The sequence below is a fragment of the Trachurus trachurus genome, assembly GCF_905171665.1.
Source record: "Trachurus trachurus genome assembly, chromosome: 7".
Lineage (NCBI taxonomy): Eukaryota > Metazoa > Chordata > Actinopteri > Carangiformes > Carangidae > Trachurus > Trachurus trachurus.
The window spans coordinates 22036846-22160001 of record NC_139901.1 but is presented as its reverse complement, the minus strand read 5'-3'; the positions used below and the strand labels follow the sequence as shown (position 1 = coordinate 22160001).

The 123156-nt window shown below is 41.5% G+C and overlaps 8 protein-coding genes across 14 annotated transcripts; 2 read left to right on the top strand and 6 right to left on the bottom strand.

Annotated features, from left to right (window-relative positions):
- Positions 1–1807: 1807 nt before the first annotated feature.
- Positions 1808–14792, bottom strand: top1b (DNA topoisomerase Ib; the record flags this gene model as incomplete). The annotated part of the gene is made up of 21 exons (XM_083974996.1): positions 1808–2248; positions 4238–4387; positions 4596–4690; positions 4839–4966; positions 6242–6356; positions 6980–7048; positions 7590–7775; positions 8597–8740; positions 8856–9000; positions 9901–10088; positions 10177–10299; positions 10404–10525; positions 10617–10732; positions 10863–10942; positions 11064–11154; positions 11263–11364; positions 11537–11592; positions 11954–12092; positions 12708–12804; positions 14418–14442; positions 14760–14792. 21 exons carry the CDS (start codon positions 14790–14792, stop codon positions 2146–2148), a joined length of 2307 nt encoding a protein of 768 aa, XP_083831122.1. The 3' UTR covers positions 1808–2145.
- On the top strand, positions 12558–91421 carry LOC310988112 (protein NLRC3-like; the record flags this gene model as incomplete). The annotated part of the gene is made up of 12 exons (XM_083974626.1): positions 12558–12568; positions 83610–83711; positions 84213–84365; positions 84747–84896; positions 85628–85731; positions 86201–88001; positions 88104–88280; positions 89404–89580; positions 89732–89905; positions 90473–90646; positions 90904–91077; positions 91235–91421. Exons 3-12 carry the CDS (start codon positions 84235–84237, stop codon positions 91419–91421), a joined length of 3249 nt encoding a protein of 1082 aa, XP_083830752.1. The 5' UTR covers positions 12558–12568; positions 83610–83711; positions 84213–84234.
- Positions 16197–29342, bottom strand: ncoa6 (nuclear receptor coactivator 6). Of its 3 annotated transcripts, none has more exons than XM_083976353.1 (17): positions 29243–29342; positions 27588–27928; positions 26882–27037; positions 26599–26721; positions 26274–26396; positions 25346–26161; positions 25074–25205; positions 23242–24628; positions 22623–22741; positions 22005–22492; positions 21669–21899; positions 18548–21578; positions 18091–18147; positions 17922–17952; positions 17429–17470; positions 17052–17185; positions 16198–16938 (listed from the first exon to the last, which is right to left on the bottom strand). In XM_083976353.1, exons 2-17 carry the CDS (start codon positions 27886–27888, stop codon positions 16892–16894), a joined length of 7218 nt encoding a protein of 2405 aa, XP_083832479.1. In that variant the 5' UTR covers positions 27889–27928; positions 29243–29342; the 3' UTR covers positions 16198–16891. The 3 variants fall into 3 exon arrangements, with proteins under 3 accessions (XP_083832481.1, XP_083832479.1, XP_083832480.1); XM_083976354.1 differs by having other exon boundaries at positions 26614–26721; XM_083976355.1 differs by lacking the exons at positions 26599–26721; positions 26882–27037; positions 27588–27928; positions 29243–29342 and adding an exon at positions 26513–26520 and having other exon boundaries at positions 16197–16938.
- ggt7 (gamma-glutamyltransferase 7) lies at positions 31502–39964 on the bottom strand (the record flags this gene model as incomplete). The annotated part of the gene is made up of 15 exons (XM_083975971.1): positions 31502–31674; positions 32473–32572; positions 34873–35010; positions 35118–35232; positions 35344–35496; positions 35603–35691; positions 35790–35917; positions 36664–36751; positions 37416–37609; positions 37769–37842; positions 38371–38438; positions 38558–38675; positions 38773–38924; positions 39114–39340; positions 39745–39964. 15 exons carry the CDS (start codon positions 39962–39964, stop codon positions 31502–31504), a joined length of 2037 nt encoding a protein of 678 aa, XP_083832097.1.
- Positions 42784–52575, bottom strand: tp53inp2b (tumor protein p53 inducible nuclear protein 2b). Of its 5 annotated transcripts, XM_083975734.1 has the most exons (5): positions 52296–52575; positions 47955–48354; positions 46913–47230; positions 46657–46813; positions 42784–46544 (listed from the first exon to the last, which is right to left on the bottom strand). In XM_083975734.1, the coding sequence occupies exons 2-5, from the start codon at positions 48076–48078 to the stop codon at positions 46277–46279; spliced, it is 867 nt and encodes a 288-aa protein (XP_083831860.1). In that variant the 5' UTR covers positions 48079–48354; positions 52296–52575; the 3' UTR covers positions 42784–46276. The 5 variants fall into 5 exon arrangements, with proteins under 5 accessions (XP_083831860.1, XP_083831857.1, XP_083831859.1 ...); XM_083975731.1 differs by having other exon boundaries at positions 46657–47230; XM_083975733.1 differs by having other exon boundaries at positions 46657–47227.
- snai1b (snail family zinc finger 1b) lies at positions 65942–67571 on the top strand. The gene is made up of 3 exons (XM_083974883.1): positions 65942–66029; positions 66333–66887; positions 67225–67571. Exons 1-3 carry the CDS (start codon positions 65948–65950, stop codon positions 67404–67406), a joined length of 819 nt encoding a protein of 272 aa, XP_083831009.1. The 5' UTR covers positions 65942–65947; the 3' UTR covers positions 67407–67571.
- A 1001-nt stretch (positions 91422–92422) lies between the features above and the next one.
- On the bottom strand, positions 92423–102457 carry LOC310988794 (deoxynucleoside triphosphate triphosphohydrolase SAMHD1-like). The gene is made up of 16 exons (XM_083975544.1): positions 102164–102457; positions 101916–101982; positions 101679–101751; positions 100581–100741; positions 99523–99638; positions 99190–99260; positions 98204–98362; positions 97538–97638; positions 97335–97443; positions 97159–97250; positions 96960–97075; positions 96434–96573; positions 95588–95683; positions 95315–95419; positions 95025–95162; positions 92423–93533 (listed from the first exon to the last, which is right to left on the bottom strand). The coding sequence occupies exons 1-16, from the start codon at positions 102342–102344 to the stop codon at positions 93378–93380; spliced, it is 1881 nt and encodes a 626-aa protein (XP_083831670.1). The 5' UTR covers positions 102345–102457; the 3' UTR covers positions 92423–93377.
- Positions 102458–108789: 6332 nt separating this feature from the next.
- On the bottom strand, positions 108790–118427 carry LOC310988111 (deoxynucleoside triphosphate triphosphohydrolase SAMHD1-like; the record flags this gene model as incomplete). Its single annotated transcript, XM_083974625.1, has 13 exons — positions 108790–108858; positions 109174–109323; positions 109451–109555; positions 109694–109765; positions 109954–110090; positions 110220–110338; positions 110490–110581; positions 110709–110820; positions 110998–111287; positions 111776–111846; positions 112135–112250; positions 112421–112581; positions 118287–118427. 13 exons carry the CDS (start codon positions 118425–118427, stop codon positions 108790–108792), a joined length of 1635 nt encoding a protein of 544 aa, XP_083830751.1.
- Between the last annotated feature and the right edge of the window lie 4729 nt (positions 118428–123156).

Here is a 123156-nt window from a genome sequence, read left to right as displayed (position 1 = left end):
GGCATTTTAAATTTCGTTGTACATGTGACAGTGACAATAAATAATATATAGCCTATTATATTATATTATATTGTATTAGGCTATATTGTATTATATTATATTATATTATATTATATATCAATAATTTGTGTTATTATGTTATTATTTCAGATGGGGTTAGGCAACATCACGAGGGATCAAAGACAGAGGAAGAGAGTCCAAATATGCTTGATATTTAGGCTATTTGAAGATGTGAACAGTGAGTTTGAGAGATGATTTGTCATTTTAGATCTAGTTTTTTTAAGTTTCTCACTTGGTTTAGGTTTTTGTGATACCCTAAGTTGGATTTAAGTCACCAGAGTGGGTGGCCTGCCATAAACACTTTCATAAAACATACAACACAGCAGTGTTGATTTATTTCTGTGTGGATCTCTGAGACTGTCGATTGGGAATACTCGACAGTAACCAAGAATGGCTGCACATCACTGCAAGGCATGTTTTGTCAGTTTTTAGCATATGTTTCTCAGCTCAAATCTATGAACCTGTGTGTATTTCTTACAATGATAATTTTCATATAAAAAATCTTCTAAGTCTTGTTTTTGCATTTAATTTGTTTTGAAATCAAATTGAGGAGCTGCATGTTACATCAGCAATATGGAGAACTCCGTGCATTTATTTTGGTGACCATTTCCCTACTTTCGGTACCATCTCGTATATCTCCCGGTAGCTTGACGTAGCTCATCCCTCCAGTAGGAGCGCCTGTATCGGCCTCTTAAAGAAGCAGCTTCCCTACTGTCCTGCCCCCTCAATATTACATTTATGATAACTTGTAAATTAAGTTTGCATTTATTTCCCTGCAGCAACCGACAGAGTAACATCCCAGCAGAAAGTCAGAAAATAGAAACTAATGAATGAATCATTTTGATGCAAATTGGGAACTGGATGTGACTGATTGCTTCTGATCACATTTGACAGGATTATGTGTCTCTTTGTATACTCACTGCTTCAATCCACTTTCAAACACAAAAGCAGAGAGGACAAGTGGAGAGTCGGTTGATGTTTTATTCTGAAGACTACAAAGCTCAAAACAATAAGTATTCAACCAACTGGGAGTTGTGTGAGAAATGATCAAATTGCAGGAATTATTAATGACAAAAGTTAGAATATCCGTTCACATTTGGAGATCAATTCAAAGAAGACACGTTCTGCTTAATCATGGCAATACAAAGAAGAAGAAAAAAGCACACTACAATGATAGACATATGTGATCTTTTCTTTTTTGGCAAAATCCACATCCCTCTTAAAAAACACATCTCGTTTAGCTCTGACACACAAATCATTAGGCTGTACTTCAGCTGTTTCAAGTAACCAAGAGGAATGTTACATGTTATTCACTGAGGTGACACATACACACACACATACGCACACACACAAGTTGCATATGAGCAATGAAGAGCTTTTTGTTGACAATGCATACAGCAAACATAAAAAAGAAACGTGACTCATAGTCACTGAGAAATGACAACAAATATATACATCCCTGAAATAAACAGCAAAATCAAACTAAATGGAAATAAACCATGACATTCTCTGTGCTAAGAATTATATGGGCATAGTGCTAAGGTTTCTATTCTTCACACCGTCATCAGTCTGTCTGGCTCATTTTACTGTACCAATCGTTCACACTCAAATTCCACAAATTTAAATTCATCATATCATTATCTCTCTCATGTTGTTTCTCACAGTCTCCCATACAAACATTTATTAATTCATTATTCTATGAGAATATAGAATTTCTCAATAAATCTGATGGCTTACAAATTTCAGTACAGTCGTGTCTGGCAAAAGATAATACTAAGGTGTTCATAGGTGTTTGATCATGGGCAGATACCTGCAGCTACATACATACTACTGTGATTTCTTTTAAAAGAGCAATGTCCTTCGGGAGCTTGGTTCAATAGTCGAGAGGTTTTTTTTCCTATATTCACAACCAATTCATATGTACAGCACAAATATTAATCTGCGGTCACAGCTCCGACAGTGTTTTTAGCTTTTTCCTTCACAGCCCCGCCGCAGTAACCACACAGTGGAATCGTTTGACATCAATTACAAACCATCTTTACAATCAAAGGCTTGGGTAAGACAAGGTAAAACATCACGTTGTGTTTAAAACTCGTAGTCCTTTTCGGCCATGTCGATCGCCCAGGCAAACTTCTCTCTCTGGGTTTTGTTGTAGATCTTCTCGATGCCAACGTCCCATTTCTTGCACCTTGATGGGAGGGGAAAGAGAGTAGTTAGGGGCTAAAAATGACTGAGCTCACCCACTGGTCACATCTGGGAAATTCCATGCAGGCTAGACGGTGAGTCAGATGTCAGTAGAAAATCTAAAAACTATTCAGCCGTACTGTTGTAATGTTGTAGGGATTTGATTAGTGATCATTGTTTGTTAACTGCTTTTTATATTGAACTGGGGGAAGAGTACATCATGTATTGTAACTGTGATTCAGTCTCATGACAAGGTCTTGGTATTACAGTAACCTCTATCACAATTTACATTTAGACCTGTCACTGCGGGAAAGGCACAGGTCAAGTTTATTTCATTAACAATGGTTCACCTCTGTCAGAGTGTCCCAGTAGTAATACGGCATGATGCTGAGCCTGTTTGCATAATACCAGAGCCTCAAATTAGCTCACCTAAATGGAATGCACTCCCTATAAAGATTATTGATTACAACTGTGCTCTTCCTGTTATGACACGCCAAAATGTCTGCAGTGAGGAAGGTCTATTGTGTTTCTCAGTTCTGGATAGAACAGAGCATTGTTAATATTATTAGTAAAAATCTGTGCTTTTTCTTTTGTAAGTCAAAATGTCTGCAGTGGAAGAGCCTTGTAGTGGGAAGTCTGAACCTGGCTGAGCAGAGTGCATAAACTACAGCTTTATTCTAGTATTTTGCATAAAAAAACAAAAACAAAACATGAGTCCCATGTGATAAGGTACATTTTCGTTCTGGTTTTGGTTTGAATACTAGATTACAGTCAGGGTAACACATAATAAGTACATATTATTAAGCATTAGTTAAGCATTAATAAATACTGAATTCTTCATTTATAACGCATGACTACTCATGTAGTCATGCGTTATAAATGATGACTATGTAGTTTATAAATACAGTTAGTGCTTATCAATGATGAGTAAAACATTTTTAACTGTGTTTACAAACTACATACTAATGAGTATATTCATGTGTTATAAATGATTAATTCAGTATTTAATGCTTAACTAATGCTAATAGTATGTACTATAAAGTGTTATCTACAGTCAGGAATGAAGTAGAAAATTGATTAAAGAAGTTTACAACAAGACGCCAATTCCTGTTCAGATTGGATTGATAAAAAATAGTTTATATTTTAAAATATAAATAAATATAATCTCATTAGTAGACACTACATGGCAGAAATGAGATACACTAATCATAAGCCACCATAGCAGCTAGTTATAAGCTAACAAACTAAATGGAAAAATAGACAACAGGCAAAAGTTGTAGCTGTTTTGATTTTCATCAATTTGATGGTTTTTTGCCGCATGACAGAAACATACATCAGTGCCGCAATCAAGCCGACTCAACTCAGTGTATTCATCTCTGCTACACATATTCACAAACATCCAACATACAGTGTAGACCAGGTTCCCATGCACCACCCTATTAGGGGGGACCCCGTCCCTTACGCCTTACAACCAGGCAAAAACATGGAGCATTCCTGTATCCATTGTGCTTGAGGAGGAGGCTCTCCATAAATAGCTGTGGGGCATGGGTTAGGGAGGGCGGACCACCGTTCTCCGTCTCTGAGGCCTGGCCCTCCATTCAGCCACAGACAGCTCCTCATTGACTTCCCACATGGAGGAAGGAGTGCTGTTTGGGGACGCTCCCTGGCTTTTAGAAACAAACCCCATTGTTCCTCGCACTCACACGCTTTTCTTCCTCTTATTTTCCTTCTGCAGCCGTTAGCTTTTTTGCTTCTGCTGCTCCTTTTCCTACAATGCAAGAGCATTTCCTGCCTTTCTGTCACCAAGGTAGATATGTACCCCCCACACGCCCACCCACTCAGAGAAAGCTGGCCTATTAAACAGTAGGTGGTTTGCTCGTTTAATGTCACCGTTTTTTTTTTTTTAACTGTAATGACATCTGTAATCAAATTAAAGCTGGTGGTTAATAAACAAAAGTTTAAAAAAAAAACATCTGCTGGATCATAAACGTACCATGCAACAGAGATTCGTGGATCCAAGTAGTTGAGCTTGGAGGTGCCCAGAGCAATCTGCTTGTTCTCCTCCCTGTCTGTGGCCTGCATCTGGAGCTTCATCAGCTGCTCCTCTATCCTCTGGACTGCTTTACGCTTCACCTCCACAGTCCTAAGAGAAGGCAAAGGCAGACAGAGAAAGGATGGATACAGATAAGAATAGACTGAATAACTGTTGACACGAATATCATAAACTTGATGTTTTAAAAGAGACATACATGAAACCTGTGGTCTTACATCCCCACTGGGGTGTAGAAGTAAGAAACAGATAAATCCCTGACAGTCTCTGCCAGTGGTTAGCAGTGTTAAGGCGTTCTTACTTTTTGCTCTTGTCATCATGGGAAGCCTTGTGATCAGCCTTGGCAGCCTTCAGCTGCTTCCTGGCTACAGACAGTTGATTCTGTTTCTCGTCAATCTGCAAACACAACAAACACACGCAGAGTGAAGAGGAGAATCTTTGCCCTGTAGACAGGGCATATCTTTGTCAGCAAAACTTCCTTAAAGGCGTCAATGCTTGTGGTAGGACAGCAAGACTGAACAAAGGGGGTGCAAGGTGTGTTTACCTTAGTCTGTAGGTTTTGCATGGACTTCTCAAATGTTTTGGGTGGAGCTCTCTGGTGGTTACAGAGGATGGCTACTGCCCGGTTGGCTCGATTGTATGACAGGATCTTTGCTGGGAAGCTGTCATCAGCTGGACACCAAACAATAACACAAGTTAGGAGGAGTTTAAAATGATTGAGATTTGAAATTGCTGACCAATTCTTGTATTATGTGGTGTTCGTGTATTTAAAGGCACAATAGGTTTTCATGTATATTTGCACATTGAGAGTCTATTCAGAAGAGGTTGATTGATGCACCCACTATTGGAGCCTAGCTTCTGCATTTTTATAAATTGTCCTATAATCAGAGTCCTCCAACCTGTAGACTCCACTATTCTTTAATAAATAAATGGACCTATTGTTTTATCAATTGAAATAAAATCGTATAAATAATGATTGTACATTTAGAGCGATGTCTTTTTTTCCGAGCACTATCAGTCGATTAAGCAGCTATCATCTTTTTTCTGTGCTAAATCATTGTTATTCTACCAGCCTTTACAAATCCACTACTGGTGGACCACTGCTACACAGTGACCTGTTCTTCATATACAGTATTGATACAAAATCTTCCAAATTGTAGTTGACTGTGAAGGCCCTCTGTAGTTCCCAGTATTGATTCACTTTGGCCCCTGCACCTCTTCCCTATGATACTCTGAACTAAGCTAACATTCCTAGTTTGCACTTAATTTATTTCATTTGTGCTGGAGCTGGAGCACACCAAGTCTTATTTAGATGCTGTTCTGCTTTATTATTTGTCCCTGTCAGGTATGTTTTGTTGTACACGAGTTTATGTTCCATGTTGAATATTTTATTAGGAGGCCCTTTGTACTGCTCTCCTGTGGGAGAGGAGCTGGAGCAGGCAGGTTTATTTGCATGAAGGTTCTGCTTTATTATCTGTCCTCATCAGAATAAGCAGACTTTAAACTCCAAAGAGATTCTGGTGTCACGGCGTCTTCATTGCTAACAAATGCAAAACAGAAGCCACTGGTTACATGTTACACATATTAAATGTTCATTTCCTGAACATTTAATGACCAAATATTCTCCCCCAGTCTTCTACTGACATTGAAGGGTGGTACTTCAAAAGACAATGTACAACATCATGCACCACACAATCAATTTTTGCTCATGGGAAGAACTTTTTCCAGAGTGAAAGGGGCAAATTGAGTCAAATCTTATCACCATTTTTAGTCATAAAAAAACAAACCTCACTATTTCTTTTATCACCTTTTATATTTCAGTTTTTGTTGTGCTCCACATTTGTAGTAAATTAATGATTACTGCAAATACCTGTGATTAGAAACTACACGGTTGTTATTAAAGTGAGCTGCTTTTAATTGCAAGTGTCCGAGGCTGCTGTCACTTACGGCAGGTAAGTTCCTTGAGCTGCTGCTGCAGGGTGATGGAGGCATTGTAGGTACGAAAGACCTTGGCCGTCAGTCCATCCATGAGCTCTTGTAGGTGTTTATTCAGAATGGAAGTCTGCAGGACACACAGAGAGATGGTGTGAAACACAGAGGAAAGACAACAGAGTTTGGAAAAGCTGAAGACCAAAGAGCAACAGAAATGATGACGATTATTTTCCAAAGTGTTTTTCCATTATGGTGATACTGCATAATCTCAAACTGCATTTATTTAGAACATAAGAAAGAATGAAAAGGTCAGTAAAACAAACAAACACCCAGACGGTCCTCCGCTGTTAACAGTTGACCACCTATACAAATTAGGGTGTATCAACAATAATGATACAAACTATAAGTGTTTAAAAGCAGAGAAGAAAAATGCATTATCAATAGGGGGGCCTCCATAGCTGTTAGGATATCCTTTCTAACGGAGGGCTTGATAACATCTGTCTATCCGTTGAGTGCTACTTGGTCTTGGAATTTTTTCTCCATAACAGTAAAATGCATTTTTAGCATTAGGCAAACTGAGGTTTATGAAAGCATGTTCAGTTTAACTATACTGCATTTATGCCTTCCTGGATATATGGAGATAACGAACCAGTGAGAGTAAAATTCATTTGCAATAATGTGTTCAATTCTAATCATTAGGATTATTGATTGACATGATTCACTTAGAGGCGGATGTTTATGTGTGCTTCTTACATTCAGTCTGTCAAAGAGGTCATCCTCTGGCTGCTTGTTCTCCAGAAACAACTGAAGATTTTTGAACACCTGTTAAAAAATCAAAAATACATTTACTGAGCGTAAAACCCATAGGTAAAACCACTAACATTCAACACTTCAGTTCCCTGCGTTTGCGTCGTATCACATTTCCACCACATGGGGGTGCTATATTATTTCTATTCATCATGACAATTGCAGGTTGTGGATTTTTTGTATACACTATGCATAGAGGAAGTGTGGCAAACACAGTGGATAGTGCAAATCTGTGTTAAGGACTTTCTCAAGCGCACATATCTGGTGTGTGCATGTGTGTGTGTCTGTGTGTATATGTGTGTGCCTGTGTGCGAGTACCCTCCTGAAATGGCAGGAAACAGACCAGGCGGAAAGGTTTTAGTGCCTGATCACCTGTCTGTGCAAACATCCTATTCAGCTCAGCAGCTTCTTATCTCATTAACACTAAATCCACATAAATGTCAAATGCACACCCAGCACCACCCTCATAAAAGCAGGAATCACACTTTAGTGTATCTGCTGCAAGTCTAACCTCCCCTCCTCTCTCCCACCACTCTGCCGATTTCTACCGTCTTACCCTCTTCTCCACAGGGATCTTGTTGTAGTAGCGGATGGAGTCCTTTCCCAAGAAGTCAAACTCCACCACATACTCCTGGTCGTCCATTTTGGGGTACAGTTTGATATGCTCCACCCGGAGCGAGCAACAGCCGACTGTGTCCGCTGTCTCGCCTTCCTCTTTTTCATTACCCGCCCTCAGTGCCAGCTACAAGAGAAACACCATACATTAGAGTAATTATCAAGCTATAAGGTTTCTACGTTCTGTAACAGGGGTCACCAACTATATTTGTCGAAGGGCCAGAATTTTTCCTGACAGACCCCTCGGAGGCTGGACATTCAAATAAAATGAAATTAAATTCACATTTTGGCCTAATAATTTAGTTTTTGATATTTATTGGTTAGATATTTTAATTTTCTTATAAAACTGAAGGCATTTTTAGCCTTTGTCAGTCAGGCTCCCATCACTTACACCACAGTCAGCCACCAGGAGTGATATAGATAGTTTGACTTTTTATTTGTGGGTGTCATGCTTATCACTGGCTTCAGCGGGAGGTTATGGACAAAACAATGAAAATAATCAGCTTCATCAGAGGAAATTCAAGTAGCAGCACCGACTGTTCCACACATTTATTGTGAAATCTCAAGCTACTGATGATGACCTGTTTTCGATAAAGTTATTTCAATCTCTGTTGTTTTTTTCAGTTGCTTAATTAATCAGCGGAGACCACAAAGTATTTTCTTTTTGATCCTCACAATTTCGAAATTCAGTCCTGGGCCGGATTCGGTCCCCGGGCCCCCAGTTGATGATCACTGCTCTATAAGCATAGTCAACTACCAGTGGGATGACGGAAGCTCTTTACTGTTCACTGAGATAAAAAAAAAACTACCTGGTCTGTAAAATTTAAACATGTCACATCACCTTAATCTAATGGTAGATTTCTCCACCCACTGCTTTTTTCAGACACAGCAAATAGTCAAAATATTGGTGGTTGTAAATTAATTGCAGCTTCACTGTACTCTTCTCACCTTGTCAATGAAATACAGTGCCACAGCTCTCTGCCTGATCCTCATCTCTTTGGATTTCCAGTCGTCTCTATACTGGTTTCGGAGGCGATCAACACACTTCTTCAACCGTCGGGCAGTCTCATATTTCTGCCAGTCCTTCTCCCCCTGTATAAACATATACAAATAACAGCTTGTTCTTTTGTTTTTTTTTGCTATCAATCTATGTGTTAGGTTAAAAGCAAAACTGAGATTGGAGATTCTGTCTTGACTCCACAGCTACCTTGATCCTGGAGCTGGGATTCAACATGATGTACTTGATGGAGCCCTGGATGTTCTCAGTCCAAGAAGCCAACCAGGTCACCTTGTTATCGTGGCGAACCTCCTTCCATTTTGTCCCCTGGGGAGGTTTGGGGTGCTTGGAGTCCCTTACATTAAAGGAGGCAGATTTTAATAGATGAGAAATGTGTCAACAGCATTTCCCCCCTTTGTTTAGCACAGCATTTTCCGCAACTTAGAGCATTTCTGTGTGTGTGTGTGTTGTTGATGCTGCGTTTCTACCTCTGTGTTGATAATGCTGCATTCCTCATTGGAACCATAAGCTACAGTTATCGCAGACCATTAACCCAGCTGTGATTAATTTTATATTTCAAACACTACAGCTATGTGACAATGGAGTACGGAGAAATGCTACTGTAAAACAAACCCCACTGTGACCAGTATGTGGGGGTTAACATGTCCTCTCTGACTAGTGTTATTGTTTGCACACACACCACAGGGACAGGAAAACCACCTTTGACACAGTGCCGGCGTGCGTGCCAGTGATACATCTGATCTGCCATAGTGTATATGCCACACGCAGCACGTACGGTCTTTTGCCATCCCCAACAAATTAGCCTTTCCATAAATGCTCTTGTGCACACATACTGCCCTGAAGACACGAGATAAAAAACAAAAACTATTCCCTCTATAAATACATCCAGCAATTACAACACAACAGTTAGAAGACGCAAGAAAAGATAAGTGGACAGAAAAGAAAAAGACGCTTAACAGGGAGATAATGGTGAAAACAGAGCTTCCACAAGCATCCACTTCATATACACCATTCACAAGCACACATATTCACACCTTGCCCTTGACATTCACAGACCTGCCCCACAGTGTTGTTTTATTTTACGGTACCTTACCTATGATGGTTTTACAGATTCTAACCTTTAAGTAATATCAGCATCTGCTTCTTCAAAGATTTTGTGTATGGACATTCCAATCAAATAATCATCAGTCATAGCAGTGAAGCTGGCGATAATGGTGGTCACGAGATTACCCACTTGCTACAGTTGATAATGATATCTTGAGGTCTGATGCGGCGTTTCAGCATGCCCATCTTCGGATGGTCGCCCCGTCCTCGGAAGAGTCCCGGTGGCTCAATGCGGAAGTTTCCGATCCTCTCCTTGTGGTTGTCCATGATGCAGAAACCGTACTCCTGGAGGAGCCTCTCATTTTCCTCTTTGATTTTCTGACAAAGTGTATAAAAATATGAAAGAACAGTGAGAGACCTGATGGTGCTTTCAGGGCTGGGAGAGTGTGCATGAATGCAGGTGTACCTGCTTCTCCTCTTTTGACATCTGTTTCCTGGCTTCCGATTGGGCCTTGAAGTACTCACTCATCTCACTGAATTTGCACTTGTTCAAGTCAGTGATCTTTGACTTCTCCTCTGATGTCATTTCCTAAAATACAAGAGAAGATATGTGAAGTATGCCTAATTTGAATGCTTGGCTTTGACAGCATCTGTGCACCATGGCTCGTGTGCTTAAACTGACACACTCCTCACCTTCCTCCAGTCCTTGAAGAAGTTCTTCCTAAAGATGTCCTTAGTGGTGTACTCATGATCCAACATCTTAGCAAAAAATGTTGCTACTTCCTCAGCAGGAGGACTAAGTTTCATAGACTTACCTACAAATACAGATACACAACATTATACTGCAGTTTACCAAATACAATTTAAAAAAAATACATTACAACTTGTTCACACAGACAGACTTACCATCGTAAAAAAATCTGACTTTGTCAGGCAAGGGTTCATACGGAGGAGCAAACACCGGACCCTTGTGTTCAAGGAAGCGCCACTTGGAGCCATCAGTGGATCTTTCCTCCTCCCACCTAAACAACAGAATATAAACCAGTGAGAGGACAGAAAAATATGGCATCCACTTCTCAGTAGCTGTTTATAACTATTCTTGGTGTGTAATTTCCTGAGGAAAAGAACAATTTGACCTCGCACTGATCTTACCATTTCCACTTCTCCTCTTCTTCCTTTTTGCCTTTCTTTCCTTCTGTTACCTTTTTGTCTTTTGTCTTCTTTTTGGGCTTGATGTCCTAAAAAACAAGTGGAGAGAACAGAATAAATCTGGAGAACATAAAAGAGCTAATGACCCAGCCTGAAGAATATGACAACATATTCATCAAAGTAATGTACAAAAACAAAATGAACCTCATCCTCCTCATCTTCTTCGTACTCGTGTTTCCTCTTCTTTGCCTTTTTGTCATGTTCTGTCTTTACTTTTTTGGGCTTGTATTCATATCTGTAAAAAGCAATTTAATAATCAGAATGTATCTCATGACACAGAACTATAGACAACTAATTATTAAATGTAACTATGGTCATTCGGATTATTTTGGATGATACCCACTCTTCATCATCGTACTCTCGTTTGGTGGACTTGTGGTGTGGAGAGGGGTAGAAGCCGTTGTCTTCTTCAGGCTCGCTCTTTATGGCTGCTGGGTTGGTGTCTCTAAGTCACACATTGAGGATATTGAATTGCATATTAGTGAAGCAATATCCCGTTCATCATAACTAAGCAACAGCTCGGCCTGCAGTTAATTTTTCACAAAATGATTTATGACTCGCGCTGCTTTATAATTACTTTCATTTCACATCAGACACAACACAGTGATGCTGTTTACCTTACATATCCATTTTCCTTCTCCTTTTTAGGCTTGTCTGCCTGGGATGATTTGATCTGTGAGAGACAAGGAAAAATATATTACATTTTCCCATCTGTGGATAATTAAAAATACAATTCAACAATGCTTTAACTATAACTTATGGTTAGAGTTAATGGAAGGATGGAATAACCATCTGTACACTTATTAGTTTTATGTTGTGTTTTCCCATGAGTGCAATTTCTGGAAGACATTGGGATACATCAATAAACTCAAGAGTTACATCAAAACCACAAAATAATTATTATCATGAGGGAAACCAAGCTTTTATGTTAATGTAAAAAAAATATTTATACTACAATGATGACAAAACATAGCTGATATTTTTACTTCAGGCCTCTACAGTCTTTCATGAAAGACGGAAGAGTATGAACAGACCTTCTCTTCTCTCCTCCTCTCTTTGTCCTTGTCTTTCTCTTTGTGTTTTTCCCTGTGCTTGTCTGAGCTGCCGTCACTGTGCTTCAGCTTCTCTTTGTCTTTGTCTCTGTGTTTCTTCTCAGAGTGCTCCTTATGTTCACTGGAAACACAGAAGCCCAGAGGTCAGAGATCAAGTGCAAAAGGTCAGACGAGCTCTAGATACATGGACACAAAAGATGTCATCGACAAAGCGGCAACCACCAGCAATTTCAATTTAACTGTTTTGGACAAACAATGACAGCGCCATAGACAGCTGCCAACATGGATGGCCAAAGTCGTGACTCTGCTAATATACTGCAGGCCACAAGTATTTTAACCAGACAACAAGAAACCATAGCAAATGCTGGTTCAAATTACAAATGTGCTGCAGATGGCATTCATAAAAGCACATTTAAGCTGATTTAACATGACAGAAATCTAATAGTTTCAATTAAATAAGCAGTACCCTGGCTCTATGATTCTTTCATGTCTGCTGAAAAACATTGACTTAAAACTTGACTTTTTTGTCTGTATCAAAATGCACAAACTTTGTCAAAACCTCAAGAATACATACTGGGTAAAAATGAGGGACTGTCTGTGAGAAGTGCATGTTCACAGGTAAAACTGAAAAAAGATAATTTCAGGGCCTGTATTCAGGTCATAGTAGAGTAGTGTAGTAACATGTGTAAAAAAAAAAGAAAAAAAAAGAGGAAAAAATGTATACGGTATATCCTACCTGTTGCTGTGCTTCAGTTTCTCTCGCTCCTTGTCTTTCTTGTGATCTTTGTGTCTGTGTTCCTTGTCTTTGTGCTTGTCTTTATGTTTGTGAGAGTCTGTGACACAAAGGAGAAATCAACTTGTTGAGCAGCATAAAACTCAAGAAAGAATATTTTTGCCAATTGTGTACAGTAATCAGGCCTAAAGATTTAGACATGCTTTGCATTTATTTGAATAGTAAATGTTTTCACATAAACTAGCTGAGAAAAGAGTTAACTCCAGTCCATGCTGTTAGTTACACAGCCCTGTCTCTTGTTTTTTAGAAGCAGTGATGCATTTATCTGTCAGTTGCACATGTGTTATTTTTGTTAGTGTGCCTTATTTTTGTTTGAGGATTACATTTTAATGTAGGTGTCATTTTGTGATGGCTTACAGAACTACAGTAGCTCATTGAAAAAGTATTTGGTAAAACAACTCAATTCAAATGTAACAGAGGATGATCTCCTTTGCTTTAGTTGACTAAGTTTTTAGTATAATTTAGTTTTAGTAATTCCTTAGAAATCAGGCTGCCAAGTATTTTATTACCGTAGGTCATATTTAGGACGTTAAGGAATTACATTACCTACAGTAGATAAAAGGTTTCGTTTCTGTGGGGGGAAATGATTATAAATTATGATGAACTAGGCTATATAATTCTGTTTAAAGGGCTAGATTTGCACACAGGTTGCTATTTGACTAGGATATAATGTTATATTCTCTATTATTATAATGTTCTAATGTGCTCTAATAGTTACATTGACAACATTTGAGAAGCAAAACAATTTCTCAAATAAATATTTTTGCAGTAACAAATCCACACTGTTCAGACTAAGAATATATGAAGACCCCTCCTGAGGTAGACCTGGCTTGGCTTGATCATCACCTCGTGGCCCCCTGTTGTCATGGCAGTTTAATAACGGCGTTATGGCTATTATGACATGTTAGAATAACACACATCCCACCTATAAAACCTGCGGGGTGCTTTTCTTTCCATTAAATGTGGGGGCACATTAAACCTTCAAGGAAAAAAAGCGCTCTTAACTTTGTATTAGTAATGAGTACTCCTGTGTGGAGGCTATAATTTGTGCAAGAAAAAAAGGATGATCTGCTTCAGGCATATGCTTTTAATCATGTAGTAAGTGCAACTTTCTTTTCTGTGACTTAAAGTTTCAAACTCATATGTGAGGATTCCCTATTGGCGGTGCAGATAAATGTCTCTCGCACAGAAATGGAGGCAAGAGTGCAGCTGGTGGAGAGATAGGGCCGGGGAGAGGCGATAAGCTCCCAGCTCTCGCCTCCATATCACGGCAGACAGTTGGCTCACTGATCGGCGCCCTGACCGCTACATACTGAAAAAGAAAATGGCGCAGAGACTAAGTCCTCAGCCCCAATTCTGCCACTTTCGGCTCCAAAATTCACAGTAAATGCACGCACACATCACCGAAGTAAAGCATGCAAAATAAACACGATGCCAGGCCCTGTCGGAATAGCTAATCAGATTTAAAAAGTGAGGCTCGCAAGTGCACATTTCAGACCCTCTTTTTGAACAATAGCCGCAAGAGAGTGGAGGAGAAGGGACTTAGTCTCTGGGACGCCATTTCTGTCATTTTAACAACTAACACTAGACACATCATGATTTCGACTGGAAAACAGAGTCGGTGTGAATAGAAATGCTCATGAGAGGACCTACCGCTTCCTTTAGATCCCGAATTGACCTGGAAATTGTGAAAAAGGATTATTTTAATATTTCAATTTTGAAAATGCCGGTAGCTCGGGTTATTCAAGTTTCAAGTGGCATACAGAGGTAAACCCTGGAAATAGCGTTTAATTTACCGCAACAACATGCAAATACTCCACACACTTGCAAAGTTTTCAGGTAAATGACAAAGAGAGGAGCGTTAACTTGTAACGTGTCTTAACCATTATTTCATATCAAGACGATTAATACTTGTCAATTATGTCAGTTGTTGCCGAAGGAATTCAAACTAACTGGACAGGAGAGAAAAAAGGTGAATTATTGAGGTAAAGCTACCTGGGAGCCTCCGTGTCCGTGGTCTCCGCTCATGGTCGAGTTGTATTTGTTTGTAAAGCAGGTGAAGTTATCACAGTGGACAGCTGTTGAGGATGCGAGGCTCGGGGAAACCTCACTGACACACTGGAATGGAGTCCCAATGTTGACTCACTGCGCATGCGCACACCAACCTGAGCACAGGAGATACTCACTGTCTGCATGCTTGGTATACAAATATTATTAGCTACTACACAGCACCAGTATGGAGATGTTCATATCTCACTTGCTATTTGCATTTCATTATTACACCCGTAGCTTACACGTGTTTCTGCTGTGGGTGTAACATGGATGTGTAACACAAAGACTGGGCCCTGTGCCCCCCCCCCCCCCCCAGTCCCATCAATTCCCATGCTATGCAACTGTAGTGGTAGTAATTGGCTTATAGTGCCAGATTTAAAACGTACACATTACTCTAATTACATTTTATTTCACATGTGGTTCATGGAAGTCTTTATGAGAAATAGGTACACACCATAAATCACCTCACAACCCCTCAGTCTGTATTCTTCTTATGACTATGTACTGTAGCTACATATAACATTAACATGCTGCTTATACACTGTTTCAGTATGGCCCATCTGTCATATACATGACAGGTGAGACAGAGTAGAATCCTGTATATCAGCCAGAAGCATCAAACCTAGATTTGTACTTGTTATTGAGTATTTTTCATTGCTATATGGGTGTTTAATTTATGAATGAAGGTATCACTACATCCCCCAGCCTGAGTGAGATGTCCTAGAGCTCTCTGACTCTAAAAGAAATGTGAATATTCCATCCACACAGGTTCTCTTGTCTCCTTGTTATTTCCAAATAATTTCTTGATATAAAGAAAAAAACACACACACAAAAAAAAACATGTAGTATAGTACTAATTCCTGTATAAATAAAATGCTTAGACCGTTTATATGTGTTGACTTCCAAATGAATTTCCATGACAGATTCTGCTCCATTAACACTTAAATGAATATTTATTAATCATCTGTTATTGGAAATTTAATTATTCATTTATGCAAAACATGTAGACATGTCACATCTTCCATCTGTAAACCCACATGCTAAAAAGTTCTGCTAAATTAGCATAATATATTTATTGAAATTTGCAGACCTGAAAAAAAAGCACTTCTGAAATCATAAAATACATTTGCACTTCACTGTGTTTCATAATGATTTGTTTTTAGTGCAGACTATCTGTATTCACCCAATTATAGATGCACATCTCATTTTAGTGTAAACTTAATAAATGGTAGCCTAATAAATCCCAGTGATCAGTTTAAGAACACCTCAATACTATGTTTGCAAGCTAGGCTCAATCTCTATATCAATACTAACTGTGAAACAGTAGCAGCAAGTTGTGTTCACTTAAAACAAGGATTTGTCAACTGTTACCCCCCTTTAGCTGCCAAAATTAATTTTTTTTGTATGACATTTCTGCAGGAATGTTTTCTGTGAGTATGAGCCATAACTATTTCTGTGTTTTCAAATGCGAAACCACCTGTATTGTGGGATCTAACTAAATCAAACAGAATTTCAGGCGTCTTACTAGCGCTCCTTATGGCTGGGTCCTTAAAAGTTAGTTTCACTGTTCCCCTCATAACCTCATACCTGCATTTCTGAGCATCAAGTGCTGTCGGTACTTCAATTCCTCTTTATCTAAAGGGAGAGGAGACCTGATTATTTACATTACCCTCCACTAAGTAATCTAGGCGTTTAATACAGTGCCGAAAATACATCAATAATATTACCCAGTTTCACGGAACAAAAGCAGTAGAAAATTTAATTCAGTTTTACAACATAATTATACAATCATGACAAGCTCCATTATCAGTCTTCATATGATTAATCCAGCATTTAATATAAAAAGCACATTCACACAAACACATACTGTATGCACACATTCTAACTACAATCTCACATTATAGCATGGACAAAACAAGATCATATTTCTTTTTGAAACAATCTGTACATGGTTTCCTCCTCCAATGAAAATTCATAATTGGGACAGAGAAACCGATATCAAATGATTCACAGCGAAAAAACAAAAACATTTACAGTACAGTACAGTTCACAGGTTTGAACAACTGCTGTTCTGCCTATTTAGACTTCCTTCGTTTGGCTTGGGTGGGGCTCGCTCCAGTTTCTGTTTAAAAGCACATAAAAGTGCATTAGGGAAAAGGGTATTAATATCCTGTATATAGCTTTGGTGCAGTGAGGGATGTTGTGTATTTCAAGGCTGCTTATGTGTGTGTTTACCTTTGACAGCAGCACTGGTTCCTGGCCTGGCTGATCTCTTCCTAACGCCACTGTCTGCTACTGGCTCCTCCTCCACCTCCTTCTCTGCCCGGGAGCTGCGTCTGCTCGGTCCCTTGGGCTTCTCCACAGCAGCTCTGGGAGGACCAGACAGAAAAACAACAGACGACAAGGAGGAGAGGACAACACAAGGGTGTGTTATTTAACATGCAGGGGTGTGAGTTAACTCTGCTCTACTCAGAGAAAGATATAATACCACTCAGGACTGCTGTTTTTCCTCGTCTACCACAGATACTGTCCGTCTTCATCCCGACAGCATCCACTACGTCGACATGATCACTGCTTGTGTCTTTGCAGCGCAAACATGTTAAAATACATACCTTGGGACTAAGTTGATGGGCGTCTTTCTTTTCTTTGCCCATCTGTGATAGAAGTGGAAAAACAGCGGTAAACTATAAACTGTGCTGAACAAACATGGCTTCACTTCCCCAACCATATGTATGACAATCCCCAGGAAAAGATGTGGCTATGATGGTCAGAGAAGTAGTACAGCTGTCTTTGTGATGGGCTGTTCTTTATTTTAACTTCTGACATGCATTTGTATAGTTATATTATTGCATGCTAATCATACATACCAAGTGCTGAGGCCACGTGGCTCATTGTTTTCACCCGCTTGGCCAACCAAATGAACTCCCTGAGTTTCAGTAGAGTTAGAAATGTCTAAGCATTTCTCCTTCAAGAACACGGGCTTTGAAGGCTAGGCCAACTTTTCAGAGAGCAATAGCACGGGACACCTTAACAAACCCCAGTACATTGAACATTACACAGCTAATCAACACCAAAGCAATTTGAAGAATACAAGAGGACTCTCACCCCTGCTCAGAACCTGTCGAGACCTCTTCACCTGCAAAGGACAAAGACCACATTTATTTTTATGCCACTTATATGAATCATGTAAAATCAAATGGAATTGTTCTTTTCTTTCTAAACGACAAGCATTTCTGATAACTTCTTAAAAAAACAAAACAAAATGGGGGCTTACCCGTCTTCTCGCTGGCAACAGGTTCCTGAGACTGTGGGACTTCTTGTTGAACAGGTGCTGAGGATGAATATCAAATATTTACACTGGCACATTTGAATAAGTAAAGCAAATTATTACGGAGAAATACTGAGAAAGATAATTCCAAGTTCAAAATAAAAGAACATTATTTTCTAAGCCTATCACCTACCAATAGTTTTCCTTTTAAAAACAAGAAGCAGACAAGATTACCTCTGCAAACTGTTCAAACCCAAGAAAGCTTGATACGTCAGGTTACACGGCACTTGATGCTGCATAATGTGTTTCTATGACATGTAATAATAACTAACCCTTACTGCAGCAGTGACAGGTTATGTGTGGTCATCAGTTTGACCTGACAAAGAGTATTCATCAGAATATGAGTCTCATCCTGTTAACTTGATGCATGCACATATTTGCACACTCATTGCTACGTGTTTACCTGGCGTGCTCTGAGTGGTTTCATGCGGTGCTGCAGCTGGCGGCATGGGTGGCTCCATCGCTGGGGTGTCAGACTGAACTGGTGGAACTACGCTGGGGTTTGCAACTGGAGAGGATGTGGTGGGGGGGACCTCCTGCGCTGGTCCAGGTGCAGCAACAATTGGAACAATGGACGGTACAGGACTTTGTGTAGGAGCGACCGTCGAGAGCACGGTAGCTGAGGTGACGTCTGTAGTAGCACCAACTACAGTGACGATAGCAGCTTGAGTAGAGACAGCCTGGGCTGGGCTTGACACTGCAGCTGGGGCAGAAACTGGAGCCTGGGTAACAATCTGAGTAGAAACAGCAACTTGAGCAGGAACTGGGACTGGAGAAGACACAGCAGGTGGAGTAATGTTGCTTGGAGCAACAGCAGTTGGATGAGGAGCTGGTGCTTCAATCTGTACGGCAGGACTAGCGGGAGGATGGAAGGCCTGTGGTGGCGCCGCCGCAGTTGGGCTCTCTTTGGGCCTTTTCACAGGACTCAACTGTGGGTCAGGTGAAACGGAAACAGCCACAGCAACCGGTGTAGGTTTACTTTTCACTTGGCCAGTGGGAGATGGAGACATGGTCGTCTTACGTACGGTGTTGGCGACCCCAGGGCTAGAGCAGTGTGGTGGAGACGCTAGAGGTGGTTGAAAGGGAGATGATGCTGATGGGCTGGGATGGGGAGATGGCTGCTGGACAGGAGGACTGGCTTTTTGAGCAGGCATCGTGTCACCCAGGTTTTCTGTTTTCTGAACGACCGAGCTAATCTGCTGAGGAGCTGTGAGTGCACCAAGCGGGGCTGATGAGGACACAGAAGAAGCAATCTGGACCTGTCCAACTGCACTTCTGGGGGCCAGAGCACTGGTCATGATAGCCCCTGAGGCCTGGGTGGAGACTGGGGCAGGAGAGAGTTGGATGTTTGTAGTGGACACTTGGATAGTCATTGGCTGTGATACCACTGTGGTATTGGGAGCCACAGGTGCACCTGGGACCTGGAAAATTGGGTTGATAAATACAGGGGTAGTGGCAATGTACTGAGAAGGGCGGGGGACAGGGGTCTGCTGCCGGATGTCCTGAGGTCTAATGTTCTTGTTAGGGACAGCCACCATGGTGGAGACCATGGATGTGGGTGCCTGGGCAGTGGGGGCAGAGGTGATGGGGTTAGAGGTGACAAACACAGTGATCTGATTGGGGGAAATTGTGCTAGAGGAGGCAGGGATCTGTATGACTGAGTGAACACTTGTCACAGGTTTAGCACTAGGGTTGGGCTTAAGAGCTGAAGTGGCTTGGTTTATAGCAGAGCTGGAGATAGAACTGGTGCTAACAGCTGAGGCAGAACTGCTCTGACCAGAAGTCACTGGGTTAGGGGCGACACTCAGGGTGGTGTTGGTGTTAGTACTGAGGGTGTTGGGAGTAGTTATTGTGTTTATATTTGGAGTGGGAATGCCAGCATGACTAGGGATGGGGTTTTGAGTTAGGCTGGGGGTGGTATTGGCATTCCCAACAGTGCTAGGGTGTGAGCTGGCAACTGAAGCAGGCAGCAAGTTGGGACTGCTCGTAGGGACTGGGACAGCAGGTCTGGGTTTAGCTTCTGATTCATGTACAGTGGCAGTAGTTGAAACAGGTGCGGAAACATCTGTATTGTGGGAATTACTGTTGAGTGGTCTATCCTGATCCGAAGCTGACTTGGGACTGTCTTTTCCCATGATATCCTTAGGAGGTAAGGGTCGGGGCATGTTTGGGAGCCCTGTGTTATCCAGTAACTGGTTGAGGGAGGTTGGAGCTGCCCTGAGAGCAAGTGATACCTCAGAGTCCTGCATAGGTGCCACATGCATTGTTTGCCTATCAATTGTACCACTCTGCTGTTCCAAGTCCGGCTTAGGCTGCTGATGCTGCAGAGGGAAACGAGGACTTGCCATTCTCGGGGCCGACAACTCCCTCAAAGGCTGTGGTTGGGGCTGAGGCTGAGACATCTGACGCTGCTCTGGTGTCATCATTCCCTGGCTTTCCCTAAGTCCCTCTGCAGGGTTACCTTGTATGCCATGGAAAGGGCTCTGAGTCTGTTGTGCCTCCATGCCCACACTCACTTGTGAAGGCATAGATACTGGACTTGGTGGTACTGAGGTAGGGCTTAGCATCATGGTTTGCCCCTGAGGGTTAACCAGCTGCTGCTGGTGTGGAGGGCACGTGATGGCCATTTTTGCCCCCTTCTGTCTTCCTGGACTTGGGGTGGCTGACTTGCGGCTAGAGGCTGGACTTGACCTCCGACTATTGCTGGGGCTTGCCCTCTTCCCCTGCCCTCCAGGCTGCTTGTCCTGCTTAGAACCTGCACCTCCTGCTCCAGTGCCTGTGGAGAAAGGCTGTTGATTGTTGTTAGTGTTATTTACACCTGCACTGCCATTGTTATTGTTGCCTGATAGAGTTAAGCCCGGAGGGGCCTGTCCGATGGCTTTCAGAGTTGTTGGGTTAAGACCTTGCTGATCAAATCCCCTGTTCAGGTTTGGTTGCCTGGGAGGCAGAGGAATGTTGATTTTGGGAGGAAACAGTCCTGCAATTGAAGCATTTAGCCTCTCAGGTGAGAGGTTGATTTCTGAAGGCTCAGTACTAGGTGGGCGATTAGTAGGAGTGAGGGGATGGTGGTACGGCCTTGGGCTAGCTCTGTTGGGGGTTTTCGGCCTGGAGCTCTGTGACGTTGTGGGGACGTTCGGGAAATGAAGGCCGGCCATAGGCCCTCCTTGCTGAGGCTGAGTGGGTAACTGTTGCTGGGGACTGGCTCCAGTGTGCGGGGGCATTGGTGATGGACCAGGGCCTGGCTTCATCATGTGAGTGTTGGAGCCCTGACTGGGCATCATCTGCTGGGCCCCATTTCCTGGCTGCACCCCCATTTCTGGGCCACCAGGTCTCTCCTGCTTGGGATGGGCTCCTGCAATGGTCTCTTCAGATCCAGTGCCTTGGGGACCCTGTCCTACTTCAGGATGGGACATTCTCCGTGGGGTGCCTGCAATCTAGAAAAAGAGAACAAATACACATTGTGTTTAATCAACCAAAATTCAGATAATGAGATGTCTTACACTGCCACAGCACTTGGCCCTGACCTGTGGATTCACCATCAGGGGCATCCCTCTAGCTTTGTCGGGCGACGGTGGTATGTGTCCTTGAAGACTGATCATTACAGGCATATTGCCTTGTTGTGAGACAGGGAGCCTCTGCACCTCGGGTGGATTGCCCATGCCCCGAGGAGGGAGCTGGCCTCCTGGTGGTAAGGACATGCGATTTTTTGCCTGCTCCTGCTGCATCTTCAGCATCATCATCATCTGCTGTTGTTGCTAAATTTAAAACAAAGATTAAAGGTGAATAAACAACCAATCAAACATTCTGTTGATATTAGCAACTGTCAATACTATAAATAAACACAATAACTATGATTATACCTGTTGCAGGTGTGGCTGTTGAGTCTGTTGTTGCTGCTGCTGCTGCTGCTGCTGCTGCTGCTGTTGTTGCTGCAGCTGATGAGGGTGCATCTGGGGTTGGCCCTGACCCGGGGTCTGTGGCCCTGTCATTCCCTGCTGCCCTTGAGCATTCTGGAGACCCTGCATCTGCATCTGTTGCATCTGCTGCTGTTGCTGCATCTGTTGTTGTTGCTGCAACTGTTGCTGCTGCTGTTGCTGTATTTGCTGTTGTTGCATTTGTTGTTGCATTTGTTGCTGCTGCTGCTGCTGCTGCATTTGCTGTTGTTGTATCTGCTGCTGCTGCATGTGTTGGATTTGTTGCTGTTGTTGTTGTTGCTGTTGTTGTTGTTGTTGTTGCTGCTGCTGTTGTTGTTGTTGTTGTTGTTGCTGCTGCTGCTGTTGTTGCTGCTGCATAAACTGCATGGGCACCTGCTGTAATACTCTCTGGTCTCCAGGTTGACCAGGAAAGCCTAGAGGTGTAGACCAACACAGGTTCAGATATTGAAAAGTAAGGAATAATAGGAGGTTTAAACAAATGAGGAATTAGTGTCTGACAAATCAGAAACAATTACAGAAATGTATTAAATCCATGTCACTTACCTGCTGGCCTGTTAGCAAAATCCGGGAGTTTTGGGCCAGAGTTGTCTAAGCCTAAATTCTGTTCACCACCCAGATTTGGCAGTTCACCATCCTCCATGCCAGCAGCTACATCAAGACCACTAAAAATAAAGAACAAATGGATGAAGCAAAAAATTAATTCAATACAAAAAAACTTACAATTATGTGTCATTGCAAAAGCTTAAAGGGACAACGAGGAGTTTCTATTCAGTTATAAAAAAGTCTCACGTTAATGTGGATGAATCTCCGCTACCCACACTTGTTAATGGCTCCATTTTCGATAAATATATCGTTCTGTCTCTATCGTTATTTTGTTATTATTAGTGGTGGCGGAAATGCTGGTCGAGCCGACCAGCGTTTCCTTCGTGGCGAGTCATGAGAATAACGCAGCTGAATCGCCGTTTATGGTCAGAACTACGACGGTATGTGAACCTCTTTGAACCTCTGACTTTGATTATTGATGAATGAAAAAATGAGTCTGTCTTGCGCCGGTCAAAGAATTTTACGGTGCGCGCGGAGGCTCATAAATGTAGTGTGAAAACGCTTCGCTTTTCCAAAACTCCTCGTTGTCCCTTTAACTGTAATAAATTCAAATTATTACCCAAGTCCCTCTACTTGCTGTTGTCCCTCTCCGTCTTTGGCCTTCTTCTTTCGCGCTGGTTTCTTCTTTTTGGGTTTGGCCTGATTTCCTCCGCCCGCTCCTTGTTTTCCACCTGGTCCAAACTGGCTGGCTGAGATATCACTCTGCAGCAAATTGACCAACAGTGGGCTAGTCAGTGTAACGTCCTTGCTGACAGGAAAGCCACCTGGCTGTCCACAAGCAGCTCCCATTGCCATCTGGCCTGGGAACTGCGAGTTAAAGTTCATGCCATGACCTGCAAAATGGCCATTTCCCATCTGCATGTGTTGCGGCCCCCCCATCATCCCTTGCTGCTGCGCCTGCATATCCGGAACCATTTGTTGGACCCCCAAGTCCCCGGTCCCACTATTGGGATCTACCAGAGGATGTGGGTGCTGCTGAATTGCCTGTTGTTGTTGTTGTTGTTGTTGTTGTTGTTGTTGTTGTTGTTGTTGTTGTTGTTGCTGCTGTTGTTGTTGTTGCTGCTGCAACATAGCTTGTTGCTGTTGTTTCTGTTGCTGCTGTAACTGCTGTTGCTGTAACTGTTGTTGGATAAGAGGGTGACCAGCAGGAAGTCTCATCTGTTGCCCATGCATGGCCATAGCCTGATTAGGATTGCCAGCAATGGGAACCTGTTGGGGCTGTTGTTGGTTCATTTGCTGATGCTGTTGTTGTTGCTGCTGCTGCTGCTGCTGCTGAAGCTGCTGCTGCTGAAGCTGATGCTGCTGTTGTTGTAACTGCTGCTGTTGGAGCTGAGCCATCTGCTGCTGCTGTTGTGGAGTCATCTGCTGTGGGCCAACTTGGCCCTGGAACTGAGCCATGTTACCTGGGACATTAGGAGAGGGGCCACGCATCATCTGGCCGGGCATTACCCCAGCTGGAATCTTGCCCCCAAATGCCTGCTTGTTGCCTTGCATCTGATTGGCAACCATTTGCTCCATCATAGAGTTTTGTTGCTGTTGTTGTTGTTGTTGTTGTTGCTGCTGCTGCTGCTGTAGGAGCATGGCCTGGTGCCCTTGACCTCCAACCATCTGACCCTGCCCATGCATCACCCCCTGGCCTTGCTGAGGCATCATCTGCTTGGGTGGGGTCATTCCTCCTCTCTGCCCTTGACTGAGGGGCCTTGAAAGGACAGTCTGACCTCCACCCTGGCTTTGAACCATCTGGCTGGGGGAGGAGGACACAGGCTGGGCCTGATGCTGGAGGCCCATCATCTGGGTCTGGAGGCCAGGCTGCTGCTGGACCATACTAGGCCCAGTGGTTGTACCAGGGGGCGGACCTGCCATGCTACTTTGTACAGCCATAACATTGGGTTGGGCATGTGGTGGACCCTGCATTGAGTTTGGTGTGGAAGCTGATGGCTGGGGTCCTGATAAAATAAAGAGGCAAAACATTCAAAAAAAATTACTGAAAGCAGGTATTAAGAAATGATGTTTGTTCAATTCATGTGAAGTGATGGCATGTTAAATGAGCTGACTGACATCTAGGTAGTTTATGAACAAGCAATAAAGAGGTAAACTCTGTGGCCACTGACTCAGTGAAATATATTTTTTAAAGGTCACTGCAACAGCAACAAAAAAATTCTTTAACATACCATTCTACAATATTGATGTGTTTTTGTGTCACTGACAGTGTTTACATATACTAACGTTATACCATGTGTGGCAGAAATGGCACAATTTACCCAACAGCATGTGTAATATGCAAAATATAAGAATAAATAAATATATATAACAACTGAATATAACATTTCAGTTATGTGTGATCCCTCTAAGACATATCCCTATATATTTGCAGTGTTATAGACATTTTACCTGTGTGAGACATCGCTTGGCTGCTCTGTAGCTGCTGAGGAGCTCCTCCACCAGGCGTTCCTGGAGTGCTGGCACTCACCTGACCCTGGACAAAGTTTGGAGTTGGAAAGCCCATGGGACGCTTCTGCATGCCTGAAATCAGTATTGATTGATTGTGTTATTTTAAACATCAGTGTGCAGAATTTATGATTACAAACAGTAATTGATGGTCAAAGTGCACACTTTAATGTGCATTACAGTCTAACTAGAATTAGTTAACAGAGGCAACTTACCTGGGTGAACTTGGGCCCCAGGCTGTCCATGCTGGGGCATTCCCATGAATCCTTGTTGCATGTTACCCTGTTGGCCGAGAGCTGCCCTGCCTGGTGACCCAACAGCCTGGGGAAAACCTTGTGGAGTTGTCGGTCTCTGAGCCATCATTGGAGGGGTCCCTGGTGAACCCTGCTGAAAAGGAGATGAGGAGGAACCAGGGGACTTGGCAGTGAGGTTGCCCTGCGGTCCAGAAGGTTGTGGAAGTGGTGGAGGAGGTCTGGGTGGTCCTGCGACACCAACAGGACCACCCTGTGGGCCTTTAGGCTGGGGGGCGGCAAACTGACCCATGCCCGGCTGCTGTTGTGGCTGCAACTGTGCTTGTCCCATGGCATTAAATACCTGCCCAGCCTGTTGGCTTCCAAATGGGTAGGGAGGTGGAGGGTGGCTGGGTGTCTGTACTGTAGCAAGGGAGGGTGGGCGCTGAACCATTTGGGCTTGGGGTGGGGGCTTCCTCCAGGCAGGGCCTCCCTGAGCTGCTTGTGGCTGGAGGGAGGCCATCTGGTTCCAGCCAGGAGCCATCTGACCTGCTGGGTTGAATGGAGGTCTAGGGCCAAGCTGGGAGAGCTGAGCTTGCTGTTGGGCCTGTTGCTGTTGGTGATGCTGCTGCTGTAGCTGCTGCAGAGCTGCAGGGTTGAGTTGCCTCCCAGCCTGCAGAGCCTGCATGTGATGGGCAGCCTGAGGAGGCATTGGACCTGCCCCATGGGGAACAGCCTGTTGATGTTGAAGCTGCTGTTGCTGCTGAACCGACATACCTGGCATCATTGAGTCCATCACATCTGTGAATGAGGAAGATGCTGTTTTCCATTACTGTGCTGACTCCATACAATAACATTCTTAAAATTACAACATACATGTATCATTTCATGCATGAGAAATAAAGCAACAAACCTGACTGTGAAGGTGGTCTTTGAACACGAGGGTGCATCTGTCCACTGCTGCCTGGTACCATAGCCTGACCCGCCATGCCAGGCCCAGGGGGAACCATCTGCGGGTTAGCCATCCTTACCCCTCCTTATGGAAACATCAGAATATAGTATGTATAGTATAAATATTAGATATTTACAGGCAAACAGCTAATATTTGTCAAGTGGATTGACCACTCTGTTTATTGTACAAGTTCACATCACCTTGACAATGAAAAACTGATTGATCCGTCAGCACTTGTCTGAACAGGGCGACAATAACCATGGTTAAACAAATCAATAAACAATACCTGGACCAGGCTGACCTGGAAAATTGACATCCATTCTCATCTGGCCAGGTGCTCCAATTGGTCCATTCACTCTAACTTCTTGTCCCCTATTTGGTCCCACAGCCACATTGATGGCCCCCTCCCCTAAATATCAACAGAAGGAACGTCAATATTTAACATTTACTACGTCAGGTCCTGACTGCGTCCTTTCTTTGAAATGCCACGGATGGAAAAAAACAAACAAACATTATTTCATTCTTTTCTCTTTTCATAACGACAATGAGTTTGAAGGCTGTGTTGTTACCTTCAATCTGCACGGAGAGAATCCCCAGGTCTCTGAGCTGCTGCTGGTTGTTCTGGGCCAACAGTCTGAGTCGCTCAGCAGCGTCCCGAGGAATGTTAAAGGTAACCCGCACGCTGTTCCACGGCTCCACATGCTGCAGCTGTAGCCTCTCAGAGCCTTGAAGACGGGAAATGAATGGATGCAAGTTGTGTTTACAGAGAGAAGTCGAGACACTATTGACTGAAGAAGTATAAGGACAGGAGGGCAGGCATATAGAACTACTGATTGTGTAATAGCAAACAGAAGTGTTTATGTAATGCAGTGATTCCCAACCTTTTTTGGCTCGAGACCCCATTTTGACATCACAAATTTCTGGCGACCCCGATCACGTGCAGTCATGTGATCGCGGCCGTCAATCATGCGTCAGCTCAGATATTTTTATATGCTGCATTTGATTTGAACTCGATTCAATGTCGAGAAAGTGAAAGTATTGAATACAGTTGTTTAAGATTGTGTGTGGTGTTTTTAATCATAAATTTAAAAGGAACAATAATTAGTTCAAATAATATTTTTATCAGAATTTTTTTTTATCAATTACTATACATTTCAGGCGACCCCAAGGTTGAAAAACACTGGTGTAATGGCTATCAGTTGTCATTCATATTGGAGATTTCCTATTTGTTTACACTTTACTTCAACATGAATAAAAGTTTTAAAAGGGACTGACCCATATCAAGCATGTTAGGTATCCCACTGAGGACAGTCTCGAGCTTTTGTGAGAAGTCCTCATCTTCCATATTTCCTTGAAAGGCAACAAAAACTGTAAAATCTTCTCCCGCCGCTCCATTTTCTTCCATGTCATCTTGCTCGTTGACTCTCTCTTCTTCTTGTGTTCCTACGCTTCCATGACAACTGTCAGCATCTTCACCTGCATCATCCCCAACACCAGAGTCCCTGTCGGAATCATTATCTGGTTCCAGGCACTCTGTCCTCTGGGACAGCTCAGGCGGAGTGCGGCGATGTGCCATCCTCCCCTCTTATTAGGAGTGGCGTTTAAACCGTTTTAAGCTGAAATTTCACATATCAGAGACAAGGATCACATATGTAGCTCATAAACCATTAGAGGAAACAACTATTATATGAAAACATATAGTTACTGCATCAATTTCTACATCTGTAGTGGTGTAGTCTACCGTATGTGATATGCAGGCACAGTATACCCACCTAAAATGCATTAATATTTCAGTATACCCACTACAACAAAACTGTCTTACTAGTCTTTGTCAGGGGTGTCAAACGTGCGGCCTGCAGGCCAAAACCGGCCCACAGGATGAATTTGTCAAATGTGAAAGTTACATAGAAGACAGAAGACGCATAATGTTGTTGAAATTGCACATATCTTTCTCAAGAAATTTCAAGTTGCTCATATTGTGTTTTGTAAAACGATAGTTTCTTTAATGTAAACATCGTAATAATGTACTTCTTTGCACTAAAACAAAGGGAAAGGTTTATAGCTCTCTCTCTCTCTCTCTCTCTCTCTCTTTTAGGTTATTATGCTGTTATTTTACTGGTCCGGCCCATCAAATTCAGATATCAAATTGCACTGTAATGTGGCCCCTGAACTAAAATGAGTTTGACACCCCAGGTCTATCTGATACAGGTATGACCAGTGCACCCACCTAAAAAGCAGTATACCCACTGCAACAATTTATACTACACCACTGGCTTAAAGTCTTCAGTTACAAGCTGATCACTGCATACTTTCAAGCACATGGTCTTAAAATCTTTCTCTCTTTTGAGTTCACAGGATGACGTTTTAAAGCTAATGTTAACAGCACACCTGTACGTATGACATCACTGTGACAGCCGTGGCTAAACTTACTGCTCACAGACGTGTCAAATGAAAATAAAGGGGGCTGTTTTTGGTCGAGACGTCTAAACTGATGTGCAGTTTGAACTAATTGAGTATATGCATCACAGTAATCTGTCGGCAACTTGGTTAACAAGATCGGCCCAGCAGTAGCACGGGCCTTAGCACAAAACGTAAGCTAACGTCCAACATACGTACAGCAAACCCCCAAATGTCCCGTCCCCTGTGTCACTGTGCATTTCAATGACGGTATGAACGTCACTAACAATTCAAATCAGTACATCTCTAGCACACATTGCACTGTTAAAAAAGAGGATAAAACTAACGCCAAGGCGGTTCCTGCTTCTCCGCAAGCTTCGGTTAGCAAACGCTAGCTGCGTTAGCTGGGTAGCACTGCAGGTAATTCATCGTGACCGCACTGGACCACGACTCATTAGCTTTCCTATTCGTTAGCTCTGACATGTTAAATACCATCAGCAGTTAATTACGCACGAGAAAAGCAAAAGCCTTACCACATATATTCATCTGAAAATTAGTTCAACCGGTCGACATCTGCTAGCCAGATTAGCTAACAAAACATGAATCACAAGCAAGTCAGAAACGACGTCGACGTGAAAAACACTGCTTCCGGTAGTGTTTTTCAAATTAAGAGTCAAATTGAGGAAGGAGTTACAGGTCTTTTTGACTAAAATTGAATAAGCCAATATTTCACAAACAAGCCCAGTTGTGAATGTTCTAATGGTGGCCATCGAAGTTGTGTTTTTGATATTTCCACTTATGTAAAAAAAAGAAAGAAAGAAAAAGAAAGAAAAGAGAGAGAGAAAAAAAGGTTCTTCTCACCATAAGCCTTTTTGCTCAGCACTTCCCTGGAGCAGTTGATCCAACTAAAATTAAAATCAAGTCTAACTGATTAAGCACAGGTGTTCATGAATAAAAACAAAATACTTAAAATAGGCCATGTTGAATCAGGAAGTCCTGTTATCCATGAATCTTCATCATTATTATCATCCATAGCTCCATATTATTTTGAAAGAGCCAACTCAATTGTTTTACAATAGGTCAGATGGTCCAATTGCATATATATGGAAGAACAAGGTGAGTAACATTGTCCAGCGTTAGGATGTGTTCAAACACTTTATTTCTTGGATTTGGACGGTGCTGATTTTTATTAAAATCAGATACAAACACACATGGAATCAAACATTGGGTGCTGTGCAAATGTGTGCCTTAAGGCATGGTATTCAACCGTACAGGAAACAAGTAACAACAGTCATATTGCACTGGTACCCAACAATGGAGACGGACGGTTGAGGAAATATTTGATCGATCAGTATTTCCCATTCTGGACCAAACTAAAACCATTTTCAGAATGCAATACTGTACAAAAGCAGTTGGTTCTTTAAACATAGCACCGAAAATAATAATTACACCAGTACACAAACAATAAGTAATAAACATGAGAGCCTTTTTGAGAATATGCTTCTTGAATGCACTGTGTTTCACCTGTAGAAATAAAATACATAGCCCAACACAATTTCATATAAAAATAGACGGATTACATTCAATCCATCTCTATAGAATCATATAATTCCCATTCTAAAAAGTATCCCCGCTCTAAAAAAGGCTCAAACTTTAAATGAGAACACAGTCATGCAACAACTCAAGTTTCTTAAATTAAATATTTAAATACACTTACACTATGATGAGTGATATTTTACACCTCTTATATTGAAGCAAATCCTCTTGTTGAAGGAAATCACTTGAGATATGAAGGCCTTACCACATTTCTAAATCAAGTGTTAGTATGCAAGTCCTAATATGGTCCCATGGAGCCATTGATTGTTTCACAACAGTTAAAACTCCAGCAGGTGTACCAAACAACATCTAATCACAGCCACACGCCATATAAAGAGCAGGAGAGCAAATGGTTTAACCTTGGTGGTGAGTTAAGGATCGTCTAGTTAAGGTGTGACAGCGCATGGCTTAATTGAGTTACAATTACTATTCTGTGTGATCTTCATTTAGAATAATGGTGAAATGCAATGGAAGAACTGAAAAGCAGGAAGGTGAGTCAAATACCCCGAGGACCATGCAAGTACTGTAAATCTAGGCTTCTTAGTGTGGCATTTTTACCATTTCCATATCTGCCTATTGTTTTCTGTTTTTTTTTTTTGTTTTTTTACAGAGAATCTGTTTTCATCACCATTAATTACCATCTGCATTTCTGATTCCTGATTTAAAAGGTGCAACACTATTTCAAAATTGCTTCAAAAGCCATTACACTTTTTTGATTTCCTTTTTTTCACATCCGCAATGTAAATCCACCCTGTTCTTTTCAGTTTATTGCTTTCTCTAAGTGGAACTGGCATGCATCAGATATTAATTTATGAACACTTCTTGCATTTCTACATCCTGCTCTGCGTCATATAGCCTGCACTGACTTTGACTGATGCTATTAAGGGGATGGACATATATTTCAACATTTTCTACACTGGAACCGAACATCACGTGAGGCTGTAAAAGAAGGCATACCTGCATTGGCATGTGTTCTTTTGAGGTTTTGTATGTGTTATCAAACAAATTCATAGATACCCATTAATCTCCTACAAAGGCATCTCAGAGAAAGATACACATCTTTTTGTTGAATATTTTTGATGTTAAAGTGTGCAAGTTGATCAGCAGCCTACAGGACATACTCCCTCCTTAACCATCAATTCCAGTGTTACTCTTACCCCTTCCTCTGTCTGTGTGTGTATGGAGGGGGGGTTGCACTAGGGCATGTTAGACATAGTGAGGGCTGAGGCATCAGTGCTACGAGGATCCTTTACTCCGATAATGAGGTCATTAGTTCTCCGGGTGCCCTCGACCAATGAGAGAACCTCCCTCCTCTCAACCTGGTGACCTTTGGCCTGCAGCAATTCCACATCTTCCTCCAGGAAGTCAGCTGTATGAAAGTAGGAGAAAAAGAAAGGATTATCTGAGGTTAGTGGGAAGAATGAGCGATGAAAAATAAAATGTCAAATTGAAAAAAGATTTTATGCACCTCTTCCAATATTAGGACTCTATCTATGAGGACCTTCAGACATGCAGGTCACAGTCTATCATGTTTAAAACAATAGCTCTATGACCAGAATATGTTCTCTGCCAGAACCAAAGCTTCAGATCCAGGAATAGCCTGATTGTTCATTCCACTATTATTCCTGGTGCCACCAATATATATGGATTTAGCAATATGTGTTGGCAGCGTTATCAGCCTTTACATTTATGTTGCTTCCCTCAAAGAATTGCTCTGGGGACTCAAAACATTTATACTGCAATACGACAATCCCTTTTCTTCTACAATGTTTAATCCAGGATAGCTCCAATGTTTATTTTCAATGACTATGAAGGTACTTCCTACTTTCCCCCGAATCATCTGTTTTTGCATGGGGCACACAAAACTGTGGTGTGATGACAATGTAGAAGTGGTTTCCAAACTAGGTTTCAGTCATAGAAGCCGTTCTGGCTTAGTTGATTGTTGTTTTCAACATACACTGTGTAGTATAGACTTCTTTCTACCTTGTGTCAAATGTTGTTGTATGTGAACGAAAAATCTATTAAAAAGATTTATTCCTCTTATTGGATACAAAATAAGAACTGTAACTGGAAACAAAGTTAAAGTCGATCTACCCACAGTTTCTGTAGGAACTCTGTCATATTAACACCAAACTGTACATAAGATTGACTAGCTGGAAAAACTCACAATCCACCAGGAGGGTGTTGGGCTGCAGCTGTGGGTGGAGTCTCCCATATGCTAAACTGTCACTCATGTTTTTACGTGAAGACAAAACATTCATCAGCACCTGTGGAGTATAAGAAAACAGAGTTGATATATAGAATGATCATTTTCCACTGCTCGTTAAGAGTTGGGTCACTGTGGTAGCAGGTTAAACTAGCTGGTGGTCCAGACGTCCCAGCATTATTTTCCGCCTCTTCTTGAGGGGATCTTGAATCATTCCCAGGCCAGAAGAGAGATATAATCTATTCAGTGTGCTCCAGGTTTACCACAAGGTCTCCATCAGTCCACTCCAAATATAATGGTCCCACGAGGCAGCCTAATCAGATATCCAGACTACCTCAACTGGTTCCTGTCAATACAAAGGTACAGCAGCTCTACTCCCAGCTTCCCCCTGGTTGCCTGAGTTTCTTACCAAAACTCTGAGTGTGAGCCCCGACACTGTATGAAGGGAACTAAATTTGGCCTCTTATATCCACAATCTCATTGTGTAGGTTAATATCAAAAGGCTATGACCATAGGTGAGGACTGGAATGTAGATTAACAGGAAAACTGAATGCTTGGCCTTCTCTTCTCCTCTTCACCACACCAGTGCAGAACAATGCTACTGCTACAACAATCTGCCGGTCAGTTAATGAACAAGACCCTAAGGTGTTTGAACTCCATCTTCTGGGGGCAGCAACTCACTCTCAACTCGAGGGGTCAATCCACTGTTGTCCAGCAGAGAACTGTGGCCTTTGGAGGTGCTGACCCTATCTGCTGCTCCACACTCAGCTGTAAATTATTCCTGTGCATGCTAATGGGCACTGCTAACAGAACCACAGAGGACTCCATTAAGGCGTCTCCAAGTCCTAAGCTTATCCAGACTCAGGTATTTGCTCACCTCTTGAGTTTACAGTGCTAGTGGTGGGCTCACCCCAGCATTTGCTCTGCCCAGTTGGGCCCCATGGGTCAAAGCTCAGGCTCTCTCTCTCTCTATCCACTTCGTGCCTTGGTGGCACATAGGGCCTCGAAGCTCAGGCACCAGACACTTATTGGTAAGCTCCCTCACATCTGACTCCAGGAAGGGCCCCAGGAAGGGCCCCAGGACAAATATGAATTTACCTTTATCAATTACACGGGATGTGTGAAAATTTTAGTTTAACAGAAGTATGACTAAACCAAAATGCTTTTTCTAAGGGAGTATTTACACACTGTTAAAAAAAAAAGGATCAGTCATAGATAGGGGTGTTAATCGAGAACCGGTTCCACTTCAGAACCGGTTCCAACTTGGATCAATTCCGCTTATTGATTCCGCTTTTTTATTTTTTATTTTTTGCAAATGCACGCGTTTCTGAACCAAGCAACACAGCTGTGTTCGGGTCAGAACGAAGCAAACACAGCGTCAGGCAGAAGCCTCTAAAGTGTGGGGGTAGATTGAGTGATGTGACAGCATGAGTGATGTGACAGCATCGCCTGTCGCACCTACGGCACACGTAACCCGACACATGTGGACACGTGGGCTGCTCTCATGTCAATAGCTGATGTCACTGTTTGCTGAATTGTTATGTTTGCAAGTCGTTAGTTTATCAGCTCCAGGTGTTTCTGTTGTTCTACCTAGGGGTGATGTGGCTACACACCCACAGTGACCCAGACTGAAGCAGCGATTAATGACGTTAAGTTATAATTCAATCATCATTATAAATGAGGGTGCTTAGTGTTAATATCCGACATGTCACTGTTTACTGAATCAACATTTAGTTTGTCCTCACAAAATAAAGTTTGTGATGTGTCTGCCTGGAGCAGACCTGCTGACAGATGTGCAGCTGACAGTGCGTGTTTCCTCATCGCTACATGAGCCACCATCCGATCCTCCCTCCCTCACGTTGTGAGGACAGGACAAAGTCTCCTGGATATATATATCTATTCTTTGTGTTTTTCCTCTCTCATTTCAGGTTTTGTTCGTAGCCACGTGAAATCTGGTGCTGTGTCTTTCTGTTCTCTCGCGCTCGCTCTCTCTCTTTTGCTCACTCACTCACGATCCACATTTAAAAATGAACACTATGAAAACAATAACTAGTGAGAAAAATACAGATGCATGAAAACCATGAAATGGACACATTGTAAAAACTCCTGTGAGCGCAGCGGGCCCCACAGACCACAGTGACCTACAGTATAGTGTTAACCTCTCCAGGCAGGTCGGTCCTGTCTACTTTTTTTAATGCAAAGAAACCCATTTCTCTTTTATTCCCTCACGCAATAAGAAAATATAAGAGAATCAAAAAGGAATCGGATCGATATGCAAAATCGATAATGGAATCAGAATCGCTAAATTCGTATCAATTCCCACCTATAGTCATGGATGTAATTAATGAATATGTAAATAACCTGTGTAATGCCACTCAGAGCTTTCTCTCCATTAGAGGATCCAACGGCCACATATGTGCCACATAACCCCACGGCTGGCCTCACGGCTGTGGGCATCAAGAAGGACATGGGCCTCTTTCCAGGCTGGAGGCTGTTGTGCTAGAGCAAACAGGACAAAAAATGTCATCAGCTCCAAGAGAAGCCATGGTAAATATTTAAATGAGAAATACATGAATAATTAATTATGAAGAATAGGGAACAGTTACTGGGTTAGGTGATGCACTAGGCATTTTATTTGGCCAGGAGAAGTCCAGGATCTGGCTGTTCAAAAGGATTCCTGAGGGAGTCACTATCCCACTGCCAAACGGTTTGTTTAAAGAGCTACAAGAGCCAAAAATGAGAAAAGGTTTCAGTTCTCAAGAATATACCCTATCACAGGGATATGCTTCAACAGATCATCTGCAATAGTGGCTCAGTTTAAGCTCAACATACCTCACGACTGACACAATATGGTCATCTGGGCCCATGACCATGACCTGGGCAGCTGTTGCACCCTTCTCCAAGGTAAATGATGAAGTGTAATGGCTGACAGGGAACGCCTGAGAGTCATTGATCATTTGGCGGAGTTCAGAGGCGTGTGATTTGCTGGGATATGGGTACATCAAAGTGCAAGGTTCACCGAACATGCCTCACTGAGTTAGGACAGATATATATATGGTATATTATTTTAAAGACAATAAATAATCTCTACCTCTGCATCTTGGCAACAATCTCTGGCACAGAGGTGTCGTACATAGGGTCTCCTAGGCCACTAGCCAAAGCCAAAGCAATCTTCACAGACTGGGAAAGTAATACAAAAATCAACACACACATTACATCAATCACTTCATTTAATAGACTGTTTATGCTGTATAATGATGAAGCAGTTTGATCACTACCTCTGCAATCCAGTGGTAGGTGCTGTTCCTGGGAACTTGGCTGGTGATGTTGTATCCTTCCAGGATGTTGAGAGCAGTGATCAGGGCAACGCCAGCATGTGGGGCCGGGGCTGCCATCACATGATGTCCTTCAGAAACACACACACACACACACATCAATAAAAAATTGATTAATTCCACTGTGAAATTGATTGGTCACACAGAATAATATAGACAAGTAGAATAAAATATCAATGGAAATGTAGCAATGTAAGCAAAAAATGTAGAAACATTTTTGCACCAACTGTGCTTGGTGTACCAAAGAAAGTACAGACCATATACAAATTATAATGTTTATCAAACAATTATAGAAATACAATGATACTTGATACCAGATAGGGAAAACTGAACAATGTCATGTGAAAGGAAATTAAATCTACAGCCTACACAGGATGTGTGTCGTCCATTTCATTTGCATTCAGGTGAACAACAGCCCCGCTTACATGCACAAAATCATCAAGTGTGCGGGTGTGTATTGTTTACACACTTCACCTTATCAACATGCATGTGTCTTTGGTCATTATTAAGTACATATTTAAAGGACACACAGGAACAATAGAAGAAAATATTCAGGTCAAATCATTGCCGTGCTAATATATCTGAAAATCAAAATGCTGAGTGTATCTTATATGAAAAGGAACCACCACCACCCCCTAAACAGACGGTTGCACTGTACATTATTTATCTATAAGGTGCTACTGTTCTCCAGTCTCACGTATTAACTATGTATTTATTCAAGTACACGGGTATCCCATTACAGAGATCACAACCTCAGTGACAAATATCTGTTAACTGAAATAAAGGACTAAATGAATAAATCTGAACAGGCATTTACCCTGATATATGATCTCTGCTGGCTGCTGTAAGACGGTGCTGTAGTTTCCAAAGTCATCATCTGTGAGGACTCCTCCCTTTGCTTGCACCTATAAAAGATGCAAAGCGAGTTTACATTTAAAGTTGACGAATTCTCTTTTACACTGTGATAACAAACAGGGCTACAGTTCTTTGTCTAGCAGATTCTTAGTTTAGTTGTATGCGATATAAAGTTAGATTAAAGGACATGCACTGTGTCTTTCTTCTTCCTTAATTAAAAAAAGAGACAGAAACCACAATTTGCAATATTAAGATTAAATTAATACAGTGAGGAATCAAAATATTAACAGTGCAATGCCGCAGCCAGAGCTAATACAGATACATTGTACTCCATTTGTCACTATGCTGTTGCATGCAAATATTGCTACAACGCTGTCATTGGCACACTAAATCTCTCTCTTTCTCAGAGGCCACCAAAAAATTCTATATTTGCTTATGTTTTAGAGACACAATAACACCTACAAAAAAATAATGATGAAATAATGACAAATTATTTTGATACTGATTCCTTCTTACACACAATACTCGGTGGAGAACAAATGACTTTGTCTGTGAGATTATTGTTCACTGGTAAAAAAGTAAAAAGCTGAGGTCAACGTAAAACAGGGAGTTGATGTGAGGGGTAAGTAATTCCCAATGTGGACTATGCAGAATTCATGATTATTTATACCTAATCATGGATAGTGTCAAAGGCGGAAAAACATTTTCCCTTACTGCAGCCACCATCTCCTGCGTCAGGTTTGTACTGTAGAACTCCGATATCCCCTTAACTGCAACAGCATCCAATATGGAGGCCAAATCAAGACGTCTGCTAAACAATCCTGGGAGGGGAGCATTGCCATTTGGGAGGAATAAATCCCGAAATGCATCTGAGATGTTTTTGTCCTTAACGTTCACCAGAGCTTCAGCTGTGGAGAGAGAGTAAAGGAAGATGAGGTGACGTCACCTTATCTTTACACAACATCCTAAGCCACGTAACAATGCTGGTGTCTGATTAATCGCAGGAGCTGTGACATTAGTGACAGTGACTTCACCCTGTGATTTCTACTACATTACTCTATACTTACCTAAGTCATGGGTAACATTAAATCCATTTCTGGCCACATCTGCTGCCATGGTTACCACATCCGTCCATGACATTCTGGGGAAATCAAAGGTCGTGTGAGTTTGGCTTGGTTGAAAATGTTTCAAACAACCCAAACTCCTAATTATAAAACAGATTATTCTGCCAAATTGATAATCCACAGTGTGCCATTATAAATCTCAATCTGTATCCATGAATCAAACAATTTAGATAGCGCTGTCATGCACAGCAGCTGAGGCATGAGGGCAAGGATAATGACACAGCAGTGTAATTGCAGCCCAACACTCTGGCCTTCCTATTAACACAGCTGGTGGCACTTTTACACTGAAATCTCATTCCTTTAGTTGTGGGCACTGAAATAAGCACCGTCTCTGTCAGTATTGATATAAATATCAGATGGTGCTATTCTTGTCTCAAAAGCACTGGACTAAATAATGAAGGGAAACATTACACTTGTGTTCTGTTTATTTTATAAAGGGCATTAATACACAGGAATGTCATGAGGTAAAACAAACAATACGAGATAACAAAGGAATGAAGAGCAACCAGAACCCAATGCAAGCACTATAATTAACGTTACCATACCTGCCATAGAGCTGGTGTGCCTGATGCATCCCACTGAGCATGCCTGGTACACCCACAAGCAGGCCAGGCTGAAATGCAACAAGAACAGGCAACATGTTAATCTGGGTATGTAATAGTAACAATTATGGTTCTCTCTTAGTAAATTCAAACAACTAGAAGGAAGAGTACTGTAAAAAGAATTCCATACATATTGATCGAGGTTTGTCTGCATCATATCTTCGTGGATGGCAGATGGTGCGGTCTCTCTGAAATCGATGACCCTCGTCTCATTCTTACGGATGTCATGCACCAACATAACTCCTCCACTGTGTTAAACATCAACAGAGCATAACATTTAAGAACATTTAAGAACTCTGTGTTGTTTTCTGTTTGGAGGAGATGAATTTATTTTATATTACTCACCCTCCTATGCCAGAGGTGTGAGGGTGTACAATTCCTAGACAGAGTGCAGCAGTGATAGCAGCGTCAACACTGGACCCCTGCTTCCCCATAACGTCAAAGGCTAGAGATGTACACTGTGCCACATCTGTCACCACTGCTCCCTGGTTAAAGACCTGCAGAGAGCAGAAGGACAACAAACAGAAATGAGAGACTATTAATGAGTCTTTAAACGAACTTGGGCTTGTGCAAAAGGAAAGATGTGGAATTACTCATAATCCCATAATCTGCTGAAAAAGGCAACACCCTTGCAACATGGTTGCAAAATACATCTGCAGGTAACCCACACGTACACACACACCTACCTGTGGGTCTCCAAAGTAGATCTGCATGATTAGAGCTACAGTGACTCCTGTGGCAAAGGTGAGACAGGCTGTGATGATGACTGTCAGTCCATCTCGCTGGCAGGCACAGTCCTCTGTAAAGGGATCTCTATTAGTCTCCTGCAGGGACACAACATCATGGCTGGCCAGGTCAGAGGCCGAGGAGGGGAGTCGCTGGAGGCGAGCAGACTTCAGAAACAGATCTGGGTCTGGGATATGCAATGCAAGCAAACCGTTTAGGTTTGGACAACCATGATTTTTAGTAGTCACAGTTAGTCACAGTTTATGTAGTACCTATGAAATTTGAACTGGAAACCATGAGTATTAGTTTTCAAACAAGGGTAGTTATTCCAATAATCAATTACTTTAGTAAATAAGGAGTTTCAAATACTGTCTGGTTCCCACATGTAAGGAATTATTTACAATAACTTAAATATTTTAGATTTGGAGATGGATAGTTGGACAAATCAGGCCATTTGAATACATCATTCTGGCTCTACAGAAGAACTGTGGAGGACTTCCTACAGAATAAATAATTTATCATGAAAATGCCTTCCTACGCCTGCACTTAAGACTTGCGTGTTTACACATTGCAGAGAAAAGTCTAACTAACCTGTATCTTGCTCACTCAGGACGTTGTCATCATCTTTGCGAGATTTGAGGGTGTTCTCCCCAGACGCTGCATCGTCCTCTGGCAGCCTGGGGAAGCTGGTGATGCTCATGTAGTCCACGGGAGAATAGGCACTGCCCAAGGTTGTCTCTGGATTTGCATCTTTATCCGCCACACATCCACTTGGGTACCCTGCCATGATTTCAGGAGCAGGACTTTGCATGACTACTGCTGGGTCTTGCAGTCACACAGTTCACCTATCTCTCTGAGTCCTAATGGGGTGTGAGAGGAAGTTATGGTATTGTGCTCATACTTCCAGTCACATCTGCTTCCCGTCTGGGATGATCAGACACACAACTGTCAATGTCATCCAGATCTAAAAATAAATAAATAATAAACCTAAAATAAATCTTTGTAAACCACTAGTGCTGATGTGCTGATGTGGGTCGTCTAACATCCCATTATATCACAATTCTGCTGCAGGGATTTGTAGTTTTTCTTGTGTGACACTGGCAGCCTTACTACTAGATCACTGCAGTTGATTCCTCTCAGTGAACAATTTTGATAGGCCAAGACACGGGTGTGTAGCTCCTCCGATGATGGTGCTTTTTTTTCCTAATTCCCCCGTCATGTATGTACGCTGCCACCTGCAGAGGATAGTCCACAACACAACATCCACAAGTTAGCTAGTTTTCCTTTCCGAGGAGCCTTTATGTAACCGCTTAGCTTCATTTAACTTGCGGTGTCATTACGCTAAGCAAATATTGACATGCGACAATATGTCTGCCTTACTCTGTATATGCGCCTCAAAAGCAATTAAAATTGCTGGTGGTGAAAGGTTATATTTTGAGACAACCGCGTTTTCTTTTTTCCTATATTAACAGTAACGTTAGTAACCCAGGGGCGCTATTTATCTGCGTATCACCGTGTTTCATCCCCAAGCTAACGCATCCTTTTTTCTTTTCTTTTTTTTAACGCTGCTGCTAGTAAAGAGCAGGAAGCTAGCTCAAAGGTACTTACCGCTACTGTGAAACAGGTGTAGCCAGGTAAATATTATCCCAGACGCTGTTATTAATCGTTTCCGAGAAAGGCAGGTGTGTGTGTCTGCCTCCGTGTGTGTGTGCGTGAGCTCTCCCGTCACCAAGGCTACAGCAGCTCCTGAATCACGGTGCCCTATCACCGGGAAGTTAGCTTTACATTACTTCTCCTAACAACCGGGACGACTCGTCATGCAAAATAGCTAGCTAAAGTCTGAGTACACATTTTTTAAATATTCATTCGACCCCGACACGAGTACCAAAGGTAAGAATACACAAAACTACACGTCATTTACGGAGGAAACGCGGCTGCCGGCTGTGTTGTCTGCGTTGAATCGCTTAGTACCAATTTCAGACTTACTTCACTGTAGGTGACCCACTGAGAGCCCACTGACTCTCATCTCCACACAGGTGATGATGACCGACAGGCTATTTCCCATTCAATGTAATACGACGCAATGGGAAAACTCTCCTCCTGGTCTTGAAAGTTTGAACTGATGAACCAGAAAAACAGGTAATAGCAGGTCTGCAGAGCTTCAGTTCCGATTACAAAACCTCTGACCCTCCCATATTTCTCACAGGGACGCTCAGGGCAAAACACTGTATTTTTGGGACAGCTCCTCCTGATCCACCTCAAACATGTGTCATTATTTCCTCAGGCCCCCATCAGCATCAGCCAGTAAGCTAACAGTCAGACTTTATTAGCACCAGGTTCTCAAATGTAAATATTTGCAGTTTTTCCAGTTTTCTACGAAAGTCAACATGTTTAGGTTACAGCCAGGCAGCAAAAACTGAATATCTACTAAGATTTTATCCATCAATCATGGAATAATCTTCCAATGATAATCAATCAATTGGTTAGGAAGACAATAATTAAAAACAATAAGAACAGGACCTTATTCAAGGAAGGTGTAGGACCAGTTATATTTGTTACAGTGTTACAATTATTTTAAAAATTGCAATTGATCACATTATATAGGATAAAATTACACCCTTTCCTAAATTCTTTTTCTTGGTCACCCAGCTGTTAAACAGGTAGGCTACAATACAATAAATGATTTTACTTGCTTAAGTCCAAATAGTGATAAGAGGTGACCTTGCTGCTGCAACAATAGATGATATCCTTATGCTATATTTGGCTCTATTAAACTTGATCACTATTCTACACATAGCCTACATCATTTTGCCTACTCTCATTTTCTTCCCAAATTGTAGCCTAAACCACACCATGTTTAGTCCATAGTCCACAAACTGTTTACAGTCTGTGACCGCACCTGTCTCTTCCCCACCTCTTCCCTTTGTTGCACTGCATACTTCCTCATACGTTCATACCATTATCTTAAAATTAAACAGTGATGGAATGAATGAAAGTCCATTTGATGTACAAATACTGTTCTTACAGTTTTAGGTACTTGCTCTTTACTTGAGTATTTCCAGTTCACTCCATCTTTAAAGGATATAGGCTACTTTTAATACATTTATTTGTCTGCTATGTTTTGACTACAGATGGAAATGAGCAGTTATAGCTAAATCTACTGCAACCATCTCATCATTTCTTGTAAATTATTAATGTTATTGCACACTGTCCCTTGATAAATAAACTAAACTAAACCTACTTTGCAAATAACAAAGACTAATTTGTAAAATAAATTGTATTGTTAAAGATATTAGCTCCCTTACAACAACATAATAGCCTATGTGAAAGGGACTATTTTGCTGTCTGATGAGAACTTTTGTTACTATAATCACATTTAGCTGATAATACATTTACTCAAGCACAATTCATTGCTGATTTTTTACATTACATGTATGAAGTCTTATTGTATTATTGGTATCATTATTATTATTGCTACTTGGGTAATGTTTCTGAATGCCGCCACGATCATTAGCTACTTACAATAAGTCACACGCTTTTTGCTCCATCCCCATTCCTTTTTCTGCTCTCCCACATGGAAATAATGACACAAGATTCAGGTGATAACCTGAGCGTTTATTGTTGTTGTTGTTTTGTTTTTTGTTTTTTGCGGGTACCTGTTTCTTTTCTGAATGGATGCTGGAAAACCCATCCTTTGACTTTTGCATAGGTCTTGCCTGTCAGTGAATGACTGTCCACTTTGGGGATGGAAAAATCAGTACATCACAAAAACCATGCAGAAATAGTGAAAGGCACAATCACCATAGATATCAGATACACCAAATTTTATAAGTCTATATATTTCATCTTTATGGGGGAGGGGTGTACTAATTGAGATGTAACGAGGGCAAAACCCCAAGTGTTTTTAAGCTGCCATCATTTCAGGGCACAACATAAAACATATGAAACTCCCCAGACATTCAACGGCTTTCATTTAAAACATCCTATTAGTGAACAACTGTTCTAATACCTATATGGGGAAATACAAGCATACTCTATTGTATTTTTCAGATACATTTAATTTTTTTTTTTTAATATATAAACTATTTGTCTCCTGCCTCATCCTTTCCCTGCCCACATCTCCCATGTCATATAAGCTCCACACATTGGTTGACATCTCCCTCTCCCCATTGTTGGATGACTTCCACTCTAAAACCACACCTTTCAAAAATCACACACAACATACTGAGAACACATTTCCTTTTTACGTGACAATGGTGAGAAAAGGAAAAAAAAAAAGAAATAAAATTAGTGGAAAACAGGACAGGTTTGCAGCAGAGGAGCGGTCTGTGGTGATCTTTACAATTGTACACACACGTCCACTTGTGATCTCTAATTATTTATCTGTTTTCACTCTGTATATGTACCCTCACTTTTACAACAAGCAGGCAAAACTTCAGCCTCTTTGACACAATCAGAACAATAAGCCATTAGGGTACCAGAGAGACCCCTGTGATGTGTGTGTATTTGACTCATCACCTCAGATACATTCCCTTCACTGTTCAGAGGAATTAACAGGATACATAATAGTCATCTTTGAAAAAAAAAAGAGGATAACATTCAAAATTATATTATAAATTAACAGAGACATTTATAAGAATATAGGCAGAAATGAAAAATTATGGTAAGTGATTCAAGGGAAAATAATTGATCTTATTTATCTAGATAGTTTTAATGAGAAAAAGACATCTGCACTTTCCAAACAATCCAAATGAATCCCCAGGCTCTCAATCTGTCCTTTGATCACACCAGTTCAGACTGTTACTTAAGTCTTGTCATTGTACTGTATCCTCACCAGCATCCATACAGCAAATGCTGTGCTAAGTGGACCCTCTGGAGGGCAGTGTTTGCCTATGGCACGTCAACTCTGAGTCTAGTGCTGCTTGTACGGTGCATCTCAGCAAGATGAGACTGAAGTTGGGGCAAAAACACCACTTTTGGCCGCTGAAATGCCCTCCTGGTTTGTTAGTGAGCACAGAGGTGAGGCAGAGAGAGGATTCTCATCAGTCCCATTGGACACAACGTTGTGGACTCAAATCCTGAGAGGCTTTGACATCTAATGAAGCGTTAGAAAGTTTTGTAATATTTACAAGAGAAATAAACGACCATTACCCATGTTTTTTTCATTTAAATAGTTTCTAGCATTAAACGCGTCGTGTCAGTACATCTTCTCACACACAGTTCGAATCAAAACAAAAAGAAAAAAAGAAATCACAAAAGAAAAAAAGAAAAAGAAAACAAGCACACAGCACACCGCTAAAACTTTGACTCACAAAATGTATGACAGTGCAAACTTACATCCATGTCTCAAATAATTTACAAACATTAGTATACACTTCAGCACCATATTTTTACTATTGTTGTTGAACACATATCAGTAAGCTAGATCTTTAAGTGGACACTGTTAGAGCTGGATGTGCTAACACAGATGGTCATGGAGTAGATGTTGGAGAGAAATGGGTTGCACGTCCATAGATGTAGGGGAAGATGTTTGTTGTTGGGTTTAAAGGAGAGGTTTACATCCACTTTTCCCTAACAATTGTGTCCTATGAAGTGAGTGAGTTTTAATGAAGGGGACTTCTGTGAAAATAGATTGTACATTGTCTTTGATGTTCATATGGAAAACATAAGATCACAGCACACACTGTGGATGAAAGTGATTGGTGTGTGCTGGGCGCATGAGATTAGTTCACAGACCACACGTTTAATGATCACCGTGCTGTGTCTGGTCTGGAGGGTGTGAGGTTTACTTTGTCGGCTTCAAAAGCCAAACTTTACTTTCTCTTTGTCTGATAGGAACAGGCTTTTCTTTGATTTGTTTGCTTGGAACCAAACAGAGAGACCGCAAAATAATAGGAACACTTTTAGAGACAAAAATGAACAGAAAACGGTGTAACAAAACAAAATAAAGAGTTACCATCAATACCGCTCTCAACTTACTATAACCTGCCATACCCTGTAACCCAAAGACAAGCGCTGTGTCCTTTCATAATCCTTGCCATTCATGATTTGATGGCTGCTCAAAACACTGTTTCATGTGCACTATGAGGAGAAACACTACAAAAACATTCATCTTCTAAATTCTCTTCAGAAGAGTTTGATTTCGTTCACAGGCTGTCCTGAGGGTTACATAACACTTTCCAGTGACCATTTCATATTACCACATTTATATTAATACTACCTATTTCTAATTCATCATGTCATTTCTTATTATTATACTCTTTAGTCTGTTTTGCTCATACTCTCACCATCTTCTACTTGCTCTCAACCTTCGCAAGGTGAGGGGAGAGAAATCGCACAACATCTGGTTTCCTATGATGAAACTGATTTCTCCATGTCCCGTTGCCCTTACACCTTTACTTTGCACGTTTGCAAACCAAAGTGTGGAGAAACAAATGTCTTGTGATCTTCCTCTCTTCCTCTCTTCAAACACGGTATATCTTTCCACCTTTTCCATATAAACACAAAGATATATTTCCAATCTAAAGCAACGAAGACACGGTGAGTTGCCTCTGCTGAAAAGACGCTAAAACTGAACTTGTGTCTTCTTTGCATTGTTTCCAATAGAAAAGCCTGTTCCTCCATCACAAAGTAAAGTATGCTTGATTATTTTGTTTATCCTCAATTTTTAAAGTATTTTGGGGATGATGGTTGAATTAAAAAAAAATGCTTTGAGGAAGAATGGAAGAAAGGAGAATATTTTACTAAGATAGGCAAAAAAAATTAACAGAGCTAAATTTTTTGATTTTTTTTTTTAAATTATTATTAATGTTACTAAGTATAACCTGTGTAAATATTTTGAAGATTTTTTTTAAAGTTGTTTGGATACTGCAATGGACAATAAGTATAATAAAGATCTAGACAGATCTGCTCAGAGGGCTTGGTTCGTAACGGCCGAATGGGGCATAACTCTACCAGGTGGAATCAGTTTGTGTATAAACCAAACAAGAGAGCTACTGGTCTACTGGTATTTGAATAAATATAAGTGCATGGAACGAAAGCAGGTACGCTGTGGGTGAATATACGTGTGTCTTGGGTGTGTGTCTAATGCCCTCAGAGTAAACAAAGCCCCCTGTTTGGGAGTTTAGTGGCAGACGTTGCGCTTGCTGGGCTGGTGAAGGAAGGTGTTTCTGGCGTGGGCTGCATGGCGGGGGACCTGCTCCCTAGTGCGGTTTTGGCGCTGGATGCGGTTGCGGCCCAGATGGCGCCTCTCGATGCGGGCTTTGCTACGCTGGACTCTGGCTACTTGGGTGACCTTGGCCAGAGCGCCAGCCTGGGCAGCTGCTCCACGGCTCACCCTGGTGGGCATAGTGCTGTAGGTGGCGGCGGCGGCAGCTGGTTCAGCCACTCTGCTGCAAGGGACAGAGAGAAGGTGTGATTGCGGAGGGGGTCGGGTCATGCTGATGCTGATAAAGGTCGTGAAGGTGAAAGGAAGTATGCATTAAAAAAGATCTGCTATCTCACCTCACGCTGCTGGCCAGGCTGACAATGCTCTCCTCTCCCACCACAGACAGGTTGCTGTTGGAGACCATGGACAAGTTGTTCGGGGAGACGTACACAGACATGCTGGGGTGTTCGATGAGCAGGTCCTCCATCGGGCTGGCCTCCGCTGTGGCTCCCTCTGCAGTGAAACAGGGGGGAGGGGTGACAAACCAGCTCTCATCCATGCAGCCTCTCTCTGAGCCTGCTCTACTGCTACCCCCACTGCCCCCACACTCACTCCCAGAGCCAGGGGACCTCGATGGGGTGGAGGAGGGCGTGGACAGTCTGGCCCGCCTTGGCAGGGTCACGGGTGTAGTGGCGCCCAAGTCTGATGGACTAGTGCTGGGGCAAGACAGGGGGGCGGTTGATGCTACTGCAACTCGTGCTTGACCTTTATGTGTCCTACGGCGCTTATGAAGCGGTTGGGAAATGGGGGCCGGGCATTCAGTCCTTGTGTGTGTGTCTTGATGATGTGATAGGTTACTGTCAGGGAATGATTGTGCAATCAGTGGGGCTCCCATCTCATCCTCTGCCTGCTTCATGCAGTCAGACTCTTCTGAGCACATGGCAGCGATGAAATCAGGGGGTGGGACGGCCAATAAAGACAGGTGTGTGGGGAGGGGGGAGTTGCAAAAATTATGCAAATGTGGTAGATTTTCGAAAAGCCATGCAGGTTGAAGGGGACGATTTTAAGGGGGGTCACATACGCACGCGCACACATACCAGTGTGGAGAATGTAAGGGGGTTTAAAAAAATTGGAGGGGGGGAGAAGAGGGGGTAAGGAAACACAAAACATAAAAGAGTCACATCATTAGTTGTGTTGACCCTCTAAGGTGATTATGTCAGTGACATAATGCTCGTATTGACTCTGCTGAGAGGTACTTTTATGTTGCTTTTGGTGTTTCATTGGCTGCTGAACAGTCAAAGTAAATATTCATACTCTGAAACTGCCTTTGTCATGATTGAGATCATAAACAAAGAGGAAGGAGATGTATATTCACAGAGAATCACGTGTTTCCATCTTCTTTAGTATTGCAGCTATACATGGGTGAGCACCATTATAGTTGCACCACGCCCTGACTGATTCCTCACCCCACCCCATCTTTACCTCTACATTTTAAATCTAACTCAGTATAACAGACATGCAGACAAAAGAGAACAGTTGTATTTCTCATATATCTATTTTTTTTTTTTTATATAATGCAAAATTTGACTAAGTAGTTTGGTGAAGCCAACCAGCCACTTCAATCCAAGTCTGTGCTCCCTCATTTGAGACTCACCTGGCAGATTGACCAGCATCCATCCCTCCTCGTCAGCCTCCGTCACACAGGGTTTGGGTCCCTTCAGCTCAGCGGCCACCTCCTCCACCTCCCCAAACAACAGGCTGCTCAGGCGTTGAAACATGACTGCTTGTTGTACTATCAAGTGTTGATGACTTGGGTGCTTTTGTCGTCCACAAAGAAAAAAAGCTGTAGCTGCCTTTTTGAAACTCTTTTTTGTGTTTACGTATCGCTTGTTGCTGTTTTATATTATATTACTTCTTTGTCTGTTTAGTCTCTTTTTTTAGTCTCTTTCTTTTAGTTCGCTTGAAGCCCTTTGCTGGATCTCGGTTTTGACAAACAGGAGTGGACAGGCTTCTGTAGTGCAAATGTAAGGTTTCACTTGGTTTGGAGCAAAGGCCTGGAGAGAGAGAGAGAGAGAGAGAGGGGAGAGAGTGGTTAATGGTAATAAATAGATAAGATGCATCACTGTAAACACATTTTCTTTAAAAAAAAAAAAAAGAGAAAGAAAGAAAAAAGAAAAACAGACATCCAAAAAGCGAGATGACACTGGGTTAATTTCCTGGTGCTTAGTGCAAAGTGCATTAGATAAGAAGTGTGTGTGTGTGGTAAGAGCTTCCTCAAAGTTATTTCAAGATTAAGTTTTACTCAAGCCTCAAAGCAGTTTGATGTTGAAATGACAGAAGAGAGTGTCACTGGCTATTCATTTATTTTGGGAGGGTTTCTATGTATACACTGCTTAAATATTAATCAGTAGTAAGTAATTTAACATCACTGTGGCTGTGTTCGGAAATAAAATGCAATTTTTTTTTTTTTTTCCAATTTGAATATTGTCACTGTCGAGTGTGATAGCAGATGTGTTGGTACACATTAGACAACATAATCATTCATTTGACGGATGTTTCTGGCTGAATATGAACAATACAGCTGGGTAAAACTACAGAGTCTGGGACCATGTACATTTGGGGTTTATTTACTGAGCTGCTTTTAACCCTTTTATACCGACGAGAGCGTCCGCATGGAAAAAAGGTCAGAGAGTATTTAAACCCACAAAAGAGCATATACTGATTCCTAAAGTGAAAACACACCCTCAAATTTGCATTGTGCAATTTCAACACAACAGTGCTGATGAACAGTCAGTATATTAAAAAAATGATATCACTGTTCGATCTTGCACCTGATGTCATTTGACCCAAATTGCAGAATACATAGGCAGAGGAATGTATCTAATGGAGATGGAAATTTATCAGCAAGTAAGGAGCAGGTGGACAATGGCTGCACTCCCTTCCCCCTGAAATTATTCAGATAACCAATCAGCAAAGTCTCAGGACAGATGGACAAGCTGGAGAGGGAGAAGAGGAGGAGCAGGAGGAGGAGGTGGAAGGAGGTGAGACAAAGAGCCAGACTCTCACAAAGTCAAACGAACTGTGTGTGCACAGTGTTAAAATACAAAGATAGATAGCAGTGTGGGGACAGACTGAACTGACTCAAAGGACGTGTTCCTGACCTAAATGTGAATATGATGATGTAATGCTGACCAGATGTTTGAACAGTCATACTTTATAAGACAAACTCCTGCATGTTCAAAGGCTGAGTTTTATTTACAGTGTAAGAACAGAATGACTGTACTAATATACTATTATAGCCTACTTGTACGTTAGCCGCAAAGTTGTGGAGGTTGTGTATGTTGTAAACTAAATTTAACAGCCTGTTTGAGCCCACAGCATGATCTGTGCCCATTAAATACAAATAAATACAAAATACACTGTTGACACACAGCTATTTCTTCAGCTATGAACTGTATAAAAGGTGAAACAAAGAGTGTGTGTGTGTGTGTGTGTGTGTGTGTGTGTGTGTGTGTGTGTGTGTGTGTGTGTGTGTGTGTGTGTGTGTGTGTGTGTGTGTGTGTGTGTGTGTGTGTGTGTGTGTGTGTGTGTGTGTGTTTGGGATTTATACATGGAACAAAGAGTCATGGAAGGAGACATGCATGGATGCTTTTTGGGAGCTGACACTTTTCTGTCCTTATTTGGAGAATCATCATGGTAACCAGGAGCATAAAGGGAAGAGACAACCTAATTGCAACCATACAGTCTATTCTCCTGAGACTTCTTGTGTCACATGGAATAACAATCCCTTTTAAGTAATGTTGTCACTGTGAGAGAATCTGTTTGCATGCACGTACATGCTTGAAATAACCAGAGAAACTGACAGACAAACTGTATTAGTTCATTTTGACTTTGTTTTCCTGTCAATTCAAAAATTATAGGCCCATGGTTGCAATAGTTTTTGGAAATGTGCACGGAAAATCTAAGAACTGAGATGCTGCAGATCATCCTCAACACTGAGATTGTTTTAATGGATTCCTGGACAAACAGAAACTTAAGTCATGAGACTATGACAAATAAGTCCTATTTGGTGAGAGGGCCTGAGGGCTGTTTTGCATGAGGTGCAGCAGACTTCCACAGTCCACATGCACACTCAACATGGACTACCTGCAACACTTTCTCTGTAAGGTTTATTTGTTTATCTATCAGTTTGGTCATGGTACAAGTAAATTCAGGGCTATCTGACTAGTGTATAGCCACTGATATGGCATCTATATCATGAGGAAGAAAGTGCATTGATATGTGGCATAGTTTGTGTAGAAGCATTAGATTCCTCCTGAAGTAAAACCTATTAACTGGAAGAGAACATACGCTCAATGTAGAGCAATTAATTGCAAACTCTCTCACTTGGTGTGATATTATCAGTAGGTCTGTTTTGTCTTGTGCTATTGTTTGCTTATAGACCTATGACCTCTCCTCTGTTTGTCCCTATGTGTTGCATTATTTATGATTTGTGAGTATGGAAACACAGTATCTTATGCATATTTGCCATAAATTGCAAAAATTAATGTATATTCGCATAATGTATTCTAACATGTAGCAAGGATGATGGGTGAAATTGGTCCCTCTGGCCTAAAATTAGCCCTTTTTCTTTCCATTGATCACTGAGCACAGCACAGGATTAACCTGATGCCTTTTCTGGAGAGAGACCTTATAGGCCTACTTACAGATGGATATCTTATTTTATTTTAAAAGGCCACTTTAAATGACATTTTATTTGTATAATGCATGTCCTGTTGTCATAAGGATCTGTGACTTCTGAATCTGTATTTTGACATTGGTCCTTTAAAAAAAAAAAAGTGGGAGGAGCGGAGCGGAGCGGGGGTAGGCGGGTACTCGGGAAATAAAAACAAGACGCATGAGGCGTCACGCCTACGTCACTGACGCTGGAGGAGAGGCTCCAGTCTGTTTGGCGACCGGAGGAGAAAAAAAGTCCGAGCAGCAAACAGAGCGAGAATATAACATCTTATGACAGTATACCGTATATGCGACCTATGTGGCTTGTTATGCCAAATTCGCCTATTGCAACAATATGACAAAATCAATCGATAGGTAGGCTACAAGGATGCCACTGTCGACGGGCATCGTCTGAGTTTGAATCCTGACATTATGAAAAAAAAAAAAAAAAAAAAAACCCTGCTCACAGAGACAGTGTTTACATTTCTAATACACAAAGATGCCCTGGATTTCTAATAATACAAAATAATGCATCGACCTCGACCTGAGACTGTCGACGGCAGAGGTGACAAGACTTTCTGTGTAGGGTATCCAGGTTAAACATGAATTATCCGTATAAGCTCTCCAGCTGAAGGGTCAAAGCAATGACAGTTGTGGCTCAGCGACTCTGCACGAAAGACATCGACTGTACAGGCTCACGACGATACAGTGAAACGGCTATTTTACTGAATAACAGGAGTGACTAACACAGCCTATGTGTAGGCTATATGTAGCCCTGTGTATCCACCTCCGAGAAAAAAAAACCATCAACATCCGCCATCGACTTGCCTCCACATCAGCATTTGGTGCAATTTACAAAAGAAGAGCTGCTGGCGTCCTGTAGGATATGATATAGGCCTACACAGATGAAAGCTGGTGTCATTTTTCGAAATGCAGGACGTCGAATCGACCTAATTAAACAATGTTTCCGACCACAATGCTATTTTCAAATCTACTCATGACCTAATAATAGGTCATCACCAATTATAACACACAGCAGTCAAGGAGATATAACCTAAGCAACGAGTCAGTGACAGACAAAGCGCTGCATTTCCTTCATAATACAGGTTGTATGATTTCATGATGGCTGATATATCTGATGGATATTTTCTGTAGATAAGCCTGTGAGGAATGCAGCAGCTTCACTGGCACAGACCTGTAGTTTGACACTCTCTGTGAGCTCAGTTTGACATAGAATACAGCAATTGTGAATTCAAAGAAAAAAGAAAGAGTGGCTTACCTGCCTTTGCAATGTTATTCAAGTTGTAAACGAGATCTCACACACAGTAGAAACGACAACAATTCTTAAAGCATAGCTTTAGATAGCCTTTAAGTGAGGTAGTTAAAACACCATTATACAAAAATAAAAGGCTTTCTTCTTAGAAGAAGGGCTTTGTGTAAAAGTTTTTACACTATAGTTTTTTTAGATCATAACATCTGCAGCTATTTTTCCTCCTCTTCTCTATTTTTTCTGCTGCAGATTTTGCCTCTGTTTATTGCTGCCTCCAGCTGATCCTCGGATCAGAATGTAGAACGTACAAAACAGCTGATTGTGAGATCACAATACTCCAGGCCCCGCCCAGCCCCCGCCCACACCAAACAAACCGGCCAATCACAATTTTACACAAACCACAAGCTGGGCTTCTAGGTAACAGGGTGGGGGCAGGGCTGTCAACCTGCAACCCAGATGGAAACTGTGACTTGAGACTGATCCGCGATCAGCCTCGACTCTCACCATCCCTGCTGTGTCAAGGCAGGGCTGAGGGGGATGGTAAACTGATCCCGGGTCAGAGCTTCAAATAGGGGCCTTTTACAGCAAGAAAAGATGAAGATCTGTTGACAGCAAAATAATTAATATGTCAACTTGGTGCTCAGTGAAATTAATTCAGATACAGACAGAAGAACAAAGAGCTGAAACTTTTGCAGCTGACCTGGTTATATCACCTGCTGAATAGACTTTGGACCATAGTCAGTGTGTAGCGATTACTCAGAATAGCTATATAATACTTCACAATATTAAAATGCATAGGCCTTTTTTTTTTTTTTTTCATTTTACCTATTTTAATTTATTTTCAGGTTTTCAAAAGGTCCTGAATATTATAAAAAATAGACAGCCTGCTCTCTTTTGCATAATTCACCATGGTCAATACTCATAAAATGCACAATTTCCTGGAACAAATACAGATGGCAGTCTTTAATATTCAAATAATTAAAGAGTCTCGGGTCACAAACTCTCTCCTTGTTCAGTGATGCTGGCGATGTCACTTTAAATTTCATTTGTAAATAAACCTCTTTCCCCTCCCCCTCAACATCCCTCTTTTGACTCCACGATGGAGGGGGTGGAGCTCCATGTGCCACTCAGCCTATATCAGCCAATCAGATTGGCTGTCTCTGAATGCAGCATTTGAGTAACCAATGAGCTGTGGAGATGTTTTGAAAAAACCCTGGCGATCACTTTTGCACTCTGCAGTCAATAGAGCTTTAAGAATACCCACTGCCCGGTATTATTGCAGATTGTGCTGTGACTGTGTGTGTGTGTGTGTGTGTGTGTGTGTGTGTGTGTGTGTGTGTGTGTGTGTGTGTGTGTGTGTGTGTGTGTGTGTGTGTGTGTGTGTGTGTGTGTAGGTGAAAGATCATCGTGTGTTATGTTTCTCTGAAGTCTAGCTATAGAATATTACACAATCCTCCAGAGTGCTGGGGCCCATACTCCCAGCCTGTGTTTAGTTTATATTATTTGCACTTATAATACAGCAACACCAAACCAAAAAGCAGAATAAAACAAACATGACAGGATAGATCAAGAACATGAGAAAAACAAAAGACAGAAAGATCAAAAAGAGTTAAATTATTGGTCGACAACCACAATAAAATCAGTTACCTTTTGATAAGACTTTTCTGGTCATTCGTGCATGTGTTTGTACTTACATGCCAACACCCACATTCCTTTTTGTAAAACAGGGAATTCCTTTGGTAAAGCAGAATCACTATTTATAGCCAGTTATCACCAAAAGTCTGCCCAGACCTTCTCATTTTCAAGATCTTTGATTAGCACCAGTCTTCAAAAATGGACAGGTCACCTGGTCAGTTGTTGCATGTAAATTGGGAGTCTTACAGTATGTCCTCCCTGCCAATTGAAACTCAAGTGGGAGACCGGGGATGGTTGTAACAAAGGGATGGTTGTAACAGCATCACTTTCACCAATAAGAGATAACATTAGAGTTATGTGATCAATATCATGTGTACCCACTCACTCCCTGACATTGCATGTGAATTTGCATGGCTGTGTCAATAAGTGTGTAGGTTTTACAGCCAAATTGAATTAGGTAACTTGTATAAGATGAAAGAGCAGGTTCTTAGGTATGAGTAATTTCATCAATGTTTATTTTAAACCACCATGGTGGTACAGCGAGTCAAACAATGGCTGACAGGGGTGGGGGTGGTTATTACACCTTTTACCTTTGTTGTTCTATTACTGTAAGTGTTATTAAGTGTCACCATCTTCCCTGGAATTGTATGATCTGCTTCTGACCTCCTGTTGAAGGTTTCCATTCATACATGTTCAGCATTCACTGGTATTATCAGAATATGTTCCTAATGTTAGGATCCACACCACCGTCACTGTTCTTCATTTAGCCGTCAGTGATGAATTCTTTTTGTTCATACTGAACCATAGGAAGATGCTTTAGTGTTGGAACATGCACAATAAACTTACATAGATGTATGTTTTTTTTGGTTTGGTCTCAGTTTTTAGTTTTTAATCTCTCTGTTACAATTAACCCCAGGTTGTGTTACAACCTACCCCGGTAGTGGGGTAGGTTGTAACAGTGGCACTCCTTGCATTTGACATCAAATAGTGAATTCTGTGATATACTTTGAGAAGTTTAGGGCATTGCTATTTGTAGAGGACAAATGAGGGTACTCTGTGTCAAAATTTGAGAGCCCTACCATGAACTCTACGCAAGTTATGGGAGCTGAGACAAAAAGTGTTACAACCATCCCCGGTCTCCCCTACTATGATGATGTAACTCTTATCCCATTTTACGATAGGGACTGTGTTAAATTGGGGACTAGTTTAGTTTATTTAATGGAAATAAATCTTTATCTAGTGTGCTTGTTTATGATTGTTGCCAGAAAATGATTGTAATGAATTTTATGTAACACAATGGGTGAGCTCATAATCCATCTACAGTAAGAACTAAATACAAAAAAAATACTTTAGTTACAGAGATGTAAAAGTGTTCACAGTAAAGTCTATCTAAAGTCCAGTCAATCTACGTCTCACCTCTTGGAATTTTACCCTTAAGTAGCTACAGCTCATTGGGATCCAGGCTCTTCATGTACACCTTACTTTGTGCAGCTGAAATGTTTTGCTAAGGATTATGCATCACAGTCAGTTATTATATGTGAATGTGTAAGTGAGTAATCGGGCCTGGCTGTGTAACTGGGTGTCTTGAAAACAAATGAACCACTCCTAATAGGGTTGTGTCTCAAAAACATTTTCTCAATCTACTTTTCCATGCCAGACTTTGTCCTGTCATAACCACGCCAGCAAGAGACTCGATGACAGCACGAACCGGTGTGAGCTTTCTAAAGGCAGGACGATAAGGTTTCGGCCTATACAGTTACCAGGTGCTAGGCAGCTCACACAGATACACACACACAGATACACACACACAAAGACACACACACACACACATTCACCCTGCAGCGATGATGATATCCAAACCCTGGTAACACAGTGAACACAAACATTTAGCAAGAACAGTTTGTGCATCTGCGCTTGTGTTAATGTTTGTGCTCTCAAACTAATCAGAAGAAGGCACAGGCCTGGCAGGACTTGTTATATCATGTCTATGTATCATGTATTTCCATGTCAGCAACTAATCGTGCACAATAATTACAACCCCCAGACATCCTGTAATGGATTTGATCTCAGACACAAAATAATTGGGCTTGAATGTACCCCTCACAAACAAACAAAGAGAAGAGGTTATGTTTTTTTGTTGTTGTTGTTGTCTTTTCTTCTTTTCCTCTCTCCATGCCAGATCTCTCTCTGAAGTTGCCTGACTTCACAGGATTCCCACAGTTCCCCAAGCTGGTTGGAGAAATGGGTGAAAGGTCACAGCAGTTTCTCCCCCTGCGTGTGCTCACGTTCATGAATGTGACATGAAGCTCTTGTTTAGCAGCATGCCTGCCCTTGCCGAGGCTGTCACAGCCAACTCTGGCATGTGCATGAAGGCAGGGGGCTTCCAGCCAATCAAGCCTTGCGTTGTAAACATAGCTATTTTGTTTTGCGGTTAAGGACCGGGGCGTGGCGACAGGCAGGTTGACTCAGAAGTCCAGCATGTTGTGTGTATTGACTTGTCCGTGAGAAGCCATCCGACAGCCTGGGGACAAAACAGGTCCTGATGGCATATCGTGGTGTGGGTGATGTAAGAGACAACATTACTGTAACACTCATTGTTTACATTGTTTACATACTACTTGAGTTTCTGTATTTCATCATCAGACATGTATGCTACATTTAGAGAGAAACTAAAAAAAAAAAAAAAAAAAACCCAAACACATATCATTCCAATGAATTTCAAAACTATGTCAAAAATATACATAGTTCTGACATAAGAGATGAACTCCCTGACCACCTTGTTATGTTTTTTGACTCCACCTACCTATGCAGCTTTCACTTTTGGTGCCTCTCTGCTCCCTCTCCTCTCAGGCCTCTCTGCCCCCTGCATGGCTGGCTGCTGGCGGATGATAAGACAGTCGCCCCACAAGATACTGAGCCAGCCTTGCTTCCCTAGTTACCAGAAGCTTACAGTGCCAGCAAACTGTTTAAATGACCTGCATATGACACAGTGGGGCTGCCCAAGTCACACATATTGTAAAAGATTGTAAAAGTGGCCTGACCATTTAAAGCCAATTTTTTAAATTTTGAGAGTTATTACACTTATTTTGGGGGCAAGCTAGTTCAGTTTATAAGATCATTATCACCCTAGAATCTGTGCATTATCTTTGAAGCTTAAAGGAAACAGTGAGAAAGAAAAGTCTGGTATAATCCAACAGCTGTGGAAGAAGTACTTAGATGGTTTACTTGAGGAAACATACTAATGCCACTCTGTTAAAACACCCCATTAACCTTGTACTGCAAATGTTGCATAAGTAAGTGCAATCAGCGAAGTGAACATTATATAGCTCAAGGTTATTCTAATTACAGCAAGAGGAAAACCGCAAATGATCACATTTAGTCTAGAGTAGTGACATTGAACATTTTTTGGCATTCTGCATTTCACAAAATATCAAACCATTCAATTGAAACGCAAGTGAAGGGATCAAAATCTGCAAAATCCACGGTTTGATATTATGTAAAAGGCAGAGACAAAGGAGAACATGCAAAATATCAAGATTTATGTAAATCTCTCACAGGGGAATACGGAAAACATCTGTTGAAATAGTTGTTTCCAACTGGTGTTGCCAGAAAGTGATCCTTTAATGCTCCAGCCCTTTGGTATTTGGTCCTAATGTGTTTATGCACAAGTGTGTGGATGTCTGTGAGAGAGAGCAGTGGTGGTAAGTAACAGATTACAATTACAAACACAGTACTGTGTTTGACAATTTTGAGGTATTTGTACTTGTATATCCTTTTAACGTTTACTTTTGCAGCCTGCTGGTAATATTTCAGTGTTTTAAATATGGTTTTGATATATACTTTTTCTGTGAAATTGAATATGAGTATTGTGGTATTGGTGATTTCAGCATATGAAGACAATCTTTGCTGCTAATTTAAAGCCTTCAGGCAGACATAATCGAATGATTAACTGAAAGTAAATAATTGAAACTCCAAACTCAGGTATATTATGAAATGTAGATGCATGAGGACTTGATTGATATTGTTATTGGCTCTTGCTTATTAGCTTGTTTCTCCCCTTGCCCTTCCCTGTTGGTACTGTCTGGAGGCCTGTGGCCCTGGATGAAGAATTTCTTTTTGCATCTCATATTGCATACAGTCTGGTCTGTACATGCTGCCCTCCTCAGCACACTTACAGTCCTTAGATAACCCTACCACATGCAACACTTGTCTACTATTCCTTACTCAGCAGAGACTGAACATGGTGGCTCCCTGTCACCAGTCCAAATTCACACAGCATAAACAGAGCTGATATCAACCAGTGTCCCTCCCTCCCCCTGAGAGACACCTCTGCAGGCCTATGCACTTGGTGCAGCAGGGGGGGCTGGTGAGGTGTTGCAGTCCCTTTAACCTCTCTTCTTTCCTTCCTTCTCTGCTCCACAGCCCTCCTGAAGCCCTCATGCCATGCGTGCATCCCATGGGTCTGTCCCTACAAGGCTAAAGCAAACAGGGTCTGGAAGTGGTGTCCTTGGCAAGCGTGTGCTGATAAACACAGCATGAGTGAGGACAGGCTGTGCTCTCCAGAGGAGGGGTGGTGGGGGTGGGGGGCACAGACCCTCATTCACGCTCCCCTGGAGGATATTATGAAACTTAACGAGGGAGCTATTTTAAATTCTCCAAAGGATTATGGTACCTCTGCTCTGATGATGAGAAAGCACTGGATTTAAACCCAGTCAGCCACTTGTTTCTGACTGGGCTTATCTCAGGAATACTCAACAACAGGTGAAACTTCTCTTAACACATCAGGTCGTTTACTGTTGTGTGGGAAAAGGAGACACTACATGTTTCCCCTCACTAAAACCAAAACATAACCTGCAGGCCAAAAATAGATAGCATAGATAAAGGATTAAATCAAAGAAAAGTGCCACACTTTCTTTTCCATCCATTCACCCTGACGTCAGTGGAGCTCCTCTGTTTACAAACTCACTCTAAAAACAGCTGAGGGTCTCTGGAGCTGCAGCACTTTGGGATTTTTTTAACCCATTCAAAAGGTCACAGACACACGCGCGCGCGCGCACGCAAAACCCTATGGTTAAAACCGCTGAGGCTGTTATATAACTTGGCCTCAGTCACAACTATGGTCACAACATACTATATATATATATATCCCGTGCGCACCAGTCAGGTCCTTTTACCAACACTGCTCGCGTGACGCTGCGATGCTTCATATACGCCTCCGCCAGAATGACGCTGACACGGGGATGTAGCTCAGTGGTAGAGCGCATGCTTTGCATGTATGAGGCCCCGGGTTCAATCCCCGGCATCTCCACTCTTTTGTAAAGCTTTTTTCTGTCTTCATTAATGTAGTGAGTTGTGTTATTTCCCCTTTAGGAGAGAGAGTTTCTTTTGTCTGTAGACTGTACTGAATAACCCAACATTTGATTTTGACATTACAAAACGTTTCATTAAAAATCTATATTTTTACCTACAGGTATCCTATATTAGCTTTGGTGACTGTGGCCTTTACTTTTTTATTTGTTTGTTTGTGGAAAAACAACATATTGTATCTGATGCATGTTGTTTTATTTCATACATGTGGATGTTTTTGTCACCATGGACTTGTACTGTTGAGTAGCCTACTTTACTGGTAAGAAAAGATAGACATCTTTTTTTATTACATGTTTCAAACAACAAAGAGCATTACTGTAGCCTATCTGAATTTATACTGAATTATTTAAAGATGATGTTTTCTCAAATATGAACTTAATCTACACACTCAGTTTGCATTTACCTGTGATTGGCAGAGAAACTCACTTTGCAGTGAAGATGTTTAAATCAGAGATTTGCTACCTCAGCCTGCTGTCAGGGAAAGGAATGACTGGGTCGACAGAAACCTTAAGGGCAACACTTGTTTTGGAATTGGGTAAAAAGTTATTAAAAGCAACAAGCACACAGATAGACATCAACCTGGGAAAAAATGAGGTTGACACATATTAGTGTCTTCTGCTTTTAGCAGGTTGAACTGTCTGACATGAAACAAGACCACTTTGAGGGTCAAACCCTCCTATGTACTTACTATTCAGGTACCTGTGACTGCTTAACCCACATACTACATGTCTGTACATTATGACCTAAAGGAGACACCTTTACATAAATGACACATATCCATTTCCCAAATGTCAAAGTAACATTCCTGACGGTGGAAAAAAAGGAGAAACGTCAGCCACTCCTCTTTAAAGCCCTAATAGTCAACTGTACTTTAGCTGCAGGTCTTGTGGCAGAATGTAGGCTGAACAGCTGCCTACATTTCTCTTTGGGGAAGATAAAATTCAGCAGTTTTCTGGGAGTGGCAGATCGATCATATTTAAAAAGTCATGTTCATGCCTTCTTAGATCAGAAGTCAAAGGTCACAATGTTTAGATATACTGTATGTAGTCCGTGCTGATTACACATCATAGCATCCTCCAATGTTTAAAATGAAGAGGAGGAAGAACCGGTGACCTGCTGGTTCACTATGCATCATCACATTAAAGGTGAACAAACCTGGAGGTTGTGTTGCTGAGTCAGCAGACACAAGAGGCCCATATGTATGTCACCTCATACTGGATGACAACAGCTTGATTTGACCACATACTCTTAAATATTGTATTTCTGGTCTTTGACTGCCCCCTAGTGGTTATTTTCAGACAAGCCCTTTATTGGATCAGTTCACTATGTGAACAGTGGGTGGCGCCACTTCATAGAAGGCATACATGTTCTTTTCTTGACCCTGCTGTAAGTAACCACAAGAACACCAAATGTGTATTACTAATTTTCAGCTAATGCACAGGTTATCCCTGTGTTGTCAAACTACATTCATTCATTGGGCATCTTATTGAAAAGACTGTACTAACATCCCCTACATATTTTTTCACAGCTGCTCCACAAATAAAATAAGACTGTTGTAATAATGGTTATCAGTATTATTTCTTTTTACCCTTTAACACAGGGTTAGGGTTAGGAAATCCCATAAGAAAGACAAGAAACAAAACAACGATCAGAAAAAAATAATGAAATAAAATGAATATGAAAGTTAATAGAAACAAGGTAACAGAGATTTGTTTCACATTTAACACACATAGGAATACAACATAAACATATACATAGAAATAAAAAATGTGTAAAATGAAATAAATACAAAATTGATGCGATCTTATCAAGGCTCTAAAAGCAACTCAAAACAACATTTTCTTTCTTTTTTTCTAAATGTCAGCAGGACATTTGTGAGTGTGGGAAATTTCTGACTCCCCTCAAGAGCATTAATTTTCCTCCGAAAGTAAACAACGGACTAGATGACATTTATGGTACCACACAGAACATCAAAGGAGGCCTGTGGTTGGACTGCTGTGTCTGCCTGCTGTCCAGATAAGGTGAGAGCAGAGACACGTGAATGCACACATCTGGTTGAATTACATCTATACAAGCTTGGAATTGGGTAAAAAGTGTGCAAGAATGTTGTTTGCCACATGGTTTCATTCTCTGTATTAAAATTAAATCCAAATCCAAATTATATTATTATTATTATTATTTTTTTTTTTACTTTTACATTTAAATGTGTGTATATTAATATATATTTTTATATTGTGTGTATTTATTTTATTTAAACTCTCTCTGTATATCATGTAAACCATGTATATAGCAGCATTGACAAATAAAGTTGACTTAGAATTGACATACACACCTAGAGCATTTCATAGGTGGGACTGTTTATTGTAAAAAATAATAAGTAATAGGAAAGGATGTAAAATATTCTGTATATATAAGCACAGTACACAGTTAATTTACCTTAGACTCACTGCTAGGTAAAACTAATAGGCTCATTTACTGCACATACATATTAGGCACAATATGGCTGGCAGATGTAAGGGATAAACTGTTCACACTGATCAGATTTTGCTTTTGTTTCTCTGCAAACAGACTTGTGGACATTAATATTGCAAAAATATCTAACCTAATGTTGGAGCCAAACAGGGAGAGCATGCTTCAGTCTGCTGGACATGTTGGCTGCTCCTCTCTATGTCAGAGTGTTCTTGATTGATCTTCCCCAAACCATGTGAGTGCTGGTGTCTGATGGAGAGACTTGGCCAGAGAGTGTGTACAGGCTACACAGCGTGTGTGTGGGAGTGTGTGTCCATACTCTGCATTCCTCTGTGTTAATCTTATCTTCCTCCTGCTGAGCTTATGGACCTCTGAACTTTAGGGCAACACACACACGCACACACACACACAAGCACACACACACATACTCAAGTCTACATAAACAAACATACATGCAGTGGTGCAGTATGAATCTATTTATGCACATTGGACAAGTTCATATCTTGGAAAGCTGAGAGAGATTATCCAATGGGGATAATCTATAACTTGATGAATAATGTAGTCTACAGACCAACGTGGACATTTTTTAAGAACTTGATTTACCTGAGGAGACAACAGAGCTGCTAATCACCGACTCATCAATTTTCTTTCAGATTCAACAAGAAGCATCTTGGGAAATCTGTTGTGTCCTTTGAATCATCACACACACACAAAGAAAACATGACTGGATAGACCTGTATTGATGTTGTTGTTGTTGTTGGTGGTCACCAACCTGCAAAAAGGTCAAATGTAAATGTGCTGGAGTGGCCGTTACCTGTCGTTTAAATGTAGTGAATGGTAACAAAGCACATGATCGTTCAGAGGACATCAACAACAGGTCTTTAAATGTGAAGTCTGAATTAAAGCTGAACTTCTGTACTTGTCACTTGAACAAAAAAGCATTTGTTCAGCCACAATAGGTGGTAGCCAGGGAGATGAAAGGACACTGCAAGTACAATACAGCCACCACCCATCAGTCCATACATTCTTTGAAAAAAATGTTCAAGTAATGAAACATCCAGCAAAAATTTACATATGAAATCTTGAAGCATTTCCATTTAATACCATGACAAACTGGTGATGCCATATTACATCCTTATCCTTATCACACATAGCTACATCGGTTTTTACTCATATCCATGCTGATGGAGGAAAAAAAACAGTAATAACAGCTTTTAAAAAAAGTCTAATGTTGTCTTTAACTCACTTTTGATTTCTATTTAACATGTGTCATGGTGTAGTTAAGCTTCATTGTCTCCCCTTTCCTGAAAACAGACATCGAAAACAACATCACATAGAATAACATCATACAATAAAAGTAAATGACAGTAAAATACATGCAGTGCACCGCAATCACCTTTCCTGTTATATTGAAGACATTAATTATGACCCTGTAAACTCTGAATACAACATGTGTTTGTGATGTATCTAGATATTCTTAAGCTTTCAAAAAAGAAATCTAACCTGAAGCCCAAATTGTTTTGTGTCTTTATATGCTTTGCACAATGGCACTACATTTTAATTTTAAGGAGAAATCACATGCCCATTTTCTCAGATTTGTTTATGACAAAATGCAAAGTTAATAATGCATCATGTCTTTAATTTTGGGGCCACATGTTGTCATTCTGCATTAAAAAAAAAAACCCCCCCCCCCCCCCGTAAAAGTTGGAGCACCACATTCTTCTTGGCAGGGAATTATGCGACTACTTTCCACCATGGTTGCAGCACTGTTTTTGGCACCAGACAGTAAAACCATCCCTAGATTAGACTGAATGACGACGTGTCTACCACATTATATTTAGTCTGATGAGGCTTGAGCAGACAGTGTGTGTATACAAGTGTATGTGAGCCTCTGTGGGAACACTGGCTGCCTCATCCCTGAGGCCAGAGCAGAAAGAACATCTGTTCTGAGCAGAAAACGTTTTAAGTCTTCCTTCACCTTCTCCTTGTGTCATGAGGTCACTCTAACCCTGTTGTAACACAAATTGTCTGCAGTCAGACAAACTGCTCTCCCCAGAAGAGCAAATTCAACTGTGTGTAATCAGCTGTTCCGGACTCCTATGTGTGTCAGTGTGTGTGTGTGTGTGTAAGGTCCAGTGGATGCTTTATTTTGTCATAATATCTGGTTTTGTGAGTGAGGAGAGGAACACACACACAAACACATATGATTCATCATAGGCTACATTTATCAAATCACACACCACTTGGGTGAAGCCGATCCAAACACCATGACACTGTCAGTCCTCAGCAGCGGAGCCAGATTACTTTCACGTGTGTCTTTGTTATTTGCTCTTTTTTCTTCCTGTTTTACTGCTGTCTTGCCCTCGTGACCTCCAGTCTACGTGGCGTCGGCGTCAACAAGCTCTCAAACGACGTGTGAACTTTTGGGCATGCCGCGACAATGGCGCCTAAAGACAGGTGCATATGCTCTCTCCACCAGCACCCAGCCGGCCACAGAGGAGCTGTTGACTCGTCTTTACAAAGCAAAACAGGAGTTATAGGGCGGACTGCCACATTCCCTTCTGATGGCCGGCACCTGATTTCCAAGCTCCCAGGTTGTGTGCACCCAAAGGAGTTTTAAAAAAAAATTAAGGAGGTTTCAGATCCGTATTATGTCACAAACACATGCACCATAGACTTTAAATAATCACACAAGCGAGTGCAAGTGAATAATAAAGGAAAGAAAATAGTGATGCTTTCAATAGGCCTACATCTACCACATCGAAAACGCTGTGAAAAGAGCGGAATAGTTATGGAATAAAACAATGAAGGTCTTTCTTGTTCAAAAATAATGCGACAAAGGAGATCAAAGTTAAGATTAATAGCTGTTTCCCTTTGCTTATATCTTTGCCTCCTTACAGAGTCTGCACATATTTGCAAAGTTATGTTTTAGCTTCCTCGTTGAGGCACTTGAAGAAAAGTCTTTTATTTTTTGAGGTTGTAAAACATTAAGTAGAAGTAATTTCCTCTCAGGGCATCATGCCGGGTGGATGCATTTCATGCCGCCCGAAGGCACAAGATATTAAGCCGTGGCCCGGTCTGGGTCTAAATCATCATCATCATATTGTTCCTGTCAGCTCGGTTAATTTCTCCTCGCTGCGAGCAAGCTGGAGAACAGCACATCTTTTATGTGAGCGAGACGGGACGTATTCCCCGCAGAGAGGCGAAGGGAGAAGAGGTTATAGGATGAAGTGGGTGTTTTGTATTGAGGAGAGCACAGAAGAACAGAGCGTCTGTCTCCCGTACCTGCTGGAAAATGTCTCCTCACCGGGGTGCGTAAAAGCCCCGAGCAAAAGGCGCACAAAAGAGCAGAGCCACCATAAAGTGCCGCAGTGTTCTCAGATCATTGTAAAACGTGGTAAATGAACTGTGATCTAACTGTGTTTTGTTCTATAAGAAGTTAAATGGATTATTGTGACAATCAATTTGCAGTTTTACTGATAAATGGGTAAATGATCTCAGATTTTCTTTGATTTTTAGGAATGATTATGTTATCAGCTTCTCATGGGACTTGCCATTCCACCACACTTGTCTGTGCGTTTTCACTTTTACTCCAGATGCGTCTGTGTAGATACTTTAATTTGCCACCTTTCACACTTAATTTACAGCATGAGCCGACAGAGGTCAGTGCAGCTTCAGTTTGCCTGTGACACAGAGTGAATATAAGAAATCTTGCTTCATGTGTAGCCTCTATTTTCCACAATGAGAAGCATTCATGAGTTTAACACGTTTTGTCCGTATTCTACACTGAATTGCACAGTCATCTGTTCACGTTTAATGACAATAAGTGCATGCCTGCAGGTAAAGTGCGGGTCATTAGAACCGTGAAATGCTTTTGGCACACTGGGCACCTGCGGTGAATGGGGGCCGATGGCGCCCTGACGCACGGGGTGTGTCTTTGGGCGGAGATCTGCCCACCCACCCCGCTGCTTCTCCCCTCTGGTTACTATATGAGGAGGCAACTTTGCGACTCCTCCAGCGAGATACATGCAGACTTGGTAGTGGTCTTGTCGATCTCTGCAGGCGTTTCCTGGATTCTGCAGCTGACTGAGGAACGGATCCTTGCACCTGAGCGCACTCCGCCGCGGGAATTGATATATTTATATTCCCCCCATCCGCAAATTGATTCACCGGAGTAGCCAGACGTCAACATGCCTCGGTCATTCCTTGTGAAGAAGTATTTCTCCAGCAAGAAGCCATACTACAGGGAGAGCCAGCTGGAGAGTCAAAGTGGTAAGATTGTCCTCAGTCATTGAGTTTGATGCATCTGTAGTTCACAGATATGATCTCTTCTATTTACCTTAAGACACACATCAGAGCCATGTGACTTGTATGATGCATGTGGCTTCCTGAGTGTAGAACTTACTGAAAGGTGTTTCCAATGAACTGGAAAATGTGCTAATGGAAAAGTCATGGCCAGGCCTGTGGTGAATGCAGTAACAAGACACCAAGAATGAAAACTAGTTTAGTGCTTTATTAGATTATCAACACATTTAAGTGAAAACCCACCTGACTTTCTTTCCTCTGTGTTGCCAGCTTTTGTCCCAGAGAGCTTCCCCCGGGCCGAGCTTCCAACACAGGACAACAGCTCTGCCCTGACATGCCATCCCACCAACCCATTCTTCAGCGGCATGGACACCCTGCCTGCTCCCCTCTCCCCGGTCACACCAGTGTCTCTGCCCCCTTCACCCCTGGGTCCCCTGGACCTCAGCAGCTCACCCTCCAGCAGCAGCGGCGAAGAAGAGGAGGATGGCGGACGCACTTCAGATCCCCCCAGTCCGGATATCATCCAGCATATCTACCACTGTCTCCACTGCAGTAAGAGCTACACCAGCCTCTCTGCACTGTCCCACCATCAGATGGCCCACCACAATCTCTCCCACTGCGCCCCGCTGCAGCAGACGCCCTCTCTGCCCACTGAGGTGTCTGCACGCCCGGCCTTCCACTGCAAACACTGCCCCAAAGAGTACACCAGCTTGGGAGCCCTGAAGATGCACATCCGTTCACACACCCTGCCCTGTGTGTGCCCCACCTGCGGCAAAGCCTTCTCCAGACCGTGGCTGCTCAGAGGACACATTCGCACACACACAGGTATGCACCAGCAAGTGTTCACAGCATTGATTCCTGAGCTCTGTCGGCTTGTAAATGCAACAACAGGTTGCACCTTGTGCTCTTTTGATATTCATTGACGTCTCCTGAGGTGTGAGCAAATGTTGTTGCTTTGCGAGGCACAATCTAATCAGCCTCACAGTAGTTCTGCATGAGAAAAGCAATCTGCATTAACTAAGTTAGGCTAGTGTTCCTGCTCTTTTGTTGTTTATCTGTGCAGCTATTTGAAAGACAATGACCTGAGGACAGAGCTTTTGGCCTGTTAATGAAGTGTTTCCCTGAAGCTAACAAGTTTTTTTATTTTCCCCCTCCTGACCAGGTGAACGCCCCTTCGCTTGTCAGCACTGCAATCGGGCTTTTGCTGATCGCTCCAACCTCCGCGCCCACCTGCAGACCCACTCTGAGGTGAAGAAGTACCAGTGTGGCTCCTGCTCGCGGACCTTCAGTCGCATGTCCCTGCTGCACAAACACAACGCCTCTGGATGCTGCCCTGCCTCATAGACTCGCATTCCCTGGACTGCTCTCATAAGCCAGTTGAAGCTGCTTGCTGGTTCTGATCCTCCACCCCCACCCCTATGATTAGAGCCAATACACCCAGAGGACATTTGGGGAATTGATGCCAGTTCATTTCATGACAGGAAATCTGGAGTTCTCATGCTTTTATACAATGACTCACTAAGTGCCTTTTTTTAATATTTCAAGACTTTATGTTTATCAGATTTTTTGTTTTGAGGTCATATTGGCTGCGGCACATTTTTTGCTGTGTCCTGTCATCTGTGTGTATGTGAGTGTGATTTGAGGGCAGCTGGACATGCAGTTAATACCCAGGAAACTCCATTGGTGCCGGCCGGTCCGGGACTCTGGCCATGTTGCAGCTGCTTGGGTGTGTTTGTGTGCGTCTGTGGTGTATGTGGGGATGTCATTCCTCACCATACTATACATACATGGCATGTGTGTGGAAATGAGCAAGTGTGTGTGTGTCTGTGTGTGTGTGTGTTGAGACAGCTGTCTGTGTATGGTGTACCGTGGAGGCAGGGCGCTGAGAGACGTGTTAGCTGTGACCTCGACGACAGGTGACCCCTCGCTCGCCTTGCCCCACGTCACAAAACTCCTTCTACACATATTGTGTCATTGGACATGAAAGGACCATTTAAGGTTGACCAAAAACAACAAAACACAAAATTGCCTTCACCAATACTGTCATTTATTTAGACATGTATTTTTTGGGGGGGAAATTGTGAGCCACAGTTTTTATAAACTACTTTGCTGACCATGTCTTCAAATGGGAATTCTGTGCCTTTTTTTAAGGTTGTGTATTTTTCTGCCACATGTAAATAAAAGCTTTGTTTCTTAAAAAAAAAAACTGCTGTGGACCCTCTTACTCTGTCCTCTTATTAATTAGTATTTCAACACGCATTGTATTAAGTCATGACTTTAAATGAGTTCATCAGGACAGACATGACAGGTTCTGAATGGGAAGATAGAGCTGTGTGTGTGTGTGTGTGTGTGTGTGTGTGTGTGTGTGTTAGGGAGAGCGGGGACAGGTTTGTGTGATGCTGAGTGATAAGGGGAACACCTGCACACACCTGCCACGCTGTCAGCGCACGCAGGCACACATGGTGAACATATGCTATAGAGGTGAGGGAGAGAGAGAGAGAGAGAAGGGTTCTCACACTGACTGCAGTTGATTGAATCAAGATTAAAATATATAAAAAAAGAGGAAGAGAAGTTCCTCCTGAGCAAATTTCTTTTGGGGAGGGGAAAAAAAGTCAGTGTGAAATTAGCTGAGTGTGGGAATCCCACTGACCCACTTCCTGCTGTAGGAGCAGCCAGGGATGGAAGCAGGAAACTTTTAGGCTCTAAACCAGCACATATACCGCAGACAGTGAGGCTCTGGGCTGCTTCGAAATAACCTTGGTACTGACACAGGTTCTGTGCAACCATCTGCTCCATGATGGTGAAACTCTGTTACCTTGTAGGAACTTTTGGAGGAAGTCTTGTGTTTACGAGCCCAGCTGAGGTTGAATGTCCAGGGTGCACATATGGTAGCAATGTGTCTACAATCCCCGCTGCCCTTCTGACCCACACACACTGTCGCCAGCATGTCTTAGTGAGGTAACAGCGCGTTTCCTCCAATAGCCCTCAGTGTTGAGAGGTGGATGCATGTGTGTGTGTGTGTGTGTGTTGGGGATGGGGGGTGGTGAGGAGGTTTGAGGAGGCTCTCAAAAAGCTTGGGATCAGATTGCATGACTTAGCTTGCCCAATGTAAACAGCACCCGAAAGACTAGACACACATGAACACTCACAGCCACACATGCAAACACACACCTACTGAATGAAGATTTTTTACTTTGATCAAGGGGGGATTTTTTCCATTTGTTTGCATGAACCTCTCTGGGCTGTTCTGAAGTCAGAGGTGAGAGTCATTTAGCTGCTGCACACCTACACAGGTAGTGAGTCACAGCGGCTGAGACACAAGCCACAGGGGACTAAACTGTCTGAGAAGACATGTGAGATATCAAATAATCCTATAGAGTCAGATGATGTTCATTCATTACTCCACTGGGAAATCTAAACTCTGCCCCCATGGGTTTTCAAAAAAATCAAAACACAAAACAAATCAAAACAAAAAATCCACAAAAAGCCGTCATTTCTGATAGGTTTTTAGACATTTTGAAATTTAACTCTTGACATCTTGCTAGGGGGACATTTTTCTGGTTTGTAGTGTGTAGGAGGCAGTCTATCACCTTGTAGCTTTGAGGCAATGAGATCACTGGACCTGTCACCTTTCTTTTTCAGAGTGTGTTGGTGTGTGTAATATCATATTAGTCTCCTCAAAGTGTTTTAATGTTCGCAGCGTCACGCATGCGGGCCCTGACTAATGTGACATTCTTGAGCCATTAGTGACAGACATACAATACTGCCGTCTGAGAGAGAAAGAGAGATGGAGAGAGAAAGAGAGGGCTGCTCTGTCTTTGCAGTCTGCTCTTGAGTCAAACTAATAATTTAATTTTCCTCTAACAGGAAATAATGTTATGCTGACCTAATTACGAAGAAAAGGGGATTGCCGTTCATTTTAATCTCTCACATGTGTTATTCCCATGGAAAGAATGTCTAAGCACTATTGCCTCGCTCTAGTAAATGAAAACAATAAAAAATTAAATCACTCTTTCTTTTTTCTTTTTGCAGTGAACCGCGGATGTTGCTTTGTGAACAAAAAAGACCAGTTTGGCTTTGTGTACAGACAAACCCTGGTGTTTGACAACTTGCAGCCGGATGAGTTTTATTTTGTTATACGGTGCCGTCATCTTGGAAACAGAGAATATACCTCCCTCTAAACAATCCTGCTGTGTGGAGTCATAAGTACGGCTTCACATGTGTGTAACAGGGTAGATTACAGGGCTGCATAAACCCCAGTCTCTTGATTTGAGTAATGGGAAGCAGCAGTTTCAGAGTCAGCAACTGAAACAAATCTTCTCCAACACATTGGACTGACATTTTTGAAAGCTGAAATTGCAGTTATTTCTCCCTCTGCTGCTTTGCTGTCAGTGCGCGTGTTTGTGGTAATGTTTGGGACACAGGAAGTGTTCTGTCAGCCTTGTATAAACACAGCCCGTCCGAAAAAGCGCTGATATAAAGCATCTGGGTGCGGCTCCAGCTGTTTGTGTGTACACGGATGTATGATTGTGTATGAGCGTGGGTGTCTGTGAAGTGTTGCTTTCTCTCTTGCCAGGGGGTTCACAGTGGTCCACGCCGAGGACGAGGGGGCGTACAGTACATTGCTGAAATCAGAGCTGGCGGTGTGTGTGTAGAGCTGAATCACTGGAGGGTCAGATTCGAGCCAACAGGGTTAAGTCACTGGGTTAATGTTTCAAACCCCTCTCACAAGCGGCACCGCTCTTACACAATGACACTGACCCAAGAACCTTTCCCCCTGCTGGAGGTTGGCAATCGGTCTCAACAGACTCCCCTCAATCTACATTTTTCCTCAAGAAGACACTGAAGATGATTTCCCATTTTAATATTTACAGACTGGCAAAGAATTTCTGCAGAAAATGAGGAGCGGATGTAGGATGGGGAAACCAAGAGCCTGAGGTTTGTCGTGCACCGGGGATAAGGAGATAATGAAAGAGAAGAGATTGAGGGGAAGAGATTGGACATTGGGGTATGAGGAGTGTGTGTGTGTGTGTGTGTGTGTGTGTGTGTGTGTGTGTGTGTGTGTGTGTGTGTGTGTGTGTGTGTGTGTGTGTGTGTGTGGGTGGGGGGTGTCTGGTGAAGAATGAGTGTTTCTGTTTGTGGGCCGTTTATCAAATCAGTAGGGAGTACAATTTGCAGAGGAATGCCACATGTTGCAATGCAGACTTGATCAATGACATGTGCTGCAAGGGCAGAGAGATACACTCACTGTGGACGCCTCCTCACTGAGGAGCTTCCACCACTCTGGACGCTCTCATTGCACACGGACGTCCACATGTATGAAAACTATGTGACACACGCACACAAAGAGCTCAGGTCTCTGGACAAATAAACCAGTTTTAACCAAGGACAGGATATGGCCTCTAGGAGGGGGTACTCGCCATTTCCTGCCCACCTCCGCACTCCTGCTGTCCCCTTCAATGGTGTGTGTGTGTGTGTGTGTGTGTGTGTGTGTGTGTGTGTTATGTGGCTGGTACTGTGTTTCCTCCTAAACACAGACCCTCTCTGTCCCACAGGGTCAGAGGGTAGAGGATGAGCCATAAAGGGACAGGAGAGCAAACGGATGAGATGCACTGTGTGCAACAGTCAACCTTGTGCCATCCAGTGCTGCATGTCACGTGTGTACAGGTTTCCATTACTGCACTTATAGTCAAGGGTCAGATGAAATGCGCTGTTGAGCTCTATTCACTGAAATAAGCATGAAGGCCAAGAGGAAGTAGGACATTATAGATAAAATCTTGTACCATGCATTGATATAATTTGGAGATCCGGAAAATCAATTTGTGCTAAAAAAAAAAAAAAAAAAAGCATATGGGAATGTCTGTCAGTGAATACAGTTAGTTATGCACAAGGCAAAGTTAAGATACTTGTTTAATGCAAAAATGACACAATCTAATTTTCCCATATATATTATTTAATCTATAATATCTGTCCCTGCTGTTTCAATTGTTGTTTTTAATAATCTGTCAATAAAAAGTTTAAACATATGCACAATCAACATAAATGATAAAAAACAAAATAAAACACTTTAAACTTCGCCCACATTCTCCTCAAACCACTGTATATTTTGGTACAGACATTACAAAAATGTTGTAAACTTTATCAGGACATGTTTGCTCCTACTTACATTATGGTTTCAAGTACTTGCATTTCATTTTGAGTATGATGCAGATTTATAGTTTTACTTAGTATACTTAAAAAACAAAACAAAAAAACTTTAGGCATATTTTTCTAAAAACTCCTTTAAAATGATGCTGTCATATGTTGAAGTCTAAATTCAATATCAGTAAAAATCTGAGTTCTTCTTCCTGCACCACACTGAACTTTACACAAAGGTGACAACAGGAGGGCTCCATGTCACAGTGACCTCACACATATCTGAGACTGACTCTCACCGTCTGGTGCAGTTACACTTGATCTGATAAATGTTATGCAATGTAAATGGAAAGGGAGACAGTGTGGTTTACTGATGTGGTGCAGTGGAGGAGGAGGTTTAACACATGGGCTCTGTGAAATTATTAATTCATCTTAACACAAGGACCATTGCAGCTAAATGTTTATCTCTCATCTGTTAGTTTCTCACGCAGTTTCAGTCACGGGGCGTTAAGATGATAATATGCAGACAGCTACTAAATTAAAAGTATTCAGCACACTGCACATCAATAGATAATTTCCTCAAAGTTCAGCAGTTTCCATCGCTGCCGTTCCCATCAATGATAGAAACACTGATGGAATATATGCAAAGTTGAAGTTTCTGTCTTTTATTAAAAGTTGCTCTATTTTCCAGAGCCCTTGTTCCAGTTGCATGACCCCACACAGCCTCACTACGCCCCCACATTTGTTGCACAGAGCAAAGTGATTGTGGTTGCATCAGTGGTAATGTGACCGTGGCTCAACACACTTCATTTCACTGATTTGCACACCATCACCCAGACGGAGGGTGGGAGGGGCGCAGAGGGGGATTCAGTGAAATACAAGGATTACTTTAGGAGGGAAACCATTATAGGGCCTTGATTTACTGGAATTGGTGCAATCAGAAAAATCCCGAACATTCAGTCCTTAAACCGTCTCTTGTGATATATTTTAACTGTGAGTCAACCAGCCCTGCATGTGGTGCAAGAGAAGGAGTATCAGGACCGAAAGTGATGTGCATGAACCACCGCCAGTAAGCTGAACCAGCAAGTCATGACATGAGAGAGGACTAACAGAGGGGACGAAATGCAGAGAGCACATACTAGGGGGGGTGTTACTAAAAAAGCATGTGTCAGGATAGATGTGAAAGAATGACATGGTGATTATATTAATACGAGAGGAGAGGGTATCAAAATAAAAAAGACTGCTGTTGTGTTTTGCTTGGACCTCTGGACAAGTCTGTGTTACACTTGGCAGGTGAGAGCAGAAAATCGCCGCTGCTGACTGTTTTTCTTCTTCTCTTTCATCCCTCTCCCCTCTCTCACCTCATGTTGTGTCATTCTTTCTCTCCCTCTCTCTCTCTCCCCCTTATTTACCACAGGTATTCAGGTATTTACCCCCAGGGCGCTGCTGGTGGTGCTGAGAGGTGCAAGGTGCACTTTTGTCCTCCTGTCAGGGCCTGTGTGGGCCCAGGGGGGCGCCAGCCGAAGGACTGGGACAGTTCTATTGTCCCGGTGCATTCCAGTCAATGAAGGATATGGTCGGGGACGAGGGAGGGGTGTTGAGGAAAGGAGGGGGCCAAGACGGGTGGAGATCAGCCTCTGAGTTGGGGAACTAGTGGTTCTGTGTGTGTGTGTGTGTGTGTGTGTGTGTGTGTGTGTGTGTGTGTGTGTGTGTGTGTGTGTGTGTGTGTGTGTGTGTGTGTGTGTGTGTGTGTGTGTGTGACTGCAGAAAGCACAGATTGCCTCCCCTCTCCTCCCTCTCCTCCCTCTCCTCCCCCCTCCTTGTCCCGTTCTGTCCTGTCCCTTGAGCAGCCGCAGGGCAGGCCAATGCACCTGCCTGAAATCCACACCCCAGGGCCAGACGCCTATCTCCCACATCTCCAAGGTTTTATAGAAACACCGCATGCGCCACACACACTGGTGTCCACTTACACACTTTTAAAAGGGGGAACACAGAGGGACATCCAATTATGTTGTACTGTGCGTATTAGAAAATTGAACTCAAAATCAACCAAACAAAAGAGCCTCTGAATCCCCACCACCCGCCCCTCCCGTACGTTTTCACTGAGCTGTCCTCTTAAAATTTCTCTGATTATACACATGAAAGTCTGCTCACGGGTTTTGTGGAGTCTTGCTGCGTTTTGAGGCTCCAAAGGGAGCAGCATGAAATCTGATGAACTGCATCAAATGGTTTGACTCAAGTTGAAAACTGCAAGTTTGAAACAAAGTGAATAAATAAATAAATAAATCTGGGATTGTGTTGTTGAAAACAACATATCTCTGCAGCCTGCTCCTCTGAGGCTTTATCCTTTGTCTGATGTACCAATAGTTTGGGGGAAAACCCCTCTGCCCACCTGTCTCTGGTCTGGAGTCAGAGGGTCTGTGTCCGACCATTTGTGTCACTGTCCTAAACCAACAATCTGACACTTAAACCTACTGTCTGCTGCCGCGTGGAAGCGAGAAAGTTGTTTCCTTTGAAGTCGCATTCAATCCCTGAACAGTATCTGTAATAGATTTACTGCTTCTCGACAGAACAACAACTCACATGATTCACAGTGAGCACGGAGACACTAAAAGCTACCGAGCATAGAAAATAATGTTTATCACAATTACTTCTTCTTTGTCACTGTCGCACACGCACTTCTTCATGGTGACAGAGCCCCACATAGAGCCCTGGGTCACATATGTACCTACTGCTCAGCTCATGTGCCCCTCACCTCTCACATTACAATCACATCACTTTGCCACAGTGGAGTTTGCCATGTTTTCTTTGGCAGAACAACAGTCAGCTCTGGTTTGTCATGCTGAGCAGATTCACATTGCATGAGAGGCAAGTTGGTCTAACGTTGCATGTCAGAACACATGGCCAGGCTGATGTGCATGCCTGTATGTGTGTGTGTGTGTGTGTGTGTGTGTGTGTGGTAACCAGACCCTCTTGAGCAAGTAGGGACAGGTGTGTCACCACCTGACCACACCCCCAGGCCACACTGCACCTCCTGTCCCTAACACCTGTCCCCTTCGTCTGTCCAAAGACCTGCTCTCTCTCTCTCCCTCACACACACACACACACACACACACACACACACACACACACACACACACACACACACACACACACACACACACACACACACACACACACACACACACACACACACACACACTGGCTGAGGATCTGAGAGGAAGGCAGGTTGCTGGACTGTGACGGAGTGCAGGAGGATCAGATCAGGTGGCACGTTGGCCACTTTGTCTCGAGTACCCACACAGCTGTCCCCCTGAAACCAGAACTCCATCGAAGCGCCGCGTGGTTCAATGTCCCTGTCTGCCCGACGATGTGGTGTCATCTCTGCCCACATGGTAACGTCTCCACAAGCTGTCGGAGAGATGCTTCAGACCATCACATCCCACTGGCAACAGATGGGAAAGTATCAAAACAATGTCTCCTCCTGATGTTCAACAACAACAACAGCAGCACCCCCCCCCCCCCTATCATTTCAAAGCTTTTGCATTCATTCATATATTTTATTATGAAGCTTACATGTTAATTGTATTGATATGATTAGCTGGAGATTTTCTAAGATGTAAGAGAAGTTAATAAATACACTTTATAATTATGAATTTTGCTACAGTTTTAGCAAGGATTATTTTGGTAATATTATTTTTTTTAAATTTTGCCTGTAAATTTCAAATATCTCTTGTTTGAATTACCTTATTACAGCCTTTTTTTTTTTAAATAAAAGAAATACATGGAATTTGCTCTTGCTTTGCACCTTATTTGTAGGCCTAGTTGATTTACCTATTCAATGCAGGATCCTTTATTCTTTATGTTAAACTTATGTCGGTAATTTTGTAATTTTTGTCATGTTAAGGCAATTATAACTCGTTTTTTAAAAATCAGCTCTGACTCAACTTTCTTTTCCTTCATGCTGCGCTCACGCCATATGGGATGGATGTTAGAGATGGCAAAGATTCTTCTGTTTATGACCCGCATGTGCTCATGTCAACAAGATGTTTGTATAATTACAGAGTCAGATGTTTGAGTTTGATTGTTTACTTTTCATTGGCCGTAGAAATGAAAATGTTGTATAAGTTAATTATGGCTTTAATAACAGTGAATAACAGTGAATGACAGTATTTGGCGGCCATATCTGTTTGGCTTTCAGTGACTTCTGCATTAGCAAGTGTCATTGTATTCATTTCCATATAAATAGTTGTTTGTTTACAGCCTGCGTGATCATATGACTGACTGACTCGCCGCGTTTGACTCATTTCTAATGATGTCACCATGTCTTCAGATTTTCGCCGAAGCTGGTGAGTAACACGTTATTATAAGTAATAAGAATGATGACATGCCCAGATCTATGAAATAAGACCCAAGTTATAAGGAAAACCATTTTCCTTAAGGTATTTCTGTGTGTGTGTGTAAGAAAGAGAGAGAGAGAGTGGGAGAGAGAAAGGGAGGGAGAGGTCAAAGCAGCCTGAAGGCCATTGTAAATTCCTCGCTGGCTCAACCAAAGACATTCTTCTCTGTTGTTTTTCTTTCTAATCTCTATGCTCAGATTACCAGCTAGAGGGCCCGACCAGATGAGAGGAGAACAGGGTGGCATGCGTGCACGCACATGTGCCCAAACATGCACAAACACACAAACACTAGCTGTACAGACCGGCTCCGTGTAGCTAAATCACAGACACCTCGGTATGCTGCATCACTGGATGCTGCAGCACATTAATGGAAGATCTCACCTCCATCTGATACATGCAGTGACTCCAGCTGAATTTAATGTCACACAAATGAAAAAATAACACAGCAACACACTGAAGTCATTACCTGAGTGCTCTTTTTTTTTTAAACCTAAAGAAAACACCCCCCTATGGAGAGCACTGAGAGGATTCCCACACGACAGCCACCCAAGCACACACACACAACACACTTATTTAAAACTCCATTAATGGCTTTCCATTAAGCCATTCCAGATGTGCCCAAATCACTTTCACCGCAATGACACTGCTCCTCTGAGATTCACTGTAAGATTTAATCACAGTTGGTTAATAAAACAAGGAAATTTAGTTATTTTCTTCCTTGCAGAATAAGAAAAGTTCCCAGGAGTTCCAACTGTGTAAAATGTGAGCAGTCAGAGTAAACTGACCTCACCCTGAATTATTTTGGGGAATACAGTAAATGAATAAAATAAATGAGATTAATTTTTGTTTTAAAGTGGATAACTTCCCCAAATATTTTATCTGTGGATGTTTGATTGACATTATGTAGAGAAGAAGTTGCCTCATAAAAAATCAGGTGAAGAGGGAAGGATGGTCTCTCTGGGCTTAGTTATGTTCATTTACACTATCATTAACAGAGCGCCATGACTTAATGCCATTACAACATGAATTTGCCATCAGATAACAGGAGGCTGTAATGAATTTTTGAATCCTGACAACAGACCATAGCTACTGACAACAAAGACTCACAGTGGTTGGAAATGTATGTGATGTCATGGAATAATAATAATGCAGGGTGGTGAAACAGTTATGTGTTATAAAGATGATATCATGTGTAACTGGGAAAGTTCCGATGATGAAAACATCATTATGCATGGATACGGTTCTAAGTTATGTCAGTAAAATCCCTGTCTGTGGTTTGGAATCAATAAAAATGTTTATTTCAGCGACTACAGCCGCTACACGGTCTTTATTCTCTCCTGGCCTGAGTTCGGGTTCAGTGGACAGAGAGTAGGCAGATGGAAGTGATGTAGAGAGACTGAAAAAAGGTGCAGAAAAGACGTCTGCTGAAACAAATTTGAACTGATCAAATGTCTTACAGGTCTTGAGGCTGCGGGGGAAACTCTGGTCTTCATCCATTTATGTGATCATGCCTCCATCCATTTATACTTTAAAAAACTAAATAAAGAGAGCAGAAAAGTGGATTGGAATATTAAAAATCACACAATCTGGTGATACATGATGGACAACGACACACATTCTGTTGCGCTTAAATTGTAGAGCAAACTTTCTCTGGTGACACATGCACACACATGCAGATCCCAAACAGCTGGGTAAATCTGGTGACAACAGACATGGAGGCAGTGAGTCATGTCGACCCAGTAAGGTGCTGCAACAGGGGGGGCAGAGACAATTTAGTTTTCACCTGTCTGTAACTTTTTCTAATAATTACCAGTTTCTTATTTGCACTCTTGCCTCTCTACCCAACCTGGCCCAACCTGTGGTGCTAAAAGACACACCGCTAATCAAGCTAAAAGTAACACCTGATTTGAAAGCAGGAGGAGGGAGGGCAAAGGAGATAAAAAAAAACAAAACAGTTAAGTAATTACCCACACCTCACCTCAGACCCCCACTGACTTGGCATATAGCGCAGGCTTGGCTGAACCAGCATGAGTCTTCACACTTCAACAGGTGTGGGAAGAAGAAAAGAGGGAAAGGGAGTGAATGATGAAAAGAAAAGGAGAAAAAAGGGATTCTGAGCACCTGTTTTGGACTCCCATGCCTTCCTTTTGCGGGCCGGGGCTTGCACTGCCCTGCCCAGAACAACACATTCATGTCTCAGTGGCTGCTCAGCTATGTGAAGCAGCGCTGGGGTCAGTTTTCAGAGGTTAGAGATAAACATAAATGGGGGGAAAAGAGTCAAGAAGGGCCTGTAATTATGGTCAGTAATTACTTATGGTAAAGGGAGTGAAGGAAAATCAACTGCAGGTCAACCAGAATTTCATTTAGCCTCACAAGATCACACATCAAGTGATGTGAACAGGGAGTAGGAAAACTTTATGACTGCTGCAGAGATGGCTTATTTTAGCTTCAGTTAAGTGTTCATTTCAAAGTGACAGCAATGTTGAAAGATGGCAAACTAATTCTTAAAAACTTGTTTTATGATAGTCAATTAAGTTTTCTTTGTAATTGTGTCAAAATAATTAGAATTTTTTTTTAAATGTTATTTTTAAACTTGATTTAATGAAAATATTTAAATTTTAAGGCTAACTCTCATAGTATCATAATCCACCATCTTCTTCTCTCCTTTTATTGGGTTAATTTCAAGTAAAGATTGCCTTGATTATAAAGAGGATATTTGAAGTGACAGTTACAGGCTGAAATTTTAACTATTTTTCAAACCAAATAAAAACAGAAAACATTTTTCCTGCTATAAAAGGGTATGCAGCAATGATGAAATCTATATTTAAAAAAAAAAAGTTTAAAATTTACTGCATAAAATCATGGAGGTAGGTGTCATAAATCCTCACATTTTCCCACCTTGTTGATTAAAGAAACGGACCTGACAGTATACTCGTCGTGGATCATGGACACTGCCAGAAAAATCTAACTTGATGCATCTAAAAATCTAAAACTGTTCTGTTCATGTTCCATTAATGGTTTATGTTATTTTGTTTATCTAATGTGCAGCGATGAGAGAAGCCAACATGAAGATCAGGTGCTAGTTGAACTTTTTCAGAGTTATTCTAACATTTTTCTCCACACTCACAACAAACACAGCCTGGTCATCTGATCTGACCAGTTAAGCATATCAGGGGTCTGGAGGTTCCTTCTCCCTCCTCTCAGTGCTCCCACCTCAAATCTAACACACACACACACACACACGCACACACACACACACACACACACACACACACACACACACACACACACACACACACACACACACACACACACACACACACACACACACACACACACACACACACACACAGTAACAGCATGCCTACCGAGCTCACTGAGGCTCATTAACCTCCTGCTGGTGGGGGTGGGGGTCAGGGGCATCAAAGTGGCAGGATCACTGCAGACTCACCCAGCAATCCTACCATGGGGGTCTGGAGCCGCAGCGTCTCACCCCCTAATGAGAGGCCATGACATGCACACATCCACACACACTTTGACCCCTCAGGACCAGCTGGAAAAGAGAGTCTGACATGCCTGTCGCAACCCCCCCTCCCCTCCCCTCCTCGCCTCCTCCATTCCTCACCCCAAACTCCACACATTCCAGCTACAATAGCGGCTCAGAGTCACCGCTGGCTCGCTTACGTCTCACCTACCAAATTTACGGTAATGCAGAGGGAGAACCTGAGGGAGGGAAGGGGGGAAAGATGGACAGTTATTACATGAAGTCAGAAGCACACAGTATGATTTAGTGCGGGGCTGGAGGTATCAATTATATTCACTCTCACTCTATCAGCTTTTTTCAGAAGTGGTCTGAAAAATACAAAAAGGGTGTTTGCATTTTTAACTCAGTTGTCATTGAACTGTCAGAAAAAGACAAATCTGGGTGGGAAAATGTCTTCAAGAAGTAATTTAATCAAAAATACTCATTGATTGATCTCCATCTTCCAATAAATCAGTGATCACTTTAAACTTTAACTCAGTGGCTACTGTTATAACCTCAGTTCGGATTTACAACCGAGGTTAACGGCAGAGATCAAACCACATTTCCCTATACAGCTTGTCTCACACCAGTTTGAAGTTAATACGACATCCTGATGCTCATTGACTTCTTGTATCTGTGGGTTCATTTAAGTTCCTGTGAGGCGTCATAAACGAGAGACAGATGAGGAGAGAGAGAAAAAACAAAACAAACACGCCTTTCTGTCAATCAGCACCACTGATGGTAAGTGGCAAATACACTTAGGAGGCATGTGGGAAGGGGGAGGTGGTGAGTCAGGGGAGAGAAAAGAAAGGGAGGGAGAGAGAGAAGGAGGGAAGGAGGGAGGAGTGGGGTGGTGGAATAGCTTTCTGCCAGAAAGGCAAGTGCAGCAGCAGCAGCGGGGTGAGGGAGGGGTGTAGGGTCGAGGGAAGAGGCACCTTGCAACAGCTGGTCTCAATTATCCGTGGAGGGGCTGCTGAGCGTACAGGAGCATGTACTATGTATGCAAGTGTGTGTGTGTCAGGTTGAGGCATCGCAGGGGGAGGGCTGAGACCACTGGCGCCAGGAGGGGTGCAACAGGTCAGGGAGGATGAAGATTATAAAAATACTAGCAGGCAGTTGGCCTTGGTCCTGCACAGTGTGAGTGTGTGTGTGTGTGTGTATGGTGGATATTCCTTGCCTGCCGCAGTGCCACAGGATGTGGAAGTGTGTGTGTGTGTGTGTGTGTGTGTTGTGCCCACAGTGCATCAGGGCGGTGTGTTTCTGCATACATCCTGTGAGATAACCTTCCTGGTTGAATAACAACAGCTCATCCCATGATTTTACTGATGAAAGTTGTGTCTGTGGCTGAGATTATTTAACATCAAACTTCTAGTCTGGACTTTCTACTGAGATCCGAGATTTATGTTGACACTACAGGCAAAAACAGTGATCAATTTTGAGATTTTGGACAATTTCTCTTCCTTAACATGTATTCTTTCAGAAAGGTTGACAGACATGGTAGAAAATCCACATTAAGGTGGTTATTTTACTTCATTGTGTCTCTTTCGTCAGTAGATTTCTCCTAAATACACCAAAAGTTAGCAGCTGACATACTGTCCTGTGCCTGTTGTCTGACCCATGTCATGTCAGGTATCATTGTAAAACTCTCTCTCTTCTGAACATATTGTAGGCTCCAAAAATTGTCATTTCCTCCTTATCTGCGACCAATTGTAAAAGTACTACGATTTACATTAACAATCTATGGAATTTTACATCTTTAAAGGCCATTTTCTCAAAATTAGTTTTTTGGGCCCAAAATCTTGACTTCAGCAACACTTACAGACACCAAACCTTCCAGTTTTATTCCTGTCTATATTCTGAAAGTTTTTACAGAGGGGATTGTTGATATATCATTCAAATCACGTCAACAAAATAAAACAAGAATTTTGAAAGGGGCTTTGAAAGGGGAAATGGATGCACATTAGCGCACATTTCATTAGATGTTGCCTCATTTACATATTTAAACATACAATTTGACAAAACTTGTAATTCAAAATATATTTTTCTTAATGTAAGTGATAAACTTGGGAAGTTTTATGCTGAGTCTGTTAGTTAAAATTTTACCCTAGTCACCTGTAGTGTCCCCCCTTGTGTTAACGAAATCCTTAATATCTTAATGGATTTCTGCTACAGGCCCACTGAGTGCATGTTTACCTACTTAGCTATTTACTCAACATGATAAATGCACACATAATATATTCTTATCACAGCGAATAGGTAATGAAAATAATAAGTCACCATGATTGGTGGTATTGGGCTTTATAAAACACATCTGACTGGAGGTGATCTCCAAAGTGTTTCAGCAGCTGCCTCATCACCTGGACCACAGCACTGGGTCCCAAATGAATTAACATGGGACAAATGAGTGTATGACGCCCTCTAGTGTTCAATAAGTAATACCACACAAGGAGATACATTGAGTGATTAGACGTCCTGCTACTACACAATGTGATTTTGTTTTACTTCTTTATCCTAGCTACATTTATCTGACAGCTATTGTTACGTAGTTCTTTTTAGATTAAGATTTTACACATCCTTTGGTCCCTATTAAAAAATGTAAAAAAAATAAATAAATATATATTTTATTGAAATGCAACAGATTATCCTGGATTGAGAAAACAAGTCATGTTATTAAGAGGCAGGTGCAGACTTTGTGAGGCCATTGAATGCACCACCGGCTGAGAGGAGCATGATATGCCAACAAATGGTTCCTCACATCTCGAGAGCAAGTTTTGACAAATGAAGCAGTTTCAGGAAACAAAAGCTACGTAGTCGAAACTGGCTCGTGAGTCGTGACGGAGGAGGATAATCCCATGTTGCATTCACATTTCCAACGAACTCTAATAATAGGACGCGCCGAGTTTTTCAGCTTCTTCATTAACCCCCCCCCCTGTTCTAGTCCATCTCAGCTGTTCTGTAAGGTAGCCTCTATATTGGGGTTAATGGGAGGTCGGCTACATATTTACACCTATAAAACACGTTTAACATAAGTGCAAATGGATTCTGACGCCCCACAGGCTCTGAGAAGATTAATTGTTAGGCTACAGGCCATTGGCGGGGTTTTGGTGCATTCAAGAACCGAACAGACAATATTTGGAAACCCAAAAGTTGTTCCAGTCAATGGAATATAGCCTAATAAAATAGTAGTCTGATAAATAGGTAAACTAGCCTATATGGTGCTTGGATATATCACTGCCCCTGGAAATATCAGTTGATTGAAGTAAAAGTATTGGCAACTTATTTTTTCATTCAGCTTTTAAGCAAAGATGCGAAACATGTGCTTTACCGTAAATATCAGAGTACAAGGAGGCTACACTCGATAGGAGTCGCAACTATGATAGAAAGAAACCTGGAAGTAGACGGGGCGGTCCTTACTCTATCATTTGTGTGTTTTACTGTAACTTTCTCAGAAGTGACACAAGAGGGACTGTAAAGCAACCTACATACGAGAACAGCTGGAATGAACTGGACAGGTTAAAGTTATCAAAGGAAATTATGAATGGACGGATAGAAGTGAGTGGATCACCTGATCAAGTCCTTGGGTGGTGACAGGTAGGTAAAAGGTTGAACCAGATGTGAGTCTGTTGTAGAATACAGAGGTTACCGCCCAAAGCTGTTATCGTATTTTATTGAATTTATGGGTGAAATCGTAGGCTATGTGACGATGTAGGCCACTGAGTAGGCTACAACTTAAAACAACACTAACTGGAAACTTAAGCCTTTTGGAAAGAGGAAGTAGCGTAAAAGTGTTTTAATTTCGACATTTTTATTAACTGTTTATTAAAACCTACGCATCTTTAATAAATTGACCACCAGCAAATAATCCCATAACGTTAGATAACCTTGAATATTACTTGGTTTCTCACCTGATTTCATGCAATGTCTATTTAAATAGGCTATATTAAAATGTTGTATTTAATGGTATAAGTGCCATCTTCATGTTTTATTTTAATGTAGGCCTATTTCTCTGTCTACTTTTAATAGCCTTGTGTTTGAATGGTGCATATAATCTAATTTGCTGTTCCTTTGGTGTCTAATATGTGGCTTTGGTAGTGATTTGCCTATTAAACCAAAGATGAGTGTCCATGGGGAGGATGAGGAGGGAAGGGTGAAGTCTCCAACATCTGTCTGTCTATCTCTGAAGAGTGACCAGTCCATAGAGAGTCCTCTGGGCTTCGCGAATGAAGCTGGAGCATCAAACACAAAGTAAGAGTTCAAACCAATGACAGCACAAATGCTGCAATTTCTCAACCTTGCATTTACGTAGAGAAGTATCTCACAAGGACATTGTGCAACCCAGGAATTATCCTTTTAGATTTGTCTTGATTATTATTTAAAAGGCTGTGAGTGGAAAGATACCATGTTTGTTTTGTTATCAGTAACATAGTTTCAGTTAACAATACATTACAGTGTTGGGCAAAATTATTGTGATTGCTTGTAAGAAAAGATTTAAAGCAACAAGTCAGCTCTAATCATAAGGGAAATGCATGCAGAAAAGTATCCGAAAAATGTGCTTATCCTGTAATCAAATGCAGAAGTATGCTATAGTGAGTCACTGTTTCACTGTATGATCTTTGTTCTTGTTAGTGATTTGCCTGTCAGACTAAAAGTGAGTGTCCATGGAAAGGACAAGAAGGGCAGAGCAGAATCTCCAACATCCACCTGCCTGTCTCTGAGTGACCAGTCCATAGAAAATCCACTTGCCTTTAAGAATGAACCTGTAACATCTGATATAAAGTAAGAACCCTGAATGCTCTTTCATCCTAGTGGATTAAATCAAGTTGTTGTATGAGTTTCACAGTGAGTGTCATACCTACAAAACCAGCTTGAAAAGTAAACTCTGTACTGGACATAAATCAAAATAGAAATTTGACAGTATTTTGTACGACTGTAGTCTACTACATTCCCACTATGTGTACGATTGCATCATTAGCGTCTCCTGTTAGTCTCCTTATCAAGGGAACAAACCTCTTAAACTTAGAAAAAGGAGTGAAGTCTGCACACTGTATCAAGCTTCTCTAATGTTTATTGTGGAACGATCAACGTTTCGATCACTGTGGATCTTCGTCAGGATGAGAGAGATCCTGAAGAAGATCCACGCCGGTGATTGAAACGTTGATTTTGTTTGTTGGTCCTACACCTGTAGTGCGTTTGGATGTGCGTGCTCTTCTCTACTCCACTTTTGTGTACTCAACAAACCTCTTAAAACCCTCCACAGACATATCTGACTTGCAGATATTATTGCAGTAGCACAACTGTCAATTACTTTACACAAACACAATGCTTCAATGGATATTGAACAAGCTGCATCTACTTGGCTTCTTCTAAATATTTTTCCTAAGCAATAGTAGATTATTGTAGTGGTATAAGTTAATTCACCGATTTTTTACATACTGAAGTGTTGATTATTCAAACATGTTCTGCTATAATTGCTGTTAATTGTGAGAAAAATACCTTCATATTCACAGAGAGAGGAAAAGGCCTTGTGGTGTTATTGAGGAGCAGCCATCATGTTGTGTGTTGGGCCAGGAGGTCACCACTGAATCGTGTTGGGAACAGTGTCCCCAATGTGGTAAACGATCCAGAAAAAGCTCTGAACTGCTGATACCTACTCAAACCAGCACTAAACCCTGTAAGTTCCTACTTTTTTACAACACAACTTTATTTTTCTCCAGATACATTTTAAAGGTGGAGGTGGAGAGGGCACAGAACACCTCCTTAATGTATTGCTTTTCTCTATTTACTTCCTTGGTTGAATTATAACTCCTAAAACCCATTTTATATTGTTGAAGTGATCTAAAACAAGTTGCCAGGTTCTGTCAAATTCAAGATTAAAATGTAATTTTCTAATTTAAAATTTCATTACATCCTATGTTAGACATGCATATTGAGTAATGCACTCTCTTGATCTCTGTGCAACTTTCCAATGATAATTACTGTTGACTTCTCACTAGAAGTTAGAGCCAATGCGCTAATCCTTTTAGGACATGCTGTGTTTATATATTTCTTAAATTTATTCTTTTTCTGCTGATATGTTTCAGTGACTGGGAGTCTGCAGGATGTGTTAGACAATCACAAGAAAAGTCTTAAAAAGAGATGTGAATTTACAACAGAGGGAACTGCTGAAGCAGGATCTCAAACCCACCTGAACAGGATCTACACTGAACTCTACATCACTGAGGGACAATGTGAAGGAGTTAATATCCAACATGAGGTGTGGCAACTGGAGACAGCATCCAAAATGGAGACCCTGCATGACATTACAATCAAGTGCAATGAAATTTTTAAGGTTTTACCTGGCCAAAAGACATCAGTCAGAGTAGTCCTGACGAATGGCATCGCTGGCATCGGAAAAACCTTCTCAGTGCAGAAGTTCACTCTGGACTGGGCAGAGGGCTTGGAAAATCAAGATATCAGCCTTGTGATTCTTCTTTCGTTTCGGGAGCTAAACTTGACCAGAGAGAAGCCGTACAGTCTCCTCAGGCTGCTTCATGATTTTGACCCAACACTTCACTTGGTCACAGCAGAGTACCTAGCTGTGTGTAAGGTTTTGTTAATCGTTGATGGCCTGGATGAAAGCAGACTTGTGTTGGATTTCCAGAACAATGACCGTGTGTCGGATGTGACGCAGACATCATCGATCAACGTGTTGTTGACAAACCTAATCAAGGGGAATCTACTTCCCTCAGCTCTCCTGTGGATAACTTCAAGGCCTGCAGCAGCCAATCAGATTCCACCTTCACACATTGATCGTGTTACAGAAGTACGAGGATTCACTGACTCTCAGAAGGAGGAGTACTTCAAAAGGAGATTCACCAAGGAGTCAGTGTCAGACAGAATCATCTCACACATCAAGACATCTAGGAGTCTCCACATCATGTGTCACATCCCAGTTTTCTGCTGGATCACAGCTACAGTTATGGAGCATATGTTGACTGCAAATCAAGAAGAGCTTCCCAAGACACTGACTGAAATGTACTCGCACTTCCTGATTGTTCAGACCAAGAGGAAGACACAGAAGTATGATAACCGGCAGGACATGATACAACAGGAGCCAAGACTGATTGACAGGGAAGTCCTTTTGAAGTTGGGGAGACTTGCATTTGAACATCTAGAAAAAGGGAACATCATGTTTTACCAAGAGGACTTGGAACGATGTGGTCTAGATGTCACAGAGGCCTTAGTTCACTCAGGGCTATGCACAGCGATCTTCAAAAGAGAGCGTGCATTCTTTCAGGAAAATATTTACTGCTTTGTTCATTTAAGTATTCAAGAGTTTCTTGCGGCCGTCTACATGGTCCACTCTTTCTTGAACAAAAGCATAGATGTACTGATGACATTCCTGGGAGAAGACTTTGACGCAAACAGCAGCGACCCAGAGATGGATAGATTCCTCAGCAGAGTTGTGGACAAATCTGTGAACAGTGGAAATGGCCACCTGGATCTCTTTGTTCGCTTCCTCCACGGCCTGTTATTGGAGTCCAACCATCATCTCTTAGGAGGTCTGCTGGGCTGGACAGCCAGCAGCCCAGAAAGCATCCACAGAGCAATAAGCAACCTGAAGAAGATGAACGCCTATGACATCTCTCCCGACAGAAGCATCAACATCTTCCATTGTTTGATGGAGATGAATGACCACTCGGTACATCAGGAGATCCAAGAGTACCTGCAGTCAGAGAGCAGATCAGAGAAGAAACTAACTAAGACCCACTGCTCAGCTCTCGCCTACATGCTGCAGATGTCAGAGGAGGTTCTAGATGTGTTGGACCCCAAGAAGTACAATGCATCAGTTGATGGAAGACGGAGATTGCTCCCAGCTGTCAGAAACTGCAGAATTGCTCGGTTAGTCCAGATGTGAATATCGATTGTGTAAATTTTAGTTTTATTGCACATTTAATTTTATACTAAAACTGTAGATACTAAAACTGCACATTGTATTGACAGGATTTCAGCTTGTGGACTCTCTGAGAAGCACTGTGAACTTCTGTCCTCGGCTCTGATGGCCAACCCCTCCCATTTGCAAGAGATGGACTTGAGTGAAAATGACTATATTCTGGACTCAGGAGTAAAGATGCTGTCCGTTGGACTGGGCAGTCCAAACTGCAAACTGCAGATACTGAGGTTAGACAACTTGAAGACACTTTGCTGGTTTGCTATTATTCTTCCTCTCCTCCCTCTCCTTCTGCTTAGTCTTTATGTCCCCCACCTTTTGGTCTAAAAGGGAAAGTCAAGTTTCTTTTGATTTTTATTTAAGACTAAGTTTTGACATATTTATAATTAATCTGTCTCAGTGTGACTGATGAGTATAAGTAACAGGTGAAGGCTGTCTTTTTTTTATGCTTGATGCATTGCGCAGAGGTCTGTGGTGAGGAGGGGCTTCGCTGATGAAGCTAAGCGTAAGTTTGAGCCAGAAGACTTTCTCATTCAATCACAATTCTTTTGCTCCACTTCACCAGTCTAATTTCACCATGATCTCGTCTAACCAATATAACTGTCATTATCAAACTTTAAAATCTGTTCTCATCTCTTGTGTTGTCAGCTGTCATTTCAACTTTAAATTTTTGTTGTGTTGTATTTTATGATCTTGAACTTGTTCTGGCAGTGAGCTCACATCTTTTCATTTTCACATTTCACATTATTGCAATGTCATCATCACCTTATTATATTATTATATATAATATACTTCATGATGAACATGACTTTAATGGTATTATTATACATCTAAATATATATATATATATATATATATATATATATATATATATATATATATATATATATATATATATATATATATATATATATATATGTATAATAAGGGTAACCATAATTATTCTCTATTCAGTATGCATTTCTCTGTATAACTTCCTCATTACCTACTTCTTTTATATAACAAATAAGTTTGTTCTTCCTTACTTTTCCTTCCTACATTTGGGGGTTTCCGATACTTTGTACAAACCCATTTTTAAATACGACATCACAATGGGGCGCAAATCTCCCACTTTTCTTGTCTTGTTTTGGACATGGCAATAAAAGTTAATTCAATGACATGAAATTAAATCTCTTTTGATAGAACTAATAAACAGGATAGATTGTCAGCTTTGATGCCAAGCTCAAAGATATGAGAGGATGCTGAACTGAAGTCATGTTGGCAGGCAGGTGGCAGTGGGGGTGTGTGCCACACTGAGCCGTTGGTCACTGATCATTGAGAGTCATTGGAGTCATTTCTAACTGTATTTTTTAGATTGAAGAACTGCAGCTTGTCTGAAGGCTGTTGTGATCCTCTGGCGTCAGCACTGAAGTCCACCTCGTCCCCTCTGAGAGAGCTGGACCTGAGTAACAACAACTATCTGAAGGATTCAGGCGTGAAAGTTCTGTCAACTGGACTGGAGAGCACACACTGCAAACTGGAGACTCTTAGGTCAGGAAGTAGCCTATGTTATTAACTTTGTGCAGGGACTGTGTTTGAATTACCATACTAATCAAATAATGAAAAAAATCAGTTGTTTAAATCTGTAACCTTTTCCAGAAATGTTTTTCTTCAATAGCTTCATTGTTAATGTTTTATTTAGGTTAAGTTGCTGCAGACTGTCAGAGAGTTGCTGTGCACATCTGGCCACAGCTTTGAAGACCAACCCCTCCCACATGAGGGTGCTAGACCTGAGCAAAAACAAAGTGAAGGATTTAGGTGTGAAACTTCTGTCTGCCGCGCTGGGGAGCCCCCAATGTCGACTTAAGACTCTGAGGTGAGTTTGCTCCTTTTGACCATACATCAGGGAAACAATTGTTCTTGTATGATAATGGTGATTGAAAAGCTAAATTGCTAAATTAATAATAGGTGGGTAAAATCTTTGTGTTTCACAGATCTGTGGGGCATTTCAATTTTTTTTTAATCTATTGATAATACAAACAGAAGTACATGAGAGTAGTAGTTACTGACCTCGAGCTCAGGTCAAACTGTTAGATCCCACTCCATCCAGCAATCCTAGCAATAATCCTTGTCATCAATTTTCCCATTTTCTCCTACATGGGTTGACAGAAAGCACTGCAACATTTCTTTTTGCTGTTCCTGCTAAATTACGGGTTTTGCTTAACTAATCATGCATCATCACATAATAGTAACGCAGGGTGAGAGACATTTGTACAGACAGTATGAGGGGGTCTTTGTGCGCTTCTCATAGTTGGGGTTAGTGTAATTTTAACTTCATTATTCTACAAGAACAGCTGTACGGAGGATGTTGGATGATCTTAGCTCATTGAACTAACACTATTACTTCAGCTTGTCAGATTTAAGGTTAATCCTTCATTTACAGGCTCGACAGATGTGGGCTGACGGAGGACTGCTGTGCGTCTTTGGCCTCAGCTCTCACATGCAACCCCTCCAGCCTGAGAGAGTTGGAACTGAGTAGTAACGACCTGCAGGACTCGGGAGTGAAGCTGCTGTGTGTGGGACTGGAGAGTCCAAATTGTAGACTGGAGGCTCTGAGGTCAGCTAGCATGTTATCAGTTTTACAATTTAGCATGGATATTAAGTTCACATTGCACTTTATTTCTGAGATAAGGTCAATAGGACTGTGATTTATGCTTACTTTTATAATGATGAACCTAGTGCCATTTCTTTCTTGTTGAATGAGGATGTTTTTGAAATCCTGTTACATTCTGAGGTTTGATTTTTGTTTTAGTTTTCCAGCAACATTTCAACAGTATTTCATATATTCCCTATGTGCTTGGCTCTTTCATTTAGACTGAGATCCTGCTGGTTGTCAGAGAGCTGTTGTGCTCCTCTGGCTTCTGCTTTAATGTCAAACCCCTCCAGTCTGAGAGAGCTTGACCTCAGTGAAAATGATCTACAGGATTCAGGAGTGAGGATGCTGTCTGATGGACTGGAGAGTCCACACTGTAGACTAGAGAGTCTGAGGTAAGTAATGTCTTTTTCCTCAATATATGTAGCTCTGCTCTAGCACAACATTTCTGTGGAATAACTCTTTTGTTGGATTTTGCAGTAAGAAACGTTATCTACTAGGCAATGTTATGGAGAGACGTCTATGTCACAAAATCAAATATGATCTGTGCAGGTTGATGTGCTGTCAGGTCACAGATAAAGGATGTGCTTTCCTGGCATCAGCTTTGAACTCCAACCCAACCTGTGTGAGAGAGCTGGACCTGAGTAAAAACAGCCTGCAGGACTCAGGAGTGAAGCTGCTGTCTGAGGTCCTGGAGAGTCCACACTGTGGCCTGGAGACTCTCAGGTCAGAAACATGATTGAAATTAGAGTTTTGTATAAGAGTTAGTGGCAAACAAAATCCTCTGCATGTCATTCTAAACCTTCAACTTTGTACATTGCTGCTTTCACTAACAAACATATGAGAAACTGATGTGTTTGATTTAATCTATAGATTATATATTTTTTCATCCCTACAGAACAGAGGAAGCGGTGTGAACCTGAGTGCATTTATCAATGGCTATTACAAATACCACACTACTGCAAATCCAGAGTTATGTCTCAACACAAGTCACATCTGTTCAGAAGAAAGTTTCTTCAGATATCAGAAGACTAACTTCAGCCTCATGTTTATAAATCAGTTAACTTTAGTTTGACCTCTCTTTAAAAAAAGTCTGTGTTTCAGTAAGAAATGCCCTCTTTGTTCCTGCAGGAAGCATGTGCTGTGGCAGAGGCGTGTAAGAGCAAAATGTGTGATCTAAATGTCTGTATATATTGATTTTATAGAGCAGTTTTTTTTTTTCAGTTATCATGTTGTATAGACTTAATTACACACATGTTGCTAGGTGTGCTCGGTTAAAAGGAGGGTTAGGGCAGTTAACTATTTGGAAATGTGTTCACTCTCTGGCAGAGTGTCAAGTTGCTCAATAATCATAATATAATCACCATAATAAACAATATTAATAATCGAGTGCACTTTTGAGTCTGTTAGATATGGAGCTTATTAGCAGTTTGTGCACGAGTCTCTGAATTATGGCTGAAAAAATGTTCTGCGCTCACTTTTTTTCACTGCAAGTCCAAGTGAACATTTGTGTCAAATTTTAAAAGAAGCTGTTCCTGGGATTTTGTGTCCACATCAATGGTATCAAAGGACGGTCAAAGTTAGAACCTGACAGTCATGGCTGTTTTTGGTGCAGTGATTTACAATACTGTTGCAGGACAAGATCCATCTTACCTTTCTGAAACATCTAGGCAAAACTATGTGCAGGGCGCCCTCTAGTGTCCAACAAGTTCAACTACATGAAAAACAAACTGACAGGAGTTGAGTTTGAACCATTTATCAAACACTTTGAACAGAGAGAGAGATTGGGATTGGCAGAACCTCCTCACACACTTGGTAGATTTCCCTTTACATTCTTTCATCAGTGTTTTTACACAATCAACACACGAATCAATGAGGCGAATTTGATGAGGCAGCATTACAATTTGGTAAGAGGAGAACATCTAAAAAGTAACCCCAAAACACCATTTAAAATGTGCATATCACAAAAGGTCAAAGAGAACAACGGGTAAATTGTGCTACATCCTATAAAGGACAATAAGTTATGGACTGCATGCATGTCACACTTGACCAAAAAACCAAAGAAGAACACATATATTCAAGGTAAAATCAAATCAAAATAGTAAACAATCCAAATAAAACCAAAAGCTCACTTCAAACGTACGAGACCGATTCGATTTTTCACTGCAGATTTCAAAAACTGCGAACAGTTTAAAAAAAGCCTGAGTGTATTTGAACAGAATGAGGTTCTGAAACACATCAGCTGTAAATGCTGTAAAAAGACACTCTCCCAGAATGTAGTGTGACTATTCTGTTTCAGAGTAAAACACTCACTGTACCATGATTTACTGTCCCTGATTCAAATACATGATAGGCTTTTGTTTCGTACATAACGTAAAACAATTCAACTTAAAAATGTGACCTATGCAGCTGCAAACGAGTTTCAAATAAAAACTTGGTTAAAATCAGCAACCAAAAACAAAGATGTGTATGTTGTTTTGTGAGAACCCTGAGTACAGACCCTGAACTTGCAGCACATCCTCTGTTATGAGAACTTCTGATTGTTTCTCCTCTCTTTTTTTTTTTTGGTGTAAACATAGCTCCCAACTTTGAGATCTGCTCTTCTCATCAAAACACACTCACACTGTAGAAAAATACAATTTTCGTTGAACTCTGGTTGAGCTACTTCATGTGTAACAGAGGGGTATTTGCTCCCTTACTCCTTAAAAAGTTGCATTTTGGCTTTTCCCTGCCCGTTTACCCTGACAGACGATCCCTGTCTGGAGCTGCCTTCTTCACCATCCTCACTGTCGTTGTAGTTGGACCAGCTGGGCTTCAGAGGGGTCAGCTCAGGAGCTATTATGTCTCCATCCTGGATGTGAATAAAAACACAAGACACTAGTATCAATAACGGTCATGTCAAGTGTACACAGCGTCCTTACTGATGGCACAACATTGCAGTAACTCCTAATCCTAGCCTTTTTTCTATCTTTTTTACTTCTTCTTTCCGTTCTCAAACACATTTGTCAAAATCTCAAAGTTTCCTAAATGTAAACTTACCACTTGACTCATTCTTTCTCTTTTGGCGGCAGCTACAACAATAAGGTCATCTCAGCCAGTTTGTGAAAACCAGAAAAATTAACTGATAGTCAGCAGATAGGAAAATAAATCTGAAGTACTTTCATCTTAGTATGCAACTTTCTGGTGTCTGGCATCTAACATGAGGAGAAGCAATCACATTATAATCCTGAAATCCATAATAATATCATTTCAATTTTAACCTTTGTCATCCCCTGCCTGAATCTTGCATTTTAAAGTTCTGTTTACATAAAACATCTAAAAAAAACAAATTTCTACAGTTTTGATCGAGCTGTGAGCACAACATTGAGGCACAGTATTATCATGCAAAAAAGTTGCTTATTTACACATTCAGCGGTTACAGAGCAGTGCAATCACTCATTTGGAGAAGGATATCTTAACCTAGTCTGACACTGATCCTGTCACTTCAGTCTTGGTCTCCAGCATCACTTCACCCAGAATCACGCACTGGACCATCTGGCTTTCCTGTATTCCTGCCATCCTGTTCTCAACCTTTGGACTGGTTTCTGTTATTTGGGTGCCCTTAATCTGCCCCACATCAGATTTGTTTGCCTTATAGACTGATTTACTTGTTTGTCCGGTATTTTTTTGTCTGAGCCACAAATAAACTACTGTGGTTTGAGCTTTATTTTGTTCATGGATTCAAGCCAGCCTCCGAATGGTACACTCATTTCATGCTGACCCCTGTCCAACACCTGAAACACCTACAACTGGCGCACCAACCAAAACATTGTTGCAGACAAAGTATTCCCCTTCATAACAATACTATGAAGAGGCCACTGACAGCAGGGGCCTTTACAACCAGATAATGAGACGAGCCACACTGCAAAAATGGTTTGAGGACCATGACAACAAGTTTTAAGTGTTTTAAGTGTTGACCCACAGATCTAAATCCATCTGATAAGCTGTTGGAAAGGGTTGGACAAATACGTTTTATCGACTCTCATAACCTACAGGACATAAGGCTTTAACAAGATAACTGATACCTCAGGATATATCTTAAGTTTTCTCATGGAGTCCGTGCCCTGACTATTTTGGTGTTACTTAATGTTGTAGTTTTACGCTGCTGCTAATTGGGGTGCGTTTTTAATATCCACTCTTTTATCTCTGAGGGAAATATTTTTTCTTCAGTTGCTAAATTCTCCACTTGTGGTCAGCAGGTAGTGTACACTGGAAGAGCTTTTTCTCTTCGCCTATGAGAGTAGCGAGTTTGAACCAATCAAAGTTGCAGAGTAGCAGGAGGAGTAGAAGCAGATAAATTTACCTGAGGTTTCGAGAAGTTCATGTCCATGCACCACTGGACAAAATGCTTCTTGGCGGCCTCCATACTCCTATCGTCTGTCTTCTTGCAGTAGACCCTGATCAGCTGCTCAGCAAAGTGCTCTGGAAGGAGTTTTGACACCTGACAAGAAGCAGCAATGTGTTTATTTTAGGCCATTAATTTAAAATGGAGGTAGAGCCAAACAGATTGTGACACAATAAAAACAAATGAGGAACATCCAGCCATTTCATGTGAGTAATTTGTGTAAATTTGAATTCCATGGTAGTCCTGACCTGGTTCTTGCGAATCTGGATGGCTGTGTTTGGACTGTCCTTGCAATAGAAACGGACACTGTTGATTGGATTCTTTTTCTTCATCCCATAGTCCATAAAGATGACCTACAGGAGAAGGGGTAGATTTTAGATCTACAAGTGATCTTGGCCTCCAGGGAGAAAGCAAATAACTTGTGAATCAAACAAAAATTCACAACAAAGCATGCAACTCCCTCTGGAGCTTTATGCAAGCGTAGCATATGAGATGAAAAGTAATTAGATGGAAAAACTCACATAAACTATGAAGTCCTCTGGCTGCAGACTGACGTCCTGAAAGCCACTCTGAGGGATGGACTCTGCCAAATCTGCTTCCCAGCTGTGAATCTTCTCCTTATAGAGAGGTGAGAGACAGAGCAGTGAAGGAGTAAGGAGGTGTTCATCTTTATCTAAACAGTGAGATAACATGAGTTTTGACTGCTGGATTTTGAGCACAGCAGTATTACAAACATCATGTAATACATGATGAGCATGCCAGCAATCAATGGTTCCCAGAATAGGAAAGTGGTCTGAGACTTTTGGATCCTGCTGCGTTGAAAACCAGAAAATGAGAAACCTCTTAGATGATATCTGATCAATTTCCCAGAAAACCACTGAAATGTTCAGTATTTTTGTACACAAACAACTCATCAATATTTCATTCATCTGGAAACTCATTAGCTACCTCAAAGCAGAAGTTAGTTCTTCACATAGAGTTGTTTTATCGAGATTATCATGCCCATCACACGCCCAGTTAGAAATCGTCAACATGTTAGATAATTGTTAAATCTTGAATTCAGAAATAAAAGAATGACAATTGTCTTATTCCAGCTTCTCAAATATGGGATGTGATGCCTTTCTTTGTTTCTTCCATAAGCATTTAGGATTATTGATCAGGCACAACGATAAACTGAGAAAAAAGCTCAACTAAATGATTTTGACTGATTGCCAAGTCAATTCAAAGTGTTTTCTCTCAGCCCCTTTATCAACTGTTGGAGGCTATCTTGGTCACTTGAAGTTTACAGGTCAAATTCAATAGGCAAAATAAATATTGCCCAAGCTGATGTATGTATAGCCAAGATATGTAGACACATAAGTACACACCTGTGTGACGTTCAAAAACTGTTCAGGCTGGGTTTGGCCCAGACACTTGTAGAGGCGTCGACAGACTATGTTGCGTAGAATCTGTTTCGCTTCAGCCAGCTCCGTGGAGGTTGAGTGGAGGATCTGCTCAAACACATTATCTGCAGGACAAACATGTCAGTAAATTACTATATATTGAACTGAAGAAATGTTCCCATGAAAAAAGGTGCGCGAGTGAGTGTGAAAGAAATAAAGTGCAATATGTAAGTGGTAACTGATGCAAAGTTGTCAGCAACACTAGATCAGAGCCTAGATCAATCATCCTGCTGTTTACTAATTGCTGTAACTGCCAGCTTGACCAGGGGCCAATCACAGCTGGGCAACCACAGTTTTGAAACAGCAAACAGTCGGAGGGAGAATAATCGATATGCGATGCAGTGATACGAGTCACAATTTAGCATGTTTTTTAGAGATGGCGGATGAGGTGTAGTGCATTTCCTTTCCTGTATCTTATCATGAGCTGACAATACATAGGTGAGCTGCTCACCTGTCAGCTTGGTGTAGGCCTCCATGTCGTCTATGGCTGTGGACAGAGAGAAGATCTTCCCTCCTGAGCCTTCAATCCTGATGTGTTTATCTGCCTTTAAAAAGGCCTCTGTGATCCTGGATAAACACACCCAACATAACATAAACAGACAAACTCAAAGCAAAGTAAACAAGCTATATCAGAGCAATTAGCTACTCACATGGTCTCTATGATGCTGCAGACTTTGTGCTGGTAGGCTCTTCTGTGGAGACAGTTCCTTGTGTGGAACATGTCGTACAGGTTTCCCACTTCCTGTTAAAGGATTTATCTCTATTTCAGCCACAAAATATATCTTAAACAGATGAAAAAAAGTAATGAATAATAAAAAGGCATCACCTTGTCTCTAGTACAGATGTGCTTCTGCCCATCCACCTCACACACCCTGGCAAACTTTAGGAAGCGGCGATAGTCAAAGTTGTTCTGGATGCCCAGGTGGTAGCAGTCCCTGAGAGGAAACAGCGTATGGAGAGAGAGATAGGTCACAAAACATGATTTGTGCATGCAAATTGTTGTGAAACTAAGAGGTTAATAAAACCCACCTGGCAAAGTAGTCCCATTTATCCACATCAATGCCATTTCTTTTGTTTGCCACAATCTCATAAAGGAAGGACTTCTCTTCTGGACGGCCTTTGTACTGCCACTATGGAGATGACAGACAGTAGAGACGGAGCCAAAATCATATTTCATGACCAGCAGAGCCAGAGACTGTATATATTAGCACATTATATCATAGAAGCTAACGGCAGCCAGCCATTCGCTCTCTCCCGGACATCTAGTCCATTTGGTTTTATGCGTCTTATTCCAAGTTATTCCTTGTGTATTCTTTTCTTCCTGTGACAAGTTGGCAGCTTGTGTTGAATCAAGTAGTTTGGTAACATAACACCTTAAAAAGTTATTAATATGATAATTTGACCTGGTTTGGTTTGTATTGTGCCACTTCCTGTGATGAAACAAGCTGCCAGCACTGTAGTAACAACTTATTTGTAAACCTCCTCGTGCCTGCTCTAAAAGATTTCAATTCAAATGGTTTCTCTGATTAAAAAGACTTATTTATGGTCTAAAAAAAGGGCAGATAAAGTCACAAGCCTCCGAGAGCAGCTGATGAAGACCAGATACCGCCCCACAGATCCTAAGTAGGTTTTTGGTTTCTTTGGAAAGCACTCACAGATAACGCCACTGACTGAATTCACAGAACAAAAATGTACCTTCTGGCCTTGAGCTGCATTAGTGTCCAATGGTCCAGCAATCTGCTCCTTGATAAAATCCAGATCCTCAGGCAGCACCAGGCCATGCTGCTCCATCACTGGCCTCAAGTGGTTATCGTCAACCAGGTAGTCAAACATGGTTAAAGAGGCCTTCTCATGCTGAAATGTACACAGATTCAATTATTAACAAAGAAATGTGCATTTTCACTTTGAAAGTGAAAGTGAAATGACTCATCATTACTTCAACACAAAGAGCTAATCCCAGGTACAACATGACACTTTATGAATATGAGTGCTTATCTTATCTGTCTATGGTCATAACTTGCATAATGACTGTGTGCGTAGTAGCTATCATTCTGACCCCTGCAACCACTATCTTAAAGTTCAACCACTTACAAGTCAAGTGGCATCAACTGCTTTATGCAGGAGCCTTGTTTTACAGTCATTTTAATTGCGAATATAAAGCTTCATGATGCAGTTTATCGCTTCAACATCGTAACATCTGATGAAGCAGAATTTATGGAACAACATAACTTTATTAATAGGAATCAATCAATTCAAAAGGAAATATGACAGGAGAAAGGAGCGCTCAGACAAATTTGGATGCAAAAAAAAAAAAAAGAGTCTCAGTCAGGGTCTGCAGACGGTATATAAAAATACTTTAACAATACCCAGAATGCATCCAGTTTAGCTTCTCCCACACAGGGGATGTAGTACCCGAGTGCCCATTTTTCCATGCAGCACATACTCACACCATGCTCTTTCTAAATATCCTTCTCAAGCAGTCATTTATGGGAAAAAGAAACTAAACTCCTATGCAAGTATGGACAGCGATGTTGGACTGCATGCCAAATAGTTTTCCGAAGAATCATCAATCAATCAACACACATACATCAATTTTGTTTGTCAGAAAAAGAGATGCTTTTGTTTGACATGGCACATGAGTCATGGCACATAAAAGAGCAGTATTAAACAGAGTTGTTTACCTTCCAGGTTATTCCAGGACGGGCCTTGGGGATGAACATGCCATCAAACATATGGGAAAATGGCCCATGACCTGGAATGAGGAATACATTAAGAACAGCTAATTTCAATGTGTGACATGGGCAATTTATTTCATTTTCACATCATGATAATACAAAGATAAGGTAACATACTTTCATATTCATTCTTAATCATGCTCACACCCACTGACTAAGTACCAGTTACCAGGTACTATGCCTAGTGGAAAAGCAAAAAGAACAACAAAAAAAGTGGAAGTAGTGGAAAAGGGCCTTAAGAAGGTAAAGCCTGAAGCATGTAAGGTGTCTACCACCCACCTAAGTCATGGCAGAGCCCAGCGATCTGCACACATAGCATGTCTCTGCGGGAGATGAGGAGCTCGGGCTGCCTCTCATTCAGAGCTTGGACCAGTCGTCCTGCCAAATAACCCACCCTGTCCAACACAAAACAAATTATGTCATACAACATGGCAAATACCAATATGTAGTTTAGATTTTGACAGGCACTTTTTTTTTTAAATGGTCACTGCTTTTCCTGAATCCATTAAATGACCTAATTCAAACAAAATACTGACATTTGTGAAAGCTAAGAACATTAAAATGCATGTAGAATTGTCCTTGTTTTACAAACACAAATGAATTATGTTTTTTTAAATGGGAGATTTGCAGCCTTGTGAGCATCAAAGTTCCTGTTCAGAACTGGTATTGGTAACCTGCACTTTCATTGATCCAGTCACAGTGATCAGTTCACACCTGCATCAAAATGTGTCCCGGTATGTGTTGTTGTTTCTAGCATAGACCCAATCCATAGATAGGACCATTGTGTGTTTCTCTATTTGAATAAGAGAGAGACAGAGGAAGAGAGTGGGAGCAGGATGGGCTGTATACAGCTCTTACAGTGAAATGGTTCATTATGAGACTGTGGCAGAGGACGTCAGAAGAATAGGCGGTCCTCTAATGTAACCAGGACACAGGGTGCATTCACATCTGTATTTAGAACTGACCCCTTGTGATCACATCACCTGGGATGGATGTTTATACCAAGATGGTGAATTAGTACTGAAGTGAACCTACAGCAGGAGTTGCTCCTGTGTGGCCTGGCCTGCTGAATATCAAAATAAAGTTGTGAACCAACAGTCTAACATGCACTATAGCCAGATTTCAAATATAATTCCTAATCAAATGATTTCAGAGCAAATACATTTAACTTAGTTTAGTGAGTCACTTTCTTTTATACTCGTGTTTATCAGTGAATATTATGATACGGCGGTTACTGTGCCCTCTGTGGTTTTACTGATATGTACAGTACTGAGTGATATTAGCTCATGGCAAACTTTGGAAAATAAATAGTGTATCTACAGAGACTGACGACATACCCAATGGAGTGCTCAAAGCGGTTGTGGCACGCTCCCGGGAACACAAAGTAGGTCCCTCCAAGCTGTTTGATATATCGTAGCCTCTGGAACTGAGGGGTGTCTATGATTTTAATGAGGAGTGGGTGTAACTCCACATGGCCGTGGATAGGATCATTAAACACCTGGCAGAAGACAAGACAACAAACAGACATGAAAACACAAAAGAAATTGACTTCACCATTTTGTTTTTTAAATAAAATGCAATGTAAATTCAAAACAGACTCAGAGGGTCGCGGTGCAAATTCTCAAGTCTCTCTGCTTTTTTGAGCGCATTAAATGAGAGACGACAGGTTTGTCTACATTTTTGGGAAAAGCCATGTATGTAGAGTGAAATTTGTGGCTGCGGTGACGAGTTAAAGTGAAAAGTTTCAGCCGCTTTTTAGACCACCTCTAGCTCCAGCCGATGATGTCACTTGCTCTCGCCCTGAATGCTCCATGCAATACAACACCCACTATGAACTCAAGATATCTCCAAAAGTGATCATGCTCTTTGAAAAATGATTGAAGAACCTGCAACACCTATCAAAACACACCTACTACTACATGCTACGGTCTCCCTCACTGGACCTAGCATCAGCAGTCAGTGTCCTCACTTGACACATTGCAGGAATACAGAAGTGAGGCCTTTTTTGGAGAAGCTGTGTCGGCAATTTCTCTGATCAACAAAAAATTAAAAAAACAGGTAATACGTGTCCAATGTAAGATATTTGTGAAAAACTTCATGTTTTTGAATTCTATTGTATGTCCTTTGGAGTTGGTCATAAGCTGAAATTTAAAAATTTAAAAAACACCTAATCATAAAATGCGACTGTGTGCATGCATGTTGGACAAATACTTAACCCCTTGATGGTCCCTAATTTAGAAAAATCCTAGATCCGCCACTGTTTCACATCCCTCAGTGCTCCTTTTCAACATTGTCTTTCAGCTTTCAAAAGCAATGCTCTTTGGAGACCCACATGTCCCTTACTCCTTATCTTACATGTTCCCCAGCTTCTTCTGGTACATCTCTCTTATCTATACAGCCTTGAAAGTGCAGCGTCGGGATGCAGTCCTCCTTACCTTGCTTGGCTCTGCTTCTACATGCCAGAGCTTACTGAGGTTGTGTAGGATCTTCAGACGGTCACCAAGGCACCTAACACAGGGTGGAACAGGAAAGTTGAGTTTCAAATGGTTTGAACTGATACTGAGATGAGGGTTGAAACATCAAAGTAACACACTCTCTCTCTCTCGGAGGTTTATGAGATCTTGCCAGTAAATGCCACACTTTAGTTTAACACAAGTAAGTTACACACTTACCCTACACCAATCTTCTCCAGATCATCATCCTTTAGATACCTCAGCCCCACACCTGTGATTTTTTGCTCTGGACAAGACAGCAAAGATAGCAGTTTTGATGTGAGCAGTGAGCACATGTCACAACTCTAAAAAAATATATTTAGGATTATTATTAATAATACGCAGCTCTCAACTACACGTTACACGTTACATTTTTGATAAACACTAGCCAAACGATCCCTATCAAGCGTCCACACCCCAAAACCCACCTCTAAACGTATTTTCCCACTCTCCGAGCCCTTCTCTTCGCAGATACTGACACGTTTGCTCCACTCCCCAGTGCACATAGTCCGAGCTCGACTGCCGGACCACTGCAGCTCTCTTCTGCGGTGTTTTGTAGCCGTCGCCCGGGCTCGAAGTAGCCTCCAACGGTCGCTTTCGGTTCTCCATGTTGACCGGACAAACTAACTGGCGCCTCTTCAGGTGGGGCAGAGGAGGAGGAGGAGAGAGAGAGACCCGCCAAACTCAAGCCGACAGGATTTCCCCCACGCCGACTGCCAACAGCTGACCGGTTACTCTGCAAAAACAGACTCCGCAGAAATTGCCCGGGTTTTGTGTTTTCTAGCTGCGTCAAGTTGCGTAGAAACACGAGGAGCACTTCCTGTCGCTGTCTTTCCAAAATAAAAGTCTAACGTTACTGAAACCGAATCGAAACCTTGTTCGAAATTTAAGTGGCCAAAACTCTCAGCAGGCCTATTCTCGTTTTATAACAGGCCTAATTTTGCATTTCAGAAGCAAGCTGTCGTTTCACGCTGTCACGTTTAATCTCGGTAAACACATCCATTAGTGATTTTATTTTTGGCACTCATTATTCTGAAAGAGTTTCCGGCGTGTCAACAGTCAGTCATCAGTGGCTTGACGTTAGGTGAGGATGACGCACAGAGGGCGGAGCCTGAACTGAGTGAGGTGCAGAAAGTCAGATTACACTCAGCGTGTGACGGATTTATGTCGGACGTTGGCGGCGTTTTTGAAACAGCTTCATGTTTGTTTTTTCTTTTATTTATTTTATTTTTTATATAAGTCCATGCAAGTTTCGGTGGTTTAAAACAACTCATGCACGGGACGGGAGTTCACCAGGCAGGACGTCGCCCTGCAGAGTCGCACGGTAAGTAACAACCCGCCCACCAGAAATTAGGCTAATTCAGTTATCCATATTGTTGTTTTCTCTATAGCCTTTGTGTTAATTGTTCCGTTATTGAAATTGTTGTTTTGCACTGGAACACATTATGAATATTCAAGCAGTGTGTTTTTATTCATCTATAAAAAAAATATGAACATGACCCATATGGGTGGCCGTGGTCTTGTAGCAGCAGGGGAAGGGGTGATTATAGGCTACACCTTCACAATCACAAAAAGCATGATTGCAGTAGCTTGGTGTGTGGATGCAATAGCATAGGTACAATAATCACACTTGAAAATAAAATGAAATAAAACCCTAGTGTGCTGCAGTTGTCAAAAAGATAAAGAGCCTGTGCATTAATGCAAATAATAATAGTCCAAGTCTCCACAATAAAACAATGAAGGTGATAGTGCTCAGATAAGTGTACAATTTTTTAGAATGACAAAACACCGGCCCGCTCTGCAAAATGTGTGTTGTGTTGTGATTGTGGGATGTGCAACTATCTGTTATTTGCAGCAGTAAATCCTAGTCCAAGTTGGTTCTGTGATGTAGTAGTTTTATCCTCCTGAGACCCGGCCCATGCATGTATGTCCTCTGTGGTGGACCTTTTGTTCACCTGTATCTTCCTTAAGTATTTGGAGTTACCCTATCAAGCCCTATAGTATTCTGTAGAGGACATCCTGGGCTTTCCAGTGATGTGTCATGTGATGGGTTTGCATGGTGGGAACTTTACTTTTTTTCTCTATCAAGATGGCCGCCATACCAAAACACACATTTCATGGAGAGAGGAGGGGTAACACAAATATTTGTTATCTATTGCTATTTTTACCATGATAATTATATATATTCTTGTTTATTAACATGTCAATCACAATATTATTACATCTGAAAACAGTTTCATAATTTCTGTTTTGAAATAACTGTCCTTTTATGAATGTCAACTGTAGTGGACACCAGGACCATTTTAATGTATTTAATGACTGCACATCGTTGTAGGAGAAAGAAGTGAAGCAGAGGGGATTCTAGTAGATAATAGAGAGAGATTCAGATTTGGAGCTGTCAGATGAGGAAAGGGATGGGGATGAGAATCAGCTATGATAGGGAAAGATGGTGATGAAGAAGGAGAGGAAGAAGATGTAGGAGAATCTGATGAGACAGACTCAGAGCCAGAAAGGGAGCAGGAAAGTGGTCATGCTCTGTTGGCCAGACCAACTTGTAGGCTATGTTATGTTTTGTTTTTGTTTCAGGTTGATGTATTTAAATCTGTTAGATTATTGCTGTACTATGTGTCACTATTGTTATTTGCAAATTGCCAAAAAAATATGCTTATGAGGTTGGTCAGTAGGGAGTCAGATCACATCCATGACACTGGAATTAAATTACGGCATCAAAGGGATATTCCGGCACAAGTTTAACCCATGGTCTAATGCACCATCAGACCCAGTAGAACCCCACCTCCAGAGATCAAGTTTTCAGACTCCAAACTTCTCTAGTTGTAGTGACTTCAGCATAGACAGCCAGATAGAAAAACACTGCTGTCTATGGAGCCACGAGCCAACGCCATCGAAAAAGCCACTGATAGCGACAAATAATGCTCAGAACAGCACCAAACTTCATCAGCAGTGCAAACAGGGTTCCATCCCATACAAGGCATCAAACACCTGCTAGCTTTGACTGATTTCTATTGAAAAGAAACAAAAACACAACTCACCCACTCTCCTCCAGCTTCTTCCTACTGATGCAGAATCCCTGACAAGTCGATTACCAAATGCATCAATGTTCCTATCTGTCTTCCCTACTGTATCTGTTTCTAACAATAACTAGATGTTGTTGTGTTTAAGTAAGTAGTTTAAGTGTTTAAGTTAGATATGCTTCTCAGTTAGTATTTGGGTTAGTTAATTAGTTAGTTCACTTGGTTATAGTATGGACCCTGTTGTTTTTACTTTGACTTTTGGCGAGGCTGCCATAGCAGGCCTACCAGATTGTGGTGAGCTCGAGAAAAAACTAAACATGGCCACATTAGCCTAACACTAAACCAGTGTGTCCTCTGTTTTCTCAACATAACACTAGCAGGTATTGACAGGGAAATGAACAGGTTGAGTTGCTAATACTGTCACAGTCAGCAAAGTGTGCGTGCATTTTTGGAACTAATTGTGACTCCTCACTTTTCAACTGCATTCGGTAATCGACTTGTTAGGGCTTCTGCATTAGCAAGAAGCAGCTGGAGGTGTGTGGGTTAGTATTTTTTATCTAATTAAATGTATTCTTGGGTTAATATCACTATTACACTACTATAATTATATTATTATAGTTATCTAAATTTAGTTGTATTTTCACACGGAAATCGTCCTGTTGTCCTCTACAGTGGACATGCTGTAAAATTAAAATTAAAAATATATTTAAAAAAAATAAAGTTGTAAGGTGTTTTTTTAGGGCCAAACAGATAGGAAATCAAAAAAAAAAGAAATTGTAAGACACTTTTTTTCTCTGGTTCTCAGGAGGATATAATAAATAAATTAGCAGAAGAAAAAGCAGAGTGCTGGTCTGTCACTTGAGTAACTGGACTGGAATTGTGGAGCTGATACTGAAGGACAGTTTGTTCAGAGACTGTACAGTTTCAACATCTTTGTTGTGTGTACAGTATATTGAGGAAATAAATGAATATGTTAGAATACTGTGAATATTGACATGAGTAATGCTGCACCAATATCAGTCTGAAATGCAGATGCAAAGAGCTGAAGAATTAACAGCTTAAGAACACAAACTGAAGACAAAGTAACTATCAGTCATTAACAAACAGCCATTTCAGTTTATTAACGAATGTTGAAAGACAGGACTGGGCAGCAGTTGGAGATAACTGGCACCAGTCCTGTTCACTTTCTGCTCCATCATGTTTAATTGCTACTACAGGTTGAACCAACCTGTCAGACCAGTCAACAAAATGTTGTTTTGCATCCTCTTGTGGCCGTTTCATACTGTTTGCATTTTGCCATGAGGAGATGATGATGAAACCCAACGTAAAGATGAAGGAAAACTTCAAGCTGTGCAGGGAACTGATTTATCAGACAACTGTTGACTAACAGATTTTGGTGAATATGAATTCATAAAGGCTCTGTCATGTGGGCCAGTCATCCCAAGCATGAAGACAAATACAATATTCTTTCAAAACACACCCCTTTAGGATAGATGAGACAGTGAGTGGACACACCTAGTCTATTTATGAATAAAAATAGATCCTGTTAAAATCACTCCTATTTCTCCTGACTGATCAGTCTACTACTTCATTTCATACTCATTATTCAGATTTTTTCTTGAACCTTCACTAGACACTAAACGCTCTTGGTCTGTGTTGTTCTGGTTTAGTCTGTGATGTACAGTCAGGTACGTGTTCAATCACTTTGCTTTGTTCTGTGGTCTGATACCCTAACCCTGATACTGATTAGGATGCACTAAGATATTGAAACAAACTGAAACATTGTGGCAGTATATACACAAAATATCTGTGACTGAATGACTGAGTGAGTGATCGAGTTACACCAGTCAGTCGAGGGATACGTAACTGAGTCTCTGGTGACATTGTTGCTCAGTTCTTTATGATTTTGTTTGTGATCCACTGATTCAGTTAGTTATCCACTCACTGACAGAGGGCTCTGCTGCACTGTGCTCTCATAACATCTGTGTCTATCTGTGTGGTAAGTTTATAATCAGAGAAAACCAACAGATGGAAATGAGGGACTGTGCAATCACATCAGAGACAGTCTCGCATGTTGAGAAAGTTTTCTCTTATCTGTAGGTTGTGTCTAGAAGTGCTTGTATCCCAGAGAAGGAAGTTGAATGTCTCCAGTATAACCATTGGCAGTTGGTTTTTGGATGATGTTGTTGTTCACTTTGTAGCAATGCGTAGCTAATACATCAAAGATATGTGTGTCTCAGTAGTCATGTGTGATAGGCTATTTCCAATATAAGTCGGCACTTCAAATACACTTAAACACACAATATATGGCATTGTGGTGTGCGTTGGGGGGTGTGGGTCGGGCTGTCTGTTATACTTTATACTTTAAAGTAGATATAGCCTATGTGTTATGGACATCCAGTGCATTGTTCCAGTATACCAGTGTCTCCAATCTGTGTCCACAGCAGCAACCAGTAGTGTCTGATTCTCCCTCCTCCCTGGACAATTTAGCATGAAGACACATGACAAAGAAAAAAAACTTTTATTTCACACATACACATAGCAGAAAGAATCTGTAATCAAATAGGATAAATTGAATTATAGTAGTTGATACCATTAACTTGACTGCTGCAGGTTTCCCAGGTACAGTGCTGTTACGTATTAAAATATAGTAAATTTTCACACAATGACCAAAACACAGAAAACAAACTATGCCTGAGAGTATTGTAAAATGAGGGTTCGTTGTGGTGGTATTAGGTCTTGATGCTCAGGAAAACAGACACTACTGGCCGGCCTCATCACCATGACAACCACAAACAATCACCACTACTACTCACTGAACCAATCACAGGCTAGAGGAAACAGCTGATAATTACGACACATACGAATACAGGCTACAAACTAACAAACTATTAGATATGGACTAAATGTAACACCCAAACATATCCCAACTTTACAGTTTCATCAAATAAAGCAACAAGCCCACATAATATGACCCTAGTGAAAAATTGAGAGATTATAATTATTAACAATTTTGACCAGTCACAAATTATTAAATTCTTATTTTATGTAGATTAATCATTCAAATAAAATAAAAGACACCACCAAAACTAGCAATAAATGTATTGAGAAAAAACATAATTAAATAACCTCAACCACCAAAAATCAAATTTCCGTTAACTCAATAGCCTACTAAATATCCAAAATCCCCAAACCCCAAATTGAATGTTCACTTTTAAGTCGTCGTGGCGGACATAATGAATGTATGGCAAACAAACAACACATGTCTCCAAAACTTATCAGGCAGGTTTCCAGGATGCCGATAAGTACTTCATGATCGATTACCATGGCAATGAATGAAGATTTTTGGGGGTCAGCCTGTTGTTAGTAGCCAGGCTAGCGCCGCCTACTGGTTCCGGCAAATTTAATTTGCCTCAACCATGTAGTCAGGGAACTAGCAATGCGTTTCGGTTTGCTCCGTCCGCCAGAGTGGACGGACCAATCAGCGAACAGACGGGTAAGTGAAGGCGATGACGTTGAACTCAAGCGCTCAAGATTAACCTATGAGCTTAACCGGTGTATAGCACACGTGACCACCAAGCAGCAGCGATTAGTTGAAGCAAATGTAAGCAACCGCCTCCCGGAAGCAAACAAATCCCTATGGCTCGTGTTCAGACGCTATATGAAATGTAATGAAGTAAGCGGCTGATGCATCAGGCTATGTTGTTAGTGCCTCTGTGTCACGATCATACTCAGTTTTACTTTTGTTACAGATTTGATTTTCCTCTCTTTAAAGCTCTGCAGTTGAGAAATAAATGTGACTGATAGTTGGATTAAACAAAGCTCTGAAACTCACTGTTACCGCTTTAAACTTCTGACAAAGACTTTTAAAGTGACCATGACTGATGGTTCACAACTGATTAACATGAGGGCAGGTTTTTGGTACAAAGAGTGATTCACTTAAAATTTGACACATTCAGCTAGAGAGTATGAGCTGATAAAAACACGTGTCATGTAATAATTCATCCTCATAACTACTTTTTTTAATCACCACCAGGTTTTGGACTGCTTGTTTTCACTATTGGCCGAATGATGACTCCTTGGTGTTCATCCTGCAAAGAAAGACAACACAGACAAGTGCATTAATAAGAGTAGTGCAGAGTTAACCTGGTGAGAGGTGAAATACATGGTAACTGACGCAGGTCACTAGACTGCACTGGAGATGAGTTTTATTTGTCTTATGTGTAAGAAATTTGAAATGTAAGTGTAATAACTGTAGCTTTTCTGTCAAGAATCACCAACCAAAAACAGATCAGAAGATGTAACACATGACATTGCTTGTTCCCTGCTCAGATTCCCACCCTAATGCTTGTAACTCAACCTATGCTTAATAACCCATTTTTCCAAGAGACAGCTCTAAATATTACCTTTACTACAAAGTCCTTGAACAACTGCCGAAAGTGCTTCTTTGCATCCTCCAGATACTTTTCATTCTTCTTTTCATCATTTTCATCCTTCTTTTTTAAGTAAACCCTGACAGATCCCTCTGAGAAGTGCTCTGGGAGAAGCCTGGATACCTGTGGAGAATAACAGCAGCTTTGATTTTGAACTGTAGATCTAGCAGAGGCTAGGAGAAATATACACAACAGCTCATGAAAATGATTTAAGGATTCAATTTATTGTTGTCACTTCTCTAGTTCTGACCTCATGTTTGGGGATTGGTTTTGCTTCGTCAGGGTTTTCTTTGCTGTAGAAACACACTTTACTGATGGGGTCATTCACATCATCCCCATAATCGAGAGAGGTGCCCTAAGAGAAAAACAAGAGATGGACTTGTTTATGAAGTAGAGATGTCGCAGTGGAGAGTCAGAAACATTTTCCTAATCAATAATGATCAACAAAACTCAATACTTTAAGAAAAGTGGGGTGACAAGACTAAATCCTTACCACAAGTGCAAAGTCATTTGCTGTTAGCCCATCTATTTTAGGAGGACTGTCGTTCCACTGCTCCTTCACCTTCTGAGGGAGGAGGACAGAGAGCGAGAAGTAAGAGGAACAAGATTGGAGAACAGACACGTTCAAGTGAATTTGTCCATGTTAATAAATACAGGATTTCTGGACACACACACACGCATGCACCCGCACACAAACACACAAATTGTCAGAATTGTAATGCAACACAGACACAAAAACATTAGTGCTCACACCTCAGTCATTTTCTTATTCGTGGTGACAACTGTGCCCACACACTTGTAGAGGTCTCGTTTGATGATCCTTTCAAGAATCTCTTTCGCCTCTTTCAGCTCATCAGAGAAAGAGTGGAGTATATCGTCAAACACTCGATCTACAGACAACAACAGTGAAACATGGTGGAGGACAGGTTAGTTGGAGCAACAGTTCAATATTTGACCAGTAAATAAGTTACATTGTGTACACAGTATCTTAATATTGTTCAATCATGAGCTGACCTGACCTGTCAGTTTGGTGTAGGCCTCCATGTCATCTATGGCTGTGGAGAGAGTGAATGGATCCTCCCTCCCTGGGACCTTAATCTTGATGTGTTCATCTGCTTTCAAGAAAGCATCGGTGATCCTGGATAAACACACCCAACATGTTATGACTTTTGAGAAAGTTTTTCTATAGACTACTAGACAAAAGATGAAACTATGAAGCATGGGGAAATGGGCTTCATCAGAAAGATGACCAAGGTATTACTGTAATGTAGAGTGTGTACACTACTTACATGGTCTGTATGAGGCTGTTCACCCTGTGCTGACAGGCTTTTCTGTGGAAACTGCATCTTGCATAGAACATCTCATACAGATTGTGCACCTCCTGTGGAGAGTATTGACTGTAGGTTAATTACAGTATCACTATCAGACTGAAGGATTGTTGTCTAATATCAAACCAAACCCTAAAACTGCAACAAAGAAAGCAAGAAATGCAGCAGTAACTTTGTTACCACCTTGTCTCTAACACAGATGTGCCACTTCCCATCCACCTTACACACTCTGGCAAAAAGGAAGAAGCGCTGATGGTCAAAGTGGTTCTGGATGCCCAGGTGGTGGCAGTCCCTGAGAGAGTGAAGATATGAGAGGAGAGAAAAAAACACTCATCATGGTGAGTCTACTAAATCACCCAAGTGAATGCTGCATTATGTAAAAATAGTCAAGGGTGTTCACCAGCCAGGAAACTATACATTTCTGTTCATCATTGTACATTAACAAGTGAATATTTCTACAGTAGCTCACCTGGCAAAGTAGTCAAACTTGTCCACATCAATTTCATTTGTATGGTTGGCCACAATTTCATAGAGGAAGGGCTTCTCTTCTCGACCTTGCCACCGTGGAGATGATTCATTCACACTTGCAGGACTGATGGCTACCTGCTCTTCTGTGTCATTCCTCAGAGGTTTTCCAGTCATCATCTCCTTGATGAATATTATGTCGCATTCTGGCTCCAGGTCGTACTTCTCCATCTCTTCCTTCAACTTATTTTCCTTAACCATGTGGTCAAACATCGCCAGAGAATGATCCTCATGCTGTAACATGTACAGACACATTTCATCAATATACAGTACTGTGAAAAAGAATTTGCCCCTTTCCTGAATTCTATTTTCCTGCGTATTGGTCACACTTAAATGTTTAAGATCATCAGACCAATTTTAATATTAGACAAACATAACCCCCCCCCCAAAAGACAGTTTTTAAATGATGATTTCATTTATTAAGGGAAAAAGGCTATCCAAACCTACCTGACCTGATGTGAAAAAGTAATTGCCCCCCTTGTTAAATCATGAATTAACTGTGATAAACCAATTTATTTGGACAGCATAGTACAATTCATTATCCACACCCAGGCCTGATCACAAACAACAAGCTGATATTTTAATGCCTTAATAATTGTCATATATCTAACTGATTAGCTTCCTGAGTGTAGCACCTTGCTGTTTTTTAATCTGTTTAATTTTTGTGGTTGGATATTAGGTCATATTTCACAGAGAACAGAAATAGTCAAACAGTTTCTTACCGTCCTCTTTTCACTTGGACGTGCTTCAGGCATGAACATTCCATCAAACAGATGTGAAAAGGGCCCATGTCCTAAAGTTTTCACAACATAAGACATATTTTTTATTTGAAACAGTTTAGGGGAACTTTACTCCAAACCCACACTTTTTAACAATTACAACTCATAACATTTGTACAAAAATACTGCAATTAGATCCCATTTGCTTTTAAGATTTGCTGTTGATGCAAATTTTACATTTTAAATTCTGATTAATTCAGTATGAAGTAACCCTAATGCAAATAATGAGTTGGTCATCACACAATTTGGAGAAAAGTACATTTTCTGAAAACATTGCATCATAAAACGTGTGTGTCACTCACCCAGGTCATGGCAAAGACCCGCAATTTGCACACAAAGGACGTCTCTGTCAGTGATGCCAAGTTCAGGCTGCTTTGATTTCAGAGCTCGTGCAAATTGTCCTGCCAGGTGTGCCACTCTGTTACACCATATACAACACACACAAAAGAAATTTCAAAACTCACTCCTCACTTCTTAAGTTTACAGGATGTTAACTTTGATTTTATTCTTTTATCAGGTGCAAACCATTCTCCCTTTAATATGATCATGTGATTACTGTTGAAGATGTCTGAAAACACACAGACATACCCAATTGAGTGTTCAAAGCGGTTGTGGCAGGCTCCAGGGAAAACATAGTAGGCAGCTCCCTGCTGCTTGAGGTGTCGCAGTCTGTCAAACTGAGGTGTGTTTATGATTCTGACCAGAAGTGGATGTAACTCCACATGGCCGTGGATGGGATCATTAAACACCTGGGAGAAAATTACAGAATAAAAATGTAAACACATTCAGTTAAAAATTATTATTATCCAAAAGTGAACTAGTATAACAGTTCTGTTGTGTCCTCCTCAGCGTTCAGTGAACTAGCCTTCAGTCTATCCTGCAGGTATTCTCATTGAGACTTTTTCATGCTTCAGATGTCTCCTGTGCTGTAGACTGATAGATGACTCAACAACAGAGGAGAAGCATGCACCATAGTGGTTACTGTACATAGTTGTGGCTCATTCATTGACCCTACCTTACACTCTGCAATCTAAGGAAACATCCAAATAGACAAAACACGAAAGACAATCACAAAAACATAAATTCAGCAACATGTGTATGGCAAATATACATAACATAACATAAATGAACATACATAGATACATACATAGCACAGATCTCAATTGAGGTGTTTCTAGGGGATACAATAAGTGATGAACCCAAATTTTATTTTCTTTATTTTCTTGTGTTTTGTCTATTTGTATGTGTTCCAGTAGGTAGAGGTGCTAGTACTGGAGGTTTCAATGTGTGATGTATGATCAGGTGCATTTTGTATTACCTTGCTTTGATCTTGTGGATTGGTGGTACTGCACTCAGATTGTCGCCATGTAAACAAACAAAAACACATTGAGTAAAACAGTAGAGAGGGAGTTGTGTCATAATATAAGTTTACCACTTTTTAAAATATATATGTATATACTGTATATACTTGCAGTTGTTGCAACTTGAGTTAACAGCGGGAGCCACTCACCTCATGACTGGTTTTCTCTCTTTAACGTCTGTGATTTTTGGCACGAAGGCAACAGTGATTAACACTGATCTTTTTGCCTGTATAAAAGAGCAAACGGTGTATAAATGAAAATTCCCAGTGATTCTAAAAGTGTGGGTGCAGGTCATTTACAGCAAACATGTGTTGTATTTTGTAACTGTGAAAATACTCACAAATATGTGTAGTCACATAATTTGTATCAAAAAGTGACCAGAACTGAAGGTGGTTAAATTTCCTGCCATTCTTCATTAATCTCAGTAATAAATAGCATATGGAATCTGTCACTTTAAAATATTATGATGGAATGAATGTATGAATTATCATGAACATTGATGGACTTAGCCATAAAAGTCCACTGATATGACGACATGACATCCAATTCCGTCTTAGCTACTATGTAATAATTTCTCTTTAAAATTTATCAAGTTTAGGCTACTCAGAGCTTATGCAAATTCTTTTCCTCAGTTCACCGCCCTGCACGCCCTGACACACACACACCAGAGTTAAATCTAAGTTTCTATGGCAGTTTATCAAACAAATGATGTAGTTCATACATTTTCTTAGATGAAACCGTGATATGATTTGATGCAAAAAAATGTTGACTATCTATTTCCAAGTGTATGAGATCATACACTTCTTGCTCAATGCAGTTAGTAAGACACGTGTTGTCAGTCTTTTCTCTTGATCTCTGATATTTGTGCCCCAGCAGTATCATTGTTGCCAGTCATATTTATTTCCTTGATTTACTTGTATTGAAATAGAAAACAAATCTTGTTAAACTATATTATATCTATGTTGCTTTCTCTTCACTCAGTCTAATTACATACTAGGGTCTCTTCAAAGGCATTTTATATACATTTCATTTTCCCTAGCTCACATAATACAGTGTTTGTTTTAGTGGTGCAGCCTATAACAACAGTGTTTTATTGCTACCCTGTCATTCTGGAGCAAAAAATATTAAAACAAACCTACTGTTTTAACACTGTTATTATGGGCCCATAGCAACACTGATTTGACATAGAGTTTGTCTTGTGAGATATCTGGGCATCAAAGATACAATCAAGAATTTAGTCCTATGTTCAGCTTTTGCTATGTTACCGCTGGGGCCAGGTCACAATAATGAAGACATCTCTGACAATTACACAAAATCACAAAATCCCAGCAATGAAATTTGATCCTTTGATTTTGGTTGCATCCACAAGGCTACAGTATTTTGAACAACTGACTGGTGAACACCTGTTCAGTTGGCTGCATCAAGTCAAGTCACCTGCATGTGGAATCACACACTCCACCACCCTAAATATTTATTGGTCAGAATATGAATTAACAACTTTACCTATTTCACTAATGTGACCAGATGTTATTTTCTTATTTATTGTCTGTACTCACTGTTGTGTCCAGCGTCGGTCTCTCCTCTTGATCTCTGATACAGTATGTGTGTGTCTGCTCTTTTAAATCAATTAGGATCCTCCCACACTCACATCACTGGTAACATCAGCAACATTGTAACTGGTCAATGTTATCTGTGTCCTTGTTTGACTTTAGTTAAATAGTCATACCATGTTTGGGTGTGTCTGTTTCAATGAAGTTTTAAGTTTTATTTTAGAAAACCAATCAGGAAGCAAATCAAATGTTTTAAGAAAAGAACATACATAATGTTTAGCACTGTTACCCTGGTATCACTAGTAGTTTTACATTTATTTTATTTTATTTTTTTTACCAGGGGAGAGGTATTTGTCTGCTACAACATGGGTTGTTTAATATTATATTGGGATGTGGTCCTGCCTTAAAAAGTTACTGGTTTCTGCAACCTTGTCTATCCTCAGAGCCGACCTGCTTTAAACTCTCCTAGCTTCTCCTCCTAGCTCCTCCTCCTAGCTCTGTCTTATCTGCATCTGTCATATCTCAGTTCTTAGGCTGCAAAGTAAGAACAGGAGGTTCCTCATTGTTTATTCATTATTATGTATGTTGTATCTGTATCTCCACTGCTGACTGGACAGTAAGCCTACACAACTGTACGATATTTCATACATACTACTGCATCTTGTCTTCTATATTAATCTGACAATGAACATCTTTGCTGTTCATTGTGTATGTCTGTCTTTTACCATATTTTGCACTTATATATTTCTAATGAATTATTTTCAAATTCTTGCCAAATGCAACTTTGGTGCCTCCTTCGGATACTCCTCTGTTCTGCACTGGTTATTTGCTTTAACAAATAATTCAGTGATTCTACCATCTGATGAGTTAGTTTCTTTTATTTCACACTGCGAGCCTTTTCATGCTTTTTAATCCTGCTGGCTACATATCTTTTGTTTGATAATGGACTTGTTGTGCCAGTGTTAAAGCAGATATCAGTGGAATGTTTTTGTTAATATAAGTCCTAAATAGTCCTATTTTCCGTCAGCAATCACTTACATGAAGTATTTCAGCCTAAACACCAGTCTCTCCGTCACTCTGCTCTGCTGTAACCCGAGGAGAAAATTTTCCTTGTGGGATACAAGTGTTATCCAATGAGGAGAGAGAACGGCATGAAGGGCTGTGTGTGCAGCCAAGGGATGCGCGTGAATGTGCTGACGTAGCACGAGGACCAATTGATGCCTGACAAGGGCGGGGGCTGCTAACTCATGGTGCGTTCAAAGAAACTCGTACTTTGTGTTTTTCCTTCCTGTGAAGTCATACCAGTTCGATCTGGTACGAGTTCACGGGTCGGAAGTTACGAGTGGCCGTTATAGGGAACTTTCACAGACAACAGGATGGTAAAAACACGAGCTACGGGTTACCTGGAACGCTACCAAGTCGTAGTTGTGACTTGAAGCTGTAACTTACGGTTTCAAAAGCCTGCCTTGAACGCAGCATTAGCCGAAACGGCCGTGAAGCTGATATCTGCTTTAATAAGAACGCCTTTCCTTGTTTGTTTTCTTGTTCCTCTTTTGTTTAATTGCCGTGGTTTTTGTTTTGTGAAATCTTTTGCATGCCTTTCATTGTTCTATTATCAGGTACATCTGGTTGGATGTGTCTACTGCATTTGGCACTTGGTGAAAACAGCTGTTGCTCAGCTCTCAGCTTTTGTTTTGCAAGAAAATAGTTTTGATTATCTTTGAAGTCATAGACAGAGGTTTTTAGATGTTTTATGTTCCTGTGGGTTGCAGATGCAATCATGCAGTTTGAGGAGCTATGTTGGTGGCATCGACTTTGTAATTGCAATTTGATGCTGGTCCAGAGTGAATGGAAGAGAGGAATAAAAGTGTTTTAGTGTGTCTTTTAGGACCAGCATGTCATTACGGTAGATAAGTTTATAATTACATTTCCGTTCTTTTTATAGTTGAGCATTGTCTCCACCCTGTGTCCACAGCAGAAAACAATAGCGTATAATTCCCCCTGGTGTTGGACAGTTTTGCATGAGGACACATGACAGAGAAATACACCTTCTGACACAGCAGGACCAATCTGTTATCAAATGAGATTAGGATTATAGTAGTTCCCAGGTATATTACATATGACAATTTTAACACAATGAGCAAAACACAATCAACAAACTTTACCGTAACTACATTCAAACATATAATAAGAGCAAAATGAAGCAACAAGCCACGCCACTAAACAACAATAACACAGACGCACCGTGTCGTGTCACAGCCTCTCGCCGCGGAATGTGATGGTCTCTCGGCCACAGCAGGTCGGGAACACCGGCCCCACCGGTGGTCGCGGTCCTTCTGTGGTAGGGTCGGTGCCAGCGGTTTGGCCCAGAGACCATCACATTTTACCGCGGGAGGACCTTGGGGAGGACACGGTGTTGCTCCAGATAAAGACCGGGCGGGACTGTCCACTGAGAGCTTCCTGTCTCGGCTCCGAGCTGCTGGAGCCTCGCGTGTGAGAGCAGAGCAGCTGCGCTGCATCCACATGCAGAACTCGGTTTGCAAAAGCCGAGTTATGATAAAAACTTCCAGATCATGCTGTCATGAGTTTTTGATCGTCATCTATTTCAGTTCTGCTCGTCGTAGAGTCCCCAAATTTATACATAAGGGCCGCGTTTCCCAGATTTGTTAAGAAGCTCTTAGCGCTAAGATCTTCTTTGGAGCGCTCTTAAGAACGCTGTGAAAGAAGAACGTGTTTCCCAGAGTCGCTCTTAGCTTAAGAAGATCTTTCACTAAGAAGGAAGTGTAAGATCGAGCTGACCCACTCTTTCGAGTCTTCTTAGCGACTTTTTAGCACTTTTTCAAGGCAAATCAATATCACACTAAGCAAGATTTAAACAGTGCACATCGTATGTTTAAAACATATTAAATATGTGCCGAAATAAAAAATAGAGATAAAAAATAAAATAAGAACAATAAATAACCTAAATATGAGGAATAAAGTGTGCTCTGCACATCAGGCACACAAATAAAATTAATCATCATGACTATCATTTATCATAATTTTACGCACACATCCACGTCCCATATCTGCATGAACATCAAAAACACAGCCGTTCTTAAATCAACCCCTAGTGTCGCTGTTGCATGGTGTTTTTATGCAGTGGGCAGCTTTTTGGTGTGGTGGGGGCATCGCAAGCAAGGGTCAGTGTCACGGAGTGTGGCAGCCGTGACACCGATCCTCCCGTGCCATCTTATACTGGCACCAAAAAGACTGTCACGCATTAACACTCCACTGCCTAAATATATATGTAGCCTATATACATATGTATAGCATTGATCATTCAGTGATGATGAGAAAAGAAAAACGTGTTGACCACCAAAATAATATTCTATTGGGTGGATTTGAACCCAGACCACAGCAATGCTTCAACTTGCAGTGGGGATACTCTATGAAGTGAGCTATTTGCTACCTTGTGTTTTCATCCTTTCTAGAGTTGTCTGGCTGTAAACCAGCCAGCCCCTGCGCATGTTTTTATTTTTTATTTTCACACACATCAATCACATGGTCACGCAGCCGTCTGGCCGCATCTTTACGCGGCTGTGCCGTGTCATCTACGGCCAGTCCGTCGCTGCCCGTGACCAACGCGGCAACAACAGCGGAGAAGTTTCTAATCAGGCCCGCCGACACCTGTGTTAACCCCATGTTTGACAAGTGGAAATCCCGTTTTCGGTTTATTCATCGCCCGTCGGTGCAGCTGCGCTTGTCACTGTGTGTGATTTATGCGCGTAATAGGTGGCGTGTGATATAATAATCGATTTGCCTGGCATCGATTGATTCAGTTTCAGTACTGTGGTGGTGGACAGCTCCCGTTAAGAGCTTCTTAAGAAGCTTCTTTGGCGTGATCTTAAGAAGGCAGTTAAGAACGCATCTGGGAAACACCCCTATCTTAGCGCTCCTTCTTAGCCGAACCCTTCTTAAGAGCCTTCTTAAGTCCTTAAGAAAGATCGAATCTGGGAAACGCGGCCAAGGTGTGTTAAAGTGTCTAGTTTCATAATTTAAAAAAAAAAAAAAAGAAGCAAAAAACGAGAAATCTCGTTTTTGGCACTCAACGCATGGGAACGAAAAACAAGAAATTACGTGGTTGGCACTCAATGAGTTAATAAATACAGGTTTTCTGGACGCACACACAAATAGATGTTTTTCACTAATGATTAGTTTATAGTTTAAAATGCTGGTCAGGGAATCCACTGTAATTTCACACCAGTCGCTCGTCTTCAATAAGAGGTTATATTGACTGGTTAACACCTGTTACGCTGGCTGCATCAAGTGAAGCCACCTGCATGGTCAGAAGACTACTTACGTAACAACTTCCCAAACACCCAAACACCCTGCACCCACACCCATGTTTCTATCAGTAATGGTACCTGATGTTATTTCATTGTCTGTTTGCTCTTTCTCTGTTACATGTTTGTCTGCTCTTTTAAATCAGTAAAGTTCAACCCACACTGAGATCACAGGTCCCATAATCAGAATTTTAACTGGTCAACATCGTCTTTGTCCTTGTTTGACTTCATTTGTCATGAGATGTTGGCTTTGTTTGGATCAAACCAATTTTTATTTGATCTGAGGAGTATGTGAAAGAAAACAAAGCAAAGTGTTTCAAGAAAACAATTATTTAATAATGATAAATGATAATTTAATAATCCTTTAATCATCATCATTGGTTTTATCCACGCAAGTGCACTTTTATTTTATAAAACCAAACAGAAAGCAAAAGTGTTTTAAGAAAAAAAAAACATACATAATGTTTAGCACATTTACCATAGCATCACTAGTTTCACAATTTTCTCCAGGGGAAACAACCTGATTGTATTATATTAGTTTGGGGTGGGGTTCTACCTAAAAAAGTTACTGGTTTCTGCAACCTTGTCTATCCTCTTGGAGCCTACCTGATTTAAACTCTCCCAGCTTCTTCTCTTAGCTCTGTCTTACATGAATCATTGTCCTAACTCAGTTCTTAGGCGGCAAAGTGGACCTATAACTGTACAATATTTCAGTCATAGGCTACTGCATTTTGTCTTATATATTAATCTGATTATGTAAACATCATTGCTGTTCATTGTTTATTTCTGTCTTTTTTATACTGTATTTTGCACTTATTTCTAATTGACCCTTCAATAAGCCCCTCCCCCCTCGGTTACGTTGCTATGGCGGTCAAGTTTTCACTCCCAGCCATGCTCCTGACATAAGAAATATGGAGTAAAACACGCCCATCCCCACACCACATAAGCCCTACAACAACCTAGGGATATGTTATTAAAGCAAAGGTGAATACTTAATAGCAAAGTCCCTGTTATTACAGTAGCTAACAGTGTTAATAGATAGCCTGGGTTAATGGAGAAGGAGGGATTGGTGCAGTTTAGTCATTGCATTAATGTCCAATGACACAAATCTTCAGGTGTTAGAGGAGGAGAAAAATTCAACATCACCTTCTAAACTTTTGGAATATCGGGTGTTGGACTTCATGTCCTGTACACACACCGCTTCAGCATATAGAGAGCCTAAGCGGAAGCAGGAAGTAACGGTCACCATGGGACCTCAACTCGGAAAAAGTCTCCATGTAGCCTAAGTGAACGGGAGTCGAAGTTTTATTTCGTGATCCGATTGAATTGTGCCATGAGAAACCTCTACTACCTGTTTAAAACATCATGTTTCATGCCGAGAAATCAGCAGTTTGTATAGTAAAACTATTGTAAAATAAAATTCAGAAGAATCCGTAACCAGAAAGACTACAAGTCGCGTAGGTGATGTCACACACCAAATGCCGCCCTTTCCTGTGTCAGTTGGTGACGTATGTTTTGTGGGACACCAGATCTGTAGTTCGTAGAGCGTCTTCACACAAAGTACATTCTTCTGTTGCCGTTTTACGATAAACTGCAGATTTTTTGGCATGAAACGTGATGTTTTAAACAGGTAGAGGTCATATTTTTTTCTCATGGCACAATTCAATCGGATCACAAAATAAAATTTTGACTCCCATTCACTTACATGGAGACTTTTTCCGAGTTGAGGTCCTATGGTGACGTTACTTCCTGCTTCCGCTTAGGCTCTATGGCTAGTGGCTACGTCATCACATTCTAAAACATCACTTCCGTGTCCAATCGCAGGATATTCAGTATAGAAACAATAGGCAGAGCCGGGTCAAAAACACCGCGGGAGCTTTCATTTATGAATAAATAAACATATTCATGTATATGAATTCAATGCCGGCGAGTGAGTGTAAACCACTGTAGGCTACCTCTATAATTGTGCTAGGCCATATTAAATCCGTTTCATGGCACTTACATTAACCCTAACTGCTAATGTGAGTTATGTACCTGAATTGTAGTATTTATATTAAAACAAACGGCTTGAAAATCGGTTGAAAATTCAGTGATAGACCTCTGCCTCTGTAGACTACAGTAAGTAAAAGTTAGACACCTCCTGCTCAAGATGGCGGCGGCGGCGACAATCCGTTCCAATGGGCAGCAGCGTCATCTACGTATATATATCTATGAGCCATTCCCATAGGGCTCGAAAGGTCATGCGATTCCGTGATGCATTGTGGGCCGTAATCGCCATTCTTACGGGCAACAGTTTACGTTGCCATGGGAACTCACGGTAGAGACTGCAGGACAGAGCGAGAGAGAAAGGACAGTAATTGCTGCGTATTTAACAACATAACAAGTTTTAATTATAAATAACCGGTGTGAAAATGTTGTGAGCACACCAACATGTGTCGTGTGTTGGAGGAGAAAGTAAGGTTTAGTCGTTTTGACGGCAGCTATCCAAGCCATTCAGCGCCTCTTGGTCAGCTCCGGTCAGCTCTGAGACCCGAGGTCCTTGGCTGGTTTCCAAGCAGGAAACGGAAAAAATCTCAGCCCATCGAGCTTTTTGCCGTTGTGATCATGCGAACGATTGTGGCAGCTAATCACACAACAAGTCTGCACCATCTCACCGGAACAAAAAAGAAAAACACTACTGAAAACTTTCTACTGAGGATACTCTACCGAAGACACTCCACTACAACCGCTTTCGAAATGCCCGCAAAGCCCACAATGCATTGTGGTTTCCCCACCCCGTGACGTTACCCTTTCGAGCCCTATTGTTTTCTGCTTGACTGGCCTCTTGTGCATAGTTACGGTTACTAACGTAGGATTGGACAATAGCCGTTTGTGGGAGGGGCTTAGCGAAGGGTCAATTACTAATTTTTAGGTAATTTTGGGGCCTCCTTTGAAACTGAGAGAGAGAACATATGGATTTGTGTTTGGGACTGTCAACTTGGCTGAGGACAAAATTTGCTTCCCTGATGCAAATAGGCTATATGCCGCTGGCTGAAATCCAGGAAGTAGTGGTACTTCCTGGTTGGTACTACCTGAATTTCAGCCAGCTCCTTTATTTCCTGTTGTACATGATTGGCCAAACTGATTAATCCCGGTGTGTCTGACCTCAAAACAATAATCAGACACACCTGGCTGGCTGAAATTCAGAAAGTACCATCCAGGAAGTACCACTACTTCCTGGATTTCAGCCAGCGGCATATACCCTATTGATAGCTTTCATGTGACGTCACGGCCCGTATGGAACGCCCCCCTGGCGGTCAAAACAATCAGAGAATTTCTAATATTGAGGAGAACTGCCACTCTCGTCCTACTTCCGGGTTTTCGGTACACGTCTCTGTCCATGTGGGGGCGCTCGCAGGCGAGTGCAGAATGAATGGGAGTCAATGGAGATACACCCCTAAAAATCCACTTTTCTCTGGAAATAATTTTTTGTCAAGTAATTTGAATATTATTATCAAAAGGGGGAAGCAATAAAATGCACTTGGCTGAATATTGGATTTTTTAAGTTCACTTTTCTGTTCTAAAAAGCTGTTCAAAAAACATGATGACGTCACAGACAAGAGGTGCTGCTTTACGGTAATTTCTGAGTCACCTCAGAGCACGATGACAGCCCGTCCAGCCCGTCTACAGAACCGCGGACCGTAACCATGTTTATAACCCAGTGTCTGAGAAAGGCTGTTATAACCTATAACATAACATAATAATACTTAGTAAAAAAAAAAAACATTTAATGCAGGCGATCGGTTCATTGTAAAACATTTATTTATTTATGTAAATGTGGTGAACGTAGGAGGCTACAGAGCCCCCAGGCAGCACTGCTTTCTGTCCAATAACGTTAACTTACACAAATGAAGCTTCACTTTTCATTCAAACAATAAACTAATGCTACTGCTACAATTGTTAGATTTCATCAACCAGCCGGTGGTAAACCTCTAAAAACCTACGGGTAAGTTAATTAACGACCGTTTTCTCCGCCGGGATCGACGACAGAGGTACGCCGACCGAGCACGTCAGCAGACCGGCTGCTGCCGCTGTGATGTCCCGGTCAT

Coding starts and splice junctions, on each gene's coding strand:
- tp53inp2b (XM_083975731.1), bottom strand. CDS start 48,078: ATGTTTCAACGCCTGAGCAGCCTGTTGTTTGGGGAGGTGGAGGAGGTG. Junction 47,231..47,954: donor GATGCTGGTCAATCTGCCAG/GTGAGTCTCAAA, acceptor CCATGTGCTCAG/AAGAGTCTGACTGCATGAAG. Junction 46,545..46,656: donor AGCCTGGCCAGCAGCGTGAG/GTGAGATAGCAG, acceptor TGTCCCTTGCAG/CAGAGTGGCTGAACCAGCTG.
- ncoa6 (XM_083976353.1), bottom strand. CDS start 27,888: ATGGCACATCGCCGCACTCCGCCTGAGCTGTCCCAGAGGACAGAGTGC. Junction 17,186..17,428: donor CCCATCAACTTAGTCCCAAG/GTATGTATTTTA, acceptor TGGTCCTCCCAG/AGCTGCTGTGGAGAAGCCCA. Junction 16,939..17,051: donor AACCAGTGCTGCTGTCAAAG/GTAAACACACAC, acceptor GCTTTTAAACAG/AAACTGGAGCGAGCCCCACC.
- LOC310988794 (XM_083975544.1), bottom strand. CDS start 102,344: ATGGAGAACCGAAAGCGACCGTTGGAGGCTACTTCGAGCCCGGGCGAC. Junction 99,261..99,522: donor TGGGCTCTGCCATGACTTAG/GTGGGTGGTAGA, acceptor TCCTCATTCCAG/GTCATGGGCCATTTTCCCAT. Junction 95,163..95,314: donor TCCAGATTCGCAAGAACCAG/GTCAGGACTACC, acceptor GCTTCTTGTCAG/GTGTCAAAACTCCTTCCAGA.
- snai1b (XM_083974883.1), top strand. CDS start 65,948: ATGCCTCGGTCATTCCTTGTGAAGAAGTATTTCTCCAGCAAGAAGCCA. Junction 66,030..66,332: donor CCAGCTGGAGAGTCAAAGTG/GTAAGATTGTCC, acceptor CTGTGTTGCCAG/CTTTTGTCCCAGAGAGCTTC. Junction 66,888..67,224: donor ACACATTCGCACACACACAG/GTATGCACCAGC, acceptor CCTCCTGACCAG/GTGAACGCCCCTTCGCTTGT.